At 38.7% G+C, this 144,179-nt stretch overlaps 2 protein-coding genes across 2 annotated transcripts; one reads left to right on the forward strand and one right to left on the reverse strand.

Moving 5' to 3' along the window:
* Window positions 1-9,226: 9,226 nt before the first annotated feature.
* On the forward strand, window positions 9,227-62,591 carry MAOB (monoamine oxidase B; the record flags this gene model as incomplete). Its single annotated transcript, XM_081328097.1, has 15 exons — window positions 9,227-9,281; window positions 24,796-24,890; window positions 26,147-26,284; window positions 30,072-30,176; window positions 30,970-31,061; window positions 44,102-44,243; window positions 45,021-45,170; window positions 49,541-49,700; window positions 50,896-50,992; window positions 51,478-51,531; window positions 53,254-53,311; window positions 56,545-56,642; window positions 59,308-59,419; window positions 61,564-61,623; window positions 62,436-62,591. 15 exons carry the CDS (start codon window positions 9,227-9,229, stop codon window positions 62,589-62,591), a joined length of 1,572 nt encoding a protein of 523 aa, XP_081184223.1.
* A 7,933-nt stretch (window positions 62,592-70,524) lies between these two features.
* LOC308667709 (amine oxidase [flavin-containing] A-like) lies at window positions 70,525-112,403 on the reverse strand. Its single transcript, XM_081327130.1, has 15 exons — window positions 112,164-112,403; window positions 98,302-98,396; window positions 97,481-97,618; window positions 95,371-95,475; window positions 92,875-92,966; window positions 85,736-85,877; window positions 84,403-84,552; window positions 83,766-83,925; window positions 83,190-83,286; window positions 81,385-81,438; window positions 80,371-80,428; window positions 77,802-77,899; window positions 76,365-76,476; window positions 74,915-74,977; window positions 70,525-72,240 (listed from the first exon to the last, which is right to left on the reverse strand). The coding sequence occupies exons 1-15, from the start codon at window positions 112,240-112,242 to the stop codon at window positions 72,088-72,090; spliced, it is 1,596 nt and encodes a 531-aa protein (XP_081183256.1). The 5' UTR covers window positions 112,243-112,403; the 3' UTR covers window positions 70,525-72,087.
* Between the last annotated feature and the right edge of the window lie 31,776 nt (window positions 112,404-144,179).

Raw genomic sequence — 144,179 nt, forward strand, 5'->3', positions numbered from 1 at the left:
ATAGATGCCTATGGAGAAGCAGTGTGGCCAAAGACAGATAGCAATATCAACAGTAAATCCTAATTTGCACAGGGAAACACATAAGCAGGTCTCAGAATCCTTCTTCTGTTCATTTACCTTTCTGTTCAAATACTTTTTTTGTCTTGTAATCCTATTATTTGGGCAGCTTTCATGAATGATTTGAGTGGAAGGAAATTCAATCAAATTATCCCTTTCACCGTTTAATCAAACTGACACATCAAATCAGGTGCCTTTGGAGCATTTGAGAGAGAGATTTGAAGGCAGTTCAGAGAATTAATGGATTTCAAGAGTTGCAAACTCTCAAATATTGTTATAGCTATTTTTCCATACATGGGCTACTATGCAGTTCAGCATCAGGTATGGATATTATTTGGCCCCTAAATGCTTGTCCTCACTGGATGGTCAGAAACAATTAGAGATAGGTCAGAGTTCCCCAGTCTTTCTGGCTTTGCAGACCGGGTGGGGGGGCACAGGGGGAAACAGGGGATGGTTCTACACTAGTAGGCTGGCAAGCATGCACATGTGCAGCTCCATTTGTGCAAGTGGTATGCACGCACACACCGTTATTCATGTGGAGTGCACGTGTACGCACTCACCTGCTACTCACACAAGTGGGGATGCAAGTGCGTGTGCACGCACTCACCCACCATTTCCATAGCCAGGTTGCAAACAGCTCACGGCCCACCAGTGGGCTGCGGCCCAGAGGTTGGGCACCCTTGAGCTAGGTAGTCTCTCAAACTCTATTTCATAAAAGGCTTTACAGTTGGTAATCAATACCATGAATTTCGTCTAGAAGCAAGATGATAACCAAGGTCACTTGCAGAGTGGTGGGATCACATGGGCATATTATATGCCCATCACTGCTCATGCCTCTGTATTGTGTACCATCTGGAGCTTCTAAGTGGGCTTTAAGGCAGTCCAATTTAGAGTGCATTGCAATATTCCATTCATTTAATGACTTGGGTATGAGTGAGTGAACAGTGTTCTGATCCAGGAGGAAGTACAACTAGTGCACTAGATTGTGCAAAGCCCTCTTTATGTTCATGTTTATAGTTAAAGAAAATAGCTTAGGTGTCTCGGTCCAAACTGGAACCTTAATACAGGCTGGTGCTTAAGCTGAATTCTTTGTTACAATATCTTCTTTAAAATATCCAAAGCCACCACTTCCTGAGGAGCACAGTTGTTATGGGATGCATCTTCCAAAGTTTTCTCTCAAAACATATCCCCCAAAACTTGAATCATCCTTGATCTGACCTGTGACAACTACTATGGTTGTCTAGTACTACTACTTATGGAAACATATTCAACACTCTGTTGGAGACTCATCATTATGCTCCAGATGCTGGAGTTGGTTAATGTGTAAATGTGGGTGAAAATTAACTTTTGCCACTTCTATATTCTGTTTGCACTTTTGGTTTTATTTACTTTTCCCCCCCATAAAGTTGCATTTACTTGTTCTAGATTTCCACAAAATAGGGTATTTACCTATGAACACCTAGTTTTTCAGAGCAAAATTTCAAATTATATTCAGTTACTTTTCTTTGCATACAGAATAACATTTTTTATGCACAACTCATTCTTGATATTTCAGAAGTAATTACTATCAATACAATCTCTGAGTATCTGAAATTTTCAAACAAGTTATCCAAGTGTCGCATTCTCCATTTTGCTCTGTAACTAAAATAAATCCTTATAGGATATTTCTGAGCAATGAACAGATAAGATAGAAATAAGGGGGCAATAGAATTCTTACTCTTATTCTTTATTTTTGAAAAAGTTAAATATTACCTGTATTTAGTCATGGTTATAGTTAACCATACACTTTACTGCATAGAATTGCAGTTGTATTGCCATTGGCCCAATATCCTTCTCCCCAGAAACAACCTGCCAGAACTCATCCCATAGTTTTCGGGGTGTTGCCCTGATCCATTAAACAGTCTTCTGCAATCTGATATTCTGCAGCTTTGTTGGACTTCAATTTCCATAATCCCCACCAGGATGAGCAAAATCTGTGCTAATTGGAGATGCTGGAACTTGAAAGCCCATAAATCTGCAGGGTACTAAAGAAGAGTGGGTTTGTGCACATGCGTGTGTGCAAGTGTGTGTCTATGTATATGTGCCTGATAGATGTAAGAGATATAGGAAATTTCTAGCTGGTTCTTTCTGGTAACACAGGTAGGCCTTGACTTAACAACTATAATTGAGCCCACAGTTATAGTTGTAAATTGTAATGGTCATTAAGTGACCTTTGAATTCAGGCATAAATACCTTTTGGCAGGGGTTTGTCAGAACTTTGAATGGTTGCTAAAATAACCAATCATAAGTGAAAGACAACCTATATGCCTTGTTTCCTAAACAAAACAGAACAAAGTTGGTTGTGATTTTTTTTCAAATCTAGTATGCCAAGAATCCTGAAAAATCAGTGGCAAGAATTTAGAATTCAGTCCAGCTTTTTGAACTTAAAACTCTTGAAATGTGCTGGACTAAAAGTTCCATCAATTCCATTTGTATGATTCTTAGGCTGCAAGATGCCAAACTGAAGATAGATTTATAGGATCTGCATATTTATATAAGGAATATCAAAACTGCAGGAAACATCATACAAAATGGTCATTTAAAGTCACTCCAACTCATTATTGTCTGAGAATGTTTGTGTGTGAAATGGAAATTATAGATTAAATTTACCAAATGGACAATATCTAGGAGCCCTGATGGCACAGTGGTTCGGACGCTCTACTGCAGGCTAGCTCTGCCCACAGCCTGGAGTTCAATCATGACGGGCTCAATATTGACTCAGCCTTCCATTCTTCCAAGGTTGGTAAAATGGGGACCCAGATTATTAAGGGCAATATAATGCTTACATTGTGAACTGCCCAGAGAGAGTTGTAAAGTACGATGGGGCTGCATATATTATGAACCTAAGTGTTATTGCTATTGCTATCTTGTTTTTCATAATTTGTAGAGAGAGCTGATGGAATTACTTTCAAGGCCAATCCAGAAATTTGTCAGTGGAAATTATTTCCCTGAAGTAAAAATGCATAAACTTTTCATTACTAGTGAATATTCCATCAGAATTTGCCATGCTTATTATACATGTTTCCACAGTTTTCTTAGAATTAATATATTTTTGGAACAAACCAATAAAAGTGGTTATAATATCTGCTGAATCATGTATGTGATAGAGTTCTCTGTTCAAGAACAAATTTGTGCTGCTATTTGTCTCAGCAGTGCATTCATATCTACATCTGATATTTCATATAAAAGAGCTATACAGTATGAGAAATACTAAACATAACATTAATGGAGATAACGAATATTGCATTGTTTATTTAATGATATACAGTAATTCTGTGTTTCCTGATAAAATAGGCAAAATGAGATTTCCCCCCCCCTACACCCCGATTCTTCCTACTTTTTGTTTTACTTCAGAATCCTTGGAAAATGCTTTTGCAGTTATGCATCATGCATCAATGTTTTAAATATACTATTTGTACCAAAAATTTATTTTTTATTTTTATTTTTATTTTTTTTGGTAAATGCCGCTGGGGGGGGAAAGCCCTAATAAGCAGGCATATACATAGAATGAAGGCTACTGCTAAGCTTGTAAGCCGCCCTGAGTCTTCGGAGAAGGGCGGGATATAAATGGAATTAAAATTAAAAAAAAATTTGTACCAAAATGACCAGTCTAGCCTTAAACATGCTTTTAGGTTTTTTTTAAACATCCACATGTATTGTATGTCTACATAACGTAGCAATTGATGGCTCAATTACTGAGGTGACCATTCTTCTCCTCTCTCTCTCTCTCGTCTAGGATTTGTAGTAATTATTTTTGTAATATTTATCTTTTAATTTGGATTTTTGTATATTTATGTTCTCAGGGATGAATGGCTGTCCTTTTCTCTTACATAAAGAGAGTACTGTATTGGTAAATGTAGAAAGAGAGCCTACCAGGGTTTTTAAAACAGATTTTCCCAACCTAGTACTTTGAAGGTGTATTGGGACTGACAATCCCAGACTCTTTGGTCAGATTAGAAGAGCACATTCAGTGCCAAAGAGTAATATGTTGCTAGGGGTTGCATCTGAAAGGAATTGCACCATCCTCCTACACTTTTTCAGTCTGCTGTGGCACAGTTTAACTTTTTCCATCAACAGCAATTTTGTCCCTATCTATTTTTGTAACATTAATTGTGAGAATGCAATGAACGCATATGCAGCAGGATTAAGAGGAAAAAAAATCACTTTTCTATCCAATCTGATTCTTTTCCAGTGTTGTAGCTTCTCACTTTCCTAACAGGAGCAATTTACCTATCTGAATGAGGAGAATTGTACTGCTTTTATTGATAGATCAAAGGAACTGAGAAGCCAATAGTTCTCTCTATATACTGCCAGATGGCTGCCATAACAAAAAAACATAACAAGAAAATCATATGCTGACTGATTTGATTTGTTGCCCATTCATTATCATCATCACCCAAATTCCAAGAACAAAATGATTTGTTGACATAGTGTGAGAATCAGAAATGAAATGGCAACGCTGCTATGTTTTAGATATCTTTGAGTATGATTTGTGAGAAAGCGTGCTTGCCCTGAATCACAGACACCAAGATTGCCAAGAAAGAGAGAAGCAGAAAAACTTTCTATACAATTTCTCATTGAGACACACAATAGGTATGCCTGAAGCGTGGCTGTGCTCTGTGCTGGACAGCTCCCTTGATTGAGTGAAGTTTGGAGTGAAATGTGGCCCCACCTATGGGAGAAAGGACAAGAAATAATACAGGCTTCTCATTAGCGGCCACTGAAGATGTAAACTCATGTGTACTGTTACACTGATCTTCCTTTAAATTTCATTGATTACTGTTGGGTTGGATAAGTTGAAAGGAAAAATAATGAATTCCAGATTGTGCATGGTTTTATTTTCTGTGTTGTGATTTCAAGTTTATTGTGAAAAGATTTTGACATTAAAGGGGTAGCCTAGCCCTATACTGTCTTCTATGTATCCTGAGGGGTCTACTGTGCTGATGGATTTTACACTCACACTGTAATAAACACTGACTTCAAAAAAACAATAATATATTTAAGGGGGAAACATAAAAATGAATAAAGTTTGCTATGTTGTTATTGGATGCTTTCCACTTGCCTTGCTGAGGGATCGAATGCAAAAAAATAATATAAAATACTGGAGATCAGTGTACCGTATTGTGACTATGCATGATGTGCTATGTGTGGGTCATATAACCAGGTAATCTTGCCAGCTAGTAGCAATGGATTTCAATTCGACTCAACCACTTTGACTCAACCACCCATATTGGACGAGATGTGGTCTGCTGACCAATTCAAGCTTTTGTCTTGTTTCAGGGGGAAGAAAGTGCAGGGAGAGAGACCAATAATCTCCTGGCAAGCCCTGGTATTTATTTATTTTTGCAATCTTTGCCTGTGTTCTACAGTGACTTGGGCAAGCAGGTTACTATTGCTTATATTGCTTCAGTCGATTTTATAAATATTTGGTTATACCTCAAGGATATAAAGAGAATTACAAGTCAGGCTTTATATAGAATACCTGTCCCCACTATCTTGCTTGAACACTCCTGATCACAATTTTATTCAAATTCATAGGACTCCTTCTTCTGCCGTACTGCAGACATGACTACTTGTTTTGGCAAAAGAGTATTTGTATCTTTAAAAGATCACGCAAGAAGCCACCCTATAAATGGATGCTTTGGAGTGGAATAGATAGTTGCTAAGCACCAGGGCAGCTGATAACAAAGTAAGGTCTGTGGCTTGCCTATTTCTTATATTAAGGCAGATCTGAAAATGCTTGAGAGATGAAAGCAATCTGCTTTCAGCAGACTTATTTGGAGAGAGAGAGAGAGAGAGAGAGAGAGAGAGAGAGAGAGAGAGAGAGAGAGAGAGAGAGAGAGAGAGAGAGAGAGAGAGAGAGAGAGAGAGAGAGAGAGAGAGAGAGAGAGAGAGAGAGAGAGAGAGAGAGAGAGAGAGAATTCCAAGGCGGGTTGTATGACATGTGTGAGTTCCGGCACCTTTTTCTTTTACAAAAAAAAGCACTGTGTATTATCCATCCATGTCTCTGTAGATTTATATTTCATTGATGTGTTTGTGGTAACACTAAAATAGGGCCATGGTCATTATGACGAGGTCATCATCTAGAGAACATAATACAAAATTGGGAGCCTTCTTTCTGCAAACTTAGCTTGAAGAAGTTAAATGGATTTCTCTGGGAGCCCATTTGGATTCCCAAATGCTTTGGAAGATATGCAAGAATATCAGAATGTGTTGCACTCTTGCCATGATAAATCAACTCAACTTTTTCCATAAAGGTGAAAAAAGATTTATTATGTTTCAAGCTGGGTCCGCTGGAAAGAAAACTAACTGCTATAAAGCCCCTCATGCCATAGAGCCGGGTTATTGAGGACCATTTATCTCTCAGCTGTTTCTGTTAAACTGGTGAGACTGGGCAGAGTGGGCATGCTTTGGGTTCCATCAATAAAACTAGTAGGATCCAGGAAAAATGCTTCCTTTTTCCTGGTACCTGTTTCATGGAACAATATCCTTTCAGAGACTTTGACAGTTCCCACCCTGATAATATTCTGGCAACTATTGAAGACCTGAATATTTTACTGGGTGTTGTGATCCAATGATGATGGAGATGCTGTTGTAAGAATTTGGGGGTATAGTCTTCCTGCTGCTAATTAATCTTTCTTTCCTTTAACTGTATACCACCTGTATACCAGAATTATCCAGCTGCCTCCCAAAAAAAAATCAGAGTTTTGCAAAAATTAAAATTATACCTGAATTAGATAATTTAGAACACTAGCAGTCTGTTTACTATTATCACACTGCTCTTCCCATCAAGTTTTAAAATTTTCCGGAAGTCTTTTAATTTGAACATTGTAGCTGGTGCATAACTAGTCCTATGCTCTATTTTTTTTTAACTTGGAAGTAGTGGGTTAGGACGCTGAGCTTGTCGATCAGATGGTTGGCAGTTTGGCAGGTCGAATTCCGAGTGCCACGTAACAGAGTGAGCGCTTGTTACTCATCCCAGCTTCTGCCAACCTAGCAGTTCGAAAGCATGTAAAAATGCAAGTAGAAAAATAGGGACCACTACGGCGGGAAGGTAACAGCATTCCATGCGCCTTTGGCGTCTAGTCATGGCGGCCACATGACCACGGAGACGTCCTCGGACAAGCGCTGGCTCTTCGGCTTTGAAACGGAGATGAGCACCGGCCCCTAGAGTTGGAAACGACTAGCACGCATGTGCGGGGGAACCTTTACCTTTTAAATATGCACAGGGCATTGTATCTTCCAAAATCCAAAATGACAATGTGAGCTATTCAAATGGTCACAAATGAGCATGCAAGTTCATCAGAATTATTAATCGAGCAAGATGCAAAAATCCAGAAATGGAAAGGAAGCAAGAAATTAGCCCAGATGCTTTCGTCTAAGATCTGCGGGTGAAGATCAGTCTCAAGAATGCAATTGTCAGTGTTGGTACTTTCAGTATCAGTTATATCTTGTCTTTAGGAAAAAATAAAATGGTTGTATCCAGCTCCTTAGTTTTGAAAATGGTCTCTTGCCACATTCCACTGATAGGGAACAGAAGACCTGCAACTAGAAATAGAATGACTGTGGCAAAAGTAAGTAAATGTAATATCAATAGTCAGGGCTTTTTTCCTCATAGAACACTCAGAACGGAGTTCCGGTACCTTTTTTGGATAGAACCTTGTAGGGTAGGCAAGGCGGGTTGTATGACATGTGTGAGTTCCGGCACCTTTTTCTTTTACAAAAAAAGCACTGTCAATAGTAATACGTGCCTTGGATGCAGCACCAATACCATCGGCATTGACAAATTCACCATCAGTCAATTGTAAAAGGCAGCTTAACATGGAATAGCTTACATCCTAGGATGATATCTGTAACACCATCAAACATCAACACCTGACTATTCCAGGTCCTTGGGAAGGACTCGATAGGTGGATAAAAATGTCAAATCCAGTCAAAAACATCTGGCTGTCTATGCAATGAACCAATAATAGTAACAACAAAAACAAGTATAAATCAGAAAACCAAAGGGTAATTTTTGGTGGTTCAATAGGTGATTTGGATTGTGGTTGTACAGGTTAAAATTAATTTTGGAAATTAAGTGACTGTTTCCGTTTGTTGTTGTTGTTGTTGTTAGTTGTGAAGTCATGTCCAACCCATCGCGACCCCATGGACAACATTCCTCCAGGCCTTCCTGGCCTCTACCATCATTAAGTGACTGTTTCCATTATTATATTGCAATTATATATTATCTTGCAATTAAAATCAATGCTTACTACATTAAAACACTGAAAACTATGTATTCCAAACCATATATTGGAAAAGCAGTTTTTAAAGATTATAAATTAACACCCCATCTATCAATTAAATGCTTCCATGAAAGTCAAGTCAATCAAAGTACTCACTGTACTGTAAAGAATGCTTACATTCAGTATGAACGCACCGAAATGAAGCTGAATGCCCATTGGATTTCAGTAGACGCACACGTGTGCAATGGTCAACGGGGTAAAATAGAATGACAGCAGAAAAAAATTGGATAGAAATTGGACTGACAGGCTTATTGTGAAAGAAAGCTATGCAGAGACGTTTTGCACGGATCACTGTGGTGTGTGTGTGTGTGTGTGTGTGTGTGTGTGTGTGTTATGAGTGTAACAGAAGCATGTAAGAGGCTGAATGTCTACGCTGTACTTTTGGCAAGAATCACTCCAGTGGTAGGTGTCAGACCCGTTATTCCCTCAGGGGATATTTTAAGGAAAAAAAAACTTGTCACAGCACCAGGGCATGCAAACCATTCAACAGGTGAAGCCTTCACGTTGTCTGCTTCTCCCGTCGGCTTCCTTTTACTGATTCCCTGCCTGGTGATTCCTGTCTTAAGCAGCGGCCATATCCCCGCCGCCGGGGAACTACACGGGCGGCAGGGATAGGAGCAACTCTGGAGCGTCCGCTCAGGTGAAGCTGCCTGGCTGAGCCACACAGGCTGGGCCGCCCTTTGCCAGCAGCGGGCGGAGTCCCCCGCTGAGCTAGCGAAAGGAGGGGTGGGTGTTGCTCGACGGAACGGCTGCCCCTGTCACTGGGTCGGGCTGGCAGTCGGCGAGGAGCCTCTGCGGCTACAGGAACAACCCGCGACAGTTGGAGCCGGTGAGCAGCCATCATGAGCAGCGACCACCAGAAGTGCGACGTGGTCGTGATCGGAGGAGGCATCTCGGGTAAGTCAGCGGAGGCGCCAGCGGGAGAGCGGGCTGCCGACGTCCCCCAGGCAGGTGCTGGCGGACAGAAGGGCAGGGAGTCGGACTCTTCTGGGGGATCGGGCCCAAGGTTGGCCGAATTGGCTCGTGGTTCGTTTCGGCGGAGGGCTGAACTGAAGGGATTGTTCTTAGGTTTCGTCCTGGGGTGGAAATGCAGTCGCATTAGCCGGAGAGGCGCCACCGGTCAGCCGTGTAGGTCCGCCCTGAGCGCCGTGCCCTTCTCTGTTGCCTGGCGCACAGCTGAACGCCATTCTCCTCCGGAGTGGCAAGCGGAGGCTGTTCTGGGTCACGCTTCTTTTCCTCAACCTGCTCGCAAAGAACTCCTTTGACCGCAGGCAACGAATCCGGGATTAAATCGCCGCGCAGTAAGAAAGATTAAAACGGGAATGGTTTGTTTCAAGTTGGTGCACTCGAGTCATGTGTAAACTCGGGGGCCCCTTAATCCTCCAGGCAATTTAGGTTTCAAGGTCTCTGGAGGACACTGTCCTAACATATCTACATACTATGTGCCGGCAGACCTAAAGGCCAAAGCTCTGAGTATATTTGCATGTACTGTACGTCTCCACCCTACCAATCTTTCTGGCTATATATCCATCTGATCTCTAGATACTAAGCCACAAACATCTGGGCTGGCCACAAACACCATTTGTTCCAGACACTTGGGCTCCACGTCTTTCTTTGATTTACCGGATACAACAGAACCAGAACTTCAGATGCCTTTTGAGTGTCTTGAGAGTGCAAGCCATCCTCTTCGCCAGCAAAGGGGGATCATAGACATTAAGTTCCTTTAAAATAGTTTTGTGTTTTTTTCAGCTGTTGACAGCATTATTCAGTAATGACAAAATAAATAAATGAATAAATATAGCAGAAGGGTCAATGGGAGGTCACAAAGGGCTTCTAAACCTTTACTTATTATTACTCCCAATGTAATAATCAAACTATGCTTGTTAATTTAAGAATTTCCTCTTGCCTTACCATCTGTTTTAATTGTATATCTCTCATTTTAAGGGAACATAGAGTGGTTGGCATTAAAATACTCTAGAATAAATAATAAGCATAGATACTTATCCCCCACCTCACATTGACTTGAATAAATGAATTCAGTGGGAATGACTTCTGACATTTAAGATGGCACTATCCATTTCCAATCTGATTTAATGGTGCAATCCAACTGATTTCTATCAATTCCGTAGTTCTATGTTACTTACTCAGCTAAGTAGCATTCTGCAATGCTTTTTTGACTTGGATTTCTATATCTTAAATGTATAACACATAGAAGTTCATTTTCTCCTCCATGGCTATACAATAATAGAGAAGCTACATTGGGTGTATTTCTACTATGCAATTGGCAAATGCCCACAACATTTAGCTTAGAAATGGCTACTATACATATCCCCAATCCTAGTGCCCTCAACAATAATATCAATAATATTAATAATAATATCAATAATATAATAATCAACAATAATATCCCCAACATTCCCAGTCAACATTTGAAGGGCACCACTTTGGAAAAGATTAATACCTAAGTAGACTTGCTCACCTTGTTTTTTTTCTGATTTCTTGGTTGAGTTTATGTTGAACAATGTGATATATAGCAAAAGTGGAGAATCTGCTATTCTGGCATTATTTGTTATAAGTGAGCTAGTTAATTTAATAAAATATTGATGCTTCTATGGAAAGATGTTGCAAAAATAATTGTACCATTGATTGTTCATGTTGGCATACTTTTCAGGTGTTGCAATATGTGTTAGCTAAGATATTATACTTTTGGGAAAGCATTAGTTAAGCATTCCTATCATTCATTAAAAAAAGATTTATGGAACATTATTATGACCTTGTTTGATCATGGACAACTGGAAAACAAATGTTCATCCAAAAATGAAGTTTTAGATTAGATTTGAAACCTTCTGTAACAACAATGACTCTTAATGTTAACTCAAGAGTTACAATAAAAAATAAAGGTCTTTTTGTTGGCTAGCAACAGAACGAGCTAAGATTATTAAGTAGCAGATGGAAGTCAAACAAGCCTTTTATCCGATTTTTCCTTCATGGAGATCAGAGTAGCAGGCATTTTCATTTAATTTGCCCAATAACACAGTGAATTAAGTTTGTTTAAGAGAATTTGAACCTGCTTTCTTTTATCCTAGCCTGCTCTTTCATTCAAAACATATCAATATATAAAATTTGAAGTGTCTGGCACTATAGCATCAGTCTCATCTCTGATTTAGTTGAAAAGTCATGTGCACAGTTATGAACATGAAAGTCCTAGTCTAAGCCCATTCCTCATATATTGATTTAAAACACAACTCATCTCTCCAGCATAAATGCCTCCATGGTATTGATTATCCATGAATTTATATTCTGCCTCTGTTGTGACTCTCTGCCAAACTGTAATGTGTTGATTTGAATGTGTCAGTCCATACAGAAATGCTGATTGTTCTTCTCACCTGGCTTTGCTGCTGTCTTGCTTTGGCATATCAGTATTGAGGAAGAAATTGGATGTAATGTTATTGCACAGTTTTGTAATTTCAGGTTTTTACTTCTCTAGATTGATTTGTTGGCCCCTTCTTGCCTACATCCCATTAAAATAACATGAAACAAAGAAAATTATGATGGGAACTCCTGAGCATAAACAAGTGTCTGACACTTGTTCAGATTACTGAGTAATGTCAAACAGATTGTACACAGAAACCAGGTCAGAAATAGCCACAGAGGGGGAGGGAGGGGGCAGGCTCTGCCATGGTTGTATAGCCAGCTGGGCCCTTAGGGCTGAATTAATAACCTTGCCTCTTCATCGGAGAAAATAATGGGAAGTGATTGATCCACAAATACTGGTTGTCCATGTCTTACAACCACAACTGAGCCCAAAATTTAAGCAAAGCGGATGTTAGGTGAGTTATGCCTCATTTTACAAACTTTTTTCTCATAGTTGCTAAGCAAACACTTGCAATTGTTAAGTGAATAATGTGGTTGTTAAGCAAATCTGGCTTCCTACGTTGACTTTGTGTGTCAAGACAATGCAACTTCCATAAATACATGCCAGTTGCCAAGCACTCAAATTTTGATCCTGAGGATGTTGCAACAATCACAAGTGTCAAAATGGTCATAAGTCACTTTGTCAGTGCTGCTGTAACTTTAAATGGTGATGAAATGAATGGTTGTAAGTTGTGGGCTACCCATGCTGGCAAACAATCAACAAAAACCAAATTTGACGTCTCTTGTTATTTTATGTTGCTGCAGGGAAGAAGCTCAGACCTGCAGAATTTTCAATAATGCCATTTAGAACTGCGCAAATAAGAAATTATACAGATACATTCTCCTCCTCCTCCTCCTCCTCCTCCTCCTCCTCCTCCTGCTGAAAGTATACATAAATAATAAAGTATTTATTATATACTTTTAAACTATGCTATGGCAGTCAGATTAAGAGGAAAACTAGCCTTATTGCAGTACACAAGGTGATGCTTTATTCTGCAGAAATCATGAGCTGATATCAGCATCACAATCTTGGGGGGAACTTTGGGATTGTCAAATCTTTGTGATATCACTCAAAAATACTAGTGGGGAAAGAGGCAAGATGTTCCGAAGGTCAGGAGTGATGACAGAGAAGCTTCTTCTCCTGGACTCTGCCAAGCCATAATACACTGCCTGATGGGGCCCGCAGCATGCCTCCTCTGCTGGGACAGATGGGGTGGGCCAATCCCACTGGGATGTGACGGTCTCTCAAGTAGCCTGGGCCCATGCCATAGACGGCTTTAAAGATGATTACCAACACCTTGAATTGCACCCGGAAGCAGACTGGCAGCCAGTGCAGCTCATGGAGCTGTGGGTTACCTGGGCCACTCTTGGGGCCCCAAAAGCTGCCTGCACCCCTGAATTCTGCACCAGCTGTAGTTTCTGAATACTCTTCAAGGGTAGCCCCATGTAGAGTGTGTTGTAGATTTGTCTTTTCCTAACCATCTCAGCAAGGTGAATAAGGTTTTTCTAAGTTTAGTGTGGATCCTACAAAAAAAAAATAAAAAATCTCAAGCATGAGGATTTTCAAAACTTATACCAACAATACTCATTATAGAGTACACTGTTTCCATTTATATTGTTATTTAGTGGGCAAATTTGATGACTTTAGTTGAAATATTTACAGGGCTCCAAACATTGTGAAGATTTGTGCTCAGTATTTTTCTAATTCTCATTCCTGGATATTTTTAACCAAGTAGATCACACAAGTTACATATTCACCTTTCCTGCGCTCCAGTAATGGTGCTGTATACTGGATCAAGATAACATATGCTAGTAAGAAGCACAGATGATACACTGAGCATGACATGCATTGCCTCTGAAAAAACCATCTATGAATCCAACTTATATTGGAATCCAAAAGTATGTCATATGAGAATAAAATGAATAGAATAGAATAGAATAGAATAGAATAGAATAGAATAGAATAGAATAGAATAGAATAGAATAGAATAGAATAGAATAGAATAGAATAGAATAGAATAGAGTTTGTCAATATCTTTTTGGATCCTCAGTTTGTCTTCTGGGGTGTTGGCTACTCCTGCCAGTTTGGTGTCATCTGCAAATTTGATTCAATTACCTCATCTAAGTCATTTATGAAGATATTGAAGAGTACAGTACTGGGCCTAAGATGGAACCTTGTGGTACCCCATTGCTTTCTTCTCTCCATGTGTATGTAGTGCAATTGAGGACTACTCATTGAGTATGGTTTGCCAGCCAGCACAAATCCATCTGATGGTGGTGTTGTCTATTCCACCTTTTTCTAGCTTACCAAGGAGTAGGTTGTAGTCTACTTTATCAAATGCCTTACTGAAATCTAAGTATACTACGTCCACAGCATTTTGCTGGACTACTAGTTTAATCACTTTATCAAAGAATGAAATAAGGGCTACCTGTCTAGAATTCCTGCACAGTCCATGTTTTTCCAGCACCAAAGGTTTGGTATGATCTGTTTTTAACAAACCCATGCTGGCTACTAGTTATAACTTGGTTTGCTTCTAGTTGTTTGCAGATCTATTTTTTTGATTATCTTTTCTAGGATCTTCCCAGGTATTGATGTTAAACTGATTGGTCTGTAGTTTCCTGGGTCCGTTTTTCCCCCTTTCTTGAAGATTGGATCCACATCAGCCCTTTTCCAATCCTCAGATACTTCCCTGTTACTCCAGGATTTATAAAAGATATGGTGCAATCGTTCTGAGATAACATCTGCCAGCTCCTTCAGAACTTTGGGATGTTATCTGTTGGGTCCCAGTGATTTATATTGTTAAGGCTGGATAGGTGTTCTTTACCATTTTCTTGCTTATTTTATTTTTTGTTTCTAGTTTGTCTTTTGCAGTGGGTTTTTTTTGGTATGTTGGGCTATAGTTTCTTTTTGTGTGAAGACTGATGCATTGAATGAGTTAAGCAGCTCTGCTTTCCCCATTGCCTGTTATTTCCTTGCCATCTTCTCTCTTTAGTGGACCTACAGTTTCCTTGACTTTTTTCTTGTTCATATGTTGGAAGAAACTTTTTTTATTATCCTTGATTTCTGTTGCAAGTCTTTGTTCATTCTGAGCCTTTGCTTTCCTGACTTCATCTTTGTATGTTCTGGCTGTCTGCTGATAATTGGCCTTAGTTATGTGCCCTTCTTTCCATTTTTTTACTTGTCCTTTTTGTCTTTCAGTTTGTCAGAGACATCTTTGTGCAACCATGCTGGTTTCTTCTTGAATTTCTTGTTTTTCTTTTTCAGTGGTATTTTGCTGGTCTGGGCTTTTATGATCATATTTTTCAGAATTTCCCATGCTTCTTCGGTTGTTTTCCCCTTTAGGATTTTCATCCATGGGATCTTTCCTAGGTTCTCTCTGAGTTTGTTAAAGTCAGCTCTTTTGAAGTTTGGATTGTTTTCTATTGCAAGTGTTTGCACAATACTTTAGTGAAAGAAGTTAAAGGTACAATTTTGTAGTCTCTGGAATAGTGTTCCAGGGGGTCACACTATTTAATAACTTGACATTAGAAGTAAGAACAGAATAACAGAATAATAGAGTTGGAAGGGATCTTGGAGGTATTCTAGTCCAATGGGTCCAGTCTCTTCTTAAAAATGTCCGGTGTTGGAGCATTCACAATTTCTGGAGACAAGTTATTTTACTGATTGATTGTTCTAACTGTCAGGAAATTTCTCCTTAGTTCTAGGTTGCTTCTCTCCTTGATCAGTTCCCATCCATTGCTTCTTGTCCTGCCTTCTGGTGCTTTGGAGAATAGTTTGACTCCCTCTTCTTTATGGCAACCCCGTAGATATTGGAACAGTGTTATCATGTCACCCCTAGTCCTTTCCCCCCCCATTAAACTAGACATACCCTATTCCAGCAACTGTTCTTCATATGTTTTAATCTCCAATTCCCTAATCATCTTTGTTGCTGTTTTCTGCACTCTTTCTAAAATCTCAACATCTTTTTTACATTGTGGTGACTGAATGCAGTATTCCAAGTATGGTCTTATGAAGAAATCCATAAAGTATTATAAACACTTCACATGCTCTTGATTCTGTCCCTCTGTTAATACAGCCTAGGATTGCTTTGGCTTTTTTGGCAGCTACAGCACACTGCTGGCTGATATTTAATTGATTATCCACTAGGACTCCAAAATTCCTCACAATTACTATTATTGAGCCAGGTGCCACCTGTACTATAACTGTACATTTGGTTTTTCTTGCCTAAATGTAAAACCTTACTTTTTTCCACCACTGTATTTCATTTTGTTAGATAGGACCCAAAGTTGAAGTCTCTCAAGATCCTTCTCTATCTTAAGCTATCTTCTGGAGTGTTGGCCAATACTCTCAATCTTGGCAATTTAATGTTGGACTTCAACTCCCAGCATGCTCATGCTTTCCCAGGAATTCTGGGAATTGAATTCACACATCTTCAAGTTACTAACACTGGAAGATATTAATCTAGTCTTTAGTGCTGGCATTCTCTGAATGTGTCCAAGTACTAAACATGCCTACTTACTGTAGACTAGGTGCTACCATCTGCCGAAATAGATCCATTATATTATACAATTTCAGATGGACTTCTTTCATGCATCTTCTGGCCTGTCACCCACAGCTGCTATTTGTACATGATTTAAACAGGTCAGATAAGATCTGCTTGGCTTACAGCACTATGAAACAGCTGATCAAACAGTTCATGCCACACAGTGTAATTGCTTACACAGCTCATACACATCAAGATCAATTAGATTTTAATCCCTGCTAACAAACTCAGATATTGAAGCAAGTTGCACAATCTTCTTTTCATATAGCGGTTTTCTGAGGCATCAGATCAAATTACCGGATGCATTACAGTGAATTCACTCTCTCCATCTTTCTCTCTTTCTCTTTCTCCTTTTTCATTGTTTTCTAGCAGGATGTATATTCTCACCCTCCAGTAGAGGCAATATGAATAATCATATGAGTCAGAAAATAATTTAGACACTCCTGACCACCAACCCACCTCATTTTCCCCCAAATTAATGAGCCTTTTGTTTCCCACTGAATGTACCGAGCTGGATAAAATAAATTCATACGTGGCATAAATTCATAGTCACCTTCTCCACTCTGGAAAAAAACAAGGTTTTTAATTGCTAGAGGTATATGCACACATTGAGCAGGCTTAATGTTCATGGAGATTTTCAGTCATCCAGATCATAGTTGTCCCAAAGGTGTTTTTTCAAAAAGCAACAGGACTGGCCTTCAAAAGGTAACAAACTCCAGTTGCCTTTTGAAAAAGCACCCTTGGGACATTGTGCAAACTTCTCAATTCAACCACTCCTATGTCTTATGTAAAAATTTATCAGGATCCCGTGAAAAGAAGGAGACATAAAAGGATTCATTTACTGAGCAAGTTCCATTTTACCCCTTTTTCTCAATACCTATGTAAGAAAAATCACAAGTTTATTGTGCATAAGAGTGACATCCAATGTTACAATTCTTATATTACATTCCCTATCCCCAGCATGTGAATGTGTAGTGTGATTTGTACATCTATGTAGAAGTACAAACTACATGTTTCCTCGACTAATTTTATAATTTTTGACATTTGAAATTAAATATTAAAAATGCATGCATTTTCTTCTGAAACTAAACTGTTGACTGACTCTGTTGCAATTCTTTTTTTCCTGCAAATGGTGAATTGATAGAGAAATTAATGATATAATCTAAAGCAAAGTAAAACATTGGCTTTAAAAAAGTTTATTCTCTCCCCCCCCCCCCGGCCATGTCTCTGATGGGAAATATTTATCTCAGCAAGCATATGGATAAAAGTAGAAAACATTCTTTCATTCTTTTTGTTCTTTTTCATGATATTTAATTTAATTTATGATGAATTAAATTGTTTTTGAACCATTAGTTTCTGATTCCAAAGCTGTTGTTGCCTTCCTGCCTCTCTTTATGCAACAATTTACCTGTAAATAAAGGCAATACAGAGGGACGCGGTGGCTCAGTGGGTTAGGATGCTGAGCTTGTCGATCAGATGGTCGGCAGTTTGACGGGTCGAATCCCGAGTGCCGCGTAACAGAGTGAGCGCCTGTTACTCGTCCCAGCTTCTGCCAACCTAGCAGTTCGAAAGCACGTCAAAATGCAAGTAGAAAAATAGGGACCACTACGGTGGGAAGGTAACAGCGTTCCGTGCGCCTTTGGCGTCTAGTCATGCCGGCCACATGACCACGGAGACGTCCTCGGACAAGCGCTGGCTCTTCGGCTTTGAAACGGAGATGAGCACCGGCCCCTAGAGTTGGAAACGACTAGCACGCATGTGCGGGGGAACCTTTACCTTTACCTAAAGGCAATACAACTTCCAAGAACATAAAGAAACAATTTGGAAACTGAGAAATGGAATGTGAAACTGAGTAATTCTGGTGTCATTAACAAAAACGTAACTGATTATTTAACAGGAAGGGCCATAAAGGTGCCTAATGCCAAGTTCAATATCTCAATAGCAGTTCAGTAATCCGATTATTTGTATTGTGTTCACTGTTTTAATTATCTCAATGTTATTAAATCCAAATCTCAGACAGAGTAATGCAATCAATGGACATTAGGGCTATATAAAAAAAACACCCCTAAGCTTAAGGGAATTGGCTGTCTTACCTGCAAATAAAAAAGGTTGTCCCATTTTGTTCTCTCATTAGGCATCACATTTTTTTTTAGTCTCTCTGCAAAGATGATGGTCATGCTTTCAAGGAAGCAGTTGACTCAGACATTAAGGCAGCATGTAAGAGATGTAATCAGGTCTGGTTTTGATCACAGAGGGAATTGGTTTGAGCTCCTGGTACATTTATCAGAAAAGGTTTTGGTAAAAACGCTGATCCGTGTAGGGTTCCTCTTAACAGAGTTAGGGACTTGTGGCTTACCAAATCCTAACATACTTGATAGAAAGATGAGTCTGCACTCAATAATTATTCGAGTAATGAGGAAGGGCATATTTACTGATGAGAAAAAGCTTTTGAAGACAAGGGGATGAGTGGAAAGTGAAAACAGTTACAACTTTTGCAGTAAAGATGACTCTGAACAATAGTTATTGTTCAGTTAAGTAATTGCTTGTTTCCCAGAGTCACTGGGTTGAGATGAGCGACTATAGAAAATAAATAAGTAAATAACCCACTGTTGTAAGGCCCAAATGTTAGAAATAACTTCCCCTCCCCATTGATTACTTCTTCCTTGTAGCTCTTCCTCCCTTTCTCTCTCCTTCCCTTCTCACTATAAAAAGGTAAAGGTAAAGGTTCCCCCACACATGCGTGCTAGTCGTTTCCAACTCTAGGGGCCGGTGCTCATCTCCGTTTCAAAGCCGAAGAGCCAGCGCTTGTCCGAGGATGTCTCTGTGGTCATGTGGCTGGCATGACTAGATGCCAAAGGTGCACGGAATGCTGTTACCTTCCCACCGTAGTGGTCCCTATTTTTCTACTTGCATTTTTACGTGCTTCCGAACTGCTAGATTGGCAGAAGCTGGGACGAGTAACAGGCACTCACTTTGTTACGTGGCACTCGGGATTCGACCCACCAAACTGCCGACCTTCTGATCGACAAGCTCAGCGTCCTAACCCACTGAGTCACCGTGTCCCTTCTCACTATAGCTTATAGAAAAAAGTATCCCGTTTCCACTCTTGGTTCTTTGTTTTCCTCTCTTTTCCTGTTTCTTCTGGAAGGCGGGAAAGTAATGTATACATGTGGCAGAGGGTAAGATTATGTGCGGGACCACTTTTTCTTAAGGACATATACCCATCCTACCAGGTCAGTTAGGGCCTACTCCTAGTCCCTTTCTCCAAATATTATCATCTAATGGGAGCTAAGAAGCATTCCTTTACTGTGCCAGCCCCTAACCCTGCCCTGTGGAACACTCTCCCTCCTGAAGGCTACCCTCCTAGCCTTTTGTGAAGCTTTGAAGTCTTAGCTTTTCCCATTTCATTTTTTCCATGATTTATTTTATTGTCTAGATAAAGCAGTAGATATTTTACTAAGCATATTAATTGAAATCCTGTGAATGAAAATAATCTGGATATAGCTCTTCTCTAAGATTTTAAAACTAAAAATGGTTCCTGCTGCTTTGTTGAACATTAAACAAATAAAATTATTTATTACACTGTAAGTAAGAGTTGCTCTGAAGAACAGAGAAAATGCAAATGTTATCTGCTTTTCTTTCCCAAAGATATTTTAAGTACACTTAATTTAACCCGTACAATTCCCTTACATATAAATGCTTATATCTCGCATATAATGACAGAATGCAAACTTATTTCCCAAGAGTGTAAAATGTACATGAGCTGTTCTACAATTTCTGAACAAGTGCAGGAAAGAAAGCACAGCTTTCTCGTATGTTTCTCTTCTTTTCAGAAAAATGTATGAAGCTGCTCTGGGCCTTTAAACTTTTTAAGGAAGATAGATTATCTGTCCGTTTAAAGCTGCCATAAGGTTTTTCTTAGGAATTAACATTCTGAATCAAGGTTTTGGATCATCTTTCTTATGAAGTTGACTAATGGAAAAAAAATCAGTCTAGGATGGAATTATTCCTGATAGAGGAAAGGTGGACCAGCAGTAATATGAAACATTAGATGCTTCTGAAGGCTACATAAAATTAGTTTGATGTTACATCTTCCTAACGCATCTCTAGTTTTGTAAATAATATGTATCACTCCAAGAATCTAAACTAAAGTTATAGAGAAATAATAGAAAAATGAAGTAGCTTAATGCTACCCTTCAACTACTATATACAGTATTTGTTTAATGCTTTTAACTTTCTTTCATTATATGTTTAAGGAGTCAATAAAATTTTATTTATGCTAACAGATCATAGAATTTTGCATAAAATATTAAACAACAAAAGATATAATAAAATAATAAAATAAATGCATAGCTATTTTTCTTTGAATTCAGAAATAATCTGTCAGAATTTAATTATTCCCAGTATTTCCTTATATTTCTTCTGACTCCCATAACTCTTTCCTATCTTTTAAAAAAGCCTTTTAAGGTGTTGAAAGAAAAGTCTTCATCATCAGGGTCCAGTCCAAGCTGGGAATAAACAAAATGGAGACTGCTTTAGAAAGAAGGTTGTAGTTTATTGAAGAGCAGAACCACAAGACATGAGGCTCTGGAGCAGCTGACCACATCTTGCTAGGAGTGGTGGCTTTTTAATACCTTCTTGGGCATTTGTGTTTGGAGTTCCTGTTCCTGTGGCATGAACTTTGACCTGAGGTTTTGAGTGTGTCCTTTTTGGTATTGGTGGATTAATCCTGTTATGTCCCAAAGGTCATATCCTGCTTCTCTGGGGCTGTGGCTGTTGGCTTACTTCCTGTGTTGGATTTCTTGGGTGAGGGGTTGCTGGTTCTAATTCTATCACTCTGCTATTGTTAGCTGTCAGTTTTGCTGCAGGGGATTTCAAAATATTTTGTCTTGAATGCGCTTCTGCCTTGTGGTATTTAGAACAGCATGGAATGGAATGGAATGGAATGGAATGGAATGGAATGGAATGGAATGGAATGGAATAGAATAGAATAGAATAGAATAGAATAGAATAGAATAGAATAGAATAGAATAGAATAGAATAGAATAGAATAGAATAGGAGTTGGAAGGGACTTTGGAGGTCTTCTAGTCCAGCCCTCTGCTCAAGCAGGAGAACCTATACCATCTCAGACAAGTGATTGTCTAGCCTCTTCTTTAAAATCTCCAGTGATGGAGCCCCCAAGATTTTTGCATTTGTTCATGAATGGGGCTTAATGGGATTATCAAACCTGCATTTCTAAAAGGTGGTTTCCTGAGTTTCTACTGGGGGCTATTAAGAAAACCTGGCCCTGCTTTTCTGCCTTTAAGATCCTTTGGGGAAATATATTTCCAAAATATTTCTTTCTCTTGGGGGGAAGGTACTGTACTCCTGCAAAGGATTTGTCAGCTAATTGGAAAAATGAATTCTCTTCCATAGAACAGGAAGGGTGATATTAATTTAAAATGCCATGATTGGTTCAGCCAAACATGGGACATTGATACAGTGACACCATCTACAAAGGACAGATTTAGTCCTGGAAGAGAAAGTTATTCAATCTCCATTCCAGAATACTGATGGTAAAAGATTAAGCCTGGTGAGATTAAATGCTTTTCTGTAAGAAACAGAAGAAATGATATACAGATACTTAGGAAAAGAAAGGACTTACCCCATAGGCATTGGTGAGAAATGATTCTGCCCCTTTGGAAGTCTTAAGTCCAGAATATGTTGCTGGACCTCCTGTAAATCCCTTCAGATCCTAAACAATTGAGTAAAAACAAAACACACACACACAAAAAAAAAAACAGAATAGACCATCTGAAGTTCTGCTTTTTTTCCTAAGAGGAACCAAGTTTGTAGACCAGGATTAACTGATTTAAAAAGTTTAACCAGAAATTCATTTTAACCAGCATTTTAGTTGACATGTTCTATCTTTGCACATGTTCAAATGTTGGATGAATAAATGTGAGAGTAGAATGAAAGAAACGTCTTTATGAGCATATCTAATTATTTCATGAAACAAATCCCGTTTCCTCCTCAAAAATGTTTTCTTTGTTTCTATATGCACAGTAAGTCAAAACTGATTATATATCAAATTATAGAATTGAGTCAGGTATGGGGGGATTGATTTAACTTTTTTCTTATTTTACTTTTCCATCTATCAAGTTTTATAATAATGTTGTGGTTGACTGTAAGGTCTGATGTTATCAAATAAAAAATGAAATCCTCAGTCATGGATGCTGACATTTTAGTCACACATTAAATTTAATACAGATTCCTATGAGAATGGGGAACAAGCTCTGCAGCTCTGTAAAAGCCCATAGAATGTCAATCTCCTGCAATGTAATCTTCTAAAGGGAAGCTATTTGAAAACAGGTTGCCATAGTTACCTAAGAAAGCTTGGAGACTTGGCCTTATCCTCCATCTAAATGTTGCTGTAGTTCTTTTCTCTCTTTTGAAATCCTTTTTCCTTTCCCTTTTTGGTACTTTAAATCTTGTTAAATTTGCTCTGTTATTTATTTTCCCCCCTTTCATTAACACACAATCACACAAACAAGCACACACCCTAAATCGTAATGTAATGAAATCATTAATATTAAGTACTAGGGTTAAGACCAAAACCTCTATTATACAAGACATACTATATGTGAGTTGTAGCGGTTCTTCTTTTAATGTTCCAACTTTTATAAACAAGCCAAATAATTTTATGCTTGTAATATTGACTTGTTAAATTGTAATTATTATTGGGAAAAAACACCTTTTCTCTTTTCTCTTCTTAAAATAAATATTAATAATTTTAATTGTATTATATAAACATCACTGAATTGAAACAGTTTAATGTATCATGATATAAAGCAACATAATACAAAAGAAAAAATGTTGTATTCTTTGTATAAATAAAACCTACGGTTATCAATCTGTGGAATTTGTTTTACTATTTGTCTTGGAAAAATCAAAGTTAAAGCTACTAAGATGCCACAATGCACTTGGTGGTTTCATTTGACATTCTGTTTTACTATGCTTTATGCCAGGGGTCCCCAACCCCCGGTCCGTGGACCAGTACTGGGCTGCGGCATGCCAGCAACCGGTCTGCACAAACAAGCAAAGCCCCATCCACGGGATGCAGGCAGCACACAAAACCATGTGCTCTGGTCCGTGGAAAAACCTCTCTCCACAGAACCGGTCCCTGGTGCACAAAAGGTTGGGGACCTCTGCTTTATAAAGGTAAAGGTAAAGGTTCCCCCGCACATGCGTGCTAGTCGTTTCCAACTCTAGGGGCCGGTGCTCATCTCCGTTTCAAAGGTGAAGAGCCAGCGCTTGTCCGAAGACGTCTCCGTGGTCATGTGGCCGGCATGACTAGATGCCAAAGGCGCATGGAATGCTGTTACCTTCCCACTGTAGTGGTCCCTATTTTTCTACTTGCACTTTTACGTGCTTTCAAACTGCTAGGTTGGCAGAAGCTGGGATGAGTAACAGGCGCTCACTCTGTTACACGGCACTCGGGATTTGACCTGCCAAACTGCCGACCATCTGATCGACAAGTTCAGCATCCGAACCCACTGAGCCACCGCATCCCTCCTCTGCTTTATGCTATGTCATAAATAAACCTTTATCTTTACCTAAAGTGCAGATTTTGACAAAAATGCCCTTGTAGAAAATGTTACATTGGATTTATTATAAAGTTCCATTTTCTACAGTGAAAGCATGGTATCTGACCTTGTCAGGCACCTTCAGGAAAGTTGAGGATCCATTGCAGATCCTCATCAACATTAGCAGTATCACCTGTAGCTCTCTTTTTTATTCCTACCTTTCTCAAGCCTTCTCCTTTTGAATTCCTTTTCTGGCTTGTCATTCCAAAATTGGGAAAAAGACCATCTCCTCCCATAGCTAGTAAGCCCAGAAAAGCTCTGAGTTCCTGGGTGATCCCTGTGGGATTTCACGTTATACTAGCATTACTGAAAATCATTAGCTTAAATACTACATGTTCTGTACTTCACATTTACATTAATTAATTCTGTTCTTTATGTTAAATATTCAAATTGTTAGACATTTTAATATATCCACTGAATCCAACTTTATTCCTTTAGGTCTTGGAACAATATCAAGTTTATAGCATGCTTCAGTAGCGGCGGTTCTTACATTACTTATCAAAATGTACTAAGGAGAAAAAAGAGTGATAAAAAGAAGTGGAAAGATAGGGAAGGACAAAATTCTGAAAACTTGTTTTAAAGCTTCATTACTAAAACAGACAGTTACATAAGCCCTCGTGCTAAGCCCTCAAGATTCTATCAACTGAAATCAGAATGAAGTAGAATTTGAAAATACTTTCTGTCTAAGATTTTGGTCTTATATTCTTAATTTAATGCCAAAGAGTATTTTTCACATTTTTTTTATTTGTAGCTTATTTATTGCAAAACTTAAATTGCTGTGAAAATCTTTGTGGCATTGTGCAATGAAGCTTTCTGTTGTTGTTTAGGTTTGTCTGCAGCGAAATTATTGCATGACTCAGGATTGGATGTTGTAGTCTTAGAAGCCCGAGACAGGGTTGGAGGCAGAACTTATACAGTAAGAGTAAGTATTGTGTGTATGTATGTGTGTGTATGTCTTTCTTTCTGTGTGTAATTTTCCACTATAGAATGTGAGAATGTAGGGTTCCCCAGTTATTTTGCTGTTCAGATTGGTGCTCCATGTTATGTTCCAATTGCATCTGTTCCTTTAATCAGGAAACCCTGCTGATAGTCACTCATGCATTAGTCACTTTATGATTAGATTTCTATTAATGGAGTTGCCCTTGATGACCCTTTGGGATTTTAAATTGATCCAGGATACAGTGGCATGGATAGTTATGGGCAATTCTTACTATCCCAATGTAACTCTTTTAATTCAGGAGTCCCCAACCTCCGGGTCACGGCCCATTACCAGGCCATGGCCTGTTCGCATCCAGGCCACGTGAGTGGTGGCCAGGCACACATGCGTGTGCATGCAGCTCGACTTGCTTGCACAGCCTGGTTCCCCTCTTCTCCTCCCCCCCCCCCCCGCAGCTGAGCTACCAAGCCACAAAGGTTGGGGACTACTGTTCTAATTCATAAGCTGCATTGGTTACCAGTTCACTCCTGATTGCTGGTCTTACCTATGAAAATCTTTGTGGTATAGAGTTAGGCTATTTGCAAAACTTTCTGTCTCGAATCTTTTCTATCTGTCTAGTAAGTCTTATAAAGAGTCAGTATGCTCTAGGGTCTGTCATACAGGCAATCTTACCTGGCAGAATTCAGAAGATGTGCTTTCTTTGTTGCTGTTCCTTCCCTATGGACCAACATACCCCTTGAGATCTATCTGGCAGCAATTCTGAAAGCCTTTAGGAGAGCATTAAAGAATGGTTCTTATTCAAATGTTGAATTTGGGAAAGATACGGCTTTGGATGAGTTTTTTCCCCCAGCAATTTATGTGACTATATATCTCTGGTTTGTTTATATTTTTTGTCTTTTTGTCATGTAATCTTAGGGATTTATTTTTGTTTTTAATGAGGTATGCTACTCTTAATCATACACTGAGTGGATAACTATAAACACCAGTTAAACAAATAACAAATATCCAAGCATGAACAGCTTCATCAAAATTGGATCATACTTCTTTGAGCCAAGATCTGAACCTTGCAGATTCCTTAAAAGATTACCTTTCTGACCAGCAAAATAGGACATTGTAATCATTATGCAAAAAATTATCAATGTTGTACAATGATAGATACATTGACACGTTTCCCTTTTTTCCATTCATGTTAATGATACCCATTGATTCATTTACTAATATGCTATTTTTTTCTCAACCAGAATAAGCATGTCAAGTATGTTGACTTGGGAGGAGCATATGTGGGACCCACACAAAATCGTGTTTTACGGCTGTCTAAAGAGTTAGGACTTGAGACCTACAAAGTGAACGAAGTTGAGCATCTTATTCATCACGTCAACGTAAGAGCAACTGTCTCTTAACTTCTTTTATGATGTGGGAGACGCACAAAGCTTTAATAATTTTTGAAAGTTTATATTTTGTAATGGTTTGTTAAATATTCAGCTTAATATGAGAGAATTCTGAAATGGAAGAAGTTGAGTTTTCTTCAATTTGTATTATTTCCAAAAGTTTTCTTCAATTTGTATTATTTCAGGAAGTCAAAGTAGGCAGAATATTTTATTTAGCATAAAGATTAAAAGATAGATACAATTGGGGTGTATATATAGGTCAGCTAGCTGGCAGAAATATTTTGGCTATTTCTTTTGGAGGTATCTCCTATAAAATCTGTTTACTGATAGACCTCTGGTCATGAATATTATTGTGTTAGCTAATATCACTGACACCAATTGTCAGTCCAAACCATAGTACATTCTGTAAGGATAAAATGTGGGGAGAGAACCCCATATGTGCATTGTCTTCAGAAAAATCAGTGAGCTATAAATAGTGCACAATACCAATTTTATGCCTTCCAGACCACCTTTATGTTGCACACCAAAATTTATTGGCAAAAATTATGCTTTATAGTGAATTTTTCCATTTTTTCTCTCTCAAAAAGTAAGGAGCAAAATTTAGTAGTATATAATTTAAAAGTGCAATTTCCTAGTAAAAACAAACTTTTTGCAGAAAGACCACTGGCTACATTGAGAAATTTAAATTTATGGAAAGTTTCCTTAACTATATCTCCAAACCAATCTTGGGACATAGTACATAATTGTTTAGTATAAGCCTCAGATTTATTTCCCTATTATGCAAATTTAGTTTGTTTTCTTTCATAGAGGAAGGTTAGTAATAATTATTTGACCATTTACCTTTATGTTAGAGAAGTGCAGAAATGTCAACTATGACTATTACATTGTATTTAGCAAATCTCATGAATTTTACAATAACTATAATAACAGATGGTGATAACCAGTAAATTTCCCTCCCACTTCTCTAGCATTGCATAGGTCCCTTGAGATGAATTCATAAAACTAAGCTAAGATCTTATAAGTTAAAAAAAAATAAAGTTGAAAGTTCATCTCATCCTGGCAAAAGCACAGGGGCCCCTACATAATTTAAACTCAGGAAAGCAATATAGACAAGCTTCTTCAAACACTTTTGGTATACCACCAAAAGAGTATCATCAGGTAATATCAACGTCTATACTTACCGTATTTTTCCACTGTTGAATTAAAATAAGTGGATTATTTTCCATGACATGAAGCCAGTTTTTAGAGGAGAGAACATAGCAGACAAATACAGGCCTACTTTCAGACGAACTTCTACATCATCTTATCAATTCATGAACCAATTAACTTCTCAATATGCCTTTTTTAAAAGGCTCAGCATGAACCCAATCTCTGCAGATTGTCGTGAAATTTGCACCACACATTTCTCATCAAACCCTTCTTTTAGGAATTCATTTTAATTCTGCTTTTAAATTTTAAAATTCCCAAATTTTACCTTTCCCCATATTTTCTAATCAAACTTGTAAATACCAATATTATTTTCATGTTGTGACACTTTTTTGTGTTGAATGTATTATTCTAATTACCCTGATTTAATAATCTTCTTCAGAATTAACTCTTTGTAAGTTATAACTTTGATGATATGGTTTTGAACATGTTCTATTTCTTCTGTAATAAGCAATCTATTGTTTCTAAGAACTTTGTGTATGGCCTTATCAGACTTGACTTGACAGGTATCAGATTTTTCATTAAGCAGTTATGGATCAATATCACAAGATTTTGTATATACTGTATGTATTTATTATATCTATATGTCTTCATATTTATATCTCTTGAACCCTGTAGAATATTGCCTCTGGTTAGATGCTGCCACTGCTTCCATTGGCAATCACTATAAACTTGCAAATATATACTAATGCCCATGTGAGAGATAAGCTGAAAGCCAATAGTCTTCAGTGCAGAGTTGTCCCTTATTTCAACACCAACAACCAGTGTCAAGGCCATTAACCTCAGGGCAAACAATCTGTTGAAACGTAAGACAGACAAGAAAAATAAAAGGCAATCAGCTGCAGCTATTCTGATGTAAGAGAGAAATGCAGTCTCATGCTGACAAAAGGCAACCAAGATTCTTCTGTGTCATATGTCTAGGAAGGTTTGACTTTTTGACATTGATCCTTTAGGTTGGGAAAGTAATTAATAGTTAATAGAAATAGTTAAAAAGTTGCTGACTTTTTATATCCTTATTCCAAAAAGATTTATGTTAGAGCCATATTATAAAAAGAAAATGAAAACCTAGTTGCAACGCAATCTCTTCTTTATTAGATACTGTCTTATTATCAGAGAGGTTTCTTATGTAATTTATTTACCTATTATCCTGCCTTTATTTTTATAAATAATTCAAGGCAGTGGATGTACCTTCCTTCTCCTACTTTCTCCATAGCAACAAACATGTGAGGTGTGTTGGGCTTAGAGAGAGTAACTAGCCAAAATCACCCAACTGGCTTTCATGTATAAGGCATTATTGCCTCTGAAGACTCTCCAAGATTTCAATTTTGCTGCGCTGATTATAGAATCCTGAGTATACAATAAAGATGTCAAAAGGGTAAACCTGAACTTTTGCACATTTAAATGAACATAATTCTGTGTCTCTTCTATCAAATATTATTATTAAAGATACCAAATAAACTGAGATCTAACACTGGCCCATAAAATCTTTTCTATCCAATGATACATACTGTGATCAATTTATTAACATATGATTATCATGCTTAACTTGTATTTTTAATTAGTCAATTTAATCAGACACTTCATCAAATGCTTATGATAAAGCCTAACCAAATCCAATTATATCAAGAATAGAAATCGATTAAGCTGTTTTGGTGGAAACAAAAAGGCTAATCTGGACAAAATCCTTATACATTACCTTATATGGCTTATCTTATCTTATCTTAGACCATGATAAGCATTTCTGAAATGTTCTAAATAGAGACTACGCATTCTAATGTTTTCCAGTTGGTGTGAACTGTATTCCCAATAATCCTGAATTTATCTGAAACTGGAAAATTCTTAAGTATTCTTACATAGAAGTGTAAACCTTCTTAATTAACGCTTGATTTCCCAAAGGCTCCCAAATCCTATAGCATCAGGTACTGATCTGGAGAGCAGATAAATCTCATGTACTGTGCTCTTTCCCTTTACTTTTGCCAAAATATTGCTGCGAGTATAAGTATATTTTAAAGGACAGGATTTGCAGTGAAGAGATTGGGGTAAGAAAAGTGGATGGCATATAGGCTTCCTATCTATGTGGTTGCTGAATCTATCTGATGGTACGACACAAGAGATGTGGTTGCTAACAATCACTTGATGGCACAAGTGCATAATCCTATCACTTATAGTCAAGTCTGGATTCGAAATGAACAGAACCAGATGATTTACTAACATTTTGGAAAACAGCTAAGTCAGAGCTGGAAGCAGCACAGAAAGAGAGCACTGCAACTTCTTCAACATCCCCTTTTCATGACTTTGAATGTTCCTGCTGTTTCTACTATTCTCTCTTTGCTCTTTTAGTTGTTCAAGCTGTTCTTACCTAGCTTGGCCACTTACAGATACTATTCTAATACAACTTCTTAGCATATGAAAAGGAGAGTTTTGCTCTCCTTGTTCTGACTGTAGTCCATACAGAAGTATAATAGAAAAGGTGTGCATTTGAATTCACATCCTTTCCTGGACTTTGTAATTGTAGCTAGATGGAATAACTATCAGTTTTGAGTTGTTGTTTCTTCTTTCATCAACCTTATAGGGCAAATCTTATCCCTTCAAAGGGCCTTTCCCTCCAATGTGGAATCCCATTACTTATTTGGACTACAACAATCTATGGAGAACACTGGATGAAATGGGGAAAGAGGTAAGATTTGGACAAGTTGCAACTTGAGATAAGGATGTAATTAGTCAACATGCTGGCTGGGGAATTCTGGAAGCTGAAATCTACACAACTTAATGTTCCTGAGGAGCTGTTTTTCAATGTGAACATCAACAGAACTAGGCAAAGCAGCCTATTCTCCAGAATGCAAGTCTGTTTCCATTCATCTGTTCTTCTTCCGAGATGCCTCTGTCCCTCCATGGGAGAAAGGGGTTGGTTTTTCTACTACTTATGGGGGTAGGAATGAAAGAGGCCCAGTATCTTGAACAGCCCAATTTCAAGACAGTTTATTTATAGTACTAAGTCATGCTTCATTGGCTAAACAACAAATATTTATTTTGTTTATTAGTTAAATTTAATTAATTAGATTTAAAATATTTGTGATTTATGTGGGAATTTCCCTTTGTTTTATCCCCAAAACAGCAATTCTGTGAAACTGGCTGCATGGTCAAAAAGTGTTCTTTGGACAGCAAACATATGGTGGTTTAAAAAGAAACCTGCAAAATATTCATTCATGCAGTTCATCTACTGTACCAACTCAGAATAAAATACTTTCCTCTACTAAAACCCTGTAACATAAGTGACAGCATTGTTATAAAAGCTGACCAATTTAAACCAATTCAAGAAAGTCTTCAATTTTGAAGAGCAATCATTCCTTTGTTGCAGACTAGGGAAAAAGCATTGGGAGCTAATAAAAAGATTGGTTGATTTTGAAACCATTGCATGATCATCTCTGTGTTGTGTTTTTTCTTTACACGTGTGTCCTTTCCTTTCCTAGATTCCTAATGAAGCTCCATGGAAAGCACCTCATGCAGAGGAATGGGACAAAATTACCATGGAACAGTTGCTAGATAACGTGTGCTGGACAAAGTGAGAAGTAGTTATATACATATATACAGAAATTATATATATATATATATATATATATATATATATATATATATATATATATATATATATATATATATATCACAATTAAATGGTCTGATGACTTAATTTGCACATTAAAATTTAGGTGTATAGATCTGTAAAATACAGAGAGTTTTATACATACATACATGCATACATACATATATACATGCATACATGCATACATACATAATGCTTCTGATATTTAAGCCAGGTGACTATTTTTCTTCATAAGATCATTTTGAACCCAAAATCTGCGTAAATCTCATTTTCTAAAGTAGTTTCTTTGGGTATCATCATCAAGCTTTGCCCAGATTAAGCTCTGGAAAGGCTCTTGACAATAGCCTCCGACAGCAAGGTGTGGTTTCATATAGCAATGCTAAAATAAAAAGATCTGCATTAGCAGCAAATTATAGTTGCTTATTTAAAAGAATGAAGGCTATTGCTAAGCACATTGATTTGTGCTTAGATTGTAAGCCGCCCTGAGTCTTCGGAGAAGGGCGGGATATAAATGGGATTAAAAAAAAAGTAATTACTGTTGACTCACTAAAACGTGTCACAGATTGGCATGGAAAAGCTTACATTGTTATAAATTCCTGCTAGTGCTTTACAGAATAACCAGGACACAATGTTTTTCTTTATATTTATTAAAACATGTATTGTGCTAGATAGCATAAAACAAAACAAAATAACAATTGCAATATTAGCTATTTGGGGGAACAAATCAAAAGAAGTCTCAGAATGATGGGAAATAAATAAAGATAGTAAGAACAGGCCACTGGTAAAAGCACAAAACTAGTCAATTAGAGAACGTCTGATGCCTCTGTAAAGAAAATCATTGTTCTTTCTTATGAAATAAATCATTTGTCTCAAAAGGAAGTGAAATCCACAACTCCATTGAGAAAAACCTCTGTCCCATGTAAACTACTTAATGTTAAAGTTGTTTTAAGTGCGTTAAATATGCCTTAAATATTACAAGAGGGGGAAAAACAGATTTGTAAGGATGTTAACCCCTTCATGGATTTCTGCCTTGTCGTGGCGAAGGGGCTTGCGTAATTCAATGAAGCTATGAGCTATGCCGTGCAGGGCCACCCAAGACGGACAGGTCATAGCAGAGAGTTCTGACAAAATGTGATCCACTGGAGAAGGAAATGGCAAACCACTCCAGTATCTTTGCCATGAAAACCCTATGGACAGTACCAAAAGGCAAAACGATATGACGCTGGAAGATGAGCCCCTCAGGTCGGAAGGTGTCCAATATGCTACTGGGGAAGAGCAGAGGGCTAGTACTAGTAGCGCCAGAAAGAATGAAGCGACTGGGCCAAAGCCGAAAGGATGCTCAGCTGTGGATATGTCTGGTGGTGAAAGGAAAGTCCGATGCTGTAAAGATTTTTTCTCCATAGGAACCTGGAATGTAAGATCCATGAATCAAGGAAAGCTGGACGTGGTCAAACAAGAGATGACAAGACTAAACATTGACATCTTAGGTATCAGCGAACTAAAATGGACAGGAATGGGTGAATTTAATTCAGATGACCATCAGGTATACTACTGCGGGCAAGAATCCCTCAGAAGAAATGGAGTAGCCTTCATAGTCAATAAAAAAATAGGAAAAGCAATACTGGGATACAATCCTCAAAATGACAGAATGATCTCAGTTCAAATCCAAGGCAAACCATTCAATATCACAGTAGTCCAAGTCTATGCCCCAACCACTGGTGCTGAAGAGGATGAAATTGACCGGTTCTATGAAGCCCTACAGCACCTTATAGAACTAACACCCAGAAATGATGTCCTTATCATCATGGGGGATTGGAATGCTAAAGTAGGAAGCCAAAAGATAACCGGAATAACAGGCAAGTTTGGCCTTGGAGTACAAAATGAAGCAGGGCACAGGCTGATAGAATTTTGTCAAGAGAATACGATGGTCATAGCAAACACTCTTTTCCAACAACCCAAGAGACGGCTTTACACATGGACATCACCAGACGGTCAACACAGAAATCAGATTGACTATATGCTCTGCAGCCAAAGATGGAGAAGCTCTATACAGTCAGTAAAAACAAGACCAGGAGCTGACTGTGGCTCAGACCATGAGCTTCTTGTTGCAAAGTTTAGGCTTAAATTAAAGAAAGTAGGGAAAAGTGCTAGGCCAGTCAGGTATGAATTAAATCATATCCCTGTTGAATATACAGTAGAGGTGACAAATAGATTTAAGGAATTAGATCTGATAGACAGAGTGCCTGAAGAACTATGGACAGAGGTTCGCAACATTGTACAACAGGTAGCAACCAAAACCATCCCAAAGAAAAAGAAATGCAAGAAAGCAAAATGGCTGTCTGAGGAAGCTTTGCAAATAGCTGAGGAAAGGAGGGAAGCGAAAGGCAAGGGAGAAAAAGAAAGATATGCCCAATTAAATGCAGAATTCCAAAGAATAGCTAGAAGAGATAAGAATGCCTTCTTAAATGAACAATGCAAAGAAATAGAAGAAAACAATAGAATAGGGAGGACCAGAGATCTTTTCAAGAAAATTGGAGAGATGAAAGGAATGTTTCATGCAAAAATGGGCATGATAAAGGACCAAAATGGCAGGGACCTAACAGAGGCAGAAGAGATTAAGAAGAGGTGGCAAAATTACACAGAAGAACTATACAAGAATGAGCTTAACGTCCCTGATAATCACAATGAGGTGGTCACTGACCTCGAGCCAGACATCCTAGAATGTGAAGTGAAGTGGGCCTTAGAAAAGCTGAGCAACAACAAAGCTAGTGGAGGTGACAGTATTCCAGCTGAGCTATTCAAAATCTTAAAAGACGATGCAGTAAAAGTGCTACACTCAATTTGCCAGCAAATTTGGAAAACTCAACAGTGGCCACAGGATTGGAAAAGATCAGTTTACATTCCAATTCCAAAGAAAGACAGTGCCAAAGAATGTTCAAACTATCGCACCATTGCACTCATTTCTCATGCTAGTAAAGTTATGCTTAAAATTCTACAAGCTAGACTCCAGTAGTATGTGGATCGAGAACTACCAGAAGTACAGGCAGGATTTCGAAGAGGCAGAGGAACTAGAGATCAAATTGCTAACATACGCTGGATCATGGAGAAAGCTAGAGAGTTCCAGAAAAACATCTACTTCTGCTTCATTGACTATGCTAAAGCCTTTGATTGTGTGGATCATAACAAACTCTGGCAAGTCCTTAAAGAGATGGGCATACCAGACCATCTTATTTGTCTCTTGAGAAATCTATATGCGGGCCAAGAAGCAACAGTGAGAACTGGACACGGAACCACTGATTGGTTCAAAATTGGGAAAGGAGTCCGGCAAGGCTGTATACTGTCGCCTTGCCTATTTAACTTATATGCAGAGCACATCATGAGAAAGGCAGGGCTAGATGAATCAAAAGTTGGAATTAAGATTGCCGGAAGAAACATCAACAACCTAAGATATGCAGATGATACCACTCTAATGGCAGAAAGTGAAGAAGAACTAAAGAGCCTCGTGTTGCGGGTGAAGAAGGAGAGTGCAAAACTTGGGTTGAAACTAAACATTAAGAAAACCAAGATCATGGCATCTGGCCCTCTCAATTCCTGGCAAATAGATGGGGAAGAAATGGAGGTAGTGACAGATTTTATTTTCCTGGGCTCCAAGATCACTGCAGATGGGGACTGTAGCCAAGAAATTAAAAGACGCTTGCTCCTGGGGAGGAAAGCCATGACAAATCTAGACAGCACACTAAAAAGCAGAGACATCACCCTGTCAACAAAAGTGCGTATAGTCAAGGCTATGGTCTTCCCAGTTGCAATGTATGGCAGTGAAAGCTGGACCATAAGAAAGGCTGAGCGCCAAAGAATTGAAGCCTTTGAACTATGGTGCTGGAGAAGACTCCTGCGAGTTCCTTGGACTGCAAGGCGATCAAACCGGTCAGTCCTAGAGGAGATCAACCCTGACTGCTCTTTAGAAGGCCAGATCCTGAAGCTAAAACTCAAATACTTTGGCCACCTAATGAGAAGGAAGGACTCACTGGAGAAGAGCCTAATGCTGGGAAAGATTGAGGGCAATAGAAGAAGGGGATGACAGAGAATGAGGTGGCTGGATGGAGTCACTGAAGCAGTAGGCGTGAGCTTAGATGGACTCCAGAAGATGGTAGAGGACAGGAAGGCCTGGAGGAACATTGTCCATAGGGTCGCGATGGGTCGGACACGACTTCGCAACTAACAACAACAACAAAGGATGTTAATACTCTGGCTTCACCTAACAGTATGATTTCCACTAAATAACACCCAGGGAATGTGGCCCTTGACAGGAGACCATTTCTAAAAGTACTTAGCAGATGTTTGCACTGGATCCTGGAAAAATAGGATGCTAATGCTTTAGATAGCATGGACCAAGAAGGGGAAGTGGTGCGTTCAAATATTTTGGACTATGGCACTCACAATTCCATGCCCTTAGCCATATTGAGTGTGACAAAACTGAAGTCTCAAATTTATGAAAGCCACTATCTCTTTGACTTCCTTTTGCCCAGTCCAATTGTTTGGATGGTCAGACTTTCTACTGTACATCAAATGCACTGCATTAATCAAAACTGGATCCAACAAATCAATCTTGACATTTACATTTGTTCTTTGTAGCAATAAATACTTCTGTTTATAGTGAGTATTCCTAAGATAAGGCTGAGTGGCATCGCTTTGTTCCATCTTCTAAATTAGGGAGGGAATCTGAAATCCTATTTTGTCCTCCACTATCTGATGCAGAAAGCACACATAAACTTTTGCATAACATAAAATAAGTTTAACGTTTTTTTAAAGACACACACTACCATCACCTCAAATAGAAAACTTTCCCAGCCATGTCCAACTCACTCTGTGTCATCGCCATGCCACTAACATCTCTTATTTCTTCCCAAAATGATGAAGTGCAGCTTGCACATGTTTGCTTTGAACACTGGCTTCTGAAAGGAGAGTATGAGAAGTCCCCAGAACAGCAATTCAACTTGGAAAATATAACTAGAGCGTGTGGCTCACTAATATAATAGATTTTCCCAGTCATTGGGAAAGCCAGTTGTACCACTATCCAATTAAATGCTATGTCTTATTTATTTCAACATGGTTTGCTGAAAAGCCATATGCAGCTAAGCTTATATTATGCATTATGCCATAAATCATCATTTACCGGGCCTATTGTCCACTTCATATAACTTGTTAAGCCACAACTAAATAAAGCACATTGTGACTTAGCATGTTGTATGACCCACACCAATTTCAAACTTAGGAATCTGACAAAACTAGATGGAGGTCATATAGGAAAACACAACAAGAATACCCATAATGTACCATTATAACCATCTGTAATGCTATGTGTTCCTCTAACTTAGCTTTTAGTTCTAGATAAAATGTGTGAAAATGGTTTTCAAATGAAATCTTTGCAGAGTTTCAACAGACTAGAGTACCTTCTTTTTCTTCCTTATTCTGGCTTTTTTCCTTTGCCAAATCATCTTCCATGTCCTTGTTTTGGGGTCATCGAACCAGTCTCCTTGTAATATCATATATATTAATTGATATTGGAAAAACTATCCGGTTGCCATTTTTTGAGAGGACTTGTAGATCTAGTGGGTCATGTCTTTATTCTTACATATCGACGTGGTTGTTCTGAATTGTTTATCTTATCATCCAACTGTTCTTTTTCTAGATCCTCTAGTTCCTTCTGAGTTGTATAAGAAACCTTTTCCTTTTTCCAAGTTGTCAATGTCTTTTCTGGGTTTTCAAATGTTAATATTTGTTGAATAGTAGATTCTTCTGTCATAGTATTTGATTGTTTCATTTTTTTCTATTGTATTTTGTATAGATGGTTCTTTAGTTCTTTAGTTATAGTCAAAGTGTGGGCTTTCATATCTGGGGTGTCTTCTTGTTCCTTTCCATAGCATCTTAGTATTTCATTGATTGTGGTAAGAGTTTGAATTAATATTTTCAATGTAGAGAGAATTTGTTGATCTTCATCCATGAGAAGATTTTGTTCCTGGTCTTCCATATTGGTATTTTAGACTAAAGGCTTTACACTTAGAAAATCCAAAAGGGAGAAAAAGTTTTTTTTCCTAGGTAGGGAACACAGAGCCTTTCACAGCTGTTGTTTCAAAATTCTCAAGGTTATGTATCTTATCTATTTCCCTGGGCAGTCAGCCAGGCCCCTTTTAAAGTTTCCCTTTGAGTCCCAAAATTATTTTAATCTTTTCAGTTTTTCTTTTTTTATATATAAGAAAAAACCCAGATTTCCAACAGAAGTAGACAATGAAAAATAAAAAGTAAAAGATCTTTCATTCCACATGCTTTGAGAAGTGAAGTTCCAGTTGGGATTCTGTTGTGTAGTGAGTTCGTTACTCCTATTGGGAGATAGAGCGGGATATAAATCGCATTAATAAATAAAATAATATAAATAAATAAATGAAGACGAGGTGAGTGAGTTCAGCAATGGTCATGTTTATTTGCTTGCAGGATCTGAACTGAGGAACTGAGCTGCAGCCTGCAGCAATTTATAGCCTGGCCCCTAGGTGGCAGCCAATAGGTTTAAATCAACCCATTGCCACCTAGGGGAAGCCAATAGCAGCACTGGAGACGGGGTGTCTGAGTTGCTGGGAGCCATTAGCTAGCTCCAGCTTACCACGTGGTGTTACAATTAAGCCCAATACATAACAGATTCAGTTACTTTTTCAATGTTTAAAACACCCCTGGGTATTTAGTTGCCACTTTTTCTGGAGGAAGGGCTAAAATCCCCCTTCCCTCACCACAGGGGGGAGAATGCTTAGCAGCTTAAGGAGGTATAGAAAATAATTGGGGTGTAAAAGAGGTAGATCTCACCCAGTCTCTTCCGTGCTGCTTTAAGAGTTGCCTGGTGGAAAATGTGACTTCGGCTGTTCACAGCCTAGGGACGAGCCATAATGGCCGGTCCTTTTGTCTGCCAGTTTGGAGGGATCTCTAGGTCTAATGGGAGAGTTGTGGCTATCCCGCGATCCAGCGAGCACCCCTCCTTGCTGGTCACCTTTTGGGGGCAACTTTTCGGCCCTTTTCAGGGCCCATCAGCGATGCGAAACTGGACGGGGGAGAGAGAGCAAGTCTCCCAGCTTTCAATTCTTCTAGCCAATGGAGCAAACTTGCATTTGCTAGTATTGCATGTCTTTAATGGTTGAAAATGCATGAATGGGGGGGGGGTACATATTAGGTAGATTTGGTGAGTTTTAGCATCAAAAATAATTGTTAAAATTATGGAGATTAGTTGATGTCCAGTAAATTGTAGAGTTCCCTTAATTATTCAAGAGTCAAGATATGTTCAAAATTGAGCCATCCAACAGATGAATCCAAAGGGAGGAGCTATGCTGTCACATGAGCCCAGAATGCACTGAATCTCTAATAAACATGCATGCATAAGAGCTAGTCCACAGAATTAGACTCTGTTGTCTACATTTTGCAGCTGAGCTGATTTGAGTCTGGCTCATATGGTAAGTGATCCCAAAAGGAAAGTGTGTTTTTGCACAGGTTCTTGCCTCATTCCTGCTCCTTCCCTGTTCCTATACTATACAAGACACACACATGCACACATGCGCATGCGCGTGCACACACACACACACACACACACAGAGAACACTAGACTTGTGAAGACTGTATTATGATGAGTTTAAAATAGAGGCTATGATTGATCCAGGCTGTTTTTACAGCTGCTGCTCCCATGAACTCCTAGTCCACGAGAAGGGCAAGGGAAGGTGACTTGATCCTTGGCAGTGCACCATCTTCCATATAAATGGTGGGGCTGTCTTGAGGTTTCTTTCTCCTCTAGCAACTGCCTTATGGTTAAGGGGATGGACAGGAGATGGGATTGCTCTTGTTCCAGGACACTCACCCTCTTTTGCTCTCACTCCTGACAGGCGGGCAATATTCAAAATACTTTTCCTGATGCTTTTATGTGGGCATTGTTTGATCTGTACCTCCCTCACTCTGAAAAGGCACATGCTGACATGTTACAGTTTCACCATCATAGCTACAAATAGGTTTTTAAATGCAAAGGGCAGATGGTAGCTTTGTGGTTTCTTCAACCATTTTGCTTTTTAATGCATGCAAATGGCTCATGCAGATGCAGCCAGGATGTTTTAAAAATGTCTGGTAAAGAGTGAATACTGGCAGTACATTTAATATTCCTTATGCATGAGATGGGGAGGGAATTTGCTGCTCTAGAGCCTGAAGTAATTTGGGATAGCATACTTATTTTATTTTTTGCATTTTTCTCTTGGTTTCAATTTGTTTTGATGTTTTCTGCCTGATTTCTTGGCTTCAAATTGCTGTGTGTGGGATTGAGGAGTGAATACAGTTTGATGTGCAAGTGTCTTTTGTGAAAGCAGTCATGGAGGTATTTTTAATTACTTGTTACTGTAAGAAAAGTAACACACACATATCAAAATGCAAATAAAGCAAATTTTTTGGTCCCAATCCACTGCTTTCAACTTGTACTGTCTATAAGCTAAGCATGACTATCTATGCCAGCCAGACAAATGTTACATTGGTTTCTTTATGTTCAAATAGCAAGGATAATAAGAACCTCTTATAACTGCATGCATTATTTATTCGTTGGCATGATAAAGCACCAAGGAAGGGGGTAAACAATATATGAATTATATGACTGTCAAAACCTAAATCCTCAGTATTGCCTAAAATTACGAGTCTTTCCACCCTCTCCTCCCATGTTTGACATGTAGAAATATTACTCTCATATCAGAAGCATGAATTTAAAACATATCCAAATGTCAGGTCTCACCAGAGTCCAGCTCCATCTTTAAGCGCTGAATGTTTTATTACTAAAAATGAGTAAGAAATGTTATCCAGAAAAATGAAAAAAAGGAAAAATGTCCACAGTTTTCCTTTTGCTTGCAGGTATTTCTTATATTCAAAACTCTCTGGTTACATATGATTATAAGCTTTCAAACTATAATTAGACTTTTTAATTTTTAACTTATTGTAATTGGGTTTTTTAATCAGAGTTATAGGGGTTTTAGATTTTTAATCAAGGATAATTTAATCTATTTTAATTGTTATTAACTTTTTGTATTGTAATGTTGTTCTAATTGCCTTGTGAACTGCCCTGGGTCCTACGGGAGAAGGGCGGTATATAAGTACTATAAATAATAATAATAATAATAATAATAATAATAATAATAATAATAATAATAATAATAATAATAATAATAATAATAATAATTTATTTATTTATTTGCTTGAAAGCAGATTGACTCCTAAATGTAATATTTAAAGGAATATTGCAGGATAAATGCTAAGATAACCATCACAGTAAAAAAAAAATCCTCAGCAACTAAAATCTGCAATTATTTATTTACGGTAATTCATGCCATATTCCTTAAGGAATCCTGATATTTATCAATAAAGTAAACATTAAGAATATGAATATATAAAACAATAAAATCCTCTGAAAAATTAAACTTCACAGAATAGGATGGTCATCCTAGTTATTCCTCAAACACTCTCCAGAAATGCGACATTTTGACCGAATGTGAATTGATGGGTGCAAATCTAAGCTGATTGTTGCACAAAGTAGGAACCCCCAGCAAGAACCTGCATTATCTGCCCCAGCTCCCCTTCATTCACAGAAGTGGGAAATCATTAGCTGGCTCTTATGGGAAACACAGATAGGATAGCTTGATCCTATCTTTGGGACAACCATGACCTGCATGATTGAGAATCTCTATAGATATCTGTGGCTGGGTTTTCTATCTGTATTTTCAGTTCCCAGTTTTTCATCTCTATTCCTTTCTTCATTTCTGCTTATTCTGCTGCTTAAAAATTTCCATGTGGAGAAACAGCTAATATGGGAGAAACTAAAAAGCAGAAACGTCATCAGAAATTGAGATTTAATTGAAAATAGTTTCAGCTCTCTTATCACACCTATAGTGCAAATGAATCGGGATAATAAAAAGTGTTGCTATGTGCATATGCAAAATTCCTGTAAGAAATAGGGCATCCGAGTCAGGTGCTATAATTTTAGGTTTCATACCATGTCTGAATGAAATATTTCAGATACCTTCTAAATGCAACCCCAATTTTTATCACTTGTTCAGGAAAAGGCCTTCTGAAGCTGTAGAACAGGGGTTCCCAACCAGGAGTGCTTGCACCCCCTAGGGATGCGAGACAATATTCCTGGGGGTGCAAAAACTTGGGTTTTCAAAATTATACTGCATATGCATAATTTGTTGCCATTATTTCGAACTTTTGTAAGGGGTGCGAGAATATATCAGAAGCGTTCCAGGCAGTGCTTTTTTTGTAAAAGAAAAAGGTGCCAGAACTCACACATGTCATACAACCTGCCTTGCCTACCCTACAAGGTTCCATCCAAAAAGGTGCTGGAACTCCGTTCTGGGCATTCTACAAAAAGCCCTGGTTCCAGGGGTGCGGGGTATAGAAAAGGTTGGGAGCCGTTGCTGTAAAACATGTTCCTAGGGAGTTTTGTTCGGTCTCTGTACTGCTTTCATTTGAAGTCAGATAAACCCCTTCAGCCATAACCTTAAATATTGATGCAATTAAGTTTTGTATATTTTTTAATGTAGTGTTTAATTTTCTAGTGTTAATCTTTATGTGGGTGTGTGTTTAATGTTAATATAAAATGAATGAATGAATGAATGGGAATTCTGGATCATATAGTTAGAAATAAAAGCACATATACATCTCCCCTGGTTGAATACATATATATGTGTGTGTGTGTGTGTGTGTGTATGTATGTATGTATGTATGTATGTATGTATGTAGGTCTTGGCGTATTCAGGTCTTTTCCCATGTAAGATTGAGAGTGTCTTGGCGATGTTTCGAAGAGGTCCCACTCATCATCTTCAGGCTGGTGTCTTCAGCTCTCGCACAAGCACGAAGCCGAAGACACCAGCCTGAAGATGATGAGTGGGACCTCATTGAAACATTGCCAAGACACTCTCAGTCTTACACAGGAAAAGACCCGAATACGCCAAGACCTACATACCTATACCTGTGAAAATCTACGAATATATATATATATATGAGAGAGAGAGAGAGAGAGAGGTTTAACAACAAGGTTAAATCTCAAAGTCTTCTGGTAACAATCTATTATTGCATTCAACTCATAGAATGTCTACAATGGCTTCTTATCTGCTACAAATCACTACTATCATTATTTCTGATCCATCCGGGATCAAATATCTTCATTTAGCTTTTAATAAAAAACCCTTTTCCTTAAGATTTTTATTGGAAGCTTTCCCAACTTCATCTCATGTTCCAATATCCTACACCCCTGCTGTCAATATTTTTACCACATCCATTGTTGAAACAGCCTCAGTGTGAACCAAAATATAAAATATCTTGTCAATTGTTGTCTGGTTAAATATAACAAATCCATTTTCCAAAATAGATCCATCCTCCTAGAAAAGTCCAATCCAAATTACTCATCAAATCTGCTAATTCTAAGCCTATAAAATGCAAATCTCCTTCAAATTTCTGCAAAAGGCCTCCTGTTTTCCAGCAAAAGTGCTCCTTTTTCAAATATGCCAGCATGGACTTAAATTCCAGTCCATCAAATTGGCTGTGATTGTTTGCATCTGGGTATTATCTTTAGCCTGGTTTGAAACCCAGCTAATTTTATCAAGCTTTTTACCAAAGTTTTCAATTTTAACTTGAACCCATTTTTTTCTGCAAAGATAGCCCACTAGGCTTTATCTTTAACGGTGCATTATTTACATTCTTAATATAAAGCAGACTCTTTTGTATCTGAATTTACAAAGAAAACATTCCTTTCAAAGACAAAAGAGGATAAATGTACTGTAACAAAATGCCTGCAGAGAACATTAAAATGCTATTTCTCACAATGAAGACGTGAAGGAAAAAAAGGTAAAAGTTCCATCAAAAATTAAAAAAAGAAAACTATCCAGACCAGAGTTTTTTAAGAGTTAAATCTTGTAGTGAAATCCAAGATAGAATGGTCAGTTTTACTACTCAGAAAGTTGTCAATAGGAAAAGCGAAAATAGTTCAGAGCCAACACAAAAACAATAAAGCAATGAAAGAACGTTAACATTAAAATCCAGCAAGGAGTTAGAGTAAATCAGCCTTCGAACAGTGAATTAACTTTAAAAAATAAGAATCAAATTAAAAGCAAAAATCATTGAAACATGCAGTAAAAAGCCAAGGTGAGCTTAAAAAAACTAAACAGCTGAGAGGAAAGATGGAGACCAGGACTCTCCAACTACCCCTACCAGGAATTGCAACCTCCAGGATTCCTCCTCCCAGAAGTGTCCACCGTCATTCAGGAGTGCTGAGCTTGTCGATCAGAAGGTCGGCAGTTTGGAGGGTCGAATCCCGAGTGCCGCGTAACAGTGTGAGCGCCTGTTATTCGTCCCAGCTTCTGCCAACCTAGCAGTTCAAGAGCACGTAAAAATGCAAGTAGAAAAATAAATAAAAAACAGTAATAAAAATAAGTCAATCTGTTGGTTGAAAGATAAGCAGCATTGGTTTCCTTCAACCAAGGAAAATGATTTAGAGCAGGGGTGTCAAACTCAATTTCACTGAGGGCCGCATCGGCATTGCGGTTGCCCACAGGGGGCCGGGTGGGTGTGGCCTGGGTGGGTGTGGCCTACTGGGTGGGCGTGTCTAGAGTGCGTATGGCCTACTGGGTGGGCGTGGCTAGCTCTACATCATTTGCATACCAAGGGTGCCTATGGGGGCCTGGGCAGGAGTGGGACAGATCTGAGGGTCTCTGGCAGGAGGAGGGTCTCTGGGCAGGGGCCAAGGCAGTGGGGGCCGTTCCCACACTGTTTCCAGGATGGCTTCACGGGCCGCATGAAACCACTTCGCGGGCCGGATCCGGCCCCTAGGCCTTGTGTTTGACATGTCTGATTTAGAGGCACATTGTTGTTTTTTGTCTACTAGCAGGACAAGGTGTAGAGTGTCATGTGATTTTAATATTATTTATTTGTGTTGGTTTTGAATATAGTGCTGCCAAGAGGATTGCTACTCTGTTTGTGAATGTTGATGTTACCTCTGAGCCACATGAAGTTTCTGCTCTCTGGTTCCTGTGGTATGTTAAACAGTGTGGAGGTACAACTAGAATATTTTCAACAACCAATGGAGGCCAGGTGGAGTATACTGTTAATTTCTTTGCACTACTATGCATCCTTCATGGCATTTCTCAATCTGTGCAAATCCTCACAAAAGTTCTTCTCATGGTGCCCCTTGAGTAATTAAATGAGTTCCCATTCTTTCAAAAATTAATTGATTTGTTGAGTCTGGGGAGTAATTGAAAAGTTGTGGTTTATTGATCGAGCACATCTGTCGCATTCTAAAGGTCTGTAGTTTAATTCTTAATGTTTCTTCACAGTTGGGGAAACCTTCGTTTAAAATCTTTATTCTGGGCTTGCTGAGAATGGCTGTGCAATGGATTTGCGTTTGTGTGTGTATGTGCTTTTAGTCAGACTTGTTTCTTGGTGACTGCCTAGACAAGTTTTCTTAGCAACATTTTGAGAAGTGGGTTTGCCATTGTCTTTTTTTTTCTTCAGAAAGTGACTAATCTAAGATCACCCAGCTAGTTTTTGCCTAAGATAGAACTAGAATTCAGGGTTTCCTGTTTCTAACCTAGTTTCACTTTGGAAAGCTTTCTTGTTGTCACGGCATGCATGTGCATACAGCACCACTTTGCTTTGCTGCATGTGATCAAACAGGTGAAGAAAGTGGTTTTCTTTTAAAAGGTATGGCTGCCTCAACCCTTTAAGTATGAGTACTTAATGTCAATATACTTTCCAAATGATTCATTTTACTACTTTCAAAATTGTTACAATCCTATGTAAGTGTGTGAAGTATGTGAAACCATCCATCTTATCTGATTTTATTTACATTTTCTTCTGTTCTCTTCCCAGGAGAGGAAGTTCATTGGAGGCTCCGGACAAATTAGTGAAAAAATTATGGAATATCTGGGAAAACAAGTTAAATTAGAGAAGCCTGTAACCTATGTTGATCAGACTGGTGGAAACGTCATAGTAGAAACATTGGATCATGAGAGATATGAGGTAATTTTAATATTGGAATTTTAAGATCTGCACCCTGGTTTTTGTTTTTATAAGGAAAAGAGGAAATGAAAGGCCTACATACATTCTATAAAAGCAAAGTTATTAATGGCAGTTGGGTGCATTCCAATCACAAAAACTTGTTACTATGAGTAAAAACAGCCTGCATCATCCCAATATGAGAACTTAAAAGCTTTTGCTTATTTGTGATGAACGCGTTTCTTTGCACCAATAAAACTACAACCTTAAAAATCATAATACAACATAAGAAACCTTCTAAGCAACATGAAATTATGGCTTGAGACACTTGTGGGTAAAACATCAATTTCTATAAACCATGGTTTTTATCAGTCTTGGAAAAATGGCAAATATAATGCTCACACAACCAGATAACTGCAAAGTATATAAATCTTTCCATTCCCCACCTTTCAGTCAGAATTGAGGAAGCTTCTTGGATGAGAAGCAAAATGTTTTCAAAGAAAAAAACCAAGAAAATCCGGTTGCCTTTTGGAAAAACACCTTTGAGACAAACCATGACCTGGATGATTGAGAATCTCCACAGACACGTAGTGGCCCATCCCATTTTCAAGACACTCCCTGAATCCAACAATACTGGACAATATTTATCAAGTGTCTCTCTTTTGGGAAAGGTTGCTTAGAAATGATCAGTTTGCAGCTCCAGCTCCCCCCCCCCCAGGAAACAGATTATCTGGGCCCTTTTCTGTCAATTTCAGACTGAGATATAGTACCAAAATAGCACTGATCACACTTTTTGATAACCTTTGACAGGACTCCTTGATCCCTCAGCAGCATTCAATATTATTGATCATGCTATCCTTCTGGACTGGGTTCAAGGGTTAGGGAGATGAGATATTGTGATGAATCCCCTCCTTCTATCAGAGCCAGTTACAGTAGGTGTTGATAGCATAAGGGAGCGGGATCTCATCTAGGCTCCTGTTTTGTGGAGTTCCTTGGGATTCTACCCTCTCTCTCCATTACTATTTAATATCTACATGAAGCTGTTTCATGGCATGAAGTTAGATATCAATAGTATGTTGAAGATGCCCAGTTAGACATCTTTACCCTAGGCTGACCAAGTGCTACCATCAAGATTGCTTCCTGGTATCTGGAATCTAAGGGAGTCTGAATTAGAAAGACAATGCAGTAAAAGTGCTACACTCAATTTGCCAGCAAATTTTGAAAACTCAACAGTGGCCACAGGATTGGAAAAGATCAGTTTACATTCCAATTCCAAAGAAAGGCAGTGCCAAAGAATGTTCAAACTATCGCACCATTGCACTCATTCCTCATGCTAGTAAAGTTATGCTTAAAATCCTACAAGCTAGACTCCAGCAGTATGTGGATCGAGAACTACGAGAAGTATAGGCAGGATTTCAAACTGGCAGAGGAACTAGAGATCAAATTACCAACATACGCTGGATCATGGAGAAAGCTAGGGAGTTCCAGAAAAGCATCTACTTCTGCTTCATTGGCTATGCCAAAGCCTTTGATTGTGTGGATCACAACAAACTATGGCAGGTTCTTAAAGAGATGGGCATACCAGACCATCTTATTTGTCTCTTGAGAAATCTATATGCAGGTCAAGAAGCAACAGTGAGAACTGGACACAGAACCACTGATTGGTTCAAAATTGGGAAAGGAGTCCGGCAAGGCTGTACACTGTCACCCTGCCTATTTAAGTTATATGCAGAACACATCATGAGAAAGGCAGGGCTAGATGAATCAAAAGTTGGAATTAAGATTGTCAGGAGAAATATCAACATCCTAAAATATGCAGATGATACCACTCTAATGGCAGATTGTGAAGAAGAACTAAAGAGTCTCTTGTTGCGGGTGAAGAAGGAGAGTGCAAAGGTTGGGTTGAAACTTAACATTAAGAAAACCAAGATCATGGCATCCGGCCCTCTCAATCCCTGGCAAATAGATGGGGAAGAAATGGAGGTAGTGACAGATTTTATTTTCCCGGGCTCCAAGATCACCGCAGATGGGGACTGCAGCCAAGAAAGTAAAAGACACTTGCTCCTGGGGAGGAAAGCCATGGCAAATCTAGACAGCACACTAAAAAGCAGAGACAACACCCTGTCAACAAAAGTGTGTATAGTCAAGGCTATGGTTTTCCCAGCTGCAATGTATGGCAGTGAAAGTTGGACCATAAGAAAGGCTGAGCACCAAAGAATTGAGGCCTTTGAACTATGGTGCTGAAGAACAATCTTGCAAGTCCCTTGGACTGCAAGGTGTTCAAACCGGTCAGTCCTAGAGGAGATCAACCCTGACTGCTCTTTAGAAGGCCAGATCCTGAAGTTGAAACTCAAATACTTTGGCCACCTAATGAGAAGGAAGGACTCACTGGAGAAGAGCCTAATGCTGGGAAAGATTGAGGGCAATAGAAGAAGGGGACGACAGAGAATGAGGTGGCTGGATGGATACCTATACTTAAAAAGGATTCAAACCTGGAGGAATGGCAAAAAAGGTATTAATAAATTTGTTTGGGCAGGGAAAAGGCCACGAGTTAAATTTAAGATTATGCAGGATACGCATGAGAGAGGTGGTCTTAAAGTGCCTAATTTTAAATTATACTATGAAGCTGCTGCTTTGTCAGCGATAAGTGATTGGTTTAACTTAACACAAGCGAGATTACTAAATCTTGAAGGCCATGATTTGTTATTTGGATGGCATGCATATTTATTGTATGATAAGAAGGTGGATAATGTGTTCAAGGTACATATTTTAAGGTATGCTCTGTTGCGAGTTTGGAAAAACTATAGACATAAGTTAAATTATAAGATACCTATATGGGCAATACCGAAACATGCAATAGAAAATATAAATGTTGGGTTTAAACATGATGTGATTACATATAAGGAAATTTTAAGTTTGGAAAGGAATGTATGGCAACTAAAGCCATATAATATTTTAAGAGAAGAAAAGATTGTACAAACTTGGTTTCAGTATGGGCAATTACAGGCCAGGTGGAAGGAAGACCAGAAAATTGGTTTTTCAATGATTGATGAAAATTTGGTAAAGCAAATTAGAGATCAAGGTCAAGCACATATTAAAAGGATATATCTTGCATTGATAGAAATTGATTCAGAGACAGAACTTGTTAAAGACTGTATGATAAAGTGGGCTCAGAATTTTCAAGAAGTTATTACAATGGATACTTGGGAAAAGATTTGGGTGAGAAATGTAAAATTTACGCAGGCTCAAAATTTAAGAGAGAACTTTTATAAAATGTTTTATAGGTGGCACTTAGATCCTAAAAAATTAGCAAGTATGTATCCGAACTGCCAGCCTAAATGTTGGAGGTGTGGCGGTGAAGATGCAACGTATTTTCATATATGGTGGACCTGTAAAAAGGTTAAAGCTTTTTGGATTAAAATTTGGTGGAACATGCAAAAGATATTCAAGAAAAGGATAAAGTTTTGTCCGCAACTGTTTTTACTGGGTATTATTACTGATACTACTGTTGTGGACACTAAGCTGATGTTGAACTTAATTACGGCAGCGAGACTTTTAGTAGCGCAATATTGGAAGAAGGAAGAACTGCCGACTACAGAAGAATGGACTTTAAAAGTTTCCAATCTGGCGGAAATGGCAAAGATTTCAGCGTAGTTGAAAGATCAGTCGCAACAGAGATATATTGTGGAGTGGAGAAGATGGATTGATTATATTCAGAATAAATATGGGACTAAAAAGTTTCATTTAGCATTTGAATAAGTATTGATGTGATATTTAAATTGCTTGTAGTTATTTTATAAGAGTTAAAGTGCGATAGATTTAATATTTTATTATTGTTTGCATAAGGTAGACTATGATTGCTTGTATTTTTATACCCTGTATTGAGCTCTGGGAAGTCAGGGAGGGGGGAGGGGGAGGGGAGGGAGGTGTTGGGGAGGGTTGGGGAGAGGGGAGGGGGCTGGGAGGGGTTTTGTCTTATTAAAAATGTATTGTAAAACTTTTCAATAAAAAAAATAGTTCTTCCCTTAGGTCAGAGTGTTGAATGATCTTGATCTGTAATAGCTTTGAATTTGGTATATGTGGGGTTGGCCTTAGCTGTGCAATACTGTACTCTGTATTTCTGTGTTTGACATAAATAATGTTTGTTTCTTAACTGTATGTCTGCCATCCAGAGTTGCTATTTGTGTATTGGGTAGGCATATCAAGCAATCAGGTGAGATCAAGACAAGACAAGATCTTGTTAACAAGCCAGAGATTCCAATTCAATCCTGCCAAATGTGTCTTATTGTGGGACTCAGTTTTCTTGATCTACTATAACTGGTCTTTCATGCCACAGAAGTGTGTTATTGTGTTATGTAATAACAACAACAATTTTGTTTGCATTTCTTTTCCAGGCCCAGTATGTTATTAGTGCCATCCCTCCTGTGCTTAGCTTGAAGATTCATTTTAATCCTCCTTTGCCTTCCATGAGGAATCAGATGATTAATCGGATTCCTATGGGGTCAGTGATCAAGTGTATAGTATACTACAAGGATGCATTCTGGAAGAAAAAAGGTATTTCATGTTAACTGAATGGGCAGGGCAAAGGAGAAAACAGGGATAGTGTAGTTACAGCTTACACTTAATGTATCTGCCTACTTTTATGAAGGTCTTCAAGAGACTTGTGCATGCAAAAGTATGGCTTTATCTCATGCTACATTTCACTAGTGTAAAATTTGGAAATCTATCACTAAGGCAAATGTATTGAAAATAATATTGTGTATGCTTTTGTGGTATTACATATGCATCAAATTTCAAGGGGGCACATACAGAGTTGTCCCGCAATGTACTATTATTCTGCTCTTACACCTTTTAACTTCAGCAAGATTTTGAAAGACATGACAAACATTTGCCACCAAAAGTGGGTTGTAATAATTATGTAATATTTTAAAACAAGCAAGGAACAGGAAAATAGGAAAACAGACAATGTATATTAAAATCAGTGAATCAGAGTCAGTTACCTGAGATACTAATAAAAAATCCACACATATATATACACACATGCACAAACACACATGCATACAAATACATCTCATTTATTTTCTTTTTTACTTTCAATTATATCAACCAGACTTCCTTGGGATTGATGAATGTTTTAAAGATGGTGTTATGTTTCTTATCTTTGACAATGCCTCTGATGCACTATAGAGAGGAAACACCTGGTGATAATTCTTTATGATTGCCATTTACCAGGAAAACAAGAATCTAGCATACATTCAGACAATATCTATGGATCTAAAACAAATGAACAATCAAACAAATAGCATTTTGCTCGCTCACACAATTATATAATAGAAATGTGATGTTTAGAAAATCAGTGATGATGGAGGTTCTGAAGCCATTCTTATAATCCTATAGTATTTTTTATCACTGCACAATTCTGAGTCTAAGATATTTATTCATCCTATATGATTCTGAGTTCAACTCAACTCACAGTATCCATACATGAATAGATTTTAGGATGATGGAGAAGCAGTTCTTTGTGGGATCTTACCAAGAGTTAGCCATTCCTGATTATCCTAACAGTTCATAGTGCTATTACAGTACATGTGTTTTGTTTCAAAAGAGTTGCAGATATGCCAATTTTTACTTATATTGTCATCATGACCATTGTAATAAAGCACTTGGCAGCTTTTATTTAAGGGAGTATCGTATTCACTAAACCTAGTAGAAATACTGACATCTGGATGGACCTTCCTTTTTCCCCCAGATTATTGTGGTTCCATGATTATTGAAGATGAGGATGCACCAATTGGGTTGGCATTAGATGACACCAAACCGGATGGAAGCTTTCCAGCCATAATTGGGTAAGAATTGCTTCAAAGCTATCAGAGATGAAGGGTGAAAAGCAGGATCTAAAAGAGAATTAACTATGTCTTGAGTAACAGTTGTAACTATATTGTACACTTGAAGCATGAGTATTCCTCAATAAATGTATATACATTAGGTGCTATACGTGGATTACAAATAACAGCCTCTCCCTTACGGTATTTTATGTAGCAATTATATTATAGTGCCTTGGTGTGGGTTTTACGGATTTCGCCCCTAACTGAAGAAAAAAACATATATTTCCCTCTCTGTAACAATTTGGAAGCATTGATTGAAAATCTAGCACTTCTCTTCATATTTTGAAATATGGAAATATGCTCTTGATTGGAATCTAAAAATTTTGGAAATGTGTTTTAGGAAATCATATTAAAACTTAACTGACATAAATTGATCCTGTTATGAAATGATTAAATTGTAAGAGGAATAACATTTATTTCTTCCATTTTTTTATTTTAAATTTCAGTTTCATCCTTGCCCGGAAGTGTAGAAGACTGATTAATCTCACCAAGGAAGAAAGGTTTGAACAATAAATCTTAATGGATTATATTTCTAGAGGTCAAAAAAAAAAATGGGAATCTTTTCCCCCTATTTATTTTCATTCATTGGAAAGCCAAGGAGAGTCTCCTTTCTTGCTTTCTAGCTTTCTATCTAGGCAGCTTCACAGAAAATCAAAGTCGCAAAAACCAGATCTCCACATTATGGCTTTTTCTCTGTGGGAGACTTGGTATTTCAAACATTTTACCCTCAGGATCTTTACCATTCCCCACCTACTGACATTTCATAATGCTGGGGAAACAACTTTATTCAGGTGGACTGAATATACTTTATATTTGCAGCATCAAAATTTCCATTTCTCTCTAGCCAAATCAACAGATAGTTGTTTTGGTTTTAATCCAGCTATATCACAAGCACAGTCGTATTCATACTTGATTCTGTTCTCCTCTAGTAGTTTGGCACCCATCTTTTGACCTCAGGTGCTCATATTCTAGTATCTTGTCTATTTTCACTTGATTGTAAATGTCGATTAGGCTTTCTGGAGAAATTGAAATTGGCCACCATTTCCTTCTCCAGTGGATTGTATTGATTCCTTATAGCAGGGGTGTCAAACTGCCGGGCTACAGGCCGGATGCGTCTTGGTGAAACCGCGCCCCATTGCCAGCAATGGGAAAAAAGTCGCGATACATCACAACACGTCACGTGACGTTGCGACTTTGACACGCCTGCCTTATATGAATCTCTGCTCTTGATAGAATCACACATAGCATCAAGCTCCTCTATCTCTACATGGTATCTATTCACAGAATAGCATATTAACATATCTTTCTCAATTCTTGCTTGACACTGAAAACAAATAAAGCAACAATCTTCATATCATTCCATTTTTTTCTGCAGTGTCAATATTACTTTTTCATATGTATCTATGTTTGATTAGTAAAAAGGAAAGTATAATCTCTCTCTCTCTCTCTCACACACACACACACACACACACAGACACACAGACACAGACACACACACACACACACACACACAGATGATACCACGTGATTTCAAAAGATTAGCAATTAAAAGCAGGATGTGGATCATTTTGTCTCATCTGGGATAAAAATATTTGGTCTGATGCATATCTGACTGATGATTTATTGATAATATTAACAGCACCATACAAACAACCATGTTCCCTTTTAGGTCATGTGCATGGACCTACCTGTTCTCCCAAGGATCATACAGTATATGGGAAATTGTCTAAACAGAGATTACAACTTTCATGCATAGATTCTTATAAAACAGTTGAAAAAGAGACATTTGTGGAACCGCTTTGTGCTAAAAAGCACCCTATGATGCACTAGTCAACTCCTCTTTGAACACGGAAACTCCCACTGGTCAGCTGTTGGCAGGGAAACACATATGCCCCACCTTCTCTCTTTGAATGGTCATTTGTAACATTGGTCAATGGTCCCAAGTCCCAGGCAAATACAAGGATCTATTTGTAGTTGTGATGTCTCTTCCATTTAACAACTACAGTACATGCAGATTGCAGAAATTGTTTATCTATGTGTTCGATTTCTGAGACTTGGCTTTGACAAAAAAAAGAGAGAGAAAGACCGTGGAAGGCAGTTTCTACGATACAGCTTCAATCCTTGCAAACACAAATCATTAGCAAATCTTAAAAGATGTTTAAAATCCAAACTAAAGCTATTTCAAAGAGGCAATGTATATCTCATTAATGTTTCTTTTACAGGAAAACAAAGATCTGTGAGCTCTATGCAAAGGTGCTGGGAGCACAAGAAGCCTTACATGTAAGAACTTAATTTCTGATATAGCAGGTTTTTTTTTTAAGTAGCATTGGAAATTCATGAACCTTAGCAGATATGTTTAGTGTGCCTAGAGTTGGAGAAGCCAATCTGAAGCTAAATTTCAAGATAATGATTGATTTCAGTCATAGGCCAGGTCAGCAAAAGCCCAAATGTGAGGGCAAATTTAATTATTTATTATTGTCAAAATATCTCTAGGGTCTGCTCCAATTGTGTAAATTGGGTAAATGAGGAAGCTGATAAGTGTACATTCAAAGAAGATTCAGATATTATTTTATGGTTCAAAATGTGAGAGATTATTTAATACACTTCAGAATTAAACATTTCAAGTTAATAGCTTACAAAATATAAAAATAATAATTCAACAGTTGATAATTAAAATAGTCCATTCTTATACCACTCACATACATCAAGATCTCTGGAAATGGGGGAAGAAGGCAAATGAAGAAGTAAATATAAATCCAATATAAGGTAAAGGTAAAAGTTCCCCCGCACATGCGTGCTAGTCGTTTCCAACTCTAGGGGCCGGTGCTCATCTCCGTTTCAAAGCCGAAGAGCCAGCGCTTGTCCAAGGACGTCTCTGTGGTCATGTGGCCAGCATGACTAGACGCCAAAGGCGCACAGAACACTGTTACCTTCCCACCATAGTGGTCCGTATTTTTCTACTTGCATTTTTACGTGCTTTCGAACTGTTAGGTTGGCAGAAGCTGGGACGAGTAACAGGTGCTCACTCAGGATTCGACCCACCAAACTGCTGACCTTCTGATCGACAAGCTCAGCGTCCTAACCCACTGAGCCACCACGTCCCTTTCAAATCAAATATATAAAATATAAGAGGATTTGCAGATGAAGTTTTTATTGAATAAATATTCGGCTTCCTTCATATAATTTAGTCAAGAATTTCCATATGAAGAAAAGTAAGTTTCAATAGGACCTGTTCTTGAGATCAATTATTTCCTTTTCTGAAAAAAAATGATTATGTTTTTAAAAATGACGTGAAAAAAAGTAAGCATAAGAAGCAAATGGATATTCAGTAATGGATTTCCTGTGTAAGGTGGAGTTTGTCTTGACCAAACAGCTAGTTTGACTTCTCCAGTCTGGTTTCAGAAATTTGACATGCATCTTATTTTATATCCAAGCCTTAACACTGAAAACAAAATATTCCTGTGAATGCCTAGGTGGAAGCTCCACATACTTTAAAATTTTAATATTAATGGCTGCCTGAGTTGTCCATTAAAGACCAAGGGAAAAGCACCCAACTCATTTAAGTACCTGTTCTGTTCCAGCCTATGAACAGCCCTGTTTGAATGTCAGGGACAACCCCTTTTTATAGTCAACAGGCTGGAAAAACCCAACCAAATTTATTTACAAAGAAATCAAAAGTGCAATCAAGAGTTAAACCAAAAGTTCAAACAAGAGTTAAACAGGAATAACAGACCAGGACTCTAGCAGAAGATCTTCAAATGGTTGCCTTCAGCAACCAGTGCCACCCACACCTTTTATATTTATTTATATTTATTATATTTTTATACCGCCCTTCTCCCGAAGGACTCAGGGCGGTGTACAGGGCAATAAATATAAAAACAGAATACAAAAGTTAAAAAATGATTAAATATAATGCCCAAATTTAAAATTTAAAACAATACTTAAAAACATATTAAAACCCCAACCCTAACCCATCAGACCAGGTCAGATTGCTCAAATAAATACATTTTTAGATCGCGCCGGAAGGAGCGAAGGTCGGGGGCCATCCGGAGCTCAACTGGCAAGCGGTTCCACAGGTCTGGCGCGCCCACAGAGAACGCCCTCCCCCTGGGGGCCACCAATCGGCATTCTTTGACCGGAGGCACCCTGAGGAGGCCCTCTCTGTGGGAGCGCACTGGGTGGAGGGAAGTTGACGCCGGCCGCAGGTGTTGCCGTAGGTAATCCAGACCCATGCCATGTAGGGCTTTGTAAGTCATTACCAACACCTTGAATCTCACATGGAGGGCAACCGGCAGCCAATGCAGCTCGCGGAGCAAAGGTGTAACATGAGAGTATCGGGAAACTCCCAGTACAACTCGTGCGGCTGCATTCTGCACCAGTTGGAGCCTCCGAGTGGACTTCAAGGGCAGCCCCATGTAGAGAGCATTACAGTAGTCTAGACGAGAGGTCACGAGCGCATGAGTGACTGTACGCAAGGCATCCCGGTCCAGATAGGGTCGCAACTGGCACACCAGGCGAACCTGGGCAAAGGTCCCCCTAGTCACAGCTCCAATATGCTCTTCTAAAGAAAGCTGTGAATCTAGAAGGACCCCCAAGTTGTGTGCCCTATCTACGGGGGGTAATAGCTCACCCCCCATGGCCAGAGATGGAATAATCGGAATTTCCCGGGATGCCGGCATGAACAGCCACTCAGTCTTGTCAGGGTTGAGCCGAAGCCTGTTCCTCCCCATCCAGACCCGGACCGCCTCCAGGCAGCGGGACATCACGTCAAGGGCATCACTGGGGTGGTTTGGGGTCAAAATAAAAAGCTGGGTATCATTAGCATACTGATGATACCCAACTCCCCTTTTATCAGCAGTCCCAAGGCGTAGCTTCTCATTGCCTTCTTCTCCTCTCACCGAGTTGCCTCATTGCCTTTCTCTGTTCTACTCTGCTGGATTGCCTCCTGCTCCTAGCCTCCCTGAATAGATCCAGCTGTGAGTCATCTACGTCCAATACCTCATGCTCACATGGCTGAGTCTGATGAGGAACATGATGGGAGGGGCCAGGCTGAGAGTCCTGCAGTGCATCAGAGCCTCCCTCTGACACCAAAGGCTCTCCAAACCCCTCCTCCTCCTCCTCTTCAGAATCATCAGACTCAGCTGCCGGTATCACAGGCTGATGCTGAATCACAACAGTACCTTCCTTTGAGTCAGCCACCTTGGAATGTTACAGATTTTGGTCACATGAATGCATAATGTTGAAGTGCATTATGTTTTAAAAAGTACTAAGCATAACAAGATGCTATGTTTCTGTATCTATTATTACAGATTTCTAATTACTGGGAACAAAGATGATTTAACTTTTATACTATCACTTGTTTCCTATCATCTTTTAAAGTAGATTTATATGTTTATTGTCCTTGGAGATGATGTGAAATGGGAAATTAGTTACTTCAAAGTTTTCTATTTATTTTGCAAAGTACAGTATCTATTTTTGTCTCCTTTCATTATTTGCTATTGATGATTTTGTAGCCAGTGCACTATGAAGAGAAGAACTGGTGTGAAGAGCAATATTCTGGAGGATGCTATACAGCTTATTTTCCACCAGGGATAATGACCCAGTATGGAAGGTATGGTAATCATAAGTAAGGATGATGTTAAGATTAAAGGGTTAATGAAGAATATGAAGTACTTTATGTTCTGTTAATTCAAACCAATTTCTTTAACTTACTCCATAGATATAATTTCTGGGGATTGTGCAAAGGATTGCAGTATTAATTACATACTTTTACCAGAATAATGATGGCATTTTGTAGTTATACACTATATAGGGAACAAATAACAACAATCCCTGCAACAAGATAACCTATTTCTAATTGGGAAATATATTTAGGAAATTACTGAAATTTATGTATCGTTCTGTAAAATGCATATTTGCAGTTAAAAATCTATGTTTATAATGGGTTTGCTGCTGTAACTGAGTAATAATCAAAAGTATGTATTAAACCGATAGATTTTTTTTACTGTCTTTAATGCCTTGATACAGTAAGTATGATGCATTTCAATGATTTTATATCCATTTATTTACTTCCCATTAAAGCTACTAGATCTGGATTGCATAAATGTAATTGCTTTTATGGCGATGATAGGTTTCTGTACATCTTCCCGTATATACAGAAGGATATTATGCATAAAGTGGTATGTGTTGTAGCAAGTCATGCATGACACATTTATGGATAATTAAGTATAGCCTTTTTGAGCAAGATGGAACTAATTTCAGAGTTCAGCAGGGCTTTGACATTATTGATAGATTACTTTGAAAAACATCAGCCACACACACCCTATGTGTGGTCCCTGAGTTCATAGAAAAAGTTTTGATGAACTACTTTTAATTAATTGGCTTGCTTGATGTTTGTACGTACCTATTGTTATGTTTTATTTTCTTTCTAAAAGTTTTATATATGTATCAGATTGCTGCATCTATTTTATGAATTACTCTTGGATAAATTATTTCATCCTTGTAGAAGTGGTTGGAAGATATAGGTTAGCTTTATCATCAGAGTTGTTTCCTTTTTCTGATTAAATCAAGTTGAATATCATTCTTTTAGAGCAATTCCAAAGTATTAAAGCTGTTTGCATGCACCATCAGGCTACAAAAATACTCCTGTCACAACTGACCACAGCTTTCTCCAGGGTGAGGGGCACATATAGCTTTCAAACCACATACTTTTGAAAAAAATCCAAAAAGTAATAACTGGGTCCAGCGCAAAAACTATATGGTTTTATTTTGTTTACATTTACATGTAATTAAAAGTTTAATGAAGCTTAATTTGATTATTTTCTGGCCATACACTGTATTTAATAAATTTTACCTTAACACTTTAGAAACCCAATTTAATATTATATTATAGCTATTTAATATAGATAGTCCTTGACTTACAACCACAGTTGAGCTCAAAATTTCTGTTGCTAAGCAAAACATTTGTTAAGTGAATTTTGCCCCATTTTATGACCTTTCTTGCCACAGTTAAGTGAATCACTGCAGTTGTTAATTAGTAACACAGTTGTTAGGGGAATCTGGCTTCCCCATTGATTTTGCTTGTCGGAAGGTCGCAAAAGGTGATCACATGACCCCAGGACACCGCAACCATCATAAATATGAGTCAGATGCCAAGCTTCTGAATTTGGATCACCTGACCATAGGGATTCTGCAATGGTCATAAGCGTGAAAAGAGGTCATAACATCATTTTTTTCAGTGCCATTGTAATTTCCAACAGTCACTAAATGAACTGATATAAGTCAAGGACTACCTGTAAAGGATAATACTAATTCTAATATGTATTTGAAAAATATATTAATATAAAAACATAATTATAAACATAATGCATTTGTATAAATACTGTGAATATACAACATTGCTGTACTTTGAAGTCAAATAATCGCAGCCTATATACAAAAGGATTGTGATAAAAAAAGCCCAAATTTACATCTGCTTGAACAAGGAATTGATGGATCTCTTAGAGAATTCTTGAAGCTAGCATTGCAATTCATTCTTTCATCTGGTTATGACACCAGTCTAGACTTGGCTGCAAATTATATTCAGGGACTATATAATAGCAAAAGCTTGACAGGTTTGATATTGTTTTATTGCAGAGAAAGAAGAGAAAGGCCACTCATTATATGGCCATCTATTTCACAACAATAACTCTGGGTGATGTATAAAGGTTTAAACCCAACAATTAGAACAATAACCCATGGTGCCCCAGGTAAAGAGCATGTTCCAATCATAAAAACATATCAACAACTAGGGTAGCCTCCTGAATGTCTAAAGAAATGGTCAGGTCTTCATAGCTTTACAAAAGGCTAATAGGGTTTGAGCGGTCTGGATTACAATCCCACTGAAATGGCTAGAGCTGAATTTATTTTGGCCAGTTTTTCAGGAGACACATGGATAGAGAAGTGGGGAAGGGAAAAACATGGTAGTGTATTATAATGCATCATCCCAGCTACGTATCACTGCATTAAAGAGAAGTTTCTATTTCTGCCAACAGAGACTCTTTCCCCTGTTAGAAATGGAGACTTCAAGGGCCGGGGGAAATGTGCATGTTTATTGCATCCAATTAATACCACATTTAATTTTGCCTTGAATATCCTGGAGCAAGTTTCAAGTTGATCAGAAATAAAAGGTCATAGCTACTGCCATTTAGGGTGCTAATATTAGGAATAATTTTCCATTGTTTATAATCGGAGGAATGTGTCCCTTGGCATTTCATGATCTGCACTTCCTTTCAAAGGATTCTTCGTGAGCCAGTTGGGAGGATTTTCTTTGCAGGTACTGAAACAGCTTCAGAATGGAGCGGCTACATGGAAGGTGCTGTCCAGGCTGGGGAAAGAGCAGCCAGAGAGGTTGGTTGCATCAAATAATTTTACTTATGTTTTCATGATGATTCTTTGTATGAATTTCCAACCCAAAGCATCCTCAAGTTGGCTTGAGTGACCTCCAGTTAAAGATAAATGGTGTATCCCATATTCTTAGGAGTGCTTTATTGCGTGTCTGGAAAAAGTATTATTATAAGTTAAATTATAAAATACCGATTTGGGGAATTCCTGGACACGCGATAGAGGGCGTATCTATGGGAGTGAGTATGGATATGGTTTCTTATAAGGAACTACTTAGATTGCAAGGAACTGATTGGCAACTTAAATCATTAGAGGAGTTAAGACAAGAAAACATAAGTTACTCTTGGTTTCAATATACCCAACTGAAAGTTAGGTGGAAGTTAGATCAAAAGGTTGGCATCACAATTACAGATCAAAATTTAGTAAAACAAATTAGAGATTTAAATTGTGCACATATAAAGAGGATATATAATGCTTTAATTGAATTGGATTCGGAAACGGAACTGGTTAAAGACTGTATGATAAAGTGGTCACAAAATATTCAGGAACCAATTTCGTTGGACACCTGGGAGATAATTTGGGTTAGAAATGTTAAATTTACTCAGGCTCAAAATTTAAGAGAAAATTTTTATAAAATGTTTTATAGATGGCATCTGGATCCCAAGAAGTTGTCCAACATGTATCCTAATTTACAGTCTAAATGTTGGAGATGTGGTAGTTTAGAAGCTACCTATTTTCACATGTGGTGGACTTGTAGAAATATAAAAGCTTTTTGGATCAAAATTTGGTTGAACATTCAAAAGATTTTTAAGAGAAAGATAAAGTTTTCTCTGCAATTGTTTTTATTGGGTATTGTTGTAGATTGTGATGTTAAAGAAACTAACTTGATGTTGAACATGATAACAGCAGCACGGTTACTGGTGGGACAATATTGGAAGAAGGATAGTTTGCCCACTATAGAAGAATGGGTGTTTAAAGTTTCGAATCTTGCAGAAATGTCTAAGATTTCTGCTTACTTGAAAGATCATTCACAGGAAAGATATATTTCAGTTTGGAGGAGATGGATAAATTATATTCAGAACAAATATGGGACTAAAAAGTTCCATTTAGCTTATGAGTAGATTTTAGTGGGATATTGTTATTGGTACTTTGTTTGTAGTTATGTTAAAGGGGAGTTAAAGCACATTATGAATTTGGTTAATTGTATATTATGCATAATTTTTATTTAGAATATGATTATTGTAACTATAATCCTGTATTTAGCTCTGGGAAGTGGGGGGGGCAAGTGGGGGGGTTTGGGGTGGGAGGGATTTGGGGATATATTGTAAAATTTTGTTTTTGTAAAACTCTTTAATAAAAAAAAAGATAAATGGTGTATTAATCTTATAATAAAAACAAGCTGTAGGAGACACCAGGCAGAGCTCAAGGGAGGGAGTCAAATGCGTCATCAGTTATGATGCAATAAATAAATATACTCATTTGAACTGCCTGAATCTCCTGATTTCCCCGGCACTTGACACAAGAAAGCAAAAAGCATTAAATATCAAAAGCTAATACCAAACTCATGGACGCTGGATGTCATATGTGCATTCAGGATTTAAATCAATCCCAGAAAAGGGCAAATACAAAGTTCTTAAAAAGGCATCATCAGCGTATCAAAAGAGGAGTTGCAGCTCCCTCTGGATATCCTAGCCTTGCTAAATTAGACCCTAAAGTTCTGATGGTGATAGGATGACTTCCAGCGCTGATGATTAAGGAAAAATCTCCGATGTAAAGGGTAGAGGAAACGAAACTGAATATTAGAAATGGAGATAAAGCCGCACTGTTCTGAATTAGTCATTCAAAACAGTCTATTTTAAAAATGAATAGATTGTTATATGGATGAGGAATCCAGTCTCATGTTTGTTAATGAGAATTTGAGCGAAAGAAACTGACCTGGCTTGTCTTGATTGCTTTTTTTAAAAAAATGAAATTACACTTTTATACGAGTCCCATTTATGTCAATAAGATTTGCATATTTGCATATTTACGGTGCCTGTAATGCAGCATTTCCGAACTTTGGCCAGAATCAGGATATATTTTAAAACGGCCACTTGGAAAAGCTTTTGGTTGACTGTTTTCTACTTAAGTCTCAAATCACTTCTTTTTAGGTACTACACTCGATGGGAAAATATTCAGGAGAAATATGGAAATCAGAATCAGAATCACCTGTAAGTATGCAATGTTTTATTGGATATGGAATGTGAAATGAATACCTAGAATTAGAGAAGAGGCCATGTGGAAAGGAATGATTTGGTCCTCACTCTGTGCTGAACTTAATAAATGAGCTACAGGCAGTCCTTGATTTGCAACCATTTGTTCAGCAACTGTTCAAAGCTACATCATGACCTCATCACTTAGTGATGGAAGATCCAGTCTCAACTGTAGTCATAAGTCGAGGACTACCTGTAGAGTGAGTTAATTATAGGGATATAATTTAAATCACACCAACAATATGCCTTTAACATTAGCCATAATAGCCTATACTGTAAACCACCAATTGGTGTGACATGCTGAATAGCTTTTGTAAATAAATATGATCTTGGAACATCTTGGCCCCTGGAGTGAAGTCGGTTCCACCACCACCGCCGACCTTCCGCAAGAGTTTAAAGACCTGGCCCTGCCAGCTGGCTTGGGGCTCCAATGGGGGCAGCTTCACATTGGAGCTGGTTGACAGACTAATAACGGATCCCCCACCCCCACCCCCTCACTCCCCATCTTTACTTAGGGTTGTGTATTTATCTTTCTAATTACAATGGTCTTCACAAGTCTTCAGTTCTCCCTCCCTCCCCCATCTCTCTCTCTCTCTCTGTAGACGTTCTGCTTGAAAAATGTAGACCACTCTACTTTAATCATTCCTACTCCAACCATATTATAAAACTGTAATTGTTTAACATAAGAAAGCTGTGCTTTGCTGTTGTTTTCTGGTACTTTATCTTGAACAGAAAGAACCCCTATTAATTCTGAATGTTCTTCCATCCAGGATGTGTCAGCCCTGCCAATAACTGCAACATTTTGGGAAAGGAACTTGCCTTCTGTTCCTGGACTACTGAAATTGATGGGGTTCTCTATTTTCTTTACATCAGTAGCTGCAGCTGGGCTCTTTGCCTACAAAAAGGATCTCTTAGTGCGAAACTGAAAACAGATGTGATAATAGGGAACTATACAGTTTGGTCTGCAAATTTATATACGTTAACACAATCTTATTTCCCTCTCATTTAGACTGTGGATTGAAATTCTCTGTTATTCGGAATCGGACTATTAGTTCAAAGTGTCTTGGATCCTGTGATGGAGTCCAATATCTGTTTTCAAGGGCACTACAATTTGGCTGCTATAAAAATTATATAGTAATTGTCTGGAATCCAATTGCAGGTAGTCCTCAGGATTTGACTAGTCACTTATGACCATTTGAAGTTATGACAGGCCCGCCCCAAAGCTACATACAACCCTGTTTCAAACTTATAGCAGTTGTAGCACCCCCATGGTCATTCACCCTTATGACTGACCCTAAGGACGCTGCAGCATCTCCTGGCTCTTCTTCCCCCCACAACTCTGGGAATCCACATTTCTTCAATAAAGAAAGCAAAACAACAACAACAACAACAACAACAACAACCCCAAACTGGGAGAGACTGACTTGTTGATCTTTCTTCCTCCAGCATTAGAGGCTGAAACTAAACTCTCTGTCTCTGCCCTCTAATCTCAATCCCTTTTAACTACCTAATTTGTTAAATTTACTGTAAATAAAAATCTATACATTAGTTACCTTGATGAGTGACCGCCAGGCTGAAGAATACTGTAGAGAAAGGGAAGGAAGGAAGGAAGCAAAGAAAATCTCTAAGCCCTAAGCCCATTATTCATTCTGCAGCAGAAAATGGGACAGTTCTAAGAAATCTCTTAAAAATGAGTTAGTGAACCATAAAAATTAATAGGAAATTAAGAATGTTGATTTTCTCCCTCTGAAAGTGGGAGACAGTGGCAAAGTTTGGTTATACTGTTTTCAGAATCTTTTCAGACTTTTTCAGGGTCAGGGTTGCTGCTTAAAGAGTTAAAAGTCAGAATAAGCTGCAGCCCAGAAGTAGTTTATCCTTCTTTTTGACTAACCTAAGATTAATTCTTCCTAACAGTTCCCTGATTTCTAAAGAGTGTGCTGTATAATATTTTTACTGATATACAATGCCAAAACAAAGGACCATAATGTATGTGTGCTACTGCTGTTGTCTCTGTGTCCGCTTATTATTCTTACTATGTCATAATTTTATGAGCCTCTTGTGATTACAAAAAAAAAGCACAAGACTTCAGGACTCTCTCCAGGATCCAATTTCAGATAGATAAAATTCTTTTTCCCATTAGCTTTCCTTCCTAACACTTCTTCAGTAGACTTTATTGGAGACTCTTTCCAGAACCAGGAGCAGCATTTTAAAAGAGAGAACATGCAGATTTCTCTACCCCTCAACTCAGTGGCTTAGGAATTCAGTCTGGAAAAGATTTACAGAGTTTCAGCTTAATATCTGGCACTTTGCCCTCAGCAAAAATAGTTAACTATTCTGTTCAGGACCGCTGTACTGTTTTTGTATCAGATTTTATTGATGAAAGATGTGATAAAACTGTTTAAATGTTGGCTATTCATGAAATAGCAAAGCAATCCTATGTGGGGTGGGAAGTGATGTAATAGTTCCTTCCTGATTTCTTAATATATAAATTAATGAAAGATGGTGGCAGAAAGTGAACTTAATTTTTTTTCTCCTTTTTCCAACGGTTATTTATTAATATAGTGGTCTGATCCTGGGAGTCCTTGAGAAAGAGAGAAATTGATTTTATTTCTAGAAAAAGTTTTGGCTATACTACTAGAGGTAGATTTATACCAATGAAGTGTTTTGCATATATAACAAACCTCTAAGGTAGATTTGTCCTCTTTCTACTTGACTCTTCTTGTATTGCCCTTAGATTGATCATCAAAGGGGCTGCAGACTTCATAGAAAGCAAATTTCATTGAAATGGATCTAGTTCTGAATGAACATACTTGGAATCGCACTGTTTAGTATTTTTAAATTAAGTACTCTAGTAATCAGATGCTACAATCAGACATCATACTGAAACGTATTTAATAAAAGTGTTCCTTGTCAGGCTCACACTAAAGACTTCATTGAATAAGTAGCATACTATAACACATTTTTTCCTCTTTGTCTTTCTCATAAAAAGAAATAGGATCAGGACTCAAGAAATTCAAGAAACCTGCATTTTCATTTTTCACTTGGGGGTGGGAGTAAGGAAGAAGTAGCTTAATTTCAGTGAGGTGGTTCTAATATGCTGGTTGTAGATACAGCGAGGTCAGGATTTGTTTGGGTCCCATGTTTACTTCTCAGTCTGAAAAAAGAACAAGTACTGTCTGTTACCATGTAATAAAAATAACATTCTAGCTTTTTATAGCCTTATGCCCTTTAATGGCTTGAGCACTAACAGTAATTTTAGAAGGTGGCTGAAATCTGGGAATTTCAAGAATTATCTGCAGAGTGCCAGGCTGAAGGAGCCTGGGCTATCCCATGGTATGTTCTAACTAACAGAGGCTTTCCAAAGTCTCATGCACAGGATTCTCCCAGATCTGTTACATGAAATGTTTGTTACATGGAAGGAAGTAAGCAGTGGGGTACCATAAGGTTCCACCTTAGGCCCAGTACTCTTCAATATCCTCATAAATGACTTAAATGAGTGAATAGAAGGGGAACTCATCAAATTTACAGATGACACTAAACTGGCAGGAATAGCCAACACCACACAAACTCAGGATCCATCCAACAAAATGAAATTTAATGTGGAGAAAAGCAAGGCTTTATCCTTATGCAGGAAAAACTAAAAGTACAAGTACAGATTAGGCAAAACTAGCCTCAAAAATAGTAACTGAGAGAGAGAGAGCTTGAAGCCCTACCTAGTGGATGATCACTTAAATATGAGTCAGCAGTGTGCGGCAGCAGCCAAAAAAGCTAATACAGTCCTTGGTTGTATAAACAGAGGCATAGAATCAAAATCACGTAAAGCAGACATGTCAAACTCGCGACGTCATGTAATGCCGCACAATGTATCAGAGCCTTTTCACCATTGACGGCAATGGGGTGTGTGCAGCTTCCATATGATGTATCCGGCCCACAGACCGGCAGTTTGACACCCCTGACGTAAAGTATTAGTACCACTTCATAAAGCCTTAGTAAGACCACACCTGGAATACTACATCCAGTTTTGTTCAGATTACAAAAAAAACATGTTGAGACTTTGGAAAAAGTGCAAAGAAAAACAACTAAGATGATTAAAGCCTGGAAACTAAAACATATGAAGAGCTGTTGCAGGATTTTGGTTTGGCTAGTCTAGAGAAAAGAAGGACTGGGTGGGGGGACATGATAGCAATATTCCAGTATTTGAGAGGTTGCCACAAGGAGGAGGGGGCCAATTCATTTTCCAAAGCACCTGAAGGCAGGACAAGAAACAATGGATGGAAAATAATCAAGGAGAGAAGCAACCTAAAATTAAAGAGAATCTTCCTAACAGTGAGGACAATTAACCAGTGGAACAGCTTGCTTCCAGAAATCATGGGTGCTCCATCACTGGAGGTTTTTAAGAAGAGATTAGACAGTCACTTGCCTGCAACAGTATTTGGTCTTCTGCTTGAACAGGGGGTTGGACTAGAATACCTCCAAGGTCCCTTCTAGCTCTGTTCTGATTGATTGATTGATTGATTGATTGGTTGGTTGATTGAAATCACTTTAAATAAACATGCAGAAGAAAAAAAATACAAAGGAAAGGTTCAAAGTAAACTTTATTAAGGGCCTGGCATTGTTTTGTTTCTCTTTCTTCCCTGTCCTAAACACCTACCATGGGCAACAAAAGGGATAACACCACAGCTTTAGTGACGACATCACAACATTATTATCTCAGAGTTCTGCCAATGACATGAGTTAGGCGTAGTAAAATGTACAACTGTTGATGTCACTTAATATATTAATGAAATTAAATAACAACTCACATGTTTGGTATGCAGACTTATAATATCAATTTGGGTATAAATAAAGAGAATTCGGTTTCCAAGGAATTATTGTACAATTATTTTACAATTATTGTACTACTTGAGGAGTATGACAGTTTGTGCTTTTGTTCCTCTATAATGCCACAGAAGACGTGGTAGGGAATTCTGGGATTTGTGTACATCAAGACATTGGGAGGGCACCAGATTGGCAAAGGCTGCACTTAATAAGCAGTTGCCTGTAATGGATATGATTGTAAGAATGCAGCCTTTAAATTCTTGGCAGGAGTTGAACTGAGGAAAAATAGATCCCAGATATAACTCCCATGATTAAATAGGATTGTATTTGGGAAACCTGTTTCATTTGTAGCTAAGATCTGAGACTGCAGTTATAAAAATTCACTCACAGCAATGTTTCCCCCCCCCCCACCTCTGACAAGCATTAATATAGGTGACAAATATTGGGAACATATTTCCTTAATTCATTTTATTTGTCACTTTCTTACTCATTTCATGAGATGGATGAAAGCTGAAATTAATAAAGAAAATGAAACTGTTTCTCATGGCTGAGCAAAAATAATAATAATAATAAAAAATTCTTAGCTCTTAGTTTCAGCTGTACAGTTTGGATTGCATAAACTCAGTGCTTTTTTTGTAAAAGAAAAAGGTGCCGGAACTCACACATGTCATACAACCCGCCTTGCCTACCCTACAAGGTTCCATCCAAAAAAAGTGCCGGAACTCTGTTCTGAGCGTTCTATGACAAAAAAAAGCCCTGGCATAAACTGATCTAATCTATAGGCTTTACTGGAAGAGCCTGCTTTGGGCAAAAGGCTGAACTAATTGAACTTTTGGCCTTCCTAGCTCTATGTTTTTATAACATTTCTCAGAACCAAGTCCAATACCTCAATGTAACTTATATTGCAATCCAATGCGAGAGACCAAGGAATGGAAAGAATACAAAAGGTCGCTGTGTGGAAACCAAAGACAAAAGTTCATCAACTGTTTGGCCTCTTTGTTCGGAAAGAACAAAATCAGAGGCTGGCCTGGATCTAGAGATAGCTTCTCTCTCGCTTTCCCTGCAATCCGCCTTTCAGAACTGCTGGAAGACCCAGGGTTTATTTGGGATGAGCAGAATCAGCTGACTGGCTTCTTGGCAGGTCTTTGATTGTAGAAATAACCTAAGATATCCTTGGATTATCCTAAAGGGAGACTTTTTCCCCAATTCAGGGTTAGGGTTAGGGTTGTTTCATCCTGCTATTTTTGAACTAACACAACAAAGAAACACGTCCATCCACATGGTGGGTGTATTATTTTAAATGATTTTACACATTTTTAAAAGCAGAAACTAATGATTAGGGGGAAATAAATGGAGAAGGGTTAAAATGTAATTAGAGTGTTTGGGAAATTATAGCTCTAAATCAGACATGTCAAACACAAGGCCCGGGGGCCGGATTCGGCCCGCAAAGTGGTTTCATGTGGCCCGCAAAGCCATCCTGGAAACAGTGAGGGAACAGCCCCCACTGCCTTGGCCCTGGCCCAGAGACCCTCCTTCTGCCAGAGACCCTCAGATCTGTTCCACTCCTGCCCGGGCCCCCATAGGCACCCTTGATGCGAACGATGTAGAGCTGGCCATTCCCACCCAGTAGGCCATACGCACTCTAGCCACGCCCACCCAGTAAGCCACGCCCACCCTGGCTCCCTGAGGGCAACCGCAATGCTGATGCGGCCCTCAATGAAATTGAGTTTGACACCCCTGCTCTAAATAAAACAACAGACGAGAATATCACACACACGCTGTGAAAGGAAAGGAAAGAAGTAAAAGGAAAGGAAGGATGAGGAAAAATATAGCCCGGAAACTAACTGAAGGAGGAACAAAGCAGAATAGGAATGAGGATAACATCACCAAACATACATTGGTTACAGTTTGTTTACAGGAGCCAGTGATATCACAACCTGGGAACAAAATCTGGAGGGCAGTAAGGTGTAATTGTAAGTAAAACCATGTATAGGTTTTCTGTTGCCATTCATCCAGAAGGCTATAATTGTATTGATCCTAAGCTTCGGTAACAGAAGTATTAATTACTGAATCTGATATCCCCCCTCCTTACCAAGACTTTTACGTGAAGCATCAAAAGGTTTTAATTCTTGTTCCCTTTTTTGATACAGTTGTCACTGTGACATTCTGCTCTTTGCAATGTAATGGAACTCTTAAACTATATATTGCAGCAAAGCTTCATGGAAATTTTGGAAACAAGGATAAAATAGGTTAGAAACATCTATCCTACTTGGAGTGAGTTAAACATTATTCCAATTTCCTCCTTTCCACAACTTTCTTCCTGCTGTTTATTAGTCCAGTGGTGGATTCTGAGCTATTTTGTTCACTTATGACTTTGAACAAAGTATTTAGTTTCATCTGTAAATCTTCTTTATTGAAAAAAGTGTAAGATTATATACATGACAGGCAAAAATGTATATGAATTGTTGTATCTCCAGACCAAAGGCCCATTCAGTCAAGCAGTCTCTTGATGTGAATTGACTAGCTAGACGTCTTCAGACAGTTCACAGAAAAGGCTGGATAGAGCTATCTTTTCAAACTAAGAACAATCACTTTTTCTGAGTATTCTATTAATGGCAATTAACATAAGGCATAATTTAAATAATACGTTAACAAGTGACTATTCTTTGGCAATTATTACTGGAAATGTGTTTTTAAAATTTTCACTAAGTCAGTAAAGGCACATTATATACTGCTGTAATTTATTTTAAAATAAGTGGGATTACATCTATATATGTTTGATCAGGATGCTCATCTCCATTTGATTATAGAATCATCATTTTGATAGGCCTTGATGGGTTAGTGTGCAAGGATTTATGTCCAAATGTGCATCTTAGAATGGATAGCAAACAAAACCTCTATGCAGAGTATTGAAGTCAACAGTTCTTGAGGGAGTCAAATCATGTGCTTCACATATGCATTCGTGCACTCTGACGATAAGTCACATACACACGATAATTTTAAACGACACTTCTACTATATACGGGTATCCTAATTTGGATATATAGGCATCAAATTATGCACCAAGAAACTAGCACATTTAATTTCTGCCAAGTCTTTTTCCAGATAAATTTTCTATTCAAAGAAAGTGATTACAGTGCACAACATAAGAAAAACCTGTGTAAAACCTTTCACTTGTATCCATAGCGTATGAAGAAGCAGCCTTCTAAAACTGAAGAGCTATTTTTTAAAGTGATAAAAGTAAATATTTGATTCTAAGAAAGAGAAATCTCCATGTACTTAAACAAACTGTGCTGCAAAAGCTAATCCACAGGAGACAAGACAATTGCCTTTGCAATTCTAAACAGTGCAATTAAAAGTAAGTTACAATTCTCCATTAAGTAGGTTTTACAATTGGCTAAACATAATGTTCCTTCCAGAATCTTTTCCCTAAAACTTTCTTCTGTAATGTGTTGTCATTCTAGAGGAAATTAAAAAAAATCTTTAAGTAGGATGGGATTTTTTTTAAAAAAACAATTTTTTTAATGAAATACCTTGTGACCTAAACTGTTGTTGAGCCATTTGCTACTCATATATTGTCATGTCTGCCTTTTGTAAAACTAAAGTGACAGTCCAATTGCAAGATATGGATTTTGTAAGTGATTGTGCCTTATATAATTGTGCTGTTCCTCTAAAAGTGCCTCCGTGGTGATTGTGTTCATTAAATCTCTTATTATATTCATTTTCCTATTAAATATGTGTTATGTATATTTTTATCTGGCAGCGTGAACTTTTTAAAAACACACTCAAAAGAATAAACATTATCACTTTCTTTTGATTTGCTTTTCTTAATTTATTTGGCTGTGACAAATGATAAAAGAAATTTTGTAGTCACTTATCTCACTGGTGTCTTGTCAAGAGAGTTGAATATGAATATAGTCATTTGAAAGTGGAACACGCATGTGTGTGTAGAGATCTACCATTAGATTTCCTGCTGCAAATATCTTCTTTCACATTTATGAAGAAACAGCTGAATTCACATGTATTGCCCTATGGAAACAGTTGCTTTCTTCATGGTTTATTGAATAAATCAGAATCCAGTAAAAAAAATATGCCACACCATCATAATACAAACCATAGTAGATGGGACCACACATTTCATTTCAAACCAATCACATCAACATAAAAAATAAGGTACATGGTAGGTCCCATATTTGTATGTGTATAATTCCTTAAACAATTGTCTTTTCCTGGTAAAATTCATCTCTCCCTCTAAAAATACTCACAAAAAATTCCTTCAGTAACATAATGCTGGACATACATTTATCAAATGAATATTAAATATAAGATGTTCAGCTAGGAAAATCAGGTTGTTAGAAATATGTATAAAGGAATAAAGTGGAAAGTATGCATTCTTGAGAGACTGGAAATTTGTTTTCAACCCCTCTCCAATGGAGTTTTGCCATGAATGGCCAGTGGTCAATCTTAAATGTTTTTTCTATTGCAGCCAATGTTTATTTTTCCAATTCTCTGATTAAAATCAATTAGTATTCACTTTTTCATTTGTCATTTTTTCCTATTTTCTCTCTCTGTGTGTCCCTTATATAACTTGTTTTACTGATGCTGTATTTTATTTTTCTATTTTTATTGTTTTTAATTCCTTATTGTTGTACACAAAATAAAAGGGAAAATAATTCTGGAAACAAAGTTGGACATACTATATCATGCCAAACCATGATGGGTCCTCAGCAAGCTTTTAACCTGGGTTACTCTATTGGGTGCAACATAACAAAGAATCCTGATAATATTCATAGTGCCATGATGCATTCAATCTCTTCATCTGCCATAATAAACACGTGCCTTAGAAATCCAGCTACAGACAAGACAGAGAAAATGCTTTCACCGTACACAGGACGAAGACAAGGAAGAAAACATATTTCAGTTACTTACTGCCAAAGAATTAAGGTTATAGAAATGTATGAGAATATTTGTCAATGTATTTGGCTTGCAGAATTTAACACCACAGACCACAACTCCCTTTTTCACATTATGTATTGTTTTATCAAGGTTTGAGGGAACGTAATACTAGCATGAAACAAGCAATGTCCTTTTTGCAGAATATGAAATTTAGCAGGCCCTTGACAGAATATGAAGGTAGTTTAACAAGTAGAGTACCTGCCCATTCCCCACCCTTGCCTCCAGTGCCTGAAGGATGTGTTGGCTCCACCAACACAGAGTGCAGTTCAACCCAACCAGAGGGAATAGACTGGGGAAGAGAGAAGATGGGAGTAAGCCTTCAACACTCACTTTGTTCGTCATAAGATTTTGAAAACATAAAGACATGTGGAACTTTTACAATGATTATGACAAGCCTGCTTTGTTCTCATTACAGTATATATCACACAGAAAGATACAGTATGATGAGAGGCCACCAACTTTTAAGCAGGAAGTCACTCAAGAAAGAAGAGCGAATCTTTCCTGGCTCCCTTTGTGTTTTAAAGGAAGATGAATTAAATTGGTTGGGATGTGTTAACCCAGGTGTTCCAAAGGGTATGAAAGAGGGCTTTTTCAGGAACAGCATTCACAGCATGAAGGAAATAAATGGAAAATTCTGGCTCAAATACATTATCGGGAAAGAAGTCCCTTTTTGTAGGCCAAGAATCCAGTTGTAGCCAATGAGGTGATGAAAGTAGACCATCCAAGAAAGAACAGCAGTCCAGGAACAGATGGCAAATTTCTCTCCCAAAATGTAGTGGTAATTGGAATCGCTGGAACCTCCTAGGATGAAACATATTTACAGTAGTTGTTAGAGCATGGCCATCTGAGTAGCTTGGATAGGAAGGCATTACAGAGGGTGGTGAGCACAGCACAAGACATTGTGGGCTGTCCCCTGACACCACTGGATGACATTGCCAGGGCTCGCTGCCTTGGAAGAGTGAGGAAAATTCTCAGGGATGACTCACACCCTGGACGGTATCTCTTTACTCTCCTACCATCGGGTAGGAGATACAGGAGTATAGCCAGCCGCACCAACAGGCTGAAAAACAGCTTTTATCCATGGGCTGTTAGGCTTTTGAACGGGAAATATTTTTTATAAACTTTATGTATAATTGACTTGCGAGGCCAGTGTGTTGTGCAATTAGTTCACATGGTGTAATAAGATGGAGGGTTTGTGTCACTGTAAGTTGGGGGGTGGGGGCACGAACGGAGGCTCAGCCAATCTCAATGTATACATGGTTGTACTTTGACAATAAAGGTTCATTCATTGAAGCTGCAACACTTTTATCAGGAGGTTACCCTACCTCAATTCAGTGGTATTTAATTCTATGAAAACACATACTTAGATATACGTCTTTTTTCAGAAACTGCATAAATGCAGTTCAGCATTTACTGTCCACTGATGCCACATAAAAAAGTTGGTTCTCAATTCTTATGCCTAGTTTATTAATGCAAAACACTGATAAAGTTAAAATGCGCATTTCACTGAATCGTATCTATAGGTATGGCAAATAGCTTGGACCATCATCATTAATCATCAAAAAAAATTGAGCTTTGGAATATCTGCAGATAAATATAAATGCACTCAGATCTGGTTTCTATTCATTGGGTTTATTATAGCCACACCTTATATATTGGTTACCTCATTTACCAAATATCCACAATTATGGTAATAAATTGCAGTAAAAAATCATTTTCCAAACAATGTGTGCATTTATAACCAAATTTTGTGTGCCTCACAACAACACACACCAAAGTGAGAGTTATGCTGGCATAGTTGAAAGAGGATAAGAGAATTAGTGATCTTCACAATGTCTCTCCCTTTCTGTGTGTCTCTTTCTTAATCACATATTCACTTAGTCACCATTATTTTTCCAAGCATCAGGAATAATGTCCTAATAATCACCTTGGTATGTACAAATGTTATTCTTCGTATGGATGATTAAAATGCTTATATATTTCCTTGGGCTACTGCATCACACTCTGGATGGGGCTGCCCTTGAAGAATATCTCAAAGCTTCAGCTGTGCAATGCAAAGTGCAATGGTAGAGAAGTTATGTTTGCTACTAGAACAGCACATGCTACATCTCTGCTCCACACACTGCATTGGTTACCAGTGTTGTGATTCAGGGTCAGCCTGTGGGTTCGGCAGTTGGGTCGGACGACTCAGAGGAGGAGGAGGGGGGTGTTGAAGAGCTTGCTGAGGGGATTGGACAGCTTGATGAGAGCCCCCAGCAAGGCCCCTCTCATCTGGTCACGATGCAGACCCAGCTGTGTGAGCCTGACAGCGTGGATGAAGATGACCCACAGCTGGCCCTGTTCAAGGACGCCTGACGCAGGAGGCAGTCAGTCAGGAGTAAACAGAGGAAGGCAATGGGGCACCTCGGAAGGAGGCACAGAGAGGCCACGCCCTGAACTGTATTTAAGGGGAATGTGTGGGAGGGCTGGTTTGCTGAAGCCAACCGCTTGGATTGTTCCTGCTTCTTAGCTCGTGTTTTATGGTTGGTGTCTTGTCTTACTCTGTTTTATGTGAATAAATTTGGCAGGCGTAATTCCAGCCTCTTGCTGTTTCTAAAGGGGTTGTCCCTGCCTTTTCTGCAGGGCCGGTAGCAGGCTGGTACAGAACAACCAGTTTGCTTTTGGGTCCAATTCAAGGTGCTGGTTTTAACCTTTAAAGCCCTTCATGGCATGGGGCCACGTTTTCTGAGGGATCACCTCTCTCCAGTTATTTCGACCTGCCCAGTTAGATCAGGCAACAGATCAATTAGATCTGTTGTCTTTACATCTGTGGTTTTTATCCGATTGGTGTCTGCTACCCTTAGTAGCTTTTGGTGAAATGAGTAGCTTTATAAATTCGATTAATAAATAAAATATATTTATAAGTATTTACGTGATTTCGGTTTCCATTGCCCCTCCCCCTTTCTTGTTTTAATTCTTTTTAGCTGTTTTTTCATTTTTAAAAGGAAGAAAATGAAAAAAACAAAAAGGAGCATGACCAGAGACAACATAAAGGAACTTAAAAGCAAGAATATATATAGCGGAAATAAAAGGTGCAAGCAGGCACTATGAAAATCAGTGCAGGAAAAGGGCCAAATGTACAAGTGTACAAATATATTTAGAGGAAGAAAGGGGAAAACCAAGTTCATTATTTTAAACAAAGTAACCTCAGTTTCTATGGTACGACTCTCTACTCTCCATTTTACTATTATAATGCATGTGTACCAAGTTGTAATGGTATCATAAGCCCTTAGAGTTACTTGAAGCTATGTATTCTATACAATTTCCTGTGTATCTGTCAGATGGTGGAAGAAGTAAAATGCTGCAAGAAATAGCAAAGGTTTTAAACTGTGGATATCCCTGCTGATAAGAAATGCATTCTTTAAACGTATTCTCAACAAACTGGTATTTTCCAAATAATCAGAGTTCTTAGAAGATCATTTATGAGCACACTGACCTTTGATTCTGGTTCTGTTACCCAAATGTCATTTTTTGAAATTTTTCCCATGCTATACAATATCTGCAAGAGAAAAGTTATATTTTTATATCATGCACATTATGCAATTGGAATGGAAGAGATTTATTAAAACTACTAAGAGACCATCTGCCTATGGAAAGTACAGCTCACATATTTATGTTGAATTCCCAAATGACAAATGTTTGAAACAGAGATAAAGCAAACAGCATTGGCTTTGGGGCCAATAAAGAACTGATGCGGTAAACATCATTTACTGGCCTTCCCATATAATTCCTCATTCAAATGTGGGCTAACAACAGAAATATTAGTAACAACAGAAGAAGGAACCCCTTTACCCTCTTAGAATAAAGTCACATAAGAGCCAGTCCTATCCAATCCAGATCAGTCCAAATACAATGTGTGTTCATAACAGTAATGGATAAAATCCATCAGTTTTGCCAGCTTCCCTCCTATTCTAGATTCAAGGGCTCTCTTTGGCTCTCACTTTTATTACTTCCAATCTAAAGGTAAAGGTAAAGGTTCCCCCGCACATGCGTGCTAGTCGTTTCCGACTCTAGGGGCCGGTGCTCATCTCCGTTTCAAAGCCGAAGAGCCAGTGCTTGTCCGAGGACATCTCCGTGGTCATGTGGCCGGCATGACTAGACACCAAAGGCGCACGGAACGCTGTTACCTTCCCACCGTAGTGGTCCCTATTTTTCTACTTGCATTTTTACGTGCTTTCGAACTGCTAGGTTGGCAGAAGCTGGGACGAGTAACAGGCGCTCACTCTGCTACGTGGCACTCGGGATTCGACCCACCAAACTGCCAACCATCTGATCGACAAGCTCAGCATCCTAACCCACTGAGCCACCGTGTCCACTTCCAATCTAGTATCATGTAATTATTTTGATACTATTTTGTTAATACTGATGGCTACTCCATTTCTTTTATGCAAGAAGGCTACTACTTCTTGTCTGCAGTAATAAATCTGATCCCTCTTTAATGAGAAGTGACCCATTCCAGACCATTTAAGTTTCAGTTTTCAGAATGTCAACATTCAGTCTTGACATTTTTGCTCGTATAACTTCAAGTTTGCCTTATTCATGGAATACATGAACTACCTTCCATTGGTGGTATATAACATTGCAAAGGCTTTAAATTAAATAGCTACTTCATGTTATTCCATTTATTCAGGCTTACTAAATTAGACCACTGGCTGAAAAACAAGGTAGACCTGAAAAGTGCTTTGTCTTAGAAATTTCAGCCATGTAGCAAAAAAAAAAAAATCAGAGTATCTTAGTATATATTTCATTGTTCTTTGGTCATTCTAATTTGTCTTTGGTGCAGCAATATTGGAAGTATCAATGCCAAGTTCCCAGATCATCTTTCAAATAAAACTAGTTTGTTTGGGTCTTTCATGAAGGTGGCCAATAGCAGCGGTTCTGCTTACCTCTCTAGCAGCTCTCTCCCCAGCCTGCACCGCTCCTTCCATATAGCCACTCCACTGGGTTGCTGTCTCAGTGCCAGCAAAGTAGATTCTGCCAACGGGCTCACGTATTATTCTTTAAAGAAAACAGATACAAATAAAATAGACGTAGTAATTCCACTTGTAGCTAATATGTTTATATGAAGAAAAACAGGTGCCATCTTACATTTTCCATCAACTTTGTCAAGTTTTTTTATTAAAAAGTTTTACAATACATTTTATCTTTAACAAACCAAAAAAAAAGAAAAAAAACCCTCCCAATCCCCTCCCTTCCCACCCTCTTGCCCCTCCCCAACCCTCCCCAACCCCTCCCTCCCTTTCCCCTCCCCCCCCACTTCCCAGAGCAGAATACAGGGTATAAAAATACAAACAATCATAATCTAACTTACGCAAACAATCCTAAACTATTTAAACTATCGAACTTTAACTCATATAGGTAAACTCCAAACATATATATATATATATATCATATCAATAATTATACAAATACAAAATAATACTTTCCAATCTAATACCAAAACACAGGGTATAAAAATACAAACAATCATAATCTAACTTACGCAAACAATCCTAAACTATTTAAACTATCAAACTTTATCAAACTATCAAACTCAACTTTGTCAAGTTTTGTTTCAAGAAACACAAACATTTTGCAACATCCTTCTTTGTGTGTTTTAATTTTTTTTTGGGGGGGGGGTGTTTTTCACATACTTAACCAAACTGTACACCCAATATGGTAGTGTTTCAAGGCTAGAAGGGAAGTGACATATCTTTGCTACCCATTTGCCTTACCATGCTGCTACTTGCACAAGTAGTAAGATTTTTTCCACAGCTCTAATCTGTTATGAATAAATGTTTAATCCCAGCTACACTTGGGATGCTAGCAGACCTGAATTAGGAAGAATACTGGTATATTTCCTCATATTTCAAGATCTATTTCATTCAAAGGCCGTTTTTTCCACAAATTAGTGAAAATAAAAGGGATGTATGGAGGAAAGCATCTGCTTATTTTGCCTTGGCATATTAAATATCTGAAGGGTAAATGTAGCCCAACACCATTTGAAAGAGAGTGAAGCCTTCCATTTAACTTTCTTCCTTTTCCCAGAGCAGCAGATATGCTACCCTAAGACATACCCATTTGAACAGTCTCCACATAATTCCAAGATCATATCTGCAAATAATAATCTGTTGTTAAGCCCTGATTTTTATATTTGATTCTTCTGTTCAACAGCACTAAAGTTAAAGGCACAAACAGCAACTTTATTTTTGCCAAATATATTGTATTTGTATAAACCTTTCTTTTAAATATGAGATTAGCTCATTGTTCTGGTAGTTTGTCAAGTATCCAAAAACTGAGGGGGAACAATGCCAAGAAAAGAGAACACTGTTATTCTGTTTTACCTTCCATATTGGGACATAATGCCTGGTGGAAAATATGCTGTATAACAGCCTCCAGAATATTGTTCTGTACACCAGTTCTTTTCTTCATAATGCACTGGCTGTAAGAATAAACCATGATGAGATATAAAGCAAACTTTTGAACGCATGTTCGCAGGATTAAAATTGGGATTACTAGATAATGACTACACAGAAGCATATTCATATCAGCTGAAAAGTACTAGGTTAAACTTCATTGGCTGCATGCTGATAGAGTCTATCTCAGACATGTCAAACACAAGGCCCGGGGGCCAGATGCGGCCCATGAAGTGGTTTCATGCGGCCCGCGAAGCCACCCTGGAAACAGTGAGGGAACGGCCCCCACTGCCTTGGTCCTGGCCCAGAGACCCTCCTCCTGCCAGAGACCCTCAGATCTATCCCACTCCTGTCCAGGCCCCCATAGGCACCCTTGATGCGAACGATGTAGAGCTGGCCACGCCCACCCAGTAGGCCGTAGGCACTTTAGCCACATCCACCCAGTAGGCCACGCCCACCCAGGCCAAACCCACCCGGCCCCCTGAGGGCAACCGCCATGCTGATGTGGCTCTCAATGAAATTGAGTTTGACACCCCATCTGAACAATTTGGCTCAGTTAGATAACACATTTCCTGGCTACTGAATGAACAAAAGTTTTATTTGGACTCCCCCCACCAAAATGGAAAATAATGTTTATTGTTTCAACTTTTTAATGAAGAAAACCTGTATTTTTCAGAACTCACACTCTTTTGACATATTATAGTCTCATGGTGAGGAATCAGAAGTTATATCCAATAAATTACAGCAAGTGCTATTTTTCCTATTACGGTAGTTTGATTTTGAAAACAGACTATCAACCTACAATTTAATCTGTTGTCATCTGAAACTATACCTATTTTCAAAGTAAGTTAGTCTTGTTCACTGAGTTCAAAAAGAGTAGATAATTCTAGTGAGTTCCCATAAAAGTGAGAGATTGTGGACAGAGTGGGTAAGTAACAAAAGAGAGAGTAGACATGAATAATTAGGAAAAAGAAGACAAGTTTACAGCTTAGCTTGTAAATATCAACTCCGCTCATGTTGCAAGAAAGAACTGTTTCAAATAATTCAAAGAGACTCCATCATAATGAAATCACTATAAATGAGATTGGGAATTCTTGCAATTTGCAAGATTTGGTATTTGCCCTAAGACTGACAATAAAGATACCTTACTGAAAACTGTTTTAATTCTAATGTCCTTGTAGTTGCTCAGCTCTGAGGTGTTTTGAACCAGTAAATGGTTCTTTTTCTGCTGCGAAATGCAGAATCTCAAAAAGAAGGGGCAGAAATTTATGGAACAGTGAGGACACTACTATGGACAGAATGTAATTTTGGTACATTTCATAGCTTCGAAAATGGCATGAATATTACATTTGCTCAACAATATAATGTCGTCCCATATTCTTAAAAGTTTTAAGTATGGTAAAATCCAGGAATGCTGCTGTAGGATTTAGCTCCCTTCAGATAAGCAGGCATATTATATTTAATTTGTTGATCAATCTTCATAGAATATGATGATTCACCCAGTTTAACTCAGTCGGTTGTTACATAGAAAACCTGTGAAATAATGAATCCTGACAATATCAGGGACAATCAAGATACAGTTTTAACCCAAACTGTATTAGAGCATTTTTGACTCAGACTACTACTTTCTAGTCAGCACCTCAAGTGAGATGCAGTCAGCTGTGGAAATTAACAACTTTGAAAATCAAACTTCCAGGAAATGTGATGGAGGTGTATAATGACAGAAAACATAAGGTGCTACAAGACAAAATGCGCTGTTAAGGTCCAGCAACAAAGAAAATGCCTCCCAAACACCTTGGGGCTATATTGTGCAATGGGGAAGGAACAATTAATATAACCAAGTTTGGCACAAGACTTCATAGGACATTGGGCAGGATTGTAGGAAGTGAACAGAGCTTGCATATTTTCCAAAATTACAGCCCTTGATATAGCTAGGATGATTATATGCTGCTAGGTCTAAGGACAGAACAATGAAAAAGCTAGTGGCTGACTTAACTGTGCTGTATGAAACTAGTCAATGGATGCAAAAAAGGCAACAGCAAAATGATCCGATAGCTCTCCAGATGCTATCTCATTTTCAGCAACCTAGCCAAAGTTCACAATTTTTTGTCAAACTCCTAGACATTCTAGGCACCATGCTACTTTGGTTAAGCCCTGGCCTTTTGTTCTGTGTAGGCTTATTCACAATTATCAAAATGGTTAACCGCATAATAAGAAGCTACTCTTTCTAGCTATCCCAAAGTGCCAGTACTTCACATTTTTTATCTGCAGCATGAACTTCAAATCCTTCCCCTATTTCTCTATCAGCTCACATCTTGTACTGTGTACCTGATGCTTGAGAAAAACATTGCTGCATCATTATTTCAGGATTTTATTCAAGAGGCTGTATTAAATAGTTTAAATATATTATGAACATGCATCCTAAAAATTCATATGGCTCGACCGTACTATTATAACCATCAATACTCCACCAATTTTAGATGTTCTTCTTCCTTACATGTAAAGCTTCTTCTGATCCTAGCACTTTAGCGTACAATTCACAGATTCTTCTCTTTCTGCATAAAGAATGAAAATGTTTAAAACTAGCCTAAACTCATCATTAGCTTTTAAACTAACATCACAAGGCACACCATTTGGGAGTATACTAATGAGATAAATAAACAAATAATACCACAATAGAAATTCACTCTTGATATAGAAATACAGTACAAAATTCTAGAAATATTTATTCTAAACTACACCAAAATTCACATATAAAAGCAGCAGGCTTTCCATCATTTTGAGTTAGAGTACTGTTGCGGTGGCTCAGTGGGTTAGGATGCTGAGCTTGTCGATCAGAAGGTCAGCAGTTTGGCGGGTCGAATCCCAAGTGCCGCGTAACAGAGTGAGCGCCTGTTACTCGTCCCAGCTTCTGCCAACCTAGCAGTTCGAAAGCACGTAAAAATGCAAGTAGAAAAATAGGGACCACTATGGTGGGAAGGTAACAGCGTTCCGTGCACCTTTGGCGTCTAGTCATGCCGGCCACATGACCACAGAGACGTCCTTGGACAAGCGCTTGCTCTTCGGCTTTGAAATGGAGATGAGCACCGGCCCCTAGAGTTGGAAATGACTAGCACGCATGTGCAGGGAAACCTTTACCTTTACCTTTACTTACTGTTGGGAAGGAGTACATTAGAAACACTTTCATTTTGTCCTCTGTCCCTTTCCTATAACTCTGTGGTTATGTAGTGAAATTCAGGGTTAGGGTTAAGATTAGGGTTAGGGTTAAGGTTCTCTAAAATTTTACAAAATTTCCCACCATTTTACCTCTCTGATTTATTCTGACCCTTAGGAACTAGATTTTGGGTTTGGGAAACCTGGATTAATAGCTTGTTATAAAAAGTTATTGTGTTGCAACAACAAAGGTGGAAAACAAAACTTTAATGGTAGATTAACACAGAATTAATTATTCTCAGAGAATTAAAAACAAACATTTAAATTAGAAAAATTTCCAAAATCTGTTGCTTCTTACCTCTCTTCTTTGCTAATATTTGCTAGTCTAAAGGCTTTTCTGGCAAGGATAAATCTAAATATAAAAAGAATTTTCCATCAGTGTTACATAAATGAATATATATCCCAATGCAACACACATGAACAATATTACTGCTCCAAGAAAAAACATATTTAAAATATCACCAATCTAGTTTTTGCCTGGCACTTATTCAGCTACAAATATAGGAGAAAGTTATATGCTAACCATTGTAGCTCGGGTTCTCACTGTAGAGTGAGACTCTCCTATTATCTCCCAGGATAATAGGCAAATGTGAAGGCTTCCTAGTTTATTTGGGCTTGCCCATAGTGGATCCCTGGGATAACTTTGTTCCTGCTCTTGTGTAAAAAGATAGTTCCACGGTCAGCTAAGAGCACATCAGGTCAACATGGGTGAGAAGAGAAGAATCACTTCAACATCCATGGTAGAAGGTAACTGTGTGAGTGAAAGGCCGTTGCCAAGACCATAGGTCCTTCATCACTGTCTGCAAGTAGAACCTCTTGCCTCACAATGGAGCAGCCTGGTGGGTTATGACTATCCCAATGCTTCTTAACTGAACTCCCACCTCATGGTCCCATTCTGGGGTCAAGACCAGTGGAGAGCCTCCAGCAGCTTGACTGTGCTGAGTCACTGGAGGCAAGTCATCAGAACTCTGCATATCATCCCCACCACCACAAACACTTCTAGTCACACAGTCACAATCAGCAAAGGAGTGGCTATTTAGCCAGCAATGGAGAAGAGGAAAAGACGCAATGCTTGGCCAGGCTCAGCTGGCATTCTTCTTGATATCTGGTCTATGGGAGTTTTCATGGGGTACTGGCATTATGCTGCAAAGAAGGACACCTCTTTGTGTGTGTTTGGGATGCATATGTAATGGGAAGGAAAGAAAGTGGGAATCTATGGGGAAGAAAGTGCATACAAGAAGCAGTGGCTTCTGTATCTGGAGGCAATGGTGTGGGTGATTTATAAATAAACTCCAGAAGAAGACCCTCTTGTGAAGAAGACCTCTTCCAGAAGAAGACCCTCTTATAGCAGAGAGCTATAAGACGATGCTGCTGTTTGTCATGGGGTGTAAAATGCATGTAATTCAGTGCAAAATTGTGGAGTTAAGAGATGTAAAATACATACAAAGACTTAAACTTCTCATTAAACCAACATGCTCATTCTGAAAGGACTGTAACATTGGCATATATATTTTCCTCACTTCTTGTGGCATTGATATATAGACTGAGATATTTGGAAGCTTCTGTATCTATTTCAGTTAAATATAGCCAATCATGGCCACAAAATGCAAAGTACGGTGGCTTAATTATGGTTTGGAACAAGGCATGTTCAAACCATGAATTATGAATTATGATGCTGAGTAGTGTCAATAAACCATAATTAAGATTAACCACATCTTTACAGTTGAGCATTCCTAATCAAGGATAGAAGGAAAGCAAGTGATTAATCTTCTGTATAGGGAAAAAACTAGTAAATACCATAATATTGACATGACATAACATCATGACATGAAATATATATTCATTTCCCTAGCAATGTTAGGAATGGAAGTAGAGAACTTTCTTGCAGGCAGCAGAACAGCTCTTATATGTTTTATGTAGAGTTCAATGAGTTCAGCAACACGTGGTAAAAACTAATGTTACTGAAGGAAAAAAGACAGATATGATATAAATGTGATTTTTCAAGGTTCTCTCAGGTTTTTTAGGACTCGTACATATAAGCAAACATTTAATACAACTTTTTTCGTATTTGGTAGCCAAACAGATAAACGCTGGATTTCTTACCCCATAAGAGCAGGTACGGATCCATCTGGTTTAGTATCATCTAATGTTGCTGAAATGGGAGCATCATCATCCAGAATAATTGTGCAACCACAGAAACCTGACAGAAAAATAAAAAGAGGATGACCAACACAAAAATTCCATCCAGAGCATAATTTCCTGACAAACATTTTTAATGGTACTTTGCAAAGTTTTACTTCCCTTCTTAGCAAATAAACATTTAGAGCTATTTTGCAAAATGTTCCTGTTTCTAACCTTCCAAGGAATTTGTGAAGGCAAATGGGGGATTTTAATCTGATAAAGTACAACTTGCTCTTACACTGAAATTCACTACATCTTGTGTAGGAAAGAGCACATTAAAGCAGGTATTTGTAACACATCCCTAAACCAGGTCAGGCCTATGCATGATAATCTCATTCTACTTACCATATATTACAGCTTGTCAGATGTTTGCTGATTAATCCTCTCTACCTTTTTTTTGCAACAAAACCTCTTTTTCATAACGGTTCATATTATGTGAAGTTTCATCTGAAGGTATTAGAACATTCTTAACTGTCATAAAACAGATTCCATACATACCCAACTTCCTCCAGAAGGCTTCTTTGTAGTACATCATGCATTTAATGACGGAACCCATCGGGAGGCGCTGGGTTAATTGGTTTCTTATTGTTGGCAGTTCTGGAGTGAAATGAATCTTTCCAGTCAATATTGGTGGGATGGCACTAATGACATACTTGCCCTGGTAAATACAACATAGGTAAACCTTTGACACATTGTGAAACGCATTTCTATATTTCAATCTATTTTGAACCTTTTAAAATGGTGTTTCTAACAGAGTTTAAAACAATGAAAATAAAATTGTAGTTCAAAGTAAATGAGCTGCTACTTCTCTTTCTCCTTTTCCTCTTTCTCTTTCTCCTTCTTCTCCTTCTCCTCCCTCTCCTCCACCTACTATACTGATAGTCCAGTAATGTAATCAAGACAAGAAAACAGGACCCATGGAAGACAGTGAAATGTCAGAAGCCAATTATAGTATCACAATTACAGTATCACAAAATCTCTCATAAATATATCAATAAAAGCAACTTGAAAAGCATTTTGAGTAACATTAAATGCAGAGCAACATGCAATAGTGGGGCCAATTACATTGGGCTAAAATTTGCATCAGGCATGTTTTTGTTTAAATGCCTGTGATGCAATAATGCTAATCAGTTACCTCATATATCTCATGGTTCAGTGTCTCCACAATGACGCTATCACCTGACTGGTCAATATGGACTACAGGACTCTTGAGTTTAACTTTATCGCTGAGTAGTTCCATTATCTTTTCTGTAATTTGTCCAGAACCTCCGATAAATTTTCTTTCCTAGAAGCAACAAAGACTTCAGCAAAACGAGAAGACAGTTTGAAGTATATAACTGGTACAAAATACCTGACAGTAGGATATCCATTACATAAAATGTTCAAGTAATCATAAAAAATTAATAATGACATCCAGGGCTTTTTTTGTCATAGAACGCTCAGAACGGAGTTCCGGCACCTTTTTTGGATAGAACCTTATAAGGTAGGCAAGGCGGGTTGTATGACGTGTGTGAGTTCCGGCACCTTTTTCTTTTACAAAAAAAGCACTGATGACAACATATTTTAAGGGACTGGAATGTAAAATATAAAAGGCCTTTGCTGGAGCAATTATAACAAAGAACTCCCAGCTGACTGTCGGCATTTATCTTGGGTTTTATCTTTGCTTTTATTTGGCCATGATTGTTTTTGATATTGTCCTGATCTACCTCTTTTAAAAAAACTTTTCACCTGATGTTACATACCTAGAGGCCTTTGATAGAGTAGATAGAGATATGGTTGGCAAGCAAATAAATATGGAATGGGATATGGGAGGAAAAATACCTGTTTAAATCTGTAACGGTTGAAGAGCTATTAAATATGTTTATACTTCTGATGAAGGTTGGAGGTCACTTCATGTATTTTTTATTATATTATTTCACTTTCTTTTCTTTCTTTCTCCCCCTCCCCTGCATTTTCTGTTCTTTCTTTCCATTCTATTCTCTTTCTCTAAATTTAGTTTGCATTAGTTTTTACTTCTAGAATTAACATTGCCAATAAAACTTACTTTATAAGAGATTTTTGAGTGTATAGACACCAGTTATAACCATGGAAACTAAACAATACAATTATTATACTACCACAGTCATATTGTACTGAATAGACTAAGAAGTGAATGGAATAAGGTTTGTTGCAATGTTAATCTAATTTCAGGAGAAATCTAAGAATGCTGCCAATAAATAAAATTTTCATTAATTATTCCAAATTGAGATGTCTGCAGGGGGAAGCCAATGAAACTCAAGATAGTCACCATCTCGACTTTTTTTGACCTTCCACAATGGGCACTCATTTCCACAACTAAAAAGCTACATTAACTTTTTGGAAAGTATTCTTGGTTATGCTTTAAAACTTTCCATATCACACAAATGCAGGATCACATTCATTCATTTTGAACTCTCAAAAGGAAGGAAAAAATGAATCACTTGCTTTACCTGTCCTCCGTTGGTTATAGAAAAAATCCTGGTGGTCCCCCCACACAGCTTCACATACCACAGGAACCAGAGAGCAGAGACTTCATGTGTCTCCGATGTGACATTGACATTGACAAAGGCTGTAGCAAAGTCCCTAGCAGCTCTGTATACGATGCAAAGGCAGGGACAACATATTAATTTTATCTTGTTAAGAAATGAAATAAAACAGATAAAGAGCGCATCTCCTTAGTTTGACAAGGAGAGATATGTTATGTAAATGACAGTTTCCTTTATGCATTACTTGTGTAGCATGTAATTGCATAATGGGTGTTTCAAGATATACTGCTGTTACTATATCCCGAGATGCTCCCATTTTGCTAAATGTAAAAGGATTCACAATTCAATGCTTTGGGACACTTAAATTGCAGCAGCATAGGACATCGTGCAGGAGTAGGTATTGTTAGAATATGTTGTTGAAAAAATGTTTTGTTTAACAGAGTATTATTAATACACAGTGGAAGTTGTACTGGGACTTTTAGGCAAACAGTAATGCACTAACACGAGTTTTATAACTTATTTTTACTCAGACAACAAAAAGAAACACAGTAAGAAATAGTCCAAGTATCAATCCAGTATCATGCACATAAAAGTCAGTCCATAAAAACATAGTATCAAAATACAAAAGCTGCTTACCAATATCAAAAACAATATACACTGTAGCAAGCAGTTGATTCTTGAGAGAATAAATATCAAGTTAGCAAACAAGAGAACAAGAGGTATCCAAACACTAACATCAAACACATATACAAGAGCAACTACGTGTAACATCTAACTCTCTTTTATGTGGAATAATTACAGCCACACCCTTAGGCCGTTTAACTCCTTAAAGGTGCTTTTACTCCATTGTATAATATTGTCACCCAAATCAAGTTTAATCTCTAACAATCTCCCCTTTTGGGTGGCATATTATACATATATTTTTACAATCTCAAATTACACATATCACAAACAGATTTATGCTTTATAGCACCCTGAGCTTTAGTAAACTGGTCAGCAATATTATCTTCAGTTGCACAATATTCCAGTTTAATCAAATTATCTTTAACACATTGTCTGACATTTAGATACCGTAGATCCGTATGTTTTGATCTAGTTTTCACTGCAGCATTAGTTGCTAATTTTATAGCTGCTTGATTGTCTCCATACACTTTTATTGGTTCATTACAATTTAAACCCATATCAAACAATAATTGTTTCCATACCAATAGCTCAGTACATAATAAAGATAAACAAGAAAATTCGGATTCAGTTGTTGATAAGCTTATATGCTTCTGTCTGTTAGACCTCCATCCTACTAAAGCGTTTCCCAATAATACAACCAATCCTGAAGTGGATTTCCTGGTTACAGTATCAGATGCAAAACTAGCATCTGCAAATGCTTTTAGTTCCAATTCCTTTGTTGGCTCTAGATATAGAGAATAATGTATGGTGTGCTTCAAATATCTTAAAACTCTTTTCGCACCTTGCCAACATCTGGTTGTAGGATTCTCACAATATCTAGCTAAATGATTAACTGTAAATGCTATGTCAGGTCTTGACCAGTTACATAAATACATCAAGCTGCCTATTAATGATTGATATATCTTTTTATCAAAGACATTGCTGTTATCTGCTGAACTCTCAAAACCTTGAACCATAGGTGTTTTTACTGGTTTACAGTTTTCCATATTATAACGTTTCAGCAAACCATTAATTTTCTTAGCTTGAGACAGTTTAAATCCTTTACTAGTCCTGATAATATCCAGCCCTAGATAATGACTAATAGCTCCTAGATCTTTTACTCTAAATTTTCTTTTTAACCCTGAAATTATTCTTTCAGTTTCTGTTTCATCTTTTGCTATAATAGCAATATCATCAGTGAATAATAATAACAATGATAATTCACTATTTTGCTGTTTTATAAATAAACAAGGATCTGCAATACTAGCTTTAAATCCCAAACTATTTAACTCTTTTACTAAACATCTATTCCACTCATAACCTGACTGTTTTAAACCATACAAACTCTTATTCAGTTTCCAACCCTACCTTACTTTCTATTCCTGATGGAACTTTCATATATATATCATGGTTTAATGTTGCATGCAAATAAGCAGTTTCAATATCTACATGTTTTATACTATAATTCTTATTTGCTGCCCAAACTAAAGCAGCCCTAAGAGTGGAAGCTCTTAAAGTTGGGGAAAATACTTCATCATAATCACTATTATTCTGTGCAAATCCTTGAGCAACTAATCTTGCCTTATGTATTACCTCTCCTGTAACACTTTCTTTCAGTTTAAAAACCCATTTACATCCAATTAACTTTTCTGTTTTAGGTATTTTAACCTCTTGATAAACATTAAGATCTTGCAAAGACTTTATTTCTTTATCCATAGCTACTTTCCAATTCTTTCTTTCATTCTCAGGATACATTTTTATTTCTTCAACATTAGAAGGTTCAATGTCTATTTGACAAATTAAACCTGCCTCGAAACGATCAGGCTGTCGTCTTTCCCTGTTAGACCTTCTGAGAATTATTGGACTTATAGGTACATTTACATTATTATCTTCTTCCTCTCCTGTCTCCACTATCAGTGGTTCTTGTTTGATCTCTCTAGCAGGTTCCTCCTCTTCTTTATCACTTTCATTTGAGGAGTTAGTTAAATCTTGTTGAGGAATATATACAATATCTTCTACCCTTTCCCAGCCTGACTGTTCTTGAAAAACAGCGCTAGAACTACAATAAATGTTTTTAGTACCTTTCTCCCAGAACCGATAAGACTTATGGTTTAACTCATAGCCAACAAAAAATAATTGTTTAGCTCTATGTTCTCCTTTATTTCTTATTGAACTTGGAATATGTACCCAAGCAGGTGTCCCAAATGTGTGAATATAACTAAGATTTGGTTTTCTCTTATACCATAAGGTATAAGGAATTTTACCTGTAGCTGAACTAACCACATTGTTTAAAATATGATTAGCACATTTTGCTGCTTCTCCCCATAAGCTATCAGGTAAACCAGAATCTTCAATCATAGATCTAATCATAGCTTGCAATGTTTGGCCCCTCCGTTCAACAAATGCATTATGCTGAGGTCTATAAGGAGCTGTACGTCTATGCTCTATTCCCTCTGAAACTAACAGCTCATTGAACTGTTTATTAACAAACTCAGTTCCATTGTCTGTTATTATGGTTTTTACATTTAACTGAGTTTTCCTTTGTACAAACTTGAGCCAATTAGATATTGTTTGTATAGTTTCAGTTTTTGACGTAAGGAGATAACAGAACCCATATCTGCTATAATGGTCTAGAATATTTAATATGTAGCAAGCACCCCCTAAACTGGGTTTCATAGGACCTATCAAATCCATAAATACCAGTTCTAATGGAGTTGTGGTTTTAAATCCATCTAACCTATTAGCTGGTGCTGCCCTGCTCTTTTCTCTACCACATACGTTACACTGCAGATATTTCTTACAAGCCTTTAACTTAAACCCATTAGACAAAGCTACAGTTCTTTTTAGTGTATTAAAATTCACATGACCCAATCTTCTATGTAATAAATGAATACATTCATCATGTGGTTTTTGATTTGTACAAGTAGTAGCCATTATAATAGGATCATTGCTAATTACAAACAAACCGTCTTTCATATTAGCTATTAAATTCACTTCATTCTTTTGAATAAGACATTCCTCCCCTTGGAAAGTAACTTTAAAACCTGCTTCCAATAATGCCTTAACTGATAATAGATTATAATCACATCTGGGAACATATAGCATTTCCAAATTTTGTTTTAAAAATGAACAGTAAACCTTACCCTCTCCAGAGACCTTGACTCTCCAGCCATTAGCCATAGAAATATATTTTTTACTAGACCTTATATTCTCAAAATCCCTTTTTATTTTTGAAATACAGTGTGTAGCTCCACTATCTACCACCCACCAATTGTGGTTATTAGTAGTTCTATTAGCTACAGCTACATTAATCAGCTTTTTATTCTTTCTATGGCTTTCCTTTCTCTGACAATTACTATTCTGACAAAACTTAGCAATATGTCCCTTTAACCCACAATTAAAGCATTTCCTTAAAATATAAGCAGATTCAGTCTTCTTTATTTCTTGTTGCAATGGCTCTCTCAACTGTTTTCTCTCCATACGACATCTTGATTCTTCCAACAACCTTCCAGTTATTGAAGAAACAGTTAGGTCTTCTTTGGACAAAACCTCCAAGGACGATACAAAGGCATCGTAGCTCTCATCCAATGATGATAAAATGATGTAAACCTGGTGAAGCTCTGAGAAAATAAGTTCTTTTTCTTGCAGTTCCAACAAAGTTGCTTTTATAAAGTTAAGGTGAGCTAACATATCGCCATTCTTTTCCAGTCTAGCTCTAAATAGCTTTCTGGTAAGATTTATATGAGCACCAACACTGTCCCGAACAAAAATCTTTTTCAACTTAGCCCAACATTTAGCAGCAGATTCTTCTCCACGCACATGGACTAGCTGTTGGTCTCCTAATGTTAGCCCAATGATAGATAAAGCCTTATCATTGTCTTTATTGAAGTCTACAATCTTCTTGTTATCTTCTTCATTAGTTGGATCCCAGGCAGTTACATCAGGAGGATTATGGACTATTTTCCAAAGACCTTGATTTTGTAATAGCAAACTACATTGTGTAGACCAGGATACGTAGTTTGACCCATTAAGCCGGGTAATGCAGAATGGATTGAATAGTCCTTGTGCCATTGTCTGAATTAGAAAACTCAGTTAGGAAATATAAATACAATACTGTGCCTGTCCTCAGCACCACACTGGATCTGGGCCCATAACCATTGTTAGAATATGTTGTTGAAAAAATGGTTTGTTTAACAGAGTATTATTAATACACAGTGGAAGTTGTACTGGGACTTTTAGGCAAACAGTAATGCACTAACACGAGTTTTATAACTTATTTTTACTCAGACAACAAAAAGAAACACAGTAAGAAATAGTCCAAGTATCAATCCAGTATCATGCACATAAAAGTCAGTCCATAAAAACATAGTATCAAAATACAAAAGCTGCTTACCAATATCAAAAACAATATACACTGTAGCAAGCAGTTGATTCTTGAGAGAATAAATATCAAGTTAGCAAACAAGAGAACAAGAGGTATCCAAACACTAACATCAAACACATATACAAGAGCAACTACGTGTAACATCTAACTCTCTTTTATGTGGAATAATTACAGCCACACCCTTAGGCCGTTTAACTCCTTAAAGGTGCTTTTACTCCATTATATAATATTGTCACCCAAATCAAGTTTAATCTCTAACAGGTGGTATCCCAAACTGATTCTCCTCTGAGCAACTGGTTTGTGTAGTAGCAAGAATCCAGAAACATATGCCATATGCGATGCTCCTTACTTTGGGGATCATTCTGTTTTAAATGATTACCAAATAATTATTCTTTTTCTAAATGGAGCCTTATTAAGCTTATTACAAATATCATTAACAGGTGAAAACAATTATTGGCTTCTTCGTTAATGGGTAAAAGAATGCCAGTAAGAAATCTGCCATCTTCCTTGCTGAAAAATGCCCCAACAGGAACCATGTGATATGTATTCTAGCACCATCCGCTTCTTGGTCTTAATGACTTTTTGAACATGGTATGCCATTCAGAGGTCAAGTACAGCTTACACCTCCACTGAAAGTTCAATAACTTGATTTAGATCAATCCTCCTCCAAATTTGATTATGATTATAATTTTCCATTTTCATTCTCTTTTGCTCCCTCTTTAATCATGTTGCAAAGTGAAAAGGTGATAGCACTAAAGGTTCCTGACTTTCTAATAAAAATCTGTGTGAATAAGTTCAGATATTATGGGAAATGTAGCTTTTTATTTCTACGTTGAGCCAGTTTCAAAGTCCTCAAGACTACAAATCTAGAGAAATCCTCAATTTTTGCAATTTTTCCTTCTTCACATCAATCACAAGCTGAACACTTTTGACAAAATACAAATCATAGAATGAAAAAACATATTTATTTATTTATTTTATTTTAATCCCATTTATATCCCGCCCTTCTCCGAAGACTCAGGGCGGCTTACAAGCTTAGCAGTAGCCTTCATTCTATGTATATGCCTGCTTATTAGGGCTTTCACACACACCCCAAGCGGCATTATTACAAAGTCAGCTTAATTGCCCCCAACAATCTGGGTCCTCATTTTACCTACCTCGGAAGGATGGAAGGCTGAGTCAACCTTGAGCCTGGTGGGATGCGAACCTGCACTGATTGCAGGCAGCTGGTGTTACTTAAGGAGGCATTAGCCCACTGCTCCACCAAGGCTCTTGTGACTATCCGGGGAAAAGCACCCTTAGACAAAGCATGCCTTCTCTATGCTTGAAATGTGAAGTATGTCAGAATATATCATTTAATCCTACTATTATTACAAATGACTACAAAGTGGCTATGTTGAGAATGTGCAGAACACCAGCAAAACTTATTAAGTAATTACAGTATTAAGTAATATTTTTATTTCTGATCAAACTTCGACATCAGTGACAACAGCCTGAAACTCAATAGCTAGATAGATATATAGAAAAATCCAATCTATTTTATTGAATAAAGTGCTGTTTCATTAATCAGGAGTTTTCCTTCTTCAATGAAAGACCATTGCAGTTCCAATGTTACTATCACTGCTTTTTTGTTTTTTAGTATTTCTATAACCACACAAGTCCTATTTATGCATTCGGCTGAAGATGCGCAGGCTTCATTTAACCCAGAAGTAGAGCTGACAAGTGCTGGAATGCTAAGCTCCTCTGATTCCCCCCCCTTCCATTTAACTCTGTTCTAACATTCTCACATATGATTGGAGACACGATTGTAATACAATTGGTTATCTCCCACTTGAGAAAAAAGAGAATATAGAACAGAGATGTCAAACTGCTGGCCCACAGGCTGGACGTATCATGCGGAAGCTGCGCCCACCCCATTGCCGGCAATGGCAAAACTGTCCTGATACGTTGCACGACGTCATGTGATGTCACGAGTTTGACATGTCTGTTATGGAACAATAAATGAAGCATGCAGTATACATAGTAAAAACATTGTAAGTGAAGATGGCTCACTTACTTTGTCCAGCAATGTTTGTCGATGAACTGTTTCATTGAAATTTTGTCCAACTCTTTTGCATTTGGTGCATCCCATGGTGCTTCAGCAGGAATCTAAAAATAAACCAAGTATTGCAAATACGCATAGTTTATCTGCTGATTGGGAAGGGAATTGATTTTCTTTTCATGTATCAATAGCCTCAATCCATTACCCATGCAATATCTTCATAAAAAGGAAAACAAGCACCGGCTCAACTTCCAATGAAAAGATGGCCACCTGACGACATGCCCAGGAAAGGATCCCTGAAGTGTTTTCCCCTGGACTATAGCTTTTTCAATTTATCAACAGAAGGAACTGGCATTCCTTTAGTTTATATGAGTCTCCTGGGTTAGGGAAAGTCCTAGAATTATCCCACACAATCCTCTGATACAGGAAAGGTCTGCAAATAGCTTCAGGAGATGTGCTTTGAGGCAGCCTATATGCTGAAAACTGGATGGGTGGGTCTGCAATCAGTTCGTTGAAGAAGCAGCCATTTTGGAATTTATTTTTCAAATGGACAGTAAATTGTGCCTTTCATTTCTTAATCATTTTTAAGGACTATTAATCTTTATTAAGGTGAAAGAGGGTCTCTTTAGCCACAGCCTATTATTCCTTTTTGAAGAACTGTGCCACTTTGGAGATTTCTTCATTGTTAAACAACAAGGAAGAATGCTGCTGAAGGCAAGCTAAAATAAGGAAGTGTGGACTGTCTTTTTTTAAAAAAAAAGTTGATGGAGAAATATAAAGGCAGAAAGTTGTGGTTCCAGTTTATTATTTTTAGTAATTTGTACTTTGGTTTGCTATGCTGTGAGTGGCTAAAATGTTCCAATTTTTATGATTTCTGATTGGGGAGGGAGTTAAGAAGATGGAGGATTATTAGAGATGTATTTGAAAAATCTTTAAATAAAATCCATCAGTTCATAGATCAGCTATGCTCCAAAGCTGTTAAAAAAACTTCTTAGACTACTTCAGAGATGCAAATATGTGTAGAAAGTTACCAAACCACTAATGCAATTTCACAAGTAGCTGATAATGCAGAGGAGTCAATTGCAATTTTGGAATATAAACTTGATACCAATTTTTATTCTGATGATTTAAATATAAACCTCCCAACACAATTGAAAGAAGAACTCCAAGAAAATGCGGAAGTTTGAGACTTTTCCTCATGGAAGTTTGAGAAATCCTTGAGAAAAAGAGAAGATAATTACTTCCAGAGAAGAAAAAGATTTTATGAAAACAAACTGGAAGGAATGACTTAAACTTAATGAGTCAATTGGAACTAAAATACTTAACAAACACTTGCGGGGTGCAGGGGGTGGGGATTACAAGAGAATCAGCAGACACACAATGGGGAACATACATTGAAAGCAATTATTCCAGGCTGTTTTCATCGTTTGTTTATGACTGCTGGCACCAGAAAATACTTTTCAATGAGCATTCGTCACTGTGTGCCTGCTTATTCTCTTGAAATTCCTCCTCTACAATGATTGTAAATATGAACATTAACTCCATTTTTGTTAATTAAACAAGCTCCAGGAAGAGCATTCCAAAGGGAGGGGAAGGGGTTAGGAGCCAAACAAAACTGGAAGATGTGAAACTGATTAATTTTGTCAATTTTGAGTCGGCTATCCCAGTGCCACAGAGATGAGCATTTCAAAAATGGTGGGGGGAAAGGAGAGTATAATCAGGGTCATGTGATTTCCCACTTAGCATCCAGTTTGCTTAATGATGGAGTTGCTGGTCCCAATTGTGGTTAAGGTAAAGGTAAAGGTTCCCCTGCACATGCGTGCTAGTCGTTTCCGACTCTAGGGGCCCGTGCTCATTTCCGTTTCAAAGCCGAAGAGCTAGCGCTTGTCCGAGGACGTCTCCGTGGTCATGTGGCCGGCATGACTAGAGGCCAAGGGCGCACGGAACGCTGTTACCTTCCCACCGTAGTGGTCCCTATTTTTCTACTTGCATTTTTACGTGCTTTCGAACTGCTAGGTTGGCAGAAGCTGGGATGAGGAACAGGCGCTCACTCTGTTACGCGGCACTCGGGATTCGACCCGCCAAACTGCCGACCTTCCGATCGACAAGCTCAGCGTCCTAACCCACTGAGCCACCGCGTCCCTTTTCAATTGTGGTTACTAAATGATAACCACCTATATAATTGTCTAATAATCTTCCTATTTAAAATGTAGAAGAATGGAGGTGCTGTATCTTAGAGGGAAGGAAGGACTAATGTGAGTCTCTGATGTATTTTCCTCTAGAAAACTATAGGGGATGTTGTAATTTGCCTGTTAAACAAAATCCTTACACTTTACCATTGGAGATTTCGATATTTGCATTAAAAGTAGGTAAAATATGTTAGCTTCCAGAATACCTTTTGTCAGTATACTGTGATTTAAAAATTTCCATTGTAAGCTTTGCTGAAAAACTTGATGAATATTTTTTTATTGTTCCAGTCAGTTGCATACATATTCGTTATTCCCAGCCTACCTCTTTTCCCAGTTTATCCATTGTTCTCCAGAAATTGATGTAATCTAGATGTATGAAAGGGTTCCGTGTAGAAGGAAAGATATCATTCATTGAATAGGATTTTCCCTAAAACAGAAAAATGAACAAGATGTAACTGAGTAGTTGATTTATTTCCTCTCATATTAATTTTAAATATTCATATGTAATAGTTATTTTTTTAATTATAGTAATTGCAGTCAATTGTCTATTATAAATATATTCAGTAGAATTGAATATGCAAATCCAGAAATCAGTCTAACACATGGGTTCTAAAAAATGCAATGCACATCTTGGCTTCTTCATTACTTTTCTTTTTTCAGATTGAGAAATACAAATGTAAGCTAAAGCATAAAACAAAATTTCAATATTAGCTTCAAATTCTTCTTTTACTGCTGTCTTTTTCATTTCTTTCATTTAATTATCAGTTTACTTTTACATGTGTTGGAGAGAAGGACATATATTGAAAAAAGAACATTGAACCCTCATGCTGTTGTTATAGGAATTAAAATAAGCTTGGCCCTTTGAATGTTACCTTGAGCTTTAGAAAAAAAATCAGTGCATTACTTTAGGTGTGTGTGTGTGTTTGTGTGTGTTTGTACAATAGTTATCAAATGCTTTTAATTTAAACATGAATGTTATAATCATAGTTCTTTAAGGAAGAATTCTTGCCTTGAAGTTATTTTGATGGGTTTCATCTATCGGAACCATGACACCAGTTGGATAAGACAAGGTGTTTCTCCGATGAATTTAAACCTTTTTGTAAAACCTAAGCAGAATTTTTGTCTTTCTTCTTTTCTGTCTACACTTTCCAGTTCACCTGTCTTTACTCCATCAATTTTTCCTCTATTCCTCTTCTGTTCTCTTTTCTTTCATTTTCAGAGCCTTCCTTCTTTTTCTTTCCTTCCTTCCTTCCTTCCTTCCTTCCTTCCTTCCTTCCTTCCTTCCTTCCTTCCTTCCTTCCTTCCTTCCTAATTCTTTGAAACAAAGACTGTATTGGAGGCTGCTTCTCTCATGAGCTTAGCATCTTTTAAAGAGTGGTCTGCCACACTGGGAAATAATATGAGAGCCATTCCAGCATCCTTATGACATAAAGGGTCACTCAGCAAAGCAAGTGTTTTTTCTAACCAGGAAAGCCAACAAATATTGCATAAACTATGACAAAAGTCAATTTCCCTTTTCTATATGTCTTTTTTTAAAAAACTGAATGTCTAGCAGCCATAAGAGTTTTTTAGATTCTCATTCAATTCATGTAGTTCAAATATGAACACTTTTCTTCTGAGTCAAGTACAACTGCATGCAGGAACTGGAAATCCATCAAACTTCGGCCTTCATTCATATCATCAATTTAGCCCTAGCCTTTCCCTAATCAATGCTTTCCAGAAATGTTGGAGTATAACTGTCTTCGTGATGAAAGTTATAATCCAACAGATCTACCATAGCTATATAAATGTATTACCAAAATAAATAAGGGTCCACTTATTCTAAGGAGATAAAAATTATTGGTAGAACCTTCCAACAGGCTTTCATCCAAAGAAGCTTGGTTACTTTAAGATGTTCATCCAACTAAAATAAGCAGCAGCCAATACTATTATCACAAACAAATCTGCTGATTATATTTTAGACCATAATCCATTTAATTGAGATGCTATTCATTATGTTGCAATTAAATAGGTCTACTGTATCTGGCCTGCAAAAATCTGGAAGAATTTTCTATATCTCTTCAATGCCATCAACTGGTCTTCTGGATTTTTACAGCCCGAAGACAAGAGCTGCAAGTTAATTCCCTCTTTCTTTTTTGACTCACAAGTAAGTCTATGAGTCCCAGTCCAGAGTGGGACGATGTATACAGAATGAGTCTTAAACTCTGATTGTGGTTGCTGCTGAGTTTTATAAGAAATGGTGTATTTTAACATAGTTTCTCTTGTTAAAAACATCAGTGAACCCCTTCCACATTGTTTATTATCATCACACAAAGCTAAATATAGCATACAATTAGAATAAGTAAAGTTAGGTCTAGGACCTAAATCCCCCACAACATAATCCACTCAATTATGTATGTTTCCAGAAGCGATCAGAGCAAATAGATTCTTACCTTTGTATGTAGGAGGGTAGCCTCACGTACATTCACTTTGTAAGTTTCTATCCCAAGTTCTTTAGCGAGTCGCAGAATCCGATTCTGTGTCGGTCCCACATAGGATCCACCAACATCGACATACTTCACTTGCTGGTTCTGTCAAAACAAGAAAAATCAGCAGAAATAATAATCAATGTTCCAATCACAGGAACAAAAATGCTCATGTTCATTATTAAAAAATACCTGAAATTTACCTAAGAGTCTTCAAGGCATGGCCTGTGTTCTATATTATTAAATTAACTGAAACACACACAGTTAAATGTCCCTCAGTCCTGCTGTGCTGCCTTGTTGTGGTGGGCATGTTCCTTGGAAGGAGTCGTGAAGAACATTGGGAACTTGTGCCAAGAGTATATGTTCTCAGCAGGGTCACCCACAGCAGCCATATATGAAGATGCTGGAGGCAGACAATCATGTAAATGACAATGGCACCGATTCATACTGTATGGGAGAATGCTACTATGAAATTGCTGAGAATCTTTCGAAGTACTAATGGTGCTTATGACATGGCTAGATTAAAGCCCCTGGGACACTGAGTTGCTGAAGTTGCAATATAAGAAATGGAAATCTGAAGCTGCAAAGACAGAACTACAGTTCAGAGAGTCCTCGCTTGCCAACTAAGGGTTGCTACTAAGTGCTGGCTGTGCCAACTTACAACTACAGTTCCAACAGTCCCAGTTAGCATGGTTAGGAGATTAGCATCTCTTTCCAAAATGTAGCAAACTAAAAATTACAAAACTTAATGAATGGTATTTTTACATTTGTTTTAAAAAAATGCTTACCGTAATGGTGAAAGTCCTTCCCCCAACTCTGTCGCGAGCTTCTAAAACCACCACACTAAGTCCCGATTCAAACAACAATTTAGCTGCTGCCATGCCTAAAAAAATAAATAAATTAATTTTAATTGTTTTTGTTTTACTGTCAAGAATATCACCTGAAACATTTGTTAGCAGATAAGCAGCACTTTCAAATTTAATATATCGCTAACGTCCAATCTGTGGTAAACTGAATACATAACAGTGTTTTCCTTATACATTTTAATTTTTAATCTTTTCAACATAAATAGTTTTACTCTGTTTTTAAAGACAGGTAGTCCTTGTATAGTGATACAAGGGGACTAGGACTGGCAAATCAATTTTTAAACAAAATAGTTGCTGAGTGAAATATTATAATTTTACTTCAGCTTTCCTATGCTTTACAGATTTGCAAAGATCATAAATTCAAAGAGTGGTCACAAATTTTTTTTTCATCTCAGTTGTAACAGTTGACTACTGTGCAATACATTAAACCTGCATACATGTGAACATTTTACTAATATATGTATTTATTTAATCAATTTATCTACTCTAAGCAACTTTTATACATTAAAACAGCAATAAAATATATTTTATTTTAACAACAAAATTTTGACAACCAATATCAAATTATTATATATATAAATAATACACACATAAAACACAGAGGGAGATACACTCACGTCCCTCTGAATGCACAGTCAGACCTCAAAGAAAAAGCCAAATTCTAAATAAGTGTTAGGGGGAAAAATCAATAGTTGAGTGAATTCTGATCATTCATTCAAAACAATAATTCTGGAGGTAGGAGAAGTATCCCTACCACAATGTTTGATCAAAATTAAAGCCATGTTATCTGTGATCAAATTCTCAAGAACTGGATCCATTAGTTATTCTTTACTAACATTTGAATGGCTTGAGCAAATTATTATCAGTGTAAGATGTAATGATCCATGCTGAATGAACTAGTTTCTACTATCGAATACAGACATTTTAAAAATTAGTAGGTAATTTGCACTCAGTGTTATATCCTTATTTAGCTTGTGTTCCACTACAATTCAAAGTTCATTTTCACATCTACAATTTCTAAGTCAAATATCTGCAAATATACTAGATTTATGCATTTTATATTCCAGTTCTATCTGTATCTGTTCATTCTGAAATATATGTATCCTTTGTTTTCCAATTCTGATTATCTCTAGGCCTCAGTTATATTTAGTATATCATACTGTTCCTAGCAGCTGTTCAACAATTGTGCATAGTAGTTGCCAATATCAATCTGTTTGAAACTAAAGTCAGAATCATATTTGCAAATGCTATAAAACTTATTAAATTAAGTCTGTGAAAAATTGTGTTACATATAAAAACAAACAAAATGGAATTATTTATTTGGGTTGCACTTTATAGCAATCCTAAAGGGAGTATGTATGTGTGTGTGTGTGTGTGTATATATATATATATATATATATATATATATATATATATATATATATATATATATATATATATATATATATATATATATATATATATATATATATATATTTATGTAACTGCCTAAGATGCAATCGGCCCAGGTTCGAATCTCAGAAGGGTATGGCTGACTGATGAGAACAAATGAGTTTGAAATGGCCATATACCGGCATCCCGGGATATTCAGAACATTCCATCTCTTTCCATGGGGGGTGAACTATTACCCCCCGTAGATAGGGCTCGCAACTTGGGAGTCCTCTTAGATTCACGGCTCACTCTGGAAGACCATATAGTAGCTGTGACTAGGGGGGCCTTCGCCCAGGTTCGCCTGGTGCGCCAGTTGCGGCCCTATCTAGATCGGGATGCCTTATGTACGGTCACTCACACGCTCGTGACCTCTTGTCTGGACTACTGCAACGCTCTCTACATGGGGCTGCCCTTGAGGACCACTCGGAGGCTCCAACTGGTACAGAATGCAGCCGCGAGAGTTTTGTTGGGAGTCTCCCGATACTCCCATTTTACACCTCTGCTCCGTGAGCTGCATTGGTTACCAGTTGTCTTCCGGGTGAGATTCAAGGTACTGGTAATGGTGTTTAAGGCCCTACATGGCATGGGTCCGGAGTACCTTAGGGACCACCTGCTGCCAGCATCAACTTCCCTCCGCCCTGTGCGCTCCCACAGAGAGGGCCTCCTCAGGGTGCCACCGATCAGAGAATGTCGATTGGTGGCCCCCAGGGGGAGGTCCTTCTCTGTGGGCACCCCGGAGCTATGGAATCGGTTGCCGGTTGAGCTCCAGATGGCGCCCGACCTTCGCTCCTTCCGTCGCGATCTGAAGACACTCTTATTTGAACAAGCCGGCCTGGCCTGATGGGGGATGGGTTGGGTTTTTATTGTCATTTTTAATATATGTATTTATTGTTTTTAGTTGGGCATATGTTTAATTTTCTTTTAACTTTTGTATTTTTGTATTTTTTATATATCTGCCCTGTTCACCGCCCTGAGTCCTTCGGGAGAAGGGCGGTATATAAATAAAATTATTATTATTATTATTATTATATCGGTCTCCCTTTAATTCTTTGTTAGCAATCAAAAAAAAAATATTACACAAATATGAGATGTCACAGTTGCGACTACAGCTTGTGGATGGCCTTAGGTTAGACTGAAACAGGCAATAAGGTTTGGCCCGTAGGCTTAGTTAATTAAGAACATTTTATCCCCTTGATATATGAGACTATAAATTCTTAGTCAGCATGGCAGACATGAAATTGCAAGAAAAAATTAAGGGAAATGCCTACTAGATTTCAACCAGTTTTAAGCATTATTAAGAACAAACTTAACTTGCACTTCTAAAAAACAAGAAGCACCTTGATTTGCCAAAGAAAAAATTATATGCTTCACTTATTTATCCCATTTTTTCAGACAATCCTTTGTTAATTAGCAAGATAAATAAGAGCTAAAAGAACTCATGAATAGGAATAATACTTTTCAGTAGATGATCATAGTTCAGGGCATTATATTATTATTAGATGATTAAAGCAGTTGCCTGGCTAGTAGACTTTGAGTAATAAGTACTGGAAAATCTCTTATAGTCTTGTCTTTTTAGTATTCCTAAGCTACAACTGTTGCTGAATATTTAACTTTTGTACTTCCTGATTGTCTCAAAGCACAGTAAATGGCAGTACAAGCTGGTCATCAATGTATCCGTTGCATTAAAGATCTACCATAGCAATGCACTTTTGCTGTGATTTACTGACACTGCTTCACTAATGGGAAACCTAATCACTTCTGTGCTCCACTGAGAAATGACATCTGGCAATAGCCCTCTTTATCTCAGCTCACATTCGTCAAATAGGAATCTCTGGGCAGAGAAGTTAATGCAGAGCTGCCAAAATAAACCAGATAACATTTCTTCTATACCCTCGGGGATAAATGTTCCAGCCTATGATTTCCTTTCCCAACACACAGTTGACTTTTAACGCTATTTTGTTAACAAGAAATAGCAACTGAAGTGTACTTGTAAGTTTCTACCCCCCAAGATTTCTTCAAGCACCAGCCCAATTCTCAAACTCTCTCAGTTCTCAGAATTATAATTTCCAAGATCATTATTTCCATGAGGACATAAGGAAGCTAAGAAGAACACAATGATTGTCTGAAGAACCTTTGTGTAATACAAAGCTTACTGGCTGTCTCATGCAATGACCACTTGAAGTTATGATGGTGCCAAAAAATAACTTTGCAACCAAGGCATACATTTGCAAGCTTTACAGAGTCTCTTTCTCAATCATGTGTCTGCCATTACACTCAAAACATGTTGCCCTGGGCTTGATCCATTTTCTTCCCTTACCTTCCCTTCCCTTAACGATCTTTTGCTGAACTGCTTTTCTACACTGTGCTTCCCTGAAGAGTACTGGCCACATGTTTGCAAGCTCAGTTCCATGTCCCAGCTGCTGCCTGTAACTGACAAAACTTTAGCCACCTTCATACCTTCAGCTTTTGTTTGCCTCCTAAGCTGCCGAGGGGCTCCAGGCACGTTAGACAAACAGTGGATGCTAGTACATCCTTTCAATGTATATTGCATATTTTGGGTCTGCTTTTATTTTTGTAATCTTACATTCCTCTCCAAGGAACGTAAACACAAACATCAATTCTCTTTTTGCTAATTATCAGTCCTGGGATGAGCTGAAGTTAAAAATGTAAGCACAGTTGCAATCGCATAATTTCCTCCTCAGTGACCATGTCACTTACTAACTGAGTTGTTGTGACAATTGTGGTTACTAAATGAATACTACATGTATGAATAGTCACAAAGTTAAGCAACTGTACAGTAAATAATTACTTCAGAAGAGACAATTGCTTATCACACAGCAATAAATGAGGGCCAAACTCAATTTGATCTTTAACATTCACATTTCAAAAACTGGAAGGGGAATGATTAATCTTCTTTTCTCATCTGTGGCAATCTTAATGTCAGTCTTCCTAGTAATAATTTGCATTAATAACAGGAGGATTAAAAGTAATCTAGTAAATAAATCAATATAGACATACTGTATATTTGACAACACTTTTAGCTTGGACATGAAGAGGCCACTGGTGAATAGAAGTGATTATAAACTTAGATATAAGATAAGGATTGCTAAATACTTGGGTCAGAGTTTAGACCTGTATAAGTTATTATACTGAAATTATTTCTGTCCCATCTTTCCAATTCTAAGGGCAGCACTGGCAGCAACAAACATTGCTAAGAAAAAAACATACACTGGGAAACAACCAATAAAAGCAAATGTAAATCAAATCTTTAAAGCAGGAGAATAAATAGTTTCAATCCCTTTCTTTAACTGCTTATTATATTTTTTGTAACAACTATAATATTAGTATTTAAAAACTCTCAATAAATGTCATAAGGCTACTAATAATAAAAGTCTTCGTAATTGTTTATCTGCCTCTGATAAGTCCTATTAAACAAATGTGTTACAAAGTGGTTGTACAAGTTAAAAAAAAACAATGATCGGTATTAATAGCTTATATTATATAAGTGGGAAAATACAACTATTGGTTTCTAATGAGGAAATATACTGCAGGTAGTCTTTGCTTAGTGGCCACTATTGTGACTGATAAAATGGTCACTAAGCAACATAGCTGCTAAGTGGAAAATTACACCATCATGACTTATTGTGCTTGTCACAAGTGAAAATGCATGTTGTTTGAAGTACACAAATAGCAATCACATGACTGAGGGGCTCTGCGATGGTCATAAATGGGGAGATTGGTTGCAATGCTATTTTTTGCACCATCATAACGTCAAATGATTGCTGCATAAGACAGTTGTTAAGCAAGGACTACCGTAGTTTCTGGCATATAAGATGACTTTTTAACCCATGAAAATCTTCTCAAAAGTCAGGGGTCGTCTTATAAACTTTAGGGACAGGGCTGGCTGGAAAACCTGGAGCAGATCTTCCATTTAGTCTGTGCAGGGAAAGCGGGACCAATTGGAGTAGAAGCTGCAGTCTGTGATTTTTTACAGGCTGGGGTCTGGGCGTCTTTCCTTCTAAAGTTGAAGAGCAGCTGTAGGCAGGTGGGGAATGCAAGAGCAACTTGAAAGGAAGGTGGGGAATGCCGTAGCCAGAGCAGCTGCTTAGCTCTAAGGACACATTTGACTCAGGAACTGGGCAGGCTGGCTGGAAAACCTGGAGTGGATCTCCCATTTGGTCTTTTTTTTAAAATCCCATTTATATCCCACCCTTCTCCGAAGACTCAGGGCGGCTTACAATTTAAAGCACAAATCAATGTGCTTAGCAATAGCCTTCATTCTATGTATATGCCTGCTTATTAGAGCTTTCACCCCCCCCCCAAGCAGCATTATTACAAAGTCAGTTTATTGCTCCCAACAATCTGAGTCCTCATTTTACCTACCTCGGAAGGATGGAAGGCTGATTCAACCTTGAGCCTGGTGGGATGAGAACCTGCACTAATTGTAGGCAGCTGGTGTTACTTAAGGCTCTGCGCAGGGAAAGCTTTAGAGTGAATTAGGAAAAGTGAATTAGGAAAATAGGAAACGGTTGCTGGAATTGGGTATGTGTAGTTTAACGAAGAGAAGGGTGAGGGGTGACATGATAGCAGTGATCCAATATCTCAGGGGCTGCCACAAAGAAGAGGGAGCCAAGCTATTCTCCAAAGCACCTGAAAGGACAAGAAGCAATGGATGGAAACTAGTCAAGGAGAGAAGCAACCTAGAACTAAGGAGAAACTTCCTGACAGTTAGAACAATTAACCAGTGGAACAACCTGCCTCCAGAAGTGGTGAATGCTCCAACACTGGAAGTTTTTAAGAAGAGACTGGACAGCCATTTGTTTGAAATGGTATAGGGTTTCCTGCCTTAGCAGGGGGTTGGACTAGATGACCTCCAAGGTCCCTTCCAACTTCTTCTTCTTCTTCTTCTTCTTCTTCTTCTTCTTCTTCTTCTTCTTCTTCTTCTTCTTCTTCTTCTTCTTCTTCTTCTTCTTGTTATTATTATTATTATTATTATTAAGTTTAAGCCACTTGCACTGTTTTATGTTTACATGTTTGATGACAAACAGCCTTATGTTTATAAGTGACAGTTTTCCTACTAAGTAACCTGCATGTCATAAGCATTTGAATTAAAATTACCATATTAAAATCAAATCTGATGTTTTTTTAATTTTTATTTGGTGTGCGTTGGAAGAGGGGTAGTCTTATACGGCGAGTATAGCCCAAACCCTATAATTTAACAGGAAATGTAGGAGGTTGTCTTATACGCCCAGTCATCTTATACGCCAGAAAATAAGGTATATATTGAAGTACATTATTAGCTGGTTCTTCATGTCTGGCTTAGTATCCTATGAATCTCATAAACTGAACTATAATCATATGCTTTCTGCAAATGTCAGTTTCCTTCCAGAATGTATTTTCTTAGTTTACCTAAGGTCAAACAGGTTTGGTGTAAAATGAACATACATAAGATTCCAGTTATAAACACTTAGCTGTCCACTTTAAGCCTATTTACTTAAGCCTTGGATACACGTTTTGCTGGAGTACATCCAATATATGACACTTTGGCTCTTGAAATCATGCCAGAATCTCCCAAGCAAAAACATTTCTTTTCCTATACTATGGGCCAAAGGAATACCTGTCCCTAAAACTACCTTGAAAACCATCAATCAATATCTCTGATACTGCTGGGCAACTATCAGACATATGCAAATGTGATCATCACCAAATACATCAATACGTCCTGGAATAAAAATAATTCTTTTTCTCCTTAACTATTATGGCCTTTGATAGAGAAAAAGGCAGGAAGCACTTTTATTTCTCACTGTCACTAGCCAATCTGAGTAGCTTCTTGCCTTGACAGCAGGATGCCTTAGAATATAGCAATAAAGGTCATTTGGAACATCAAAGTCATCGTCATCAAATGAGAATGACTATCAGTAGTAATTATGAACACAGATGAAGGTTTGTGTATCTGAGTTTTATTGAGAGAGAGATACATGAATTCAATGTTCTTTTTGATGTTTCCAACCTCTAGTGCACAGAAATGATCACAGCATCTTGACATTATTAAAATTGCCTATGATTGAACTCAGATCCTTCTTCACTAGTATTAATCAAAAAGTACCTTCATTAAAATCTTCTCTCCTGAGACAAGGACTTGTTCTTAGGCTAGTAAGTGCAGAGAGAGAACTAAAGGACTGTTATTAGGAAATATACATAAAGAGTTCTTCAGCAATAATAAAAATTCATTTTTTTATCTTTCCTTCACAAAATGTTATTCCATAAAGCTATAATTTTGTGTTGTGCTAACCATGCTCCTAAGAACAATGAAGCCTCAGAACTATTGTCCAACTTAATTTGTCCTATGACAGTAATCTCTAGGATAAGTCACAGTAGAATACAACAACAACAACAACAATTACCAAGGCAAATAGGTGGGTGTGGAATGCTGTAAGTACATCAGATGGTTGAAGAACAAAAAATGGCTTTGGAAGAATATCTGAAGGACAATGATGAAGATGCACTGAAATTAGTATATCAGGAAGGCTGACTAACTGGAGAGACCAAACTTGCCTACAAGAAAGACCAAATGAAGAACAGAATAGAGGCATGGGAAGACAAAGCACTACATGGCCAGTACATTAAAAAAATAGCTGGGAAAGCAGATAATAACAAGACCTGGCAATGGCTAAGAGCAGGAAAGTTGAAGAAAGAGACCGAGGGACTAATTCTGGCTGCACAAGACCAAGCCTTAAGGACAAATGCATACAAAGTCAAAATTGAGAAGACAGCAATAGATAGTAAGTGCCGCCTATGTAAAGAAGCTGGAGAAACAGTGGACCACCTGGTAAGCTGCTGCAAGAAGATCGCACAGACTGAGTACAAGCGGCAGCATGACAAAGTAGCAACAATGGTACATTGGAAGATCTGCAAGAAATATCATTTGCCCGTAAGCAAGAACTGGTGGGGTCATAAAATAGAAAAAGTCATAGAAAATGATAAAATTAAACTGCTCTGGGACTTCAGAATTGAAACAGACAATCACCTGCAACATAACACCCTGGACTTAACAATTGTCAATAAGAAAGACAAAAAACTCTGGATAGTGGACGTGGCAGTGCCAGGAGACAGCAGAATAGATGAGAAAGAACTGAAGAAGATAACAAAATACAAAGACCTACAAATAGAAATAGAAAGACTGTGGCAAAGGCAAACAAGGGTAGTACCAATAGTAATAGGTGCCTTGGTGCAATCCCAAAACATCTAGAGCACCACTTGAACACCATTGTCATTGACAAATTCGCCATTAAGGTAAAGGTAAAGGTTCCCCTGCACATGCGTGCTAGTCATTTCCGACTCTAGGGGCCGGTGCTCATCTCTGTTTCAAAGCCGAAGAGCCAGCGTTTGTCCGAGGAGGTCTCCATGGTCATGTGGCTGGCATGACTAGACGCCAAAGGCGCACAGAACGCTGTTACCTTCCCACCGTAGTGGTCCCTATTTTTCTACTTGCATTTTTACGTGCTTTCGAACTGCTAGGTTGGCAGAAGCTGGGACGAGTAACAGGCGCTCACTCTGTTACCTGGCACTCGGGATTCGACCCGCCAAACTGCCGACCTTTCTGATCGACAAGCTCAGCGTCCTAACCCACTGAGCCACCGCATCCCCATTAGTCAACTGTAAAAGGTGGCCTTACTAGGGACTGCTTCCATCCTGCAATGATATCTGTAATACCATCAAACATCCACATCTGCCTATCCCAGGTCCTTGATAAGGACTCAATAGGTAGACAAAAATGCCAAATACAGTCTGAACATCTGGCTGACTGTGTGATGATCAATAATAATAAAGTTGGAAGGGACCTTGGAGGTCATCTAGTCCAACCCCCTGCTCAGGCAGGAAAGCCTATACTATTTCAGATAAATGGTTGTCCAGTCTCTTCTTAAAAACTTCCAGTGTTGGAGCATTCACAGCTTCTGGAGGCAGGTTGTTCCACTGATTAATCATTTTAACTGTCAGGAAATTTCTCCTTAGTTCTAGGTTGCTTCTCTCTTTGGTTAGTTTCTTGTCCTGCTTTCAGGTGCTTTGGAGAATAGCTTGACTCCCTCTTCTTTGTGCAGCCCCTGAGATATTGGAACACTACTATCATGTCACCCCTTGTTCTTCTCTTCATTAGACTAGACATACCCAATTCCAGCAATTGTTCCTTATATATTTTAGCCTCCAGTCCCCTGACCATCTTTGTTGCTCTTCTCTGTACTCTTTCTAGAGTCTCAACGTGTTTTTTATATTGTGGTGACCAAAACTGGATACAGTATTCCAAGTGTGCCCTTATCAAGGCATTGTAAAGTGGTATTAACACTTCACATGATCTTGATTCTATCCCTCTGTTAATGCAGCCTAGCACTGTGTTGGCTTTTTTCGCAGCTGCAGCACACTGTTGGCTCATATTTAAGTTATTGTCCACTAGGACTCCAAGATGCCTCTCACAGTTGCTACTATTGAGCAAGGTACCACCTATACTATATCTGTGCATTTGGCTTTTCTTGCCTAAATGTAAAACCTTATTTATTTCACCATTGAATTTCATTTTGTTAGATAGCGCCCAGTGTTCAAGTCTGTCAAGATCCTTCTGTATCTTAAGCCTATCTTCTGGAGTGTTGGCTATTCCTGCCAGCTTTGACTTTTTTACAAGTCCACCATATATGATAATACGTTGCATCCTCACAACCACACCTCCAACATTTAGGCTGGCAATTCGGATACATACATGCTAATTTTTTAGGATCTAAATGCCATCTATAAAACATTTTATATACTTAGCCCAGAGTTTCATTAGATGCATAAATGGCCAGGGTAAAATTACCCATACTTTGGAAATATTGTGCAAAGATCTAGCTCCTAGAAAAGGCAAAAGGAAAAAAAGAGGAGAACCAACAGCAAGGTGGATGGACTTGGTTACAGTGGTGATGGGTGCTGGAAGACCTCAAGCCCAAAGTATGACAGAACATCCAGGGGAAAAAAAATCTATTTGGCCATTAAGAGTTAACACTGATTTGACGGTAAATAATCAATTTAGGCCGGTGCCTTTTTTTCAAATATAAATTAATCTGTGATTGATTTTCAGTATTATCAAAGATATTGCAGCTTTTATCTCTATTCTTACACATTGTTCTATCTACAACAGAGTTGGGGGAAAAATTCAATTAAAAAAAAGATAAAAATGACACTTTAATAGCCATTTAAAAATACAATTTCTGAGTATGCCTTCCTAAACAACTGTTGGTTATTTATTTAATGTTAAGAGCATATTTTTTTAAAGAATGATTTTCCTTAGACAAATACAATGGTAAAATAAAAAATTATGGAACTTTTTGGGTATGAGAGACAAAACTCTAAATGTGAAGCATGCAGAAAAAAAAAGGAAAGAAGGAAGGAAGTCTATACTCATGATATTGTACTATTGTTCTACCTTTCTCACTGGTCTTTCTACAGAGTGAAACATGAAAACTCTGGGGAAATAACAAATAATACTATATTGACCCTACATCTAAAATGTAAACAAGTGAGATACTTTACCTTGAATGTATAGTGGAAAAATAGTCCTTGCTTCATTTTTTTTAAAAAAATCTAATAAGCTGTAACTCTACTTAAAAAGTGCTAAAAGAAGCTACTAATATGTTTTTGTAAAATACTGTCTCCAAAATAGTACAGACATAGCCTGATCTTTCTTTAACTAGTGCCATATAATCCTTAGTTTGTGGAAAGCAAATGTGGTAAATAAAATATAAATAATAGTTTGAAGTTATTTCTTTTTCTTTTTTTCTTTTTCTCCTATAGTAACATCCCACATGGGCGCATTCAGCTCTGATTCACTGCAAGAAAATTAAGTCATTTCTTTTGCTGGCAGCTGTACAAATCCCAAGTGTACTCGAGACAACAAAGGACATTTCGACTTGCTCACATTTGTTCAGCCATGAGTCTGGTTTTCTTTCACTACATTTTACCTGACGTATCCTCTGAACTTGCATTTCTCTGACTGCACCATTCTATTAAGTGCTTAAAAAATAATATAGATTGGACATTCGTTAAGAGTTGCTTTCTGGCAATACCCAAAAGCTAGAGGAGAGTTATGACCTGTTTCAAAGCTGGTTATTATTATTCAGAAGCCAAAGTACTATTACTACTGTTTATGACTAGTAAAGTACTATTTATTTATTACTAGTATTTATGATTGACTTTCGTTACTGTTAGAGAGCCCAACTTTTAAAATTAAAATATCACTATGTCTCTGAACAGTACATCTATTTCCTAGAGTTTTACCGAGACATAGAATTGGAAGATGGTTTTCCATATTCACTAATTGCGGCAATCTTCCAGAGTGGTGTGGTGATCTAGCTGGGTAGATGCCTGCCTCCACCTCAGAAGGTTGAGAGTTCAATCACAGGTAGTACCAGATACTTCTCTCTCAGAGACAAAGAGAAAATATTTGCTGTGAACTCTACACCTCCACACAACTCCACACCTGTCATCCAGTCAGTAACTGCTCAGCTCCATTCAGTCACCCTGACTTAACCGAATTAAGGGATTACATTTGTAAAAAGAAATAAGAAACCAACTGTGGCAATCTTTCAGAAAGCAATGTTATGGTTCTATCACACTACTAAAATAGAAAGTTGAGAGTAATTTTTGGTGCCATTCCTTTGCGATCTGAAGGGCTTGTGGAAAATGGTAAAAGTTAAAAGCTGAAAGTGGATTAGTTAACTAAAAAGAATTTACAGCCCAACGCAATTCAATTTCAATGTTTTATAATTTTTTGAAGGTTAAAACAGGGCTGGTAAGTTAAATTAATTTTAAAAATAATTTGAAAATACTTTTTTTTTTTTAAAAAAAGTTTAATTATTGGGTGGACTACAAGCACAATTAATAAATAAGTCTGAGATGGGCTCTCCTTAAAAACAGTGTGTCCAAGATTGTAAATAGTGCAATTCTATGCACTTCAACTCAGAAGCAATTTCCATCAAGTTCACGAGCAGCCTTCCCCAGGGCTGTGGCCCTCTGGATGCACTGCAATTCAATTTCAGAATTTCCAGCCAGTACAACTTTTAAAACTGAAGTCCAACACATCTAGATTGGAACACTCCATAGTAATTGCCAATGACCTTTCTTTTCATTGCTCTTTTAATAGTTTGCTCCCATTTCTATATTGCCACTGCTGGCTGAAGTAAAACTTGATAATAAATAACTAAAAACAAATAAAATGGGAAGTCATTTCACTTGTTTGAACAGTTCTTCAATAAATCTTTCAGAGCGCTGCAACAGAAAACAATTATTTAAATAATCCACGAGGTATGAATGGCATGAGGGGTTTTCTTTGTTGCCACTGTCATATCTGAACATTTCTGAAATTAGAATATAAGAGGAAGATTAACAGCTCTGGGAAGAGAGAAGCAGAGAACAAAACTCTTTGAGCCTAACATTGAGTCTTTGCGATCAAAGGCAGAGGTTACTCAGGTCTGACAGTACATTAACAAATGACATTTGTGATTCTCCTGAATGTTTCCTGCATCTGATATGGTCAAAGGAACAACTCCAGAAGAACATAGGATGTATTTAAATGAATTTATTGAAAGAGATCCGGGGATGAGATACACATTAGCAAATACATGTTTTGTAAAACATTCTATATCATATTGCAAGAATTGAGTTATATATGCTATTCTTAGATAAAGAGAAAACAAGCTCCATAGCTTTCCTGAAAAAAAATGTACCAAGTCAACAGATTTAAGATATGTAAGAGTCGAAGAGTCCAAGATGAAAGATAAACGAAATCAAGCAGCCCAGTAAGCAATTCACACTTTGTATTCACTCAGTCTGAAAGAACTTTGGCAGTTTTTCCTCCCCACTTTCTGGCAACATTCCTGCAGTTTTCTGGCAAGTTTTCAGAAACCGTTTACCTTTGTTCCCTCCCTAGGGCTGAAAGAGAGTGGCTGGCCCTGGGTCACCCCAGCTGGCTTTTGTACATGAAGTGGGACTAGAACTCGCGGTTTCCCAGTTTAACTAACTACACCAAACTGTCTCTCTACCTAGGCAAATCCAGCAGAGGAAATTCCTCTCGGCTGGAATCTCCTCCTGAAATCTATCCTCCGTTGTCTTCCTGACCAGAACTTAAAGCAAAAAACAAAACAAAACAACGCGCAACTAGGCAAAACAGGAGCGAGCGAGTTCCCAGGCAGGCGAGCGCCCGGCTTCCCAGATCTGCTCGCCTGAGCCTCTCGTCCAACTCGACGGAGAAGTTTTGCCGCCGGTTGAGGCAGGGAGCGAGAGGGGCGACGGGGCGGGGGCTGCGGAAGGTGCCGCGGAAGCTCACTGACCTGAGATGCCTCCCCCGACCACGATCACGTCGTAGCTCATAGCTGCGCTCTCGGCGGGGCCGACTGCCGTCCCTTCCATGCCTCGGGGGGCTTAACTTTGTCGTTCAGTTCGGGGCGTCCGACGGCGAGGGCGCTACTTTCCCGATGGCCAGTTGGGCGCTGGCGCAGCACGTTTCCCAGCTGGGTCTCCCTGCTGAGTCGCCCCGCCCCGCCTTGCCCCGCCAATCGCCTCCGTTAGAGATTAAGAAGCCGCCTGGCGGAGATAGACCGGGCGAGGCAAGGGGTGGAAGGGCAGGAGAAGTGCGCAGGTCGGAAAGGGCGGGTTGCCCACAAGTCGAGAGGCGAGGAGAAGCAAGCGACCCCGTCCGGATTCGTCCTGTCGACAGGCGGCTCTGCTTCTTCCCACTCGCCTTGGGCAGGTGACGGCCAGGGGGGCAGGTCGCCGGGCAGACCAGACGGCGTGGGAATTCATTGTTCCGCCTTGAATCTTCCGAGAGCACCTGCGCCGAATGGCTTGATGAAATGGGCCCAGGCGTAGACACTGGGGATCGCTGGTATTAGGGGAACAAGTCGTAGGCATCGGGGGTGGGTGGGGGGTGGGGTGTGTGTCCCTGGCCTGCAGCAAAAACCAGACAAATCCCAGGATAACTCAGCAACGAACTATTAACTTTTATGTGGAAGCTTAATTTTGGTGCCAGGGGTGTTTTTTTTTCTGTTTGTGGTTTCAGCAGGTATATGTATTAGTTTGTTTTTATTATTGACACTGTTTTAATTATTGATTGGGAGCCACCCAAAGTTCAGTATAAGAGGGGCATCTGTATAAAAGTTTTAAAATAAAACAAAACCAAGTGGTCATTATGATCACAATGAGGCAGCTTCTTCTGGGCACATTTTGATGTAGCCGCTCCTACTGAGGAACGGCTGAAATCTGATTGAAGTGAGATTCAAAGAATCAAGGGGAAATTCATCTTTGAAGTGGGAAATATTTTGTTTGCTTAAACTAACGGTAAAAGTATTAATAAATTTTAGCCACGTAATATAGGGTTTTTAAAAATAATTTTAGTACAGGAGAGGAAGGTAGTTAAAGGTAGTTGTTTTAATTTCCTTAAGAATTTACTTCAATGAAAACTGCATGGGATTTGAAAGCAGCTGCTAGGTCATCGGTTGCTGACTTCAATATAATGGTTCTTGGCATGTGGTATTTGAAAATATAATGTACTGTATTTAATGATCAGTAAATTACAGCAGCAGCTCTGTTGTTCTGGGTTATTGAACTTCCAGATAATTATATAATGTTCCTTCTGGCTATGCTCTGATAAGAGCTAGAAAAGGCCGCCTTTTGCTTCAGGAAGAAGGCAGAATAGAATTCAAATGAAATGAAACGAGAAACAAGCATCCAAAGAACTGTTCACATTTTCCCTCAAAGGTAGGACCTTTGGCCATATGACTTAGAAACTTTCCAAATTAAGAAGCTTGATACATGGTGAACGATCAGTAAGGCTGGATTGCATGTTACTGTTTGTCCTGATAAGTTCTGAAAACTCTGCATATCACCTTGCTTGGGTTTTAGTGTTTTGTCATCATGCTCTAGTCTAGTTCCTGGAGCAAAGAGACAGGGGTAATCATGGTGATTGGCTCATAGATCTGAATCTTTTAAATAACAGCTTTCCCAAAGTTCAAGTATCCATCTGGGCTTTTGAATATCTAAGAGCAGTTTTTAAGATCATGATTAAAGTCTGCTTGGAAAAGTGCAGTCAAGAGATCTTTGATCCTAAGAAATTCCAGTTCTATATATGGCGTTTTCTTAGGTATAGTTCTGATTATAGCATCTAGCAAAATTAAATTACTTGGAGCATTTTTGTTTTCGAGTTACTGGCTTGATTGTATTATTTGGTTCCATCGATTTTGATTTGATCTTAATGTTATATATATTTAATCATTTTTGTAACCAAGAAGGGGAAATCAGATGCAAGTTGTACCCTTGTAGGATATCCTTTCATTAATGAAAGCGCTGTGGCTATAGGGCTCATCATAGTTCTATAAAGGACATTAACTCATCAAACACAGAGATTTTCTTTAAGACATTCTTATCTTCATAGCAACTGATGTGATGTCTGTGTGCACAGTTCTAATTGTTCATCTCACCCCTTGTTCATAGAAAGTTTTCACTGTTAATATTATCCTTCATTGCTCCTCCTTTTGTACCAAAGAAATCAAGGTTTTACTATAGACTGTTAAATAGGTAAACAACACTCATGCATTTGATTTTTTTTATTTATACCCAGAGCAGGATGATTATAGGAACTAATATCACCAAAAATTTTTAAAATAATATAAAGCAGACCCATTTATATGAATTTAAAATGCATACACAATAACAGTCATTCACAGTTTGAAACTTTTATTAAAGAGGTAAGTTTACTCCTTTCCTAAAGAGATACATTTCATGTCCGTGTTTCAATTAGACATCTATAGTGTTTTGTGTGTGTTTGTGTGTATATATATTTAAACAAATGTAGGAGTAATACACATCCATACAACCATCTACAACATACAGCGTAAGGATTGTAACAGATACTTTGTAAGACAAACAGCCAGAAGATTAACAGAGCACATCAACTAGCAGTCAGAAGGCATGATAAAACTCCTTAATTTCATAGCACACATCCGAATTAACCACAGATTCAACCGGGAAACATTGAGTGTTCTAGAATCTAGACCAAGCTAAAAGCTAGGGAATTTGTGGTATCTTGGCATTCAGACTAATCAGCCAACAACAATACATAAACAACATTTACACACTATGCAAAAGAGACAAAAAAGCAATAACAGAAATAAAAAGATCAGAATACATCCTTTCCAGCAGCCCACACCCAGATAAGCAGAGATTAACACTGGAGAAACAAGCAGAAAACAATAATTGAAGAACTGCCATGGAACACCCCCCCCATGCTACGCTATATAAATAAAGGCCAAATCCCACATGTTGTCATACTGATGTTTAGAGAGCACAAAGCCCCCCAATGTGTAGTGTTGGATTACACAAGCTCTATATCCATTTAATTACTTTTTCTGTTAAATGATTATAGCTATAGATGCATTGATAAGTCATTGTTATTTAGCAAGTAGTTTCTGCGCTCTCTGTCTTTTTACTTTGTAACAATTAGCAATATCAGTGGAGTAGGTTACATCTTTTCTAGCACAAACTATATTAAGAAGATATACCTTAAATATGTTCAAAGTTCGTTCCAATAGTGACAGGTGATACTAGGCTGAAACTATGTATGTACAAATAAATTGATAAGCTATCTATAAAATAATTCTATTATACTGAACCTGTGTTAATGGATACAAGGTTCATTCATAAGTAACATTTATGTTAGCATAAACGCCCTTTGTGCAAACTGAACAGGGATGCAAGATTAGAAGCAGAGATTGGATTAGGTAGACATTCCAAACAGTTATATACTGTAAAAGCTAGATCTCACCCTGGTGGAAGACTTAGGTGGGCCACATTTAGTTTTTTCCTACTTTGGTTGCAACCCATGTCTATTGAGACCTTTGAATTGCAATAAAGAGACACTTAAAAGAGCCACAGTTATTCTTGCCTCTCTTTGGATTTCATTAAACACTGCTGGGATTGTTTTAGTTGCCAATGTCTGGTTTATATTCAAAATCTAAAGCTAGTTTAAAGTAAGAGTGCAGGAGAAGGAGACCCAGTAGTGCTTTTCTCCTTCAAAGTACAAAGCTCCAGGACATTTTGCAAGCGACACACATGCAGTAAAAGGTTATCTGTTCTAAAAGAAGAACATCATGTGACAGTGGAGGAAGGAAAGGGACCGTCCAGTTCAAAATTCTTTTGAATGCACAAAACTGATTGTGTACTGCTTTGGATCCTAGCCAATAAAACTGCTGGTCGTGCCAATGACTCCATACAGCAGGCATGCTACAGCGCCAGCTTAAAAGGCAAATCCTATCTTGCTTTAATTCAAAAACATTGAAGCTTCAGGGAAGGAAAACAGGCAGAGACCAAACAATCTGCTCTAAGAAAGAGATGCAGATAGAGGCTAGAAGCTGCAAACTGATACTGCAAATTTGAGCATGCTTTTTAAAAATAATTATTTTGTGTTTGCTTGTACATAATTATTATGCAGAAAAAAGGCATCGTTCTTAAAAGCTTCCCCTTTATTGTGCTTTGCTTTCCTCCTATGCCAATCAGTGTTTTAGGCCATTTAAGTGCATCTATTTCTGTCTATGGGAAAGTAATGAAGTTCCTTATTCTATTGCACAAAACATTTACACAATGCAATTTCAGAACAAGGAGACTATACAAAAGCAGAATATATTCTGGAGCATTAAAAGTGTAGCAATAGGAACCCAAGTTAGAAAAATAGGATCTTTGTACAATCATAAGCTGATGCTACATATTAGAAGCAATGAAATGGGTTTGTTAAAGATTTTAAAGCAAAACTGTCACTTTTCCCATGGACAATTAAATTTTCCATTTAAAATATAACACTGTTGCACAGCAAGAATTAGAAATACTGTGTTGTTTGTATAGATCATCCTCTGTTATCCACAAAATGTATGTCCCCTCCTTGTTGCTTATTTGGCAATTTTATTATGTTTTCTTACTTATTTACTGATTCTTCTTCTTGATGTTAGAAATACATGTTGACTTATATATCAGGAGCTTGGTTAAATTGGATACAATATATTCTGTCCTGCAACATATTTGTAATATAATCGAACATACATCATTTATACAATTCCCATTTTGAAATAGCCATTTCCTTAGGGTTTTTTTTCCATAGTATGCATGCACAGACTTTTATCTGTACATCGTACCACTGGAAAATAGCATCATGTTTCTATATTTTTCAGTAATGAATTCATATGCACATACTCGTGAAAACAAATGGTAATAGCATTCAAGGAATAGTTGAGTTTAAAACATGTTATATGAACCAAGAAGCTTTTAATTAGCAATCATAAACCATAAGGGACGCGGTGGCTCAGTAGGTTAGGACGCTGAGCTTGTCGATCAGAAGGTCGGCAGTTTGGCGGGTCGAATCCCGAGTGCCGCGTAACAGAGTGAGCGCCTGTTACTCGTCCCAGCTTCTGCCAACCTAGCAGTTCGAAAGCACGTAAAAATGCAAGTAGAAAAATAGGGACCACTCCGGTGGGAAGGTAACAGCGTTCCGTGCGCCTTTGGCGTCTAGTCATGCCGGCCACATGACCACGGAGACGTCCTCGGACAAGCGCTGGCTCTTCGGCTTTGAAACGGAGATGAGCACCGGCCCCTAGAGTCGGAAACGACTAGCACGCATGTGCGGGGGAACCTTTACCTTTACTTTAAACCATATTAAATTAATCTGGACTTTATAAGAGATAAACCATTCCATACCTGTGGAAGCATTTCACAGAAATGTGAAGCCAGTAATTAGAGTGTTGAACTTTACCTCAAGAGTTAATGGACTTGTTAAACAATTAGCTCTTGAACGTTCAGCCACTTCTAATTTCAAATACAGAATTCCTGTATCGAATTTCAGTGCGTCTGTCAATGATGAATCTCTTTAGAGCCAGGAAGTTGTAACAAGAGATAAAGAATTATAATTGGTGCATGAAGTGAGTAGTGGTTTTTAAGAAGGAAAGGATGGATTTGCTAGCCAATTTGTGTGGAAGAAAATGACAAGTTCAGAGACTGTACCAACATACCAGAATGAGAAATCGGAGTAATTAACATTCTGAGAAGCTGTCTGCTCTTTTTGGCATCTTAAATTTCTTTTGAGTACAGAACTCTTTGGTTAATGACTAAAAAGAAATAGGAATCTATAATAAAGTTCTGGAAAAAAGTCTCATCATTGCCTGGAAAGATATACAGTAAGTTTAAGTTTAAGTTTATTTGATTTCTATACCGCCCTTCTCCCGAGGGACTCAGGGCGGTTCACAGGGCATATATAAATAACAGTACAAAAATTAAAAAGAAATTAAACCAATGCCCAATTAAAATACAACAACAATAAAATAGTAAAAAAACCCATTAAAAAACCCATATTCCCCCATCAGGCCAGACCAGCTAGTTCAAATAAGTGGGTCTTCAGCCCGCGGCGGAAGGTGCGAAGGTCCGATGCCATCCGGAGCTCAACCGGCAGTTGGTTCCATAATGCAGTACACAATACTGTAGTTGCTCCAGACTATGTATCATTAGTGCTAAATTAGAAGATTGTATATATGTCATTATTTTTTTTTAAAAAAAGAATGTTTAACTTAGACTTGAAAAGCTTTCAGAAATGCAACCAATTACCATTCTGTACAAACCCTACATGGGCAACCTACATGCCCAGATTTATTTTATTTATTTATTTTAATTCCATTTATATCCCGCCCTTCTCCGAAGACTCAGGGCGGCTTACAAGCTTAGCAGTTTCTTTACAAGGTGTATACTGTTAAGCCTTCCAGCAACTCCAGAAGATAAACTAATAATTTGATAGATTAATGGGGATCTCTTCATCAATGCTTGATTTGATATATTACAGGGGTCTTCAAACTTGGCCCTTTTATGACTTGTGGACTTCAACTCCCAGAATTCCTCAGCCAACATGCCTGGCTGAGGAATTCTGGGAGTTGAAGTCCGCAAGTCATAAAAGGGCCAAGTTTGAAGACCCCTGATATATTACATCAAATCAAGCACTGCTTATTCATTTAAGATTTTATATATAAGAACTGATATAATAATAATGATAATGATGGAATTGGAAGAAACCTTGGAGGTCTTCTAGTCCAACCCCCTGCTCAAGCAGGAAGCCCTATGCCACTTCAGACAAATGGTCGTCCAGTCTCTTCTTAAAAACTTACAATGTTGGAGCATTCACAACTTCTGGAGGCTCCAAGATGCCCTTTTTTTTTTTTGGTCTTCCTTGAAAAATCAGGGTTTTTGTCTCCAGACTTTTGTCACCAGTTGCTGCTGTAAATGCCACGTTTGTCCAGAATAAGATTGTGTTCATTCATTTCTAGTCTTGAAAGTAGCCAAGCACATATAAGTGGTATATTTGAATCCTTGACAAGATGCTTTTCTTCACTTACATCAGACATGTCAAACACAAGGCCTGGGGGCCGGATCCGGCCCGCGAAGTGGTTTCATGCGGCCCGCGAAGCCATCCTGGAAACAGTGAGGGAACGGCCCCCACTGCCTTGGCCCTGGCCCAGAGACCCTCCTTCTGCCAGAGACCCTCAGATCTGTCCCACTCCTGCCCAGGCCCCCATAGGCACCCTTGATGCGAATGATGTAGAGCTGGACACGCCCACCCAGGAGGCCATACGCACTCTAGCCACGCCCACCCAGTAGGCCACGCCCACCCTGGCCATACCCACCCGGCCCCCTTAGGGCAACCACAATGTTTATGCGGCCCTCAATGAAATTGAGTTTCACACCCGTGACTTACATATTACATAATTGGGAGATTCATGTCTGCTGCAACCTAGTGAGCAAATTGTGCACTACACAAGCATATCACATTGGAAGAAGGGATGCCGGTTGTAAGTAAAAGAAAAGAGAAGTAGATAAAATATCAATAATGCACTATCACTGACTGCATTTGCATTCACCTACCAAAACGAGTGACAGAAATGCTACATGCAATCCAGCAGATGCTCAGAAAATTATTGGTATGTAATTACATATAATACATTGTGAATATTTAATGAAATGCTTTCTGGGAAGAGTGCTAAGTAGAATTGTATTTTTAACTTACTTATGAATCTAATCCAGGGCTTTTCAACCAGTGGTACGGGTACCACCTGTGGTACATTGGCACCTGGCCAGTGGTATGCAACCATCCCAGAAAAGTGGTAGCGGGGGAGGGGAATGAGCTGAACCGGTGGCAGCACCACACAAGTCTGAGCGAGAGATGGCTGGAGCTGCAGGGCTCTCAGGGCTCAGCAGAAGTGCCAGGATCAGCACCAGGCTCCAGCTGGAGCTCAGCACTGATCTTGGCGCTTCTGAGCCCAGAAGAAATGGCGATCAGCTGGAATGTTGCAGCATCTCCAGGGTCTTGTGATTTACATTCAGATGCATGGCAACTGATTCATATTTATGACGTTTACAGTGTCCCAGGGTCATGTGAAGTGACCAAAACCTGCTGCAACCACCCAACAGACGGGGGGAATAAAAACCAAACACACCCCACCCCACCCCCGCTGCCAATCCTCAACAGAAATGCTCACAACAATGAAAACCTCGGACAGGAGAAAGAGCACCGCCGGGCAGGCAGGCAGGTGTCTTGCTTGGCTGTGGCTTGGGGGGCACTTTTTTCAGTGCCGTTGTAACTTTGAACTAAGTGAACTGTTGTACATCAAGGACTGCCTGTACTTTATCACTTCCCCCCCCCTTTTTTGGGTCATCAAGTTTTTGACACCTTGCTAGGCGACAGGTGGTACTCGGATGTTGCCATAACCTAAAAGTGGTACAATGGGTGAAAAGGTTGAAAAGCCCTGATCTAATCAATATATAGCAGATCAGCCAGTCTAGAACTTGTTAGAACAGTTTAAGCTTTAAAACTATTCCATGTTTCACCAGAAACAGAAGTTTCCACGGAGTAAATGTTACCGTATATACTTGAGTATAAGCCGAATTTTTCAGCCCACTTTTTGGGCTGAAAAATTCCACTTCGGCTTCTACTCCAGTCAACAAAAAAAACTTACCGAGGACTTGTGCGCGGCCGAGGCTTTGGTGCTTCCGGGATCGCCCGCACCTCTCCCAAGCCACCGCCGTCCGAGACCTGCCGAAGTTTGGGGAGGTTTGGGGAGGTGCGCGCGCACCTCCCCAAACTCCGCGCCTTGCCTGCCTGCTTCTTTCCGCAGCGGAAAGAAGCAGGCAGGCAGGGCGCGGAGGAACGGAGACTTGCCGACGTTTGGGGAGGTTTGGGCGCCTCCCCAAACCTCGGCAGGTCTCCGTTCCTCCGCGCAGACCTGCCGACCTTTGGGGAGGTTTGGGCGCCTCCCCAAACCTCGGCAGGTCTCCGTTCCTGTTTGGGGAGGTTTGGGCGCCTCCCCAAACCTCGGCAGGTCTCCGTTCCTCCGCGCAGACCTGCCGACCTTTGGGGAGGTTTGGGCGCCTCCCCAAACGTCCCCAAACCTCGGCAGGTCTCCGTTCCTGTTTGGGGAGGTTTGGGCGCCTCCCCAAACCTCCCCAAACCTCGGCAGGTCTCCGTTCCTCCGCGCAGACCTGCCGACCTTTGGGGAGGTTTGGGCGCCTCCCCAAACGTCCCCAAACCTCGGCAGGTCTCCGTTCCTCCTGCCGACGTTTGGGGAGGTTTGGGCGCCTCCCCAAACCTCCCCAAACGTCGGCAGGTCTCCGTTCCTCCGCACAGACCTGCCGACCTTTGGGGAGGTTTGGGCGCCTCCCCAAACCTCCCCAAACGTCGGCAGGTCTCCGTTCCTCCTGCCGACCTTTGGGGAGGTTTGGGCGCCTCCCCAAACCTCGGCAGGTCTCCGTTCCTCCGCGCAGACCTGCCGACCTTTGGGGAGGTTTGGGCGCCTCCCCAAACGTCCCCAAACCTCGGCAGGTCTCCGTTCCTGTTTGGGGAGGTTTGGGCGCCTCCCCAAACCTCCCCAAACCTCGGCAGGTCTCCGTTCCTCCGCGCAGACCTGCCGACCTTTGGGGAGGTTTGGGCGCCTCCCCAAACGTCCCCAAACCTCGGCAGGTCTCCGTTCCTGTTTGGGGAGGTTTGGGCGCCTCCCCAAACCTCCCCAAACCTCGGCAGGTCTCCGTTCCTCCGCGCAGACCTGCCGACCTTTGGGGAGGTTTGGGCGCCTCCCCAAACGTCCCCAAACCTCGGCAGGTCTCCGTTCCTGTTTGGGGAGGTTTGGGCGCCTCCCCAAACGTCCCCAAACCTCGGCAGGTCTCCGTTCCTCCGCGCAGACCTGCCGACCTTTGGGGAGGTTTGGGCGCCTCCCCAAACCTCCCCAAACCTCGGCAGGTCTCCGTTCCTGTTTGGGGAGGTTTGGGCGCCTCCCCAAACCTCCCCAAACCTCGGCAGGTCTCCGTTCCTCCGCGCAGACCTGCCGACCTTTGGGGAGGTTTGGGCGCCTCCCCAAACGTCCCCAAACCTCGGCAGGTCTCCGTTCCTGTTTGGGGAGGTTTGGGCGCCTCCCCAAACCTCCCCAAACCTCGGCAGGTCTCCGTTCCTCCGCGCAGACCTGCCGACCTTTGGGGAGGTTTGGGCGCCTCCCCAAACGTCCCCAAACCTCGGCAGGTCTCCATTCCTGTTTGGGGAGGTTTGGGCGCCTCCCCAAACGTCCCCAAACCTCGGCAGGTCTCCGTTCCTCCGCGCAGACCTGCCGACCTTTGGGGAGGTTTGGGCGCCTCCCCAAACCTCCCCAAACCTCGGCAGGTCTCCGTTCTTCCTGCCGACCTTTGGGGAGGTTTGGGCGCCTCCCCAAACCTCCCCAAACGTCGGCAGGTCTGCGCGGAGGAACGGAGACCTGCCGAGGTTTGGGGAGGTTTGGGGAGGCGCCCAAACCTCCCCAAACAGGAACGGAGACCTGCCGAGGTTTGGGGACGTTTGGGGAGGCGCCCAAACCTCCCCAAAGGTCGGCAGGTCTGCGCGGAGGAACGGAGACCTGCCGAGGTTTGGGGAGGTTTGGGGAGGCGCCCAAACCTCCCCAAACAGGAACGGAGACCTGCCGAGGTTTGGGGACGTTTGGGGAGGCGCCCAAACCTCCCCAAAGGTCGGCAGGTCTGCGCGGAGGAACGGAGACCTGCCGAGGTTTGGGGAGGTTTGGGGAGGCGCCCAAACCTCCCCAAACAGGAACGGAGACCTGCCGAGGTTTGGGGACGTTTGGGGAGGCGCCCAAACCTCCCCAAAGGTCGGCAGGTCTGCGCGGAGGAACGGAGACCTGCCGAGGTTTGGGGAGGTTTGGGGAGGCGCCCAAACCTCCCCAAACAGGAACGGAGACCTGCCGAGGTTTGGGGACGTTTGGGGAGGCGCCCAAACCTCCCCAAAGGTCGGCAGGTCTGCGCGGAGGAACGGAGACCTGCCGAGGTTTGGGGAGGTTTGGGGAGGCGCCCAAACCTCCCCAAACAGGAACGGAGACCTGCCGAGGTTTGGGGAGGTTTGGGGAGGCGCCCAAACCTCCCCAAACGTCGGCAGGTCTGCGCGGAGGAACGGAGACCTGCCGAGGTTTGGGGAGGTTTGGGGAGGCGCCCAAACCTCCCCAAACAGGAACGGAGACCTGCCGAGGTTTGGGGACGTTTGGGGAGGCGCCCAAACCTCCCCAAAGGTCGGCAGGTCTGCGCGGAGGAACGGAGACCTGCCGAGGTTTGGGGAGGCGCCCAAACCTCCCCAAAGGTCGGCAGGAGGAACGGAGACTTGCCGAGGTTTGGGGAGGCGCCCAAACCTCCCCAAACAGGAACGGAGACCTGCCGAGGTTTGGGGACGTTTGGGGAGGCGCCCAAACCTCCCCAAAGGTCGGCAGGTCTGCGCGGAGGAACGGAGACCTGCCGAGGTTTGGGGAGGTTTGGGGAGGCGCCCAAACCTCCCAAAACAGGAACGGAGACCTGCCGAGGTTTGGGGACGTTTGGGGAGGCGCCCAAACCTCCCCAAAGGTCGGCAGGTCTGCGCGGAGGAACGGAGACCTGCCGAGGTTTGGGGAGGCGCCCAAACCTCCCCAAACAGGAACGGAGACCTGCCGAGGTTTGGGGAGGTTTGGGGAGGCGCCCAAACCTCCCCAAACGTCGGCAGGTCTGCGCGGAGGAACGGAGACCTGCCGAGGTTTGGGGAGGTTTGGGGAGGCGCCCAAACCTCCCCAAACAGGAACGGAGACCTGCCGAGGTTTGGGGACGTTTGGGGAGGCGCCCAAACCTCCCCAAAGGTCGGCAGGTCTGCGCGGAGGAACGGAGACCTGCCGAGGTTTGGGGAGGCGCCCAAACCTCCCCAAAGGTCGGCAGGAGGAACGGAGACTTGCCGAGGTTTGGGGAGGTTTGGGGAGGCGCCCAAACCTCCCCAAAGGTCGGCAGGAGGAACGGAGACCTGCCGAGGTTTGGGGAGGTTTGGGGAGGCGCCCAAACCTCCCCAAAGGTCGGCAGGAGGAACGGAGACCTGCCGACGTTTGGGGAGGCGCCCAAACCTCCCCAAAGGTCGGCAGGAGGAACGGAGACCTGCCGACGAGCCGCGGCCACACAGGGTATTCCTGTGTATTCAGGCTTGCAGAACGGCGGATCGGCTTATACTCGAGTCAATAACTTTTTCCAGTTTTGGGGGGTGAAATTGGGGGTCTCGGCTTATACTCGAGTCGGCTTATACTCAAGTATATACGGTAATTTTTTTAGAGCAGTGATTTCAGAGCTATGCTTTCTAAATGCTTGAGGAAGGCAAAAGACTGAATCGTTTCCAGTTTACTAAACTATTAAAGAAAAAAAGAATATTATAATTTAAGACCTTAGGATCTTATGTGTGTTAGTTGATATATTTTACATTTTAAGCTTATTAAAATCTCAGTGGTATTCAAGTGCTAAACTGAATGAAATGTTTTACTTTTGCTTACGTTTGACTGTGCAGTGAAGTTGCACAGATTTCTAACTTTCAGTAAACTTAACAATAATGAATCTTAAATCTTGGAAATAATACTTCTAGTATCCAAGGAACCATAAACAACACAAGATCAACTTTCAGTTATTGTAAACTGTTGTCCATTGCTTAAATAAACAGTTTACATCAGCAGTCATTTGTGATTGATACTTTTGTGTGTATGTGTATGTGCTGTGCTGCCAGCCTAAGAGCCAGATGGATAACTTAAAAGCTTGTCTCTTTGCTTACTAATACAATACAATCAACTAAGCAAAATAGGAACAGTGTTATAACTACAACTACATTATTGAGAAAAAAAAATGATAGTGGTGTTACTTCATGCAGATATAACTAGGTTACATTTCCAGTGCTAGTAAGGAATGGGGTTTGCTCTCTGTTTATATCTAGTGGCTTGTCCTGTCAATCTTGTTTTCTTGTTTTCTCCTTGGTAGTTCCTTGATTAAGCTGTTGTTTACTACTTGAATGTTTTTCTACATTGGCGTTTCCTTGATTAGTATATTGTTTACTGCTTGTTTGTCTAGTGTTAATCCTAGTGTTAATCTTTGCTTATCTGGTGGTGGCTTGCTGGAGATGAGACGTAATCTAGTCTTTTTGCTTCTTCTTTAACTTTTTTATTGTCTCTTTTGAGTAGTATATGTAAAAGTTGTTTACCACTATGAGAGCAGCATGGTGGCCTAGTGGTGAAGATACTGGCCTCCCACTCAAAGGGTTGAGAGTTCAATCCTAGATAGCAGAAGCTGTTTCTTTCGCAGGCTGCAAAGAAAAAAATATCTGCTGCGAACTCCACGTAGGTGCCAGGAAGGGCATCCGGTTAGTAAACGCTCAGCTCTATCCAGTCGCCCCAACTCTACCCTGAATTAAGGGATTACAGGGTCGTAAAAAGGGAGTTGTTTATCTCTATGTGCCTGTTGATGGCTGATTAGTCTGAATTCCAAGATACCAGGAATTCCCTAGCATTTTTGGATTTAGCTTGGTCTAGGATGCTCACAGTTTCTATGGTTAATTCTCTCGTGTGCTGTGAAATTAAGGAGTTTTTATCATATCTTCTGATTGATAGTGGATGCTTTCTATTAGTCTTTCGGCTGGCTATTCTACATAGCAGTATTACAGTCCTTACATTGTATGCTGTAGATGACTCCTGTTGTTTATTTTTCTCTTTGGGTTATTGGATCTTTTGGTTTACTTAAGATATTTTGGAAGGCTTTAGTTTGTTTCTGTGCTATAGTGATGCCATGTGGTTGTAATAAACTGTTGGTTGTTTTAGAGATGTTTTTTTGATATATGGCAGTTGGTAAGACACTTTTTGATAAAGTTGTGTGTGTGTCCATTTTGTTGGAAAATGTTATACAGGTATTCTGTTTCCTCTTTCTGGTGTTTTGACTTGCTACAGTATGTTTGTGCTCATCTGAATAATGTTCTTGCACAGTTCCTCTTATGAGAGGTTGGGTTGTTACTTTGGTAATGGAGCACTTGGTTAATGTGGGTAGTTTTATGACAGACTTCTGTTTCTAATTTCCCTTCATTTCCTCTGTTGATGAGGATAACCAGGAAGGGCAGTATGTTTTTTCTTCTTCTTCCCTTCTGAGTTTTATCTCTTCGAAGATGTGGTTGATTCTCTAGTTCTCTAGAGAACAACTTCTCTGGTTGTTCCTTTTTTTATTATGGCAAAGGTATCATCTACATACCGGATCCACACTTCTATGCACGAGAGTACTATAGTTTCTAGACACTGCATTAAAATCTCTTGCTATGTGTCCTAAGAGTAGTGATCCCATGGGTGTTCCACATGCTGTTATGCTGATTTAATTTAATTTAATTTTAATTCCATTTATATCCCGCCCTTCTCCGAAGACTCAGGGCGGCTTACAAGCTTAGCAGTAGCCTTCATTCTATGTATATGCCTGCTTATTAGGGCTTTCACACACACCCCAAGCGGCATTATTACAAAGTCAGCTTATTGCCCCCAACAATCTGGGTCCTCATTTTACCTACCTTGGAAGGATGGAAGGCTGAGTCAACCTTGAGCCTGGTGGGATGCGAACCTGCACTAATTGCAGGCAGCTGGTGTTACTTAAGGAGGCATTAGCCCACTGCTCCATTAAACTAGAAGTAGGCAATGGGGCAGAGGTTGGTAACGCCCATGATTCTGACTATTTCAGTCTTAGTGTATTTGGTTAGGTTGTGTTTTGTTGTGTAATACTACCCCCATGGATTCTTAAGTTAGTTCTGGGTCTATGAATGTATGCTGTGACATCAAATGAAACCATAATCTCATTTTTTCCCCTATTATTAGGTCTTTGATTTTTCTGGAGGAACTGTAGTGGTGAATTCATAGAATATCCATTCCCCTCTTTCAGATGTCCAAGCTTTTCTGTAAGTACTTTAACTATGCTAAATGTTGGAGTCCCTGGTAACAATACAATTAGGCAAAGAGATGTTTGGGGCTTCTGCATTTTAGGGCATCAATAGGATCTGGGGAGGATGGGTCTCCTGCTTTTCATCCACCACTGTTGTTTGGCGATTTGACCATTTCTGGTTAGGTTCTTAAAGGGTTCTCTTGATCAAGACATCTAGTTTCCATATTGGGTTGGCATTTACAAGGCTGTAGTTTTCTTTGTCTTACGGTAATTCTTTGGCTTTTTATATGTATAATGATCTGTCCATGATAACCATGATACAGTCTTTGTCTGCTGGAGGAGGAGGATGGTTAGTCCTTCTTTAGGTATTTGAGGGGTGCTCTGTCCTCTGCTTGGAGTTGGTTCTGATTCTGTGCTCTAGTTTGTGGTGTGATTGTCTGCTTTATGTTTTCTTTGGATTCTGTGGCAAGTCCTGTGGTTTAAAATGCTGCTTCTAAGGCTGCAAAGAATTCTTTCTTTTTTTTATTAAAGAGTTTTACAAAAAAAGATTTTACAATACATCCCCAAAACCCACCCACCCCAAACCACCCCCTTCCCCCCCACTTCCCAGAGCTAAATACAGGGTTTTAGTTATAGTAATCATATTCTAACTAAAAATTATCCATAATATACAATTAACCAAATTCATAATGTGCTTTAACTCCCCTTTAACAAAGAATTCTAACTGATTAGCAATCTCAGTGGGTTAGGACGCTGAGCTTGTCGATCAGATGGTTGGCAATTTGGCGGGTCGAATCCTGAGTGCCGCGTAGCAGAGTGAGCGCCTGTTACTCGTCCCAGCTTCTGCCAACCTAGCAGTTCGAAAGCACGTAAAAATGCAAGTAGAAAAATAGGGACCACTCCGGTGGGAAGGTAGCAGCATTCCGTGCGCCTTTGGCATCTAGTCATGCCGGCCATATGACCACGGAGACGTCCTCGGACAAGCGCTGGCTCTTCGGCTTTGAAATGGAGATGAGCACCGGCCCCTAGAGTTGGAAACGACTAGCACGCATGTGTGGGGGAACCTTTACCTTTACCTTTATAGTCTGAGGAAAAGAGTAATCTGTAAATTTACTAGATTGTATTTGTAGGGCTGAAAAAAAGTGAAATTCCTGTATTCTGATGTGTTTTGGTGGCCACTTAGGTACAGTAATTGAAAATTGTATGCACTTTTATTCATATTTCTATCAAATGACTTGACAGAATATAGCTTTTGAACACACAGGAATGCTCTGATAAATTCCACAGAAGTTCTGTCTGAGCTGACAATTTCCTACAGCACCAACCCTTTATACTATCAACCCGTAAAATAAAGTTGCTATATGCAATAATAGGTGTTACTCTTTAGAATTTTAAAGGGCATATTGTCAAAAAAAGTAAAGTGTCTGTTCTGGGCAGCAAATATTTACACTGTTATTGTAAACACTGGTGGCACAATGCTTAAAGTGCAGTATTGCAGGCAAACTCTGCCCACAGCCTGGAATTGACGGGGCTCAAGGTTGACTCAGCCTTCCATCCTTCTGAGGTCAGTAAAATGAGGACCCAGATTGTTGGGAACAATATGCAAATAATGCTGTATAGTGTAAACTGTCCAGACAGTGCTGTACAGCTTTATGGGGCGGTATATAACTCGCAATGCTATTACTATTACTATTGTAAGGCAACTGGTTTCAAATATTTTATTTACCATTAGGTAGTTGGTGCTATGAATAAAAGAAAAAAGAGAACATAGATTATTTCCCAGAACACCCTCCTGGAAGGATGTTTTGAATCTTTTTTTTTTAATCCACTATATTTTCCTTGTTAGTTTTCAAGAGTAGCCAGATCTGCCAATTATTGTTCAGGAAACACCTGAATAAATTCCACCAGAGGGCGACAAAAGCTTAGAAAAGAATGATTTTGCACACTGCAAGTTGGAGGAGGAAATCAAATAACATTTTTATATAGAGTAGCGGAAGTTGGCAAAGTAAACATCAGTGCTCTTTGGAGGCCTCCATGACAGCAAGATGGATGTTTTAAATTTCTCCATTTCAAGAGCTGAGCAGATCTTGGCACGATACTGCTTTTCCCCTTCCATTCTGTTCCCCACCCTGCAATACATTCAAATATCATTATTTAAACAAGCTACTCTTTTCCCTCTCTCTAAGCGTGGCCTTGAATGTTAACCATGTCTACTACTGCCAGAACATGACATATGTTTCTGAATGCCCTGTCTCGAATCCTGAGGGAGTGTGGCTGTTCCTTCTATAAGTTAGAATAACCTTCTTCACTCAAGGAACGGCAAATCCTCATGTCCGACACTAGTTATCCTGCAGAAATATAGAATTTCAGGTGAATTTCTTGCATAGCATTGTCAGGAATCTTAACAAGTTTCTGTTACCCTTTGTATTTAAAAGATCCTTTCTGAAGCAGCAAATCATGAGGTAGGAGAATTTGTGCTGAGCCACAGTATAAATGGGAGGGGTTAGAGGAAAAAAAATCCACCTCCATTTGATGACTTTTGAACAAAATGCATCTTTGAAGATATATTCATACAGTTTATTCAGTAAAATTCCCAGAAACCTGATTCTCAGGGGAAAGTACAAGATACCAAGATGATGATGATGATTATTTCTTCTTCTTCTTCTTCTTCTTCTTCTTCTTCTTCTTCTTCTTCTTCTTCTTCTTCTTCTTCTTCTTCTTCTTCTTCTTCTTCTTCTTCTTCTTCTTCTTCTTCTCCTCCTCCTCCTCCTCCTCCTCCTCCTCCTCCTCCTCCTCCTCCTCCTTCTTCTTCTTCTTCTTCTTCTTCTTCTTCTTCTTCTTCTTCTTCAAAATACTAAGCAATTCCCCCCTTCATGGATTACTGCCTTGTCGTGGCGAAGGGGCTTGCGTAATTCAATGAAGCTATGAGCTATGCCGTGCAGGGCCACCCAAGACGGACAGGTCATAGCCGAGAGTTCTGACAAAACGTGATCCACTGGAGAAGGAAATGGCAACCCACTCCAGTATCTTTGCCATGAAAACCCTATGGACAAGCAATTCCAGGAGTTGCCATTTTCCCCATAGAGGTCTTGTCGAATGCAACAACTGAGGGTTGTAGTTTGGTGTGGAAAGCAGGAAGGATATTCAGTAAAGGACTCCTTACTGGGAAAAGTGCAAAGACAAAGTGCAAAGGCAGTACCAAACCAAACCCTTGGCAGGCAAGTCTGCTTCCCAATACACACCTTAAGAGACAATGGGACTAACATCTCTAACTCCAGTTTATGGGATCAAGTAGCAACAACAACAGGTTCAATTGTTGTTGTTGTTGTTAGCTGCGAAGTCGTGTCTGACCCATCGCGACCCTATGGACAACGTTCCTCCAGGCCTTCCTGTCCTCTACCATCTTCTGGAGTTCATTTAAGCTCACGCCTGCTGCTTCAGTGACTCCATCCAGCCACCTCATTCTCTGTCGTCCCCTTCTTCTATTGCCCTCAATCTTTCCCAGCATTAGGCTCTTCTCCAGTGAGTCCTTCCTTCTCATAAGGTGGCCAAAGTATTTGAGTTTCAACTTCAGGATCTGGCCTTCTAAAGAGCAGTCAGGGTTGATCTCCTCTAGGACTGACCGGTTTGATCGCCTTGCAGTCCAAGGAACTCGCAGGAGTCTTCTCCAGCACCATAGTTCAAAGGTCTCAATTCTTTGGCGCTCAGCCTTTCTTATGGTCCAGCTTTCACAGCCATACATTGCAACTGGGAAGACCATAGCCTTGACTATACGTACTTTTGTTGGCAGGGTGATGTCTCTGCTTTTTAGTGTGCTGTCTAGGTTTGCCATGGCTTTCCTCCTCAGGAGCAAGTGTCTTTTAATTTCAGGTTCAATAGCAGGAAGGAAAACAATTAAACAGCAAAGAGGAGACAGAGAAATCAGAATTCCCACCTCCTGAAGAATGAACCGATAAAAGTGAGCAGAAGTAGGGTGCAAATTAAAAAAATAATTGATAGAAGAGAATATCTGCAGCTCAGAGTTGAACTGTGAGGTCCTTGGTGCTCTCTGAGCATGGTGGTTTTCTTGTAGACATTTCATTACCACTACTGTCATGCACTGATGATGTTACCTAGTTGGTTATGAAATGTCTGCCAAAAAAAAAAAAAAAACAACACCACCACCATGCTCAGAGAGTACCAAGGACCCTGCAACAAAATAATTGATTTGGAGTGAGATTTTGAGAAAAATAAATGTATTCACTTCTAGAATATTTATAGTTTTTTTTATTTGAATGTATATATACATAAGCCTTTTGGGGTTTTGAATCTTTTTGAGGGCAATAGAAGAAGGGGACGACAGAGAATGAGGTGGCTGGATGGAGTCACTGAAGCAGTAGGCGTGAGCTTAAATGGACTCCAGAAGATGGTAGAGGACAGGAAGGCCTGGAGGAACATTGTCCATAGGGTCACGATGGGTCGGACACGACTTCGCAGCTAACAAAAACAACAATACATAAGCACATATAAATGTTGTCTATTTGTTTGTTTATAACTTGCCTTCATCCCAAAGGACTTTGAATGGCATTACATGTATAATATTGGTAAACATGAAACCAAGGATGAAAAATACGTTCTGATAATTCTATTTTTATTTGAAAGTTTCTGTTCACCATTAATAATGATGAGAAATGATAGATGTATTAAGACATTGCCAAATGAGAATGTCCGCAGTAAAGAATAATGGAATTATATATATTACCTCCAGTGTATTGGGTCAATGCTCAGAGGTTAATTGATAGTTTGAACATTAATCTTTGCTAAACTAATTTGTCCACTGAATGAAAGTAATAATACCAATAACTATTTCAGTTCTCTTTTTTCTGATCTATCTTTAGAACAGAATGTCTGAGTCACTTTTAATTCATGTGCACCAATAATCAATTTGTTTCATTGAAGAATGACAGTGTACTTACATGTACTGTAAACTGGAATATATTGGAAAATGAAGTGTTGGAAATTGATAGTCTGTAAATGGAAAAAGGTGATGTAAGGGATGCTATAAACTCTGCCCCACCTTCAGTTGGCAAACTCCAAAAGCATACATAAAAAAATCCTAGAGCCAAGAGAACAGCTCCTAGAATTTGGATGTAAACATTCCTAGTTTCTCTCTCATTTTTATTCATGTATTATTTTACCTGCAAGTGAAAACCTATATTGCGAGTGTTGAGGATGAAAGGGTCAAGAAATGTCATCTTGAAGACTGTTGCATTAGACCCAGGCCTCTTCAGAGTTGCATATGGTGAGCCCATCATAACTACTGTCCTTCAAACCTCCCCATTTTGTATATTTATTTATACAATTTATATAACTGCCCGTTTCACAGTAGTGACCCTTGGGCAGTGCACAGAGAACTAAAACAAAACAAGAAAAAACAAATATATAACTTGAATACCAAATTCTAATCCATAGCATTAATAATACTGTTAACTAATACTAATAATAATATAACAATATAAAATATGCCTAGGGTTTTAGAACTGCAAGATTCTGCTACTGTAACCCTAAATACAAGTCGCATTAATATTCATAACTTTGGGTTTCTTTAATCTGGTTTACCTGGAAAAGGCTAACACCAGTTTTACAAAGCTGAAAGTCCTTGCTTTTAAACTGCAAGAGAAACAGGAAGGGTCAAGTCTGCTGAGACATTTACTCAAACTGCATTTCCATTTTGGCATCACATTTCTTTTATCTAATCATTGTCCTGGTGGTGGCTCTTCCTCCTGGTCCTCAAGGTCGTTCTCAGACCCCATTACAATATATGTCAGGTTCCATGAAACATAGAGAACTAGGAAACAGCAATTATAACAAACTTTTAAAAGAATGTTTATTTTAGCAACAGTGTACTGTAGTCTAACCCTAAAATGTGGCTAGGTAAAAGAATCTATAAGAGACCCATTCATATATATATGAGGTAGTTTTGGATAATGGAGCACAATTTATTAAAGTTCTTCCCCAAATCACAAATTACATATTAGGAAAAATAAATGGCAGAGAGAGGAAAGAAGAAAAGGCATCAGTCTGCCGTTCTGAGTTTAGTTCTGCCTCCATTTAAAAATAGGTCCAATCCCTGGTTGATTTTTCTATTCCTCAATTACCTATCCTCTAAAACAACTGCAACTAGTGAGGCCTCACAGAGATCTGTTTTGAGGCCAGCATTATTCAGCATTTTTATTAGTGACCTGCAAAATGGGGGTTGATAGTCTGCTTGTCAAATTTGTGAGTGACACAATATTGGGAGATCTACCCAAAATCCTGGATTGTAAAATGAGATTGCAATCTAATCGGGACAGAGTGGAAGATTGGACTGAGAGGAACCAGATGGTTTTTTTGCATGGAAATAAATGTAAAATATTGTATCAGGGAGAAAAATGTAGGTCACACAGAAAATATGTATGATTTGTGGCTTGGAAGCACTACATCAGAGAAGGTACAGTCACTGTTGACAAACTGAATTTAAGCCAGCAGAAACAGACAGTTGCTAGAAAGCCAAATGCAGTTTTAGACTGCTTTAGAAGAAGAATTATATCAAGAACATACGTAGTCCTTATACACCCTACTCTGCAGTGGCGAGATCATTCCTGAAGTATTGTGTGCAGTTCTGGCACCGCATTTCCAAAAGCATATTGACTGCAACACGTTCAGTGAAGGGCGACAAGGATGACTCAGGGACCCAGTATTGTGCCTTTAAGGAAGATTGAAGAAAATTGGAATGTTCAATCTGAAAAAAAAGAAGCTTAGTGGTACATTTCCTTTGGATTTAACCATCGGAGGCCACCAGATCAGTTATAAATTGCTAGAATGATGATTGCAGAATTAAAGATAGAAATCCACCTTCCTCCAGCACATACTGTACAAACATGTAGTGCTTTGCCACTTTATACCTCAATACGTTTTCCTCTACTTTGAAAAAGATTCTGAAAACATTAATGTTTCTTCATAATAAATGAGAACTTATTTTTAAAAGTGTACTTCGTGGCAAGATTTGTTATTTAATAGACATTAAAAATGTAGCAGTATTATCCACATATTACCAATGGTGGGTTTGAGTTAAAAAGCAGCAACTTATTCAAAGCAACTTATCAGTATGCTTTAATATTCCATAGCCTGTTGAAATGCCATTGGGCTTTGTGATGATATATCGTAGTCCTATCCAAATATGTATTTATTATTCATGGAAACTATTACAGGGCCGAGGGGTGGGGGGAGAGAATCAACCCTTTTCACTGTTCCATGAATCACTGCTCTCTCTTTCTGAACTGTCAAAATGGTACATTTATCCTGCCACACCCTTCAATCTTATTATCCATCTCTGTAATCATCTCTGCTCCAAACCATCATCTCTCTCTTCGAATGAATCACTGTGTCTTATGCTGCTGATCTGAACTGTTTACGGGAGATAATTCATTACTGTATCATTCCATGATGTAGCTGATGCCTTTTACAAATTCATAGATTAAGGCAAGAGGTTTCAGAATTATTTTGCAAAACTTTGCCCCAATTTCCCAAATAGAACACAGCTAAATGCATTAATTGAAGGAACAAGATGATTTTCCAGCATTGGCACACAAAACTAAAGTTGGTAGGTAAAAAGCTCAAAAAATTCAACATGTCTATAGTGCACAGTAGTTTGTTCTTTCTACAGAAATGATTCCTATCACAATAGTGATTCCACAGCATCTGATAACATGGAGATGTTTTATCATGTGAATGGATTCTATCATATAAATACTTTCCACATTACAGTAATGCTTCCCCTTCCTTGGTGCTACCTGTAGCATGAATAAAGTCAAATCCAGGCTAACTACAGAAGAAAGAAAACCAAGAGGACAGGATATGAATGAATTAGATTTGCAATAGCAGCCATACTACAACAGTAAACTCTGAACAAATAGTTTTTTTTAAAAAAATCTACTGTTGGTACTGTCAGTTTCAGTTTAAAAGCAGATTAGATAATATGCTGAGCCAGTTGGCATAAAACTGTCAGGCCATTTAAAATTGCTAAGCCACAGCAATTTTTTGAATTCTATGACAAGGAAAGGAAGGAAACAGAAGCAACCATGAAAGTGATCTGCAAAAAGGATTGGTATGATAATATGTTAAATAAATTCTGCTAGCAAATAATGCAATATATTTTGTATTATGATTGATGTAATTTGGAAATCTAAATGACATGAATAACCAAAGGTACAATTTATTCTGGTAAGAAGTATTTTGATCTTGTTTTCAAGAAGGCTGTTGCATGAAAAACCATGTCTCTCTCTGGCTTACCATAACTATGGGGACCCTGGCAAATATCAAAGCCACTTTTTCTAAGTGAAATATTGTATTCATGAATATTAATTACTGTATATTCTAAAATAAAAGTAACACATTTCTCTTTCAAAAATATTTTATACTGTATCCATCAGGGCTAAAACATTTAGCTGATTTAATTGGTTAATTTATTAGAAGGGGACTCTGAATTTTTTTTTAATGCATAATCTTACAAAAACTACCATTGACTGACCTCAGTGTACAAGAGACATTCCAGTATCCTATAAAAGTGAAAAATGTTTCTTCTAAATAAAGAGATTATATCCATCATTATTGAAGAATAAATACAATATTTCTTTAAGCTATTGCGTTTATTTCTTAAAAATAGCAATAAGTTGTTATAATTCGGTATTCCTCCAAGCAGCATAGGGGTGAAGTCTCTCTTGACATCTCACAATACATTCATGTTGTTTTCTTGACAAAAATGTGCAAGTGATTTCCTCTTTTCTTTTCTCCGACTTTTAATTCATATACAACCTGCTCTAAATCCTGGAATATCCTGGTGCTCTCCCAAACAAGTATTTCCCAGTTCTATGTCTGGTTAGTATCTTCAAATTAGCTAAGAGATCAGGAGTCTCTAGAACCTGCTATGGGATCATAAATGTATATTGCATATGCTCACATATGCATACAATGACAGCAGTAATAGATATATTTTACAGGTTATTTTATAATAATAATGAGTTGGGTAGTTCAGTCAATCACACCTCAGTTAGCTTTCAGATGTTGTCTAAGTTTTCACAAAGCTGATCCAGGCTTTGCGACTAGGGGAAATCAGATATTATCTCCCCCACTTCCTGAATAGTATCCATTGTTCTCAACTGCAGGTTCTAGATATAAAATAAATGTGGAGCCATCTCTTTTCAGTTATAGGAAATTTTCTTTGCTGATCACAAAAGTCACAGAAGCAATCATTCAAAGCCTAATTATCAGGTGGGCTCCAAAATTTCTACCCTTGGCATGAGAACTCATTAAGCAAAAACCATGTTTGTTTCAGCAATATTGATCATCTACCACCAGTCTTGGCAAGATGGTTTACTTTCATCATAGAATAAATAGATTTAAAATAATACCAACATGTAGCTCCCCCAAAGCGTTATTGTGTTTGAATTGTGATATGCTCTGAAACAATAGCTTTTTTTGGCCAGCATCAGTGGCACAAGTTTGGATGATATTTTTCATTTGGTCTTGGGCTGATCATGACTATAAAAAATTTCTCACTATACTAAAAAACAAAGTTAAAAAAGACAAAAATCAATCTCCTTTAGTTACTTTTCAAGGGAGAAAATATAGAAGATATAACAGTACACCTTGAAGCATATTGCCAGAGACGTTTTCAAGGCACTATAAATATTTTTGGTTGGCTTGCTAGTTTATAGCTACTGTAAATGGACAAACAGAATTTATTCCTGTCTCTTTAAATCTACAACTGTGAGCCTGCTGCTTATCTGCTTGATAATACACCACGAAACTAACACATTGATTGGAAATGCTGTGTGGTTTTACCTCTATCCATCAATAATTTCAAGACTGATCATTTTTTAATAGCACTGACATAATTTGTATTCAGTTCTAAAGCTGCAGGATATGAACATTTTGCTAATATGACGTGTTCAATTTTATTTCTAACAAGTAGTTTGTCAACTTTCCCAAATGAAGCCAAGAAAACCAAATGAACTCTTTCACTAAATTTAGGATTGAAATTAATTTTTTTAATCCTAAAAATAGGATTTTTATATCCTATAAGGCTGAAAAATTTTGAAAGTCACTTACAGAAAATGACATACTGATTCAAAATAAATTTGCCAAAAAAAGAATAAAAATATTTTAAGCCTTGTTTTAAATAAAAACATACCAGTTTTGATCACCAGACCACAAAAAAGATGTTAAGACTTCGGAAAAAGTTCAGAGAAGAGCAACTAAAATGATCAAAGGCCTGGAGACTGAAGCATATGAAGAACAGCTGCAGGACTTGGTTTTGGCTAGTCTAAAGAAAAGAAATAGGGGTGACATAATAGCAGTATTCCAGTATTTGAGGGGATGCCACCAAGAAGAGGGGGTCGAATTATTCTCCAAAGCACCAGAGGGCAGGACAAGAAACAATGGTTGGAAATTGATCAAAGAGAGAAGCAACCTGGAATTAAGGAGGAACTTCCTAACAGTGAGGACAATTAAGCAGTGGAACAGCTTGCCTTCAGAAATCGTGGCCGCTCCATCACTGGAGGTTTTAAAAAGAGACTAGTCAGTCACTTGTCTGAAATGGTATAAGTTCTCCTGCTTGAGCAGAGGGCTGGACTAGAAGACCTCCAAGGTCCCTTTCTATTCTATTCTATTCTATTCTATTCTATTCTATTCTATTCTATTCTATTCTATTCTATTCTATTCTATTCTATTCTATTCTATTCTATTCTATTCTATTCTATTATCTCATGAATAAAAGGATGAATTTCTCAACCACCTTGAGAAAAAAAATCTTCCAACTTTCATCTTCCACAGGTTCCATCATCTGAGGCTGGCATAATTATTGGATAGGGAAGACGAGAGCTGAAGTCTGATAAAACTAGAGAGCACCAAGGAGGAATGGAATTGTTACATTGAATTAAATAATTGGAAAAGTTGTTTTTGGTCAGAGTAGGTGGCAATACTGAACAAGCAAAGCCAGTGTTTTAGATGGATATTCTTGAATACAAAGTAACTTTCTTTTAATTGTGGCCCAAAGAGGTTTAACTTCTTAATGCATGTTTTCAGTTACATAAAGAAATCTATATCTTATATGTATCTTTGACCTGCATTCCTGTCGTTTTTGCTCTTTGGCTTACACTTGGATTAGATTATGGACAGTTATTCTACTTCTACCTTCCTCCTCCATACAGCTCCACTAACAAGATAAATCTGAAGCACTCACTGGCTAATTGTTCAACCAGCTCCTAACTACTATTGAGAAGTTTATGACCTAGCAATAAAGACTAAACTTGGATTTACCCGGCTTTTGTTTTTCTATTGCCTATGGGAGTAAGCAGAAAACCAGGTCTACCCCCTCAAATAAATGTGATTATATGCATATATGAAACCACACTCCAAAAAAGGACAGAGGCAGGAAAAAGTTCACTAGCCATTAATTAAAGCTTATTGTCTTTCTCATTTATGAAATTGATCTACCTACATATACCAACTATTCTGTTTTGTATACGAACAACACAGAAATGTATTAGTACACCTACATTTAAACTCAATATGGCTTCATTAAGGGAAAGTTTTGTCTAACTAATCTATTACAGGTTTTTTAGGATAGTAATAAATATGTAGATAAGAGTGACCTCATAGACCTCATAGACTTTCAAAAAGCCTTTAATGAAGTTCCCCTTAAAAGATTTCTCAAGAAACTTAATAACTATGGGATACAAAAAGCAGACCCTTTTACGGATAAGCAACTGCCCAAAGAGTAGGAATAAATGGACATTTTTCATAATGGAGTGGGTTCAATAGCAAATGGGAGAGAAGGAAGAAGCAACACTTGGAAAAAAGGCAGACTAAAAGTGACCACACTAGAAATTTGTCATGGATAGAGCACACATCTTGAAAAATACAGATTGTCCATAATTACTTTTTTTACTATAAGGTAAAGGTAAAGGTTCCCCCGCACATGCATGCTAGTTGTTTCCGACTCTAGGGGCCGGTGCTCATCTCTGTTTCAAAGCCGAAGAGCCAGCGCTTGTCCGAGGACGTCTCCGTGGTCACGTGGCCGGCATGACTAGACACCAAAGGCGCACGGAACGCTGTTACCTTCCCACCATAGTGGTCCCTATTTTTCTACTTGCATTTTACATGCTTTCAAACTGCTAGGTTGGCAGAAGCTGGGACGAGTAACAGGCGCTCACTCTGTTACACGGTACTCGGGATTCAACCCGCCAAACTGCCGACCTTCCGATCGACAAGCTCAGCGTCCTAACCCACTGAGCCACCACGTCCCTTTTTTACTATAATGGAGCTCAAAAATTATTTTGCAAATAAACTCACCCATCTGTTATGTTTGGTTTCATACAGTACATCCTATCAAAGATGAGCAATAAAATATCAATTTATGAGTTGTAAAATTAGGGGAAAACAAATCTGTCTCCTCACTTTTACATACTTTTTTATGTAACAAGGTTTTGCAATAAAGAAAAGAACAGAAAGAACACATTTCTACTGTAGAAAGAGAAGTTATGGTGAAATTATATAATGAACACACTGACCTCCAGTAAAAGTAATCTGTCTTGCAGTTTATACAAGCAGGAGTTAATGAGGCCTTTTAATGTAAAACCCCCAAATCAACATCTTTGGTCAACCAGTGTTAAATCTCCAATCTATATACAAATCTGCTTTAGATTTTTATGCCCAATTACTTTTTAAAGTGTTCCTATTGCTTGCCCTGTCAAAACATTAGCAGAATTATCAACCATAAAGTGTTTAATATCTGTGTTGATGGAGGTATATAGTAAGCAATGCTGGGTTTGTACAACAGGGTTTTCCCCCCCTTTTAATTCAACTATTTTAAGATTGAGTTTTGCAAACAATGTTAGGCTAAAATGTGTGTTGCTGAGGTATGCTTTCTATGAATCGGGTAGTATAGTTATTTTACATTTCCAGTCTGTTGTATGAAATCAATTGTGAATTAGTTCAGGAAACTATGATTAAATATAAAATAGAGGGAGTACATTGTGCAAAAGCCTCCTAGAAACATTTATTTTTGTTCTGTGATAAGGACACTTTTCAGGTTTGTTTTTACTTCGAATTATTTAAACCAAGGCAGCAATTAAATGCCCATATCACAAACAGGAAAAATATAAGTTTCTTAAAAATCTAAGAAACAAAGAACATAAAACAATCCATGTGACAGAAGGCTGGAGATTTTAAATCTCCTCTCTCAGAAGCCCTCTGGAGATTTACACCCCAGCCTTGCCTTTGGCTCGACAGAACATCCTGGCCCTTACTGTTGCCACTGTCCAAAGGGACAGGGAACCCAGCATCTTCTCCTCCCCTTAACGTGTGTGTGTGTGTGTGTGTGTGTGTGTGTGTGTGTGTGTGTGTGAGAGAGAGAGAGAGAGAGAGAGAGAGAGAGAGAGAGAGAGAGAGAGAGAGAGAGAGAGAGAGAGAGAGAGCGCTTCCATAAGCTATGCTGCCTTTCTCATGCTTAAGATTTAAAAGGGGAAAAATGAAATGATTGTCTGGCTATATAGCTGGGTGATTCTGACTCTGCTCAGAAATGGACTGTGAGTCCTTGGTCCTGAACCTTCTGCAATGCAAGGAATGCATTCAGTTTTTCCGCCATTCCATATCCTCATTGAGCATCCCTATACCCCATTGCTACCTAACAATCCAACCATCCCAAATAGTTTTCTGCTTCAGTTATACAAGTAAACCTCAGTTAATGTTGGCAATAGGGATTAGAATTTCCATTGCTAAGTGACACGGTCATATAGCACAACGTTACATGACCACATCGCTTAGCAACAGCAGTTCTGGCACTTCGGTTGCTGGCATGAAATGAGTCCCACATTGTTAATAAACTGGCTGTCACATGGTCACCATTTGCAACCTCCTGCCAGCTTCCTTACTGGTTTTGCTTGTCCGAAGCCGAGAGTAAAGGTCCCAAATTGCGATGTGATCATGGAACAATGCAACATCATAATTGTGAGCCAATTGCCAAGCATCTGAATCGTGACCATGTGACTACAAAGATACTGTGATGGCTGCAACTGAACAAGCAGTTGTTAAGCAAGGAGTACCGGCATTTATAGTTCTTATTTTTCTTTAACTTTTTTTTAAACAGCTTAAGCTTGTGGGGTTTTTTAAAAAATAACTCCAGGCACCAGGAATATATTTGCCTACTTTACTTTTCCTTTTATTCTCCTTTTTCACCAGTCTCATCATTTTTTGGGAATTTTGCCATAGAATGAAATGTGAGCATTATGACAGTTGTCAGTTTTAAGTACAAACTGGAAATTGGAGAAAGTTCTAGCAATTAAAAAAAATCTGATTAAAATAAGATTTTAAAAAGTTTGCCCAACTCAAGCCTGAATCTGGTACTGGCTACGACAAAGCTCTGTTTCTTGAACATTTCACCCTGAGCTGAAATAATAACTCTGGACATTGTGTGACAAATTGAAGATTAAAATCTCCTTTAATTGAAATCCAACACAACTGAATTCAGACTGGATCAAACTATATGGAGAAGGGAAAAAAGTGTTCTATCTGAAATGGCTAATAGAGATTATATATACTAATCGTGATTTAATGCAAGTTATTAAAATAGACTTATGATGGGGAATGATTGAGCAATTTTGTTTTGTTTGCAAAATCTGAAAATAATAAGACATTATATAGAATTAATAATCATTAACACACTTTTGTTTAAACCCCTGGATGATTCCTTATATTTCTGAAATGGGAAATTAACTTTCCTCCACATTGTGCTGACATATGCACTTTGTGAAAGAGAAACAAACCTTGCAAACGTATCTAGCTGTTTTAAATTTCAACTTTTCAGGTCTACAAGAAAAATTGCTTTCTAAAACAATGAAGTCGCTGATATGGAAACAATGTGTCATTAGAAATATTTTAGTAGACAAGACATCTTACTGAATTGCATTTCTTTATTTGTGGAATTAAATGTTACGGAACTTGAAAGCAAAGCTGAATATCCTAGATTTCTGCCAGACAGAGTTCTGAACACCCCAAGGCAGTTGTATGAAAGAGCAAATGTACAACCGGGTCAATTCCTCTCTGTAAAATTTGTTTATTTACAAACGTACAGCTGAATAGCACTGCAAAGAAATTGATAGGAACTGCAGCGGCAACTCTTCAATAACATTTCTTTCAGTTAATGCCTCCTTAAGTAATACCAGCTGCCTGCAATTAGTGCAGGTTCGAGTCCCACCAGGCTCAAGGTTGACTCAGCCTTCCATCCTTCCAAGGTAGGTAAAAGGAGGACCCAGATTGTTGGGGGCAATAAGCTGACTTTGTAATAATGCCGCTTGGGGGGGGGGCGAAAGCCCTAATAAGCAGGCATATACATAGAATGAAGGCTATTGCTAAGCACATTGATTTGTGCTTTAAATTGTAAGCCGCTCTGAGTCTTCGGAGAAGGGCAGGATATAAATGGAATTTTTTAAAAAAAAAGTTACAAAAGGGCATCATTTTACTCTAGTAAATTGCAATTAATATTTTTCTCACTCTACTCCATTATAGCTCATTATAGCACTCAGTCTTCTATTCTTCTGATATAGTGGGACTTCATACACATTAAAGAAAGCTGCCCTGGCAAGTAGAGATACTACCATTTTAAAATGAATGACCTTAATGCTAAAGTCAGCCAATTTATTGATTGAATGAGAAAAAGCATATCGGTATGTTCCCACTTTATCCTTACTGAAGATTCTAAGAGTTGAGGAACACCTTGGAAGGGAGAGTGCGAAGTTGTCAGAAAAAAAAGGAGAAAACGTTTGCCTTTCTTTTTCATAATTCACAAGGAAACTTTCTGAACCAACGAGCCTTCTATGAACAGTTTTCAATACTATTATAATGTCGTCACCAATTCCATGAAAAACTCATGGTAGCTTATAAAGATTTATTTGTAAAATTATTGTTATACTGACATGTATTAACTGGATTTTCTTTACCCAAATAGAAGCGGACTACCACGATCTAGATTAATAAAAGCACATGAGTAGATGGACAAAGCTATAAATGAAATAAAGATGGTAGAGGACTGGAAGGCCTGGAGGAACATTGTCCATGAGTTCGCAATGGGTCGGACACGACTTTGCAACTAACAACAACAACATAAATAAAATAAAAAGTACACCACAAAGCGTTCCTTTAACAAATTTTTGAGAGTATAATACGTATCTAAGGACCAAACAGTGATAGCTCAAAATGCTTATCAGATCAGGTTTACATCTGGGGGTAATCAGTCTTGTGTTGAATAGTGAAATATGCAGAAGACCTAATATTGAGCTGTTACTTAACATTTGGGTGAACTAGGAAAGCCGTTATGTTTGATGAAATGATAATAATATAGGTAAATGATTTGAAAATCATTACGATCAGCCAAGTTGTTATAATGTATAACCTAACAATAAACCTGCAAGGAAAATTTTCTGGGAAACAGTGATTTGCCTATGAATTTTACAGCTGAGCCTGAAGCTACCTATTATAATAGTAGACTTATTTGTTAAGGAATTCACATAATCATATATAAAATGTGGAGTAGTGGCCCCATTTTAATTGACAAAAGAGATATATCAAGTGCTGCAAAAATTCTCCTACTGGGTTTATCTTTGTGTCGAAAAACATATTTTTCAAAGCCAAACTCAAAGCGGACATTAAGATCTATAGTGTCAGAATCCATTTATATCACATTTCATAAATGTATAGGTAGAACAATGTGCTTATTCTGGGGATTCTGCCATCTCTCCGAAGGGGAGGGGAGAGGATAGACTTTAGGCATCTTCAAACAACAGGGAACATTTGAACTGGGGGAGGGAGGGGGAGAGACAGATCTGGATTGCATCTTCATTTACAACAAAAGGAAGCAATAACCATAAAACCAAGGAGAGTTCCCTTTCCCATGGAAGGGCCTGACATCTGACCAAATGGATGAGGGGAGGGGCTGAAATGGGAATGCTTTATATAGGATTGAAATGTAACTTTGTTAGATTCCGTCTTGTATT

The sequence above is a fragment of the Vipera berus genome, assembly GCF_964194415.1.
Source record: "Vipera berus genome assembly, chromosome: 4".
NCBI classification, from domain to species: Eukaryota; Metazoa; Chordata; class Lepidosauria; order Squamata; family Viperidae; genus Vipera; species Vipera berus.

Coding starts and splice junctions, on each gene's coding strand:
- LOC308667709 (XM_081327130.1), bottom strand. CDS start 112,242: ATGGAAGGGACGGCAGTCGGCCCCGCCGAGAGCGCAGCTATGAGCTAC. Junction 83,287..83,765: donor AGCCTTCTGGAGGAAGTTGG/GTATGTATGGAA, acceptor TTTTTCTGTCAG/GTTTCTGTGGTTGCACAATT. Junction 74,978..76,364: donor GGGAGAGAGCTGCTAGAGAG/GTAAGCAGAACC, acceptor TTTCTCTTGCAG/ATATTGTATAGCATGGGAAA.